This window comes from Meriones unguiculatus, chromosome 5 (genome assembly GCF_030254825.1).
Source record: "Meriones unguiculatus strain TT.TT164.6M chromosome 5, Bangor_MerUng_6.1, whole genome shotgun sequence".
Taxonomy (NCBI): domain Eukaryota; kingdom Metazoa; phylum Chordata; class Mammalia; order Rodentia; family Muridae; genus Meriones; species Meriones unguiculatus.
The window spans coordinates 118,919,276-119,037,104 of record NC_083353.1 but is presented as its reverse complement, the minus strand read 5'-3'; the positions used below and the strand labels follow the sequence as shown (position 1 = coordinate 119,037,104).

General features: G+C 41.4%; 3 protein-coding genes across 4 annotated transcripts; all 3 read left to right on the top strand.

Moving 5' to 3' along the window:
* The first annotated feature begins 7,997 nt into the window (after positions 1-7,997).
* Styk1 (serine/threonine/tyrosine kinase 1) lies at positions 7,998-43,340 on the top strand. The gene is made up of 10 exons (XM_060384301.1): positions 7,998-8,234; positions 28,650-28,800; positions 29,169-29,303; positions 30,541-30,810; positions 31,717-31,898; positions 35,411-35,494; positions 37,225-37,439; positions 39,597-39,637; positions 40,232-40,328; positions 41,489-43,340. The coding sequence occupies exons 2-10, from the start codon at positions 28,737-28,739 to the stop codon at positions 41,691-41,693; spliced, it is 1,293 nt and encodes a 430-aa protein (XP_060240284.1). The 5' UTR covers positions 7,998-8,234; positions 28,650-28,736; the 3' UTR covers positions 41,694-43,340.
* A 3,810-nt stretch (positions 43,341-47,150) lies between these two features.
* Positions 47,151-55,823, top strand: LOC110560946 (mago homolog B, exon junction complex subunit). The gene is made up of 5 exons (XM_021657129.2): positions 47,151-47,322; positions 50,707-50,765; positions 52,042-52,152; positions 54,557-54,639; positions 55,514-55,823. The coding sequence occupies exons 1-5, from the start codon at positions 47,229-47,231 to the stop codon at positions 55,611-55,613; spliced, it is 447 nt and encodes a 148-aa protein (XP_021512804.1). The 5' UTR covers positions 47,151-47,228; the 3' UTR covers positions 55,614-55,823.
* Positions 54,554-103,290, top strand: LOC110560949 (killer cell lectin-like receptor 2). Of its 2 annotated transcripts, none has more exons than XM_060384299.1 (8): positions 54,554-54,639; positions 91,926-92,069; positions 92,765-92,854; positions 93,729-93,941; positions 95,984-96,126; positions 97,634-97,737; positions 102,127-102,275; positions 102,354-103,290. In XM_060384299.1, the coding sequence occupies exons 2-7, from the start codon at positions 91,976-91,978 to the stop codon at positions 102,266-102,268; spliced, it is 786 nt and encodes a 261-aa protein (XP_060240282.1). In that variant the 5' UTR covers positions 54,554-54,639; positions 91,926-91,975; the 3' UTR covers positions 102,269-102,275; positions 102,354-103,290. The 2 variants fall into 2 exon arrangements, with proteins under 2 accessions (XP_060240282.1, XP_060240283.1); XM_060384300.1 differs by lacking the exon at positions 54,554-54,639 and adding an exon at positions 89,369-89,488.
* Positions 103,291-117,829: the final 14,539 nt, after the last annotated feature.

Genomic DNA, 117,829 nt, shown 5'->3' with positions numbered 1-117,829 from the left:
CCAAACTACAAAAAAAAGAGAGGGAAGGTCTCCAGATCATTAGTCACTTCATTTCATGCAGTTGACATTCTTTTCTCAATGCTTCCCCTTCCCCTACACGACACAGACTCCGCCACTGCCATTGGACTGTCGTCAATTTCATGTATGAAATTTAAACGATTCAGATAGGCTTTCTATTGCTGTGAAGAGACACCAAGACCATGGCAACTCTTATAAAGCACAGCACTTATTTGAGTGCTTTCATACACTATCATCATAATGATAATGATGATAACTACCATAGGGAAACATAGCTGCTTGCTGGCAGACGTGGTGCTGGAGAAGGAGCCGAGAGTTCTACATCTGGATCCAAAGGCAGCGGGAGGGGACTGTGGGCTACTTTGGGAATAGCCTGAGCAAAGGAGACCTCAAAGCCCCGCCCCACAGTGAAGTACTTCCTCCATTCCACACCTACTGCACCAAGGCCACACCTCCTAATAGTGCCACTGCCTATGGGCCAAGCACTCCAACACGAGTCTATACAGACCATTCCTATTCAGTCCACCACATTTACCCTCAGACATTTCTTCTTCCTGCTCTGTTCCTCCCTCCTTTTTTCTCTTCCTCCTCCTCCTTCATAGTTGGGCTGGGCACATCGTCATATGTTTCTCCCAGTTTACATATAGCTCACTAAATAAGCCAAGTAAGCAGGCAAATGCTATATTTTATCTTTATTGTAGCCTAGCCTATTTCCTTCTTACTGATATGGAAAATGTGCCTCGGAAACATTCTTAGGCTGCTCTCGGGCTAATTAATGCCAGCTGCTGTCCTAACAGCATTCAATTCCACTGGCTGGCTTAGTAGACATTTTTCTTGCCAGTGTGATGGGCTGGGTGGCTTTCCCCAAGCATGTTATTCCCAGTGGCTAACCAGGAATAAATTTTCCTATATGCTGTGGCTCTGTCACCTTTAAAATGTGGTTTTAATCTTAGTTGACGTGCAGCCACGACACAGGGCCACTAAGGAGCCATTTTGTTTCAGACAAGGAGTACAAATCCCTGTTGCTAATGGTGTATAAGTCACCATGATGCTGGGAAAACTGTGTAAGTGTGTTACAGCACTGTCTGGCGCTTTGTATTTAATCAATTGCTTGTCCCCCGAGATTGTTACCATTCTATGAGCAAAGCTAATGTATACCAAAGTGATGCTATGTAACCTTGCCCCAAATTATCCCTTATTTGACAATTAATGTCTACACCTGGGCAGGGCAGAAGAGACATAGGTGGAGCTAAGGTTTGAGGGCTTGGAAGACAGGAGAATCATGGGAAGAGGAGGAGGAGAGAGAAGAGGAGAGGAGGCAGGAGAAAGCAATTTCCATGGGTTAGGGTAGAGAGGAGCACATGGCCCGGAGGAGCCTGCTCAGAGGATTGGTGTGAGTGGAGAGAAGCAAACCAGCTGGAAAGCATAGGATTATGGGATTACTTATGGGATTGTGGACGAGAAGTATTCCAGATGGGAATGATTGGCGCATGATATGGGACTGGGAGATAAAAGATAGGTAGGGAGGTTATATCTGCCTTTCCTCAGTGGTTTAAGGCCATTAAAAATCTAACAGAGGTCTGTGTCTTATTGTTATGATAGTGGTTAAAAATAATGGCCATAATAATCTCTGGATTAATAGTAAACATTAATAACCAAAATGTCCTACAACATAAACTTACAAAACCAAAAACCTAGGTTAGGTAAGCTGATTCAACTAGTCTCTGCCACAGTTCCAGGGCACAAACTGCAAAGACAAAGACCTAAATTCAAATATGCTCTTTCTGCTTTATGCATCCTTCCTTCCCTATTCATGCTGCCATGATAGTACAAGACGGTTAGAGTAAAGGTACAGCAGCCCATCAGCAAGGGGACAGCCACAAAGACACAGAATCTGAGTTCATGAATTATATATTTCTTACTTCATGAAGGATTTATAAAATGGTTTAAATGTTGCGTTTATATAAATGATATGTAAAATGTGGCATTCTAGTAAGTTAAATTTTAGAATTTTCCTGGAATTATTGAATCCTCTCTTTCTCAGAATGGTTGATTTATATAAATAAATAAATAAATAAATAAATAGTATAGTATATATATGCTCTCTCTATATATTAGAGATAGACATATAGAATATATATACCATATATACTATGTATAGCTATATAGATATATATAGCATATAATATTTATAGTATATATGCTATATATAGATATACTAGATATATAGATATACTATATACAATATATAGATATACTATATAGATATACTATATATACTATAGATATAATATATACCATATATACTGTATATAGTATATACTATATATACTGCTATATATCTATACTATATATATTATACTTATACTATATATAGTATAACTATATATTATATATCTATATATACTATATCAATATATAGTATAGTATACTATACTATCTATATATATAGTATCTATCTATCATTGTGTGTGTGTGTGTGTGTGTGTGTGTGTTATGCCCAAGTCTCGGATCCCAATGACCCCCAAGGAGTTGATTCTGATGCACACACAGTAGGGTCTTTATTACAAGCTTAAGCTCAGGCCCACGCGATCACCGATTCAGTGGTTCTCAAGTATAGAACCCAGAGCTCAGGAGGAGGAGGGTTTTTGTTGGAGGTTTGAGCAAGGACTGGGAATTTCCGGCTTAGCAGTTACATGATTGGGTGACATTCAGCAAGGACAAGCTTGTTACAAAGTGATTGGCTAACTAACATAACTTATATTGAGTGAGCTATCTATAGACCTCAGGAATGTTAGCTATTTTCTGTGCCATGAATGTTCTACCACAAGGTTGGTAGGCTGCCCAGCACAGATGCCCCACCCTGAGATAAGATACCTTCCCATTCTTGTGGTTATCCTCAGGTTGTTCCTTGGATAGGGGATTTTATGGTCTTGTTCCTGGAATTGGTGACCTATGGGACTGATGATTTTGGGGGCGAGGGAGAGTCAGGCCTGGTCTTCTCATTTGTTTTTATGAGAGTGTCACAAAATCTATGATTCTAGAAAATAGAGTAAGTGAACAATTGATGAGAGTGACTTGAAAGGAAAACTGTGTTGTGTTGGGATTCAGACAGGATAAATGGCTTAGGTGCCATTTTAACCAAAGTGGACTATTGTTGAATATTAATATTTACTATCGATTTATCTTTTAGGTAAGCAACAGTTATTCCTAAACCAGCTGTATATCCAAATCACCACACAGAGAGACTAGTATTTACTTAATTAACCTAGAGCACAATGCTGGACAATAATTACTCTATCCTAAACCTCCAAACCTGCATAGTTTCCTCCCATTCAGATTTTCCACATTATACTTGCTTTTTAGTCATATCTTATCTTATCATAATTTATCTCTCCCCAAGGTTCCAAGTCCTCTCCTGCAGATCTCTCCTCTCTGACTCCTCCCACTCACTTCTTTCTCCTCCTCTCTGGACCAGGATGTCCCACCCTATTCTCTCCATTGCATAGCACTGGCTGGTTGTTTTATTGAAAATACAGAGAACAAAAGGTGGCATATTTACACACACTTGAGACAAGTGATGCTTAGAATAAGTTCACAATGCAATGTCCAGATTGAAGCCAGATAGTGGGGTAGAGATATCAGCATTTGAATGAACAAGGGTAAATTGTATACATTCCACAAGAATAAAGTACCAAACGTGGACCTGGCCTCCGGGTTCTCTTAGCATCCCTCAGTCCCTACCTGTTACAGAGCATGCCTGGTAGACCCACCCTTTATCCTGAACTTTCCAGCCTATGGGTGGGATTTCCTCTCCTTCAGAGGCTCTTCACTGTATAATCCAGACAGTTTGTGCTCGCTCTCTCTCTTTCTCTTTTTCTCTCTACACGCACTGAGAGCTGCCCAATATAAACTTGAATATATATATGCTAACTTGGCTTGACTTGACTGATTGTGTCTGCTGAAGAATACTTATCACTATGTTGAAGTCAAAGCTAGTATAAGCCACACTGTGGTAGACAGTAAGGTGAGCTAAGAATTTGATGAGATAGGCAATAGATGTGCTCCTAAGTTAGAAACATTGTATGCGAGAGAAAAGAGACCAATTGCCTCAAAACCTCTTACAACTGCACCTTATACCTTACACCAGAAGGAAATGTAAGCCAAGGATTGCTGACTTCTATCCTTGTTACAAATATTTACTGTATGACTCTTACATGCCATGTATTATTTAAGTTGTGGGGTATATTTGTGAACAAGACAGGGTACACCCTGTGCTATGGAGTTAGGGAAGAAAGAGGAGAAATAATTGCTAGTTTGTCTGGGAGTGGTGAATCCTGAGAGACGGAGCCGGGTAACGATGATGGATGTACCGAGATGTGGCGGTGTGGGGTGGTCAGCAAAGGCTTTACTGCCAAGGGGACATCTGGATCAAGACTTCAGAGAAGTGAAGGGGTTTGGTGTGCAGCCCCTCGCGTTCCAGAGCAGCAAACCATAAAGGGGCTTGTCTGGAAATGTTCAGGTTCTTTAGACAATTATTCTTTCACAGTTTCAGATGAACATAATGTGCTTTGATTGTGCCTCCGCCCCATTATCTTCTCTTGTCCCCTTCTATTTTTTTCTTCGCAATAAGTTCTAATCTTGTTGTGTTGTGCAGGCAGTTCAACTGGCCTGCTCTTAGGGGCCTTTAGGGTCCTGACAACGTCCTATGACATCACCTGGGCCAGGTGCTTCGGATACAACTGGTGTGCCACTCTCACCTCTCTGCTCTCTTGCCCTCCTGTTTCCATTCTCTCTCCTCTTTCTCTGTCAGGGCTTCTGCTCCCCACCCCTACTTCTGTTTTTCTCTTTCTGTCTCTCTGCCCTCATGGCTCACTTAAGCCCTGACTCTCTTCTGCTTTCCTTCCCCCCCCAATAAACTCTTTCATATAATATCTGTTGGGTGAGTGGCATCACTTTTAAATAAATACTAACAATCTTACTTTATGTCTTTTGTTGTGTGTGTGTAGCATCCAGTGAGTGTCACTTTGGTTGCTTGCAGAACTTGGGTGGTTTACAGGAACACAGGTCTCTTAACCAATGTTATATCAATGAAGAAAAGGTCTCTCATTCTTCCAGAAACTGTTATCTGCTTATAGTTTCTCAGAGGTGGCATGAACCTTTTAATCCCCCTCTCCAGTGCGTGATGGAATACTGATGATCCAGACTTACGCAGTCACAGATTCTGTGAGCTGCAGAGCAAAAGATTTTTTTTTTAAGTCCATGACCCATTGGTCATTTAAGAATGTAGTGTTCATGTAGTATTCAGTCTGCACATATTTGTAAGGTTTTTGTACTTTTGCTTCTTGTTGACATTTTTCATGTTTGTCCACTATGCTTTGATAAGGTGCATAAATTATTTTGATTCATTTAAAAGCATGTTAATTAATTTTCTTATTAGTGTAACTGTGTGTGAGAGTGTGTGTGCATGTGTATGGGGTGTGCGTGTGGAGGCCAGAGGACAACTTGTGGGAGTTGTTTCTCTCCTCCAGTGTGGGAGCTGAGGTTGAAACCTGGTCATCAGTCTTGGCAACAAGCATTTTTATATCTGAGCCGTTCTGGTGTTTGGTTTCGTTAAGACATGACTCCCCCACCCCTTTAGATATGCATAACAATGAAAGACAGGTCGAACACATATGTGGCAGGTGTGGTTGTGTTCTTCTGTAACACCAACACTCAGGATGCCGAAGCAGGAGGATCACAAGCATGTGACAGCATAGGTTCCCAGTGATTTCAAGGGCACCCATAGTGAGTCTCTGTCACAATAACTAGGAAATCCCCCGGTCTTTCGATGAGGCATACTTTCCCAGACAGGAACCAAATGGACACCAGTAAAAAGATTAAGAAAACTTTCAATGAAAACCAGAATCCAGGGGAAGGACAGTGCTCCTCGCTAGAAGGCGAGGCAGGTGAATGAGAAAGTACAAAGAACAGTTGCAGCAAGCCTTTGCTTTACTCAGGCGAGCATAAAACCTGTCTTTTGCCTAGGATCATGCGACACTCCATATCCTCAGCCCTAAACAAGAAGACATAAACACATTTTATTTCTGCTGATTTAATCTTGCAGTCAATTAAAGGCTGTTTTGCGTAACCAAAACTTAATGGCTTTTATGGCTTTATGAGGCAGGAGAGGAGAGATAACCAAATGTACTGCCCTTTTTGGTGTTGGGCCAGGAAGGCACAGCAATGTATAATTACTGTCCCCTATTTAAACTTAAGCCTCAGGACCATATGAGAGCCCCAAGCTGCTCATCTGGTTCATTTTCAGCTAAACAGTACAAGCATTTTGAGTAATGCTTGCCAAAATGTCTGTCTTGAAAGCATTAAGTGGCCTCCTTGAGAACCTGCCCTTTCCCATTCCCTAACTCACGGCTCACCCAGCAACACTCTCCCCAAAGAAAACTAGGGCTGAGAGGGTAGTTCAGCAGTAAAGCAATTCCTAGTATATCTGAGGTGCTGGGTTTGACCGATAGCACTGAAACTGCCTAGCTAGCTGTGATGGTGGAAGAGAGGGTTATGGAGTAAGCTGCCTTTGTGGAAGGTCCTCAGTGCTGAGAAAGCCCAGAGTTGGACGCTACCCTAGCAGCAATGTTCTACTGTGGACAATGACCACAGCGGGCAAGAGTTTGGACCAAACCAATGAGCGTGAGAGATGTCTTAGGTGTTGGAAAAGCAAGGAAACCTATCTTTTCTAAGATTCCCCAGAAAGGAATACATACAAGCCAGTCATCTTAGTACAAGGAGACCTTTGCTGAACTTCTGGCATTTAGAGCTACAGGATATGTCTGTGTTAGCCAAGCAACTGCATTTGCGTACGTAATTTGTTAAGTTAGCAATAGGAAACTAGCATACAACATGAGCTAACACAGAATATAAAGCTGATGTAACTCATATATGGGTGTTTACTCACAGCCAACACTCTCTGGGCTACACCATGCCAATGCTAACACGAGGTGACACCAAGAGCAACAGCTGATATTTTTCCCCCTTCCTTTAGCTGATTGTATAATGCCTGCTATATATATTTTTTTCTTTTCTTACAAAACTTTCCTTCCATGTCCCCAGGAATCCTCAGTGTGGTAAGGGACCTCATAAACCACCAGCCTAAACTGTGCTCCTACCTGGGTCCCGAGGTTTCCCTTGCCTGGCTTAAATTAAATTTCTCTGACGCCCACTGCTCTTCAGTACCTGGGGAGTCCTGCTGACGGTGGAAGACCCCACTGCAGCGATTCCAGGTCTGACCACAGCTCCCTCATAGTTTCTCTGGCGACCTCTTCTTCGCAGGGAAGCTTTCAGGTAAAGCTTGGGGCATGGCTGCCTCTCTTGGGGTCTCTGTGCTTTGACATAAAGTAAGAAAAATCGTTTGCCTCACTTTATGTCAAATGTCTTTGAAATAGTGTCAAAGCAGTGTGCCCCAGGACTGACCTTTTTGTTTTGTTTTGAGGTTTTAAAAACGCGTTGATGAAATAACTCTACCAGAGGAATTTTAATCCCCCCCCACACACGCACTAAGGTTCAATTGCACATCAAGAGGGCTTAGACAAAGGAGTGTCTCCATTTCCCCACACTTCCCCAGGACGAAGGAAGGTCTAGAACATAACGAATTTCTAAAACTTCACACTAAGTATATGATGACCTATTTCTAGGACTTCGTTTTGCATTTATTACTCTTGGGTTTCGTCTTGCCGTGGCGGTGGTCCGTATTGTCTTGTAACACCTGGCAAAGTCTCTGGGTACGGTACTGTGTCTGGGTCTTCTCCACAATTTCAATTTCCCGGGGAAACGGCTGATACAGGGTCTGCCAATGGGTGGCGCTGTTGGCCTTCATCAGGATTCCGTGTTTCCCTGGACTGACTTGTCTTTTGCACTGTTCATCCTGCAATCGAAAATGAGCGCGTCGCTCGGCAACAAGTCCGAGCTGTACAGTTTCGGCCGAGGTTTCCTGCTGGCGGCTGTGTGGTGAGTTCCGGAAACCTCAGCGCCCGCAGACTTCCCTTTGTGGGGGGCCCGCCCAGACTTCATCCTCTTGAGAGCAGCCACGCCCCACTGCGGGGAGGAAGTTGAGCCTGCAAAGGCTTCCCTTGAGGCTAGCACACCTTGCTGTGCCTCACCTGTCCCTTTCAGTCCCCTGACTGGCCAGCTCCATCTGAAATCCGAGTGACCGGAGGAGGGACAAGGTAGCCATCTGGCTTCTAGGGTCAGAGGGAGGAAGAGGTACAGGGTTTGTATCTCATCTGGGGTGGGCTTGAAGTTTGGGGAGAAGGGAGGGGAGGAGGGGAGCTGGTGGTGGAATGGCCAGGCAGGCTGTGTGAGAACCAAGCTAGTTACAAGATGCCTTGATCAGGATGTCTATGGAGCAGGTGGCTTTTGACTTGTGGCTTTTTATGATGCAGAAATCTTCAGTTTGGGCAAAGAGAGATGAAATTCTTGAAGACAGCCAGGACTTAGCGGGTATAGAATGAGGGCACAGAAATTATTTATCCTGGGGCCCATAGCCCCTCAGATGAGAACCTTGAGTTCAGCACGCTCAGCCTCAGATTAGGCATTGCCGTTACAGTTACTGAGCAAGGCTGTGGGTACTTTAAACGAGATAGTATTCATGTTCCAAAATTACATGCTGTCCATTGCTGGGCCAATCGTGTTGTCTGTTATCTTTTTCTTCTTATTTATTTTTTGAAAATCAGTCCCTTAATCTCATTACCGTCTTTTCTCCCCCCTCTCTCTCATTTGTGTCACTTCCTTCTGTAAAGGATCTTTTTCCCATGTGAGTTACATCTGTTTATAAGACCATGCCTTTCTCCCAGCTACTTAGTAAGAGCCGCCAGTGGTTGTAGGAAAGTGGACCTGGATAGACCCTGGACTTTGATAACTGCCTGATTTATGGTCTCGCCTCGGTCAACATCTCCACTCACAGCCACCTAGAGACTGATCCTTTCATGAAGTATCTGTGCCACTTCAAGTTATATTCTCTTTCTCCAGTCCCTTCATTGTTGGCACAGAAGTGTGGGATCAGGGTTTGGGCAACCGAAACTCTAGTTTCAAGCTGTAGAAGTTACAAGTGCAGGTTACAAGTTATGTCTGCAGGACTGTTTCTTCTGAGCGCCGTGGAAAGGATTTATTATGGACTTTGTTCTGGGGTTGGTAGATGTCTGTCTCCGTTTTATGATGCCCTTCCTGCCCACGTTTATCCGCCTGTGTGTTTTCATATTATAAGCACATCAGTCATATTACACTAAGGCTAATCCTGCTTATCTTTGAAAAGATCCTGTACCTAAATAATTTAGGTGTGGGAGGTGCTACAGTGTCAACATATGAATGAGGGGCTCACAACTCAAGCCATAGTCTTTATATGTGTTCAAGCACAGTCCATTATGAGTGTGCTCAAAGACAGTCAGGACATCTTAGGAACTGCTCAGCCCTGCCCTGCTGAATATTCCTCCTACCTTCCCCACCTCTGACTATGGTCTCAACAACGATATGCTCTGAAGTTGTACGGTCCATGATTCTACAGCTGTTTTGCTTCAGCATGAGATCTCACCTGTGCTGTGGCTGCTGTAACCAATGACCACACAGAGTAGGGTGTTTTTTTTTTTTTGTTTTTTTTTTTCTCTTTTCCTGGAGACTTTAAAGGAAAATCAGTTTATTGTAGAGTTTCTAGCACATTTTTGAGTTCATGCCCCTTTTCCACCTTCAAAGCCCACACGGCCTGGGTTCTATTTCTTCAGTCCTTCCACACTGATGTTTTGTTCTCTTCTTGCCTATTTAAGGATCTTCATGACACACCAAACTCACTCTATTTTTTTGGGTAACCTTCCTCTTTCAAAGTTAGTTGATTAATTCCATCTGCAGTGTTAATTCCCATTTGCTATTTTAATACTAATAGAAACAACATATTAATAGGTCCCAGAGATTTAGGGCATGGTCATCGTGGGAAGAGGGAAGCACTTTTCTCGTTCCTGTATTGAATCTTTTTCTGATTCTTTCCTGAATTTATTATTGTCTCCTCCATCTTCCTCCTTTTAGAGCCTAGTCACTATAGTCTCGGAATTTTTTTAATAGATTTTTGTCTGATTAATTTTCATATTATGTTTGTGTCTGTGTATGTAACTAATGTACCCAGACATGAACATAATACACACACACAGACACATACATCATAATGGGGGTATGTGTACATGAGCAGCCAAGAGGCATTGGATCCTCCAGAGATGGAGTTACAGGCAGCAGTGGGCTACTGGAGCCCGATGCTGGGACTTGAACTTGAGTTCTCTCCAAAAGCGGTGATGCTCTCTTAACCACTGAATCATCTCTCCAGCCCATCTTAGCCCTCTTTTGGTTTCCAGTTTTCAAAAGGTTTTTGGTTGTCTAACCTGACCTTGAACTGACTCTATAACCCAGTCAGGCCTTGCACGTTTTATTTTCCTGCCTTAACTTCCAGAGTAACTGTTAGTATCCAGTCTTTACTAAGAGATCAGTGTTTTGCTTGCTTTGTATAGCAAGGAAGTTTAGGTCCCTTTTATGGAGAAAAACATCAGCTTGCCCGAAGATAGAATTAAAAAAAAAAGTGTGTTCACTGGGCAGCAACTGGATACCGTGATACTTTCTCTACAACACTGTTAAAAGAAGCTCGTTGGGATAGTGAAATGGCTCAGTAGGTAAGACACCTGTCACTCAGCCTGACAATCTGAGGTGAACTCCCAAGCCCACCTAAAGGTGGAAGGAGAGAACCAAGTCTCAGATGTTGTCCTCTGACCTCCACACAATGAGCTGTGGCATGTGCATGTACATGAACACAGGCACATGCACATGAACACACACACACACACACACACACACACAGATTATAAATAAAACAAAATAAAGGAAAAACACATTCCTATCATGGTTGTCATTGCAGTTTGACTCCATATGCTCAATCAATTTCTGTAGTGAATGTCTAATAAGAATTACACTTGCAGACCCCGAGATACTTTCATGGACAGATTTACGTGTTCAGCACGTCTCTGTTGCAGGGGCATAGCAAATGAAAAGGATTACCACGGCACCTTCATCCTTGTGCTCATGAAGTTTCATCTGTTCCTCCAGCCTGTCACTTCAGTGCTCTCCTCAGCAGTGCGATTTTAGTCAGTCTGCGTTGCTACGTGCTCTCTGTGTCTACAACTGTCTGTGTCAGTGCAGGACCTGGAGGGTCTGTGACGTCCTGAAGGAAAGAAGTGGCTGTCTGGTGGGAGTGAACAGGTGATAATAGGAAACTCAGCATTAGGGGCGGTGTTAAGTGACGTGGATGCTGAATGCTCTCTGTTAGTTAGATCATGCTCTGGACAGTTCCCAAATGGTGAAAATGAGAGAAGGAATGAATTCCCCTAAGGGAAAGCTGCCAGGTGCTGAGAGTGTTAAAAGTCCTGTCTTGAGTCCAGGTCCCAAATTTTATTTTCTTTTGTTTATTATTGTTGTTGTTGTTGGGATTTGTTCTTACTGTTGTTACTGGCTTGTTTTTTGTTGTTTGTTTTGTCTTTTGTTTGTTTGTTTGAGAGAAGGTGGCACATATTTCTGGCTGTTTTTAAACTTACTGCATAGCCGAAGATGACCTTGAAATTCTGGTCCTCCTTCCTCTACCTCCCAAGTGCTATAATGTAACCGTGAGCCTCCATGCCTGACTCTGAGATTTCTTTTAAGTGCCATCCCTCTATCTGTGACCAGGGAACTTAGCTCTCTGCCTTTGATTGTGTTGTTATCCTTTTTCTTCATAGACATATAAATGGGGAAATGGCTAGGGAGACTTCCATTTTTAAAGACTGGAACCTTTTTATTCTTGAGCTTCTAAGCATTTCTATGCGTTATCTACCTAGAATAATAATGAGAGGTTGGGTTAGTGTGTGGTTTTGGACAGTTACATTGGATAATGAAAGGAATTGGAAGAAATCATGGCCTTATGTCTGTTCCTTCATTTGAATCCTCTTTCCTGGATGTTCCTATATGCTTACCAACTCAACGCAGGTGGCTTTCTATGGTAGTTCTTTCCAGTACTCCAACTGAGCATGCTGACTAGAAACTCAACCAGAAGCAAATTAGGAGAAGGATTTGTTAGGTTCATGATTTGAGGGTGAATCTACCAAGGTGGGGTGCAACATGGCAGTGGGAGCAACTTGTGGTCCTGATAGCAGAAGAGGAAGGATTTTCACTAAAACTCCTACATTAGGAACCAAAAGAGGGAATGCAGCTACTCCCATCTGTCTCACGTAGCTCAGGCTGGCTTTGAACCCACGATGTAGCTCAGGCAGTCCTTGAATTCCTCGATGCTGGGATTACAGGCTGTGCCATGATACTTGGCTTGGCTTCTTTCTCTTTATTCAGTCTGGGACGGAGTCCGTAAGGCTAAGCCACCACATTTAGGGGTGACTTCTCCCCTCAGTCAAACTTTTCTGGAAACAACCTCACGGACACCGCAGGAGGCGTGTCTCCTTAGTGCGAGTGATAGAGGAAGGAAGACACCAGCTGGGCTGAACGCAGTGTGTAGATAGGATGCATCCACGTAAGTTCAAGCAACACACACACACACACAAATGGGCCTAGGATCAGCCTCCTGGAGTTCAGGTTGGCTGTCTTGGCTCCTGCTGACCCTCACCAAAATGTACAATGAGGCTTTGTTAATCTTGGCCCTGAGTTTAGGGCTGCCTCTGGTCAGCTAGCGGGCACAGCAGCAGGATTTATCAGCATGAAAAGCAGAAGTGGTGTACTTTGTGATTCAAGGCAGGTGAAATGAAAATCTGACTTGGACATTGTATTGTGGTAGTTTGAAGGTAATTACCCCCCCTCTCTCCCAGGCCTATAGGGATTGGCACTGATGGGAGGTGTGGCCTTGTTGGAGGAAGTGTGTCACTGTGGAGGCGGGCTTTAAGGTCTCATATATGTTTAAGACCATACCCAGTGACGTAGTCTCCTGTTGCCTGTGGATTGAGATATAGAATTTTCAGCTTCTTCTCCTGTGTCATGTGCCTGGACAGTGCCATGCTTTCCACCATGATGATAATGGACTAAATATCTGAAATTATAAGCCAACTGCAATTAAATGTTCTTGTTTATTATAGTTGCTGTGGTCATGGTGTCTTTTCACAGCAATGGAAACACTAAGTAAGAGAGACATTCTGTCTTCCATCTGATTTGTAGTCACATTCCACAAATCCAGTCCGTGTGGTTGGAATGTGGGTGGGCCTCTCTGGCCTCTTGCCTTTGATTTTTCCCTTCAGGCCTCAATGTCTGATCCCTCAAAGGTTTCTAGGGGCTGACATCTTGGTATGAGCCAGCACAAGTTCTGGTAGAGGAAAAGGAGAGTGCCAGACTATTCCTGTAGTCTTAGCAATGAGAACACTACTGATGAGTGGCAAATCCCACGTGTGTGCAGGGGCTCAGTTCAGAAGCCTACTCGTCCCGTGTCTTGGTGGCAGGAGACACTGTGACAGCATATGGATGTGGTGAATTCTAAGCCCCAGGATCTCCTGTCTTGTTCTCATCCATGTAAAACTCAGCTAAATGCAAAAAAAGACTCAACATCGTGAAGCTTCTGAGTGGCGAAAACTTGTAGTGGGAAGAGCATTAGGTGGGGATTTGAAACACCCAACACCTGCCTAAGCATCAGTGCCAGTTAACTGCTGAGCAGTTGTTAGTGGTTAGGATTGGTTTCAAAGACTCCTTTTTCTCATGAGTTGTGGCTGGTGCTCATTAGTGAATGATACAGAACAATAGGACACATGGTGATGCTTTTGTATCACTCTGCCTTACTCTTTCTCCCACTGTCCTCTTCCTCCTCTCAGATAATTCCTGCAAAGGCCTCTTGCTGTTTCTCAGTTAGAACTCTGTGGCCTCTGTGATGCACATGCTGCATTTCACAGTGTGTTTGTTCATGAGGGGATTAATAAATGAATAAGCCAGGCCCATGCGCGCCTTTAATCCCATCACTTGGGAGGCAGAGACAGGTGGATCTCTACGAGTTCAAGACCAGCATACGTAGCAAGCTCCAGGACAGGAAATGCTAGAGTTGTAGTGAGACCCTGTCTCAAAACTAACTACTAAACAAAGGCAGGACAATTGACTGTCCTGGACTTTGTAGACCAGGCTGGCCTCGAACTCACAGAGATCTTCCTGCCTCTGCCTCCCCTAGTGATGGAATTACAGCTGTGTGCCACCACACATGGCTTACTTGTTTCATGTTTCTATCTATCTATCTATCTATCTATCTATCTATCTATCTATCTACCTACCTACCTACCTATCTTTCTTTCTTTCACATGCCTTGGTGTTTTGCTTGCCTGTACGTCTGTGTGAGAATCTGGAATTCTGGAACCGGAATAATGTGAAGTGCCATGCAGGTGTTGAGAATTGAACTCGGATCCTTTAGAAAAGCAACCAGTGCCCTTAACTGCTGAGCCATCTCTCCAGCCCCAAACAAGGCATTTTAAAACTTAAAACTAACACTGTCATTTCTGCATGTATTATACTGTGAGTACAGCTGTGGTGTTCTAACCTGATTTTCTACTATGAGAATGAAGGAAAACTGGAAGAGTATTCCAACAATTTAACAGTGTGTGAGAGAAAAGTAGATAACCCATATGCTATTTGCAATGATCTGTGCCCACTCCACCCTTCATCATCACACTTACTGTTCCCCTTTCTTGGACCTAAATGAAAACAGGTAGTTTTCAATCCTCTGCATTAGTAGTGAGTAGGGAATGGAGGCAGCTTAACTTGAAAGTGGAAGCAGGAGTGTAGATTAGCTACAACGGGAGGGCAGTGAACACCAGATGGTATCTGCAGGGCCATAACTGGAGATCGGCTGTAGGCTATAAGTATCCAGATAGTGTGATGAGATGTAGCTCGGTGCTGGAGAACTTGCCTGGCATGGAGAAGGCCTGAGGCTTGATTTTTAGCACAGACAAAACCTGACCCGAAAACGCAACAAAATGGAGGGCCAGTGTAATAGAAGTCTTGTGAAACATATTTTGGCACCAAGGAAGCAGTGTTTCTGCTGGAGGACGGTTTAACAGAAGTCGAGGTGGAGCTGGAAGTTCGGAGCACGGATTGTGCCGGTGCCCCTTTGGCCTTGCAAGGAAGCAAGACCATCCCAGGGCTCTCAGCAAAGGTGAGCTCGGTTTACAGACCAGCAGAATCATAGATGGTGCTTTCGTTTCTTTCTGGCCAGCAGTGGCAGAGTGACCATTGGCACCGTCTCACTCCACAGTGCTTGACAGAAGTAGCCTTCTGGCCAGTCTCTAGAAGACCCGGATGGTCAGTTGGTTCATGCGTGGATTCTCCAAGAGGCAGAACTTCCGAGATCTCAGCAGATCACGTGTGAATTCATTTAATTTTTGGGTTTACATACAAAGCAATGGTCTTCGTCACGGCATTTTCATACATATGTATCATTATACTTGTTCTCATCTATTCCCTTCTTAGTTAGGGTTTTTTTAAATTACAAGTTTCATGTATCTATTTTGTGAAATATGTGTATGTGTGAGGGCACGAGTGCTACCACGTGCACATGCAGGATGGAGGTCAGAGGACAACTTGTTGGTGTCGGTTCTCTCCTTCCCAAATGCAGGTCCTGGGGATTGAACTCATTTCTTTAGGCATGGTGGCAAGTACTGTTACAGGCTGAGCCATCTCACTGGCCCTTAGTTGAAGGTTCTACTCCTGTAATAAACATTATGGCCAAAAGCAGCTTGGGGAAGAAAGGGTTTATTTCAGGTGACACGCTTCGTAGTCCACCACTGGAGGAAGTCAGAGCAGGAAGTCAGGGCAGGAACCTGGAGGCAGGAAGTCAGAGCAGGAACTCAGGGCAGGAACCTGGAGGCAGGAACTGAACTAGAATCCGTGGAGGAGCACAGCTTACCGACTTCCTCCTCCTGGCTTACCTGACCCGCCTTTTTATAGTACTCAGCACTGTCAGCCCAGGGATGGCACAGTCCACACAGAGCTGGGTACTCCCACATCAATCTCAATCAAGAAGATGTACCACAGGCTTGCGCACAGGCCAGTCTGTTAAGGACACTTTTTCAGTTGAGGTTCGTTCTTCTCAAATGACTCTAGATTGTGTCAATTGATAAAGTAGGCAGAACAGCCCTTCATCACTGCTCTCCCTTAATCCATGCTGCCAATCCTTTTAGTTCTTTCCCTCCATCTGAGACAATCATCCCTCTGTTTTCCTCTCATAGGTACTCCATTATCATATTTCCATTTCTTCCCATCTTTTCAGGATTCTCCTCTAGCTTCATGAACTCCCTCTCTCAATTTTTAACTTAGGTTAAGCATATAAGAGAAACTATGTAGTACTTGTCTGAATGGCTGACTTCTTTTAACATGTGATGTCCAGTTCCATATTTTATGACAGTTTCATTTCTTATTAAAATTGACTGTATATACCCATCACATTTTCTTTATCCATTCATGTATTGATGGGTATCTAGGCTGGTTTATTCTCTGTCTACAGTAAATAGTATAGCTATAAACGTGTATGAGTGAGCATCATCTATATGAGTTCTTAGGGTATGCACCCAAGAGTAATATAGCTGGTTCATATGGCATTGTGGCATTTCTACATTGTTGTTGTTCCCCCCCCCCTTTCTTTCTTGAAATTGCCACATTGATCTCCACAGGGGTTGCAAAAGTCTTTCTTTTTCCATATCCTCATTAACATTTATCGTCATTTGTTTTCTCGATTCTGACTGAGGTGAGATGGAAACTCAAAAGTGTTCACATGCATTTCCTTGACAGCTGTTACTGGCCATTTGTATTCCTTCCTTTAAGAACTGTCCCTTGAGTGCATTTGAGTATTTATTGACTGGATGGTTCACTTATTGTTGTGAGTGCTGTGTGTGTATTTAACTTTTGCAGGCTTCTTAGTCCATCCTAGATGAAAAGAAACAGCGTAGAACACATTTTCAGAACACAGACTTCAGGCCACAGTTTCTCCCTCCGTGGGAATTGTATGTTTCACTCTACGCAGTGTTTTTAGAGCGGCACCTGACTTGTGAGTGTATTCCCCATGTTCAGCGCCATAAACACAGGCAACAGAATCAAGTAATCTCAGGCTGAATGTCAGTTAAGGAGCACCAGGGCGGAGCAGAGATGGCTTATGTGAACTCTGCTCTCTTAATGGGGGAGCTTCCGGGGTATAATATGGAAGTAGCTGGTTTTCCGGTCAACTGTTTTTTTGCTTGTTTTTTCTTTTGTTTTTGAGTCAGTCTCACTCTGTAGTCTAGGGTAGCTATGGAGCAAAAGACAGACTTCAAAACCTCTGCAATCATTCCACCTCAGGCTCTCAAATGCTGGGATTACAGGTGTGAGATACTCCTCTGAGTGGTACCTGGGTCTTGTGAAGGTCCAAACACGTGTGTGAAGGGATGGTGAACAGCACTTTGTGAGTTTTGTTGCTTAGTGCAAATATTTGCCAAACACTTCTGAGGATTGCTCTTCTATTACAAATAAAGCTGCTACAAACATGGTTGAGCAGATGTCCTTATTGTGTACTTGAGCCTGCTTTGGATATATGCCTAGAAGTGATATAGCTGGATCTTGCGATCTCTTAATTCTTACAGTGACGCTTAGATAACATCGCAAACTTAGTAAGAAAAATGAGATGTTACGGGTTCAGGAATAGCTGCTCACCAACCACTCAGACTCAACTCAACAGAGGTTTATTGATCACTAAACAGAAACTAGCCGGTCAGGGCCAGAATCTGGACTCGGGAGCCAGACTATGACATTAGTCTGCTCCTAAGGCCGTGTTTTGTTTTTTTTTTTTTTTTTTTTTAAATACCAAAAAATGTAACTAGGTAACAAAAGTGTAACCAGGTGTAGGAAACCAACCACAACTAGGTAATAACCAGGTAACAAAAAGAGAACCAAGTATCCATGTGTAGGAAGCAACATTGCATCATTTTGACTAGCTAGACAAAGCATTTCTAATTGCCCTTTATTTTGATTGGTTCTGCAATTGGGGGACTTCATAGAGTGTCCAGGTAACAAAGTATGCAAAGTTTGAGAAGTGAAACCATAGAGACATACTTGAAGGCAAAATGGCTTCTGATATGCTAAAGGCTACTGTAGGTCTTAACAGAGGAGCCACAGTTATGCTAAGAACTAAAGTAGACCTCAACAGAGGGGCTATAGAATTTAAGCAGGTTACAACAGAGAAAACCTAGTACACAGCCAATGAGCACTAGATTTCAGAAACAGGTTTATTTACTACACTTCTGAGACTTGACACAACAATTGAAAGTGAACTGAAGCCAATGCATGCGTGATGGATGAGCAAGATAAATGTGCCTTTAATGAGCAGCTGTAAAAGATGGTGAGTGAAAGGGGCAGAGATAATAATGTACACAAGTTCAACAGGGCAGGCAACTTGTTGGGCCAGCTGCTGGACTACAGTGTGGTTGTTCAGGTAACAAACTCGATGAAACACCTCCCCCCAACACCCACACCCACACCTGTGCACACATCGCTTTACACTTCGGCTCATTAGGTATTTCTCAGCTGTTTTTTCTTAACATCTAGGAAGTCTTCTGCTGTGCTAAGGGGAGAAGGGGCTGGATTCGTGTTTAGGTTGGTGCGTTGAGGGGAGCTCATTTTCCTGAGAGTGTGGCAGCGAAGCAGCAGCAGCCACTACAGAACTTCAGGTTCTGTGATATTCAGAAATACAAAGTCATTTGTCTGAGAAGTAATTCTAGAAACTAATTTCTTGACTCGGTAAGTTACTGGTAAGGGATAACAAATGACATCACTTATGCGCTTGCAGGATCTCTCTCCCCATCTCTCATGTATCTCTATTTCTTTTAAAATCGTTTACATTCGTTTATTAACAGGGCGGTGACCATGTGAAACATGAACATGAAGGTCAGAGAACAACTTGAAGGCATCTGTTCTTTCTTTCCTCCATGTGGGCTCTGGGATTGCAATTGCTTTAGCTTGGTGGCAAGTACGAGCATCTGCTGGGCTATTTTGCCAGCCTTTATTTATTTGTTTATCTATCTATCTAGATTTTATTTTAGTACTTTTTTGAGACATGGATTCTTGTTTAACATCTCTGGCTGTCCTGGAACTTAACTCTGTAGACTGAGGTGGCCTTGAACTTGCAGAGATCCTCCCGCCCCTGGCTTCCAAGTGTTGGGATCAAAGGCATGCACTACCACCTGGCTTACTTACTTATTTTAATGCAGGATCTTATGTAATCTGGTCTGGCCTCAAACTACATATCTAAGGTTGACCCTGAACTTATGATCCTCCTGCCTCTGCCTCTGAGTGCTGGGGTTACAAGCAGTGCCACTGTGCCCAGGGTATGTGGGAAATGCTAGGCCTCGGGCATGCCCTCTACCAACTGAGCCACCTCCCCAGACTCCCTGACAGTGCTTTAATAACAATTTCTCCTGCAGGGCTGTGCCTATGGCTCAGAGGTAGAATGCTTTCCTAGTCTGAGTGAGGCTCTGGTTTCTCTTTCCAGCAACACACACATCCATACACAAATAGGATAATTCTGTCATTGTTATCACAAACCGTTCTTGCTAGAACAGCCACCTGCAGCCACCATTACTGACAATCCTCCCACTCAGTGACTCTCCGGAGGATTCTTGAGCATGAAGTTCAGCTGTACAGATTAGGGAATGCAACCTTTATTGGGTTGAGATAAGTCTACCCCAGGAATGTGATTCTTGTCCCCCAGTTCTGTCAGCTATTGGAAAGAGATAGATAATACATTAACTTTAATCTGCAGAATTGGCTGTCTCCCAGCCTGGGCCAGAGCGTGCCCTTAACAAGTACCAGGAAGAACTCGTTAAACTCGGGGCTCCACCCTGATGTAGGTCAGGAGAGCAATTTTGAAGCGTCATTAAATAGACAGGCAAAACAATTATGAGCCTATTTAAAAAAAAAATTGACATAGGCTTGCACTATGTAGATCAGAGCTAGCCTTGAACACACAGCTCCCCCTGCTTCTGCCTCCCACATTCTGAGGTTATAGGCATGTGCTTAAATGTATTTTCAAAAATCACTGATTAAGCTGGGCATGATGGTATATGCCTTCAATCTAGGCACTTAGAAGGCAGAGGCAGGTGTATCTCTGTGAGTCCGTGGCCAATGTGGTCTACATAATGAGTCCCAGGTCAGCCAGGGCTTCATAGTGAGATCCTGTCTCTAAGATAAAATAAAATCACTAATTCATATTAAAGCCATTCTTTCTCTGTATTTGTTAAACATTTGGGCTTAATTAACTTGCCTCCCTCCATTCTTAGCTATTTATTTATCAGCATATAGTTTTCTTATCATAAAATCATTGTGTTTCTATGTTTATTGATTGGAATTTATGCTTCTCAGAAAGATATTTACTTATCAATGAAGAAATGATGTAAATTAGTTTTGATCAAATAAGTAATCCGTTGCCTGAACTTAAGTAGTTTTCAACTGCTGCTCTTTTTCAGCATTTCATGGGAAGCTTTTCCACTGATAAAAGGCTACTGTGTGGGGTCATAATCTAGGACTGTTTACCATCCTCATCTCTGAGATCGATGGGGGATGAGCAGCAGGGAGATATTTTCACAAAGCTCCCGTGAGTGCAATGGCGCAGGCAGGTGTGAGGACCACTGACCTGCTGGAGTCTTGGGGATCTAAACAAGTCAACCTTGAAAGCCCTTACAGACTCATCCCAATCCTCTCAGTCATAAATCTTTCAGGTACCTTGGAGAGATGCCTGGACACAGTTTTCTCACATCCTCACACCCGCTCATACCTGGAAAGACTCCCTCTGGGACTTTCTCTGGTCCTGCTGCACTATTCTATGTCCCCCCCCCCCCCCCGCCTTGGTCTGTGTCCACTAGCTGTGTGCTTATCCAGTTATGGTTATCCAGTTATGGTCTATGCTGATGCTAACTCCCTTCCTCCTTCAGCTTCCATAACACCAGTTCCTCATTCTCCTACTCCTCACCCCTTACTCTTCCTCAAGGTCTTTGTCCATTTCCTCTTTGAGTGTAATTCGATTTATGTTTTCTAAATGTGGCAACAATTGCACCATCCCCGAATCCCTCTTTTCTTCCTTTCATTTTTTCCCTCTATCCTTCCCTACCACTTCCAAAACCTTTAGTATCATGTACAGCTCCTAGGCTGGAGAGATGGCTTAGCAATTAAGAGCACTGGCTGTGCTTCCAGAGGACCTAGGTTCAAGGCCTAGCACACACATAGTGGGTCACAGTCATCTGTAACTCCAGTTCCAGAGGATTAAATTTCCTCTGCTGGCTTCGGTTGGCACCAGGCACACAAGTGATGCACAAACATACATGCGGGCAAAAGACATATATGCATAAAATTAAAAACAAAACACAATAAAACAAAGACTAACACCTGCTGAAGATTCATTTTTCAGCCCAGATGTCTACTGGACATTTCAAATCAAAATGTCACACGTGACCAATAAGTCTGCATTATTTTTTGTCTTTAGTTTGTCCTTCTCCCTTGCCCTTCCTACAGCTCCTGTGTGTTCCTGGTTCAGTCTCAATATCTCCAGTCTTTATTTTTACTGTTACTATTGTAACCCTAATGCCCATTGTGCAACAGTTGATTTCTCACGTTCATTCTTACCTCTGACTTACTATTCAGTGGTTACCAAAATAACATTATTTATTCCTTTTAAGTCTAAAAGAATCACCTGTTTGCAAGGAAGAGGCAAGGAGGATAGCCTGTTTTCACCTGAGTCTGACCCTTCTGTCTTTGATTCATTTCCTCCTGCTCTGTGTTTCTCCACTGCCCACAGTGGAGAGAGGCAAGTTTCCTAATTCCTGGAGGAAGAAAAGGCCTGTCAGGATGGGATGCTCTTGGGCCTCTGGCTGATTCAGGAGTCACCCACCAAGCCAGAGCTCAAACTGTAAACCTCTGTTATTATGGAGCCACGCCAGTGCTGGCTCCACCTCCCCCCAGATTGTAGACAACTCACAGATGCTATTGACTGCCCTCCCCCCACCCCCTGCCGCACACACCGAGGAGGAGACACACTGCCTCAGCTCCTAACTCTGCGGAAGGAGGTAGTAACGTGCTGCAAGGAATACACGGTGAGCATGGCCCAGATATCTGTCACTGTTTACATGGGATTATGTTTTGTGTACAAAATCTTTCCTGGACTACACCCTGAATGACACTATACTGAGGCAAAGGCAGCTCAGTGGACTTCCTGATTGTTGCCCTGACCTGAGAGGATAAGAGAGAGGAGGTGGGAAGGGAAGAAGGAAGAAAGGAGGAGGAGAGTGATGTATGCCTTCTGTGAACACATGCATGGTCCTCCAGTATCCTTCCTTGACCTTTGCGTGAGCCTTTCCATTTACAAGAGTTATAGTACAGACGAGAAGAGTGGCCAGAAACAAAAAGGTCTCCTTGCTTATGGAGGAAACTGTGAGGAGATTGTGTGTGGGTGTGTGTGTATGATTTCATAGGCATATGTGTATGTTGGTTTTTTTGATAGAAAGTCTCACTCTGCAGTCCTGGCTGTTCTGGAACTCACTACATAGTTCAAGCTGGCCTGGACTCAGACTCACACAGATCCATTTGCCTCTACCTCTGCCTTCTGAGTTGTGGGATCAAAAGTGTATATCATCCCAACCAGCTGTGAGGAGCTTTTTAAAGACCCAGAATCACCTGCTTAATAGGCAAAGGCCGGTGGGATGAATCAAAGAAGGGGAAGCAAGCCTTGAAAGCTCAGTGTGGCGGAGAATAGTGTGAAGAAAGCCTCAACAGTCACTGCAGGTATCAATTTTAGAGGGGAAAAGAAGACACAGATGGAGCTGAGATGGCTGTTTGGGGTGGACAACAGTTGTGGGCTCTCCCTCTCTGGGGAGATCCTATTGTAGATGAGGGAAACTGTTAGTGAGTAACCCCAGAATTAGAGTGGTCAGCGAGAAAACATTTCAGATACATTACTTTTGAGCTTTCAAGGTTTCAAAGTAGAAGGTGGGTCATGGAATTATGGACATTAAAAAAAAATAGAATGAAAATCTGACAAGAATCGGTTTCACTGAATGTGTCAAACGCCTCCTAGGAAACCAGGTGGGCACATTGTTGTCACTTTCTTTGTGAACTCTGTTGCTGTTGGCGTCTACGAGCTTACCTTGATGCTTTGCAGATTATCTGACTTAACGAGCACTTTGCTGCTTTCCAAGGTCAACTGTCCTGAGGCATCAGATTGTAAATCAGGGCTTCTCTCTTGCCTGCCTTACATCACAGGTCTTCAGGCGTTTGAAAGCTGATAACGAGCCTTGTATCAAAAGATTAATGTTCAAACAGGTTTTTCTTTTCTTCTTCTTCCTCCTCCTCTGCTTCTTTTTGTGGGGTTTCTAAGTTCATTTTTGGCCCCAGGTGTCCGGAAGTTGGAACAGGGAGAATGTCAGAACAATCCTAATCACACCTCCAGAGGAGAACAGGGCAAGTGGTCCCCTTACCTACGTATTTCCTCACATCAGAGGGTATCAGAGACATAAGGGTAGGTCTGCATGAGCCTGACTCCCTGGGACATCTCTGCTGCCATCTTTTTGTCTTGTGTCTCACAGGTTTGCTATGGGAGAAAGGCTGAGTCTGAGCATGAGAGAAGTGCCCGTCCCTTTGGATAATGATTCCTTCTTGGCTAGTACGCACACGAAAAGATTACCTAAGAACTGAGTCCTAACACTCAAAAAGCAGATGATAGAAATAAAATTGAGTGTGTGTGTGTGTGTGTGTGAGAGAGAGAGAGAGAGAGAGAGAGAGAGAGAGACTTAAGACAACAAAGCCAGGAAACAAGCAAGTTATGTATATGATGAGTAATGAAAAAAAATTTTTTTAACCTTTATTTTCAAAATAGAAGACAGATATGTAGACATCATCCATGTCCCTGTAAGAACCGAAACAACATTTAAAAGTTTCTTCCAAATAACGGGGTATTTGTCAGCAAAAATTTTTTTAGCCTTGTGGTTTCCATGATATTTTTGTATTCTGATCTAATTCCTTCTTGTCACTGTCTGCTTTGTTCAATAGAATGGTATTTACGTGTGTGTATATGTGTGTGCACACACATACATGCACGCATAAACAGACACACATACACACTATACAGACACACATATATGCAGTAGTTTAAAGACCATTGGGTTTATAAATTAGATATCTGGGCCTAGATATGAAACCTTGCTCTGCCATTTATTCATGAGGCTAATTAAAGAATCCATCACTGGTAAGCTATGTCTTAGTCTCTCTTTCCTCTTTGGCATGGAAGAGACTACCATGCATGTTATATTTGATTGGTACACAAGATCTGAAATCAGGAAGGAAAGCTTGTTTAGGATGTTGGACATATGTTATACTGAATTCTTCTGGATCTGATCAGTTCTCACTTTTACTGCTACCAGAGTGTATTCACTATAGCAAGTGAGCTTTCTTTTTGGATAGTTTGGGAGGAGAAAAGAGAGAAGGGTAGTTAGTGATTCAGAAAGAAAAATAGACCCTTGCAGCCTGGACTTCCTCTTCCATATTTTTTTTCTCTCACTTAAAGGAATCAAGTCTTCTGCCCCATAGCCCATAACCACTAATAACTTTTTGACCTCTTATTTTACTGAAGACGTGTGCCACTTGGATCTCTGAAAACCATTTTTCAGGTATATCCGCAAGGGCTGTTATACAGATGCTCAGCTTGGGAACAAAACTACAAACAAACTCATGTCTCAGTGGAACAGGATCAGATAGCATTCCAGCACACACACAGGCTTTGTTCCACCTGGACATGTTTGATTTTCAAAGTCCTGTAAGTGACTGTGCTTTGGTGGGAAAAGTTTCTTCTGGAAACTTGTGGATTGGCGTTTGCGTCTGGGACAAGTCAGGAGCAAGGGCTGTGTTACTGTTGCAATACCACTGATGCATTGAAACAGGTGCAAAAAACGCCCTGTGGTTTGTGATTGTGTGGTGAATTCGTGTAGCAGTTTGAGAGTTAGTATTGATATTTAGTTAAATTCTAATTATCACTAGCTCTGGAATATTGTCTTGCAACTAATTTTGGCCTCCACTCACCTTTCATTCTCATTCCCCTCCTGTGTCTTCTTGGTCACTGTTCGATGGATTCTCAACACATTGGGGAAATTAAACCTTTTATAGAAAGATCAAGACACTGAAGTAGCTGAGAGGAGAGAGATCGAGGAATAACAACCCACTGGTGAGGCAGTACAGCTTTTTCAGGTAGAACCCTGCTTGGAGATTTGGCAGGTACAGATACATGCAAACTGTAGGCAAGCAATATACAAACGTATTTTGCAACTGTCAAATGGGATCATAATAAAGAACTTCATAGCTGTTAGAGCCCCATGATTCCAGTGCATGCATTTTGTTATTCATGGCACTAACTTTGGGCTAATGTTTCACATTCTTAACAGTTTTGCAGACAATATAAGAGAAGCTGTAGCCATGCTACATTTTTTTTGCAAGACAGCAAATTTGTATAACTATTAATATAGTGTGGTTATAAATATGGTTTTAATATATTTATAATTTCAATTATTAATCCATTAATGTTCTTCTCAGGCATCCAAGTGACCTACCTCCCCCTGTAGATAGATGCTACATGGGATCTAAGGAGTTGTTAGTGGTTATGGGCTATGGGGCTCAGGACTTCAGCACTTAAGAATAGTATACCAAGATATATTGGTATAATGAATTAATTTAATATATTTATCATGTTTATAAGTATAAAAGTTAGCTATAGTATTCTTTTAGATAAGGCAGATTTTAACTGTGGAAAAGAACCATCCCAGAGATTTGGGCACTGAAGCATACCTTTTCCCAGATTGATACAGACCAATAGACAAAGTCATTTGCTTTCTTCAGCATTTAGGTTCACTGGCTGGCTGGGTATTAACAATCCTAGTTTCCTTAAACTATTAGAGATAAGAAGCCATGCTGAGAACCTGGCTTAGGAAATAGACATGAAGGCGATATGGTGTCGTAAGGTTCTGTATATTCTGGCATGGGGAAAGAAGGCTGGGCTTGGGTCACTGAGGGAAGGTGTGTTTGGCCATGGCCAGCTCAGTGTGGGGTCTGTGCACAAAGTCTTCAGGTTACTTCTTTCAGTATGTGTTAGTGGGCGTGCAGTTTGGTTTCTGGGCAGAGCTCAGTCTGAGCTGGCTGCCAACCGACTTTTTTTTCCCTCTACTTGTACAGTGTAGCAAGATTGTATTCCTAGCACCTACTTACCAGAGAGCCAAACTCGTTCAACAGGCTGCTCCCTGAACAAAAATAATTACTTACATCTGATAAGGCCCTGAAAAGGAAGCAAGAGGAAATGAAAACAAGAACGCCTAGGCCTTGAGACAGTTTCATACAGGCTCAGAGCACCCAGCTGAGCTCAGGGTTAGTTTCAGGGCCTTCTCCTTCGCTCCACCTGCTGGGTGCAGTTTCTCCTAAGGTCACCAGGACCTTTCCTGTCCTGAGGTCTTGGAAGGGTGGAAGTTTTTTGAATTGCTTTTCTTTTTGCTGTCTAACTGTTCACTGGCTTCATAAATTGCAAACAACAAAAAGAATATTCCCCCTCACCTGCCATCCCACCACAGTCTCTCCGTGTAGTCCTGACTGCCTGTAACTCACTAACTGGAAAAGGGTGGCCTCAGACTCAAAGAGATCCTCCTGAACACTGGGATTGCCTGCTCAGTTTCCCTCTCTTGCATGTCATTCTTCACCATCTGCCCACCTCTGATTAGCTGGCCGCACACCTGTCTCCCTTCTGAGTTGCTTAATCGTGATCCACAATACCTGCTCCTGGGGCAGGGAAAAGTGAAGAGATGTGAGACAGGAGCGAGGAGATTTCTTTTCTTATTTTTGTTTTGTGTGTGTGTGTGGGGAGGGCAGAGAGTCCTTGCTTCAATAATTAACACTTTGATCATTAGCAAAAATGCTAGAACTCACTGTGTAACGATAGGAGGCCTAGGCTGGTTAAATCACCATGTTTGGTTTCAGAGCAGTCAGAATTAAAGGGGTATGATTCAGGACCCTAGGGCCACCACATCTCTAAGCAAGGGCACAGGGTAAGTTGCTAGACATGTGGAAGAGTGGGAACCGTTCAGAAAGAAGCAGGTCTGAAGGTGTCACTTAAAAGGTGTATGGCTCTTCCGGAGTTGTTGGGGGTGGTTAGGGAAAGAGCCTGCTCAGTCACAGCAGCTGTGCCTACGAGCAGCAGCACTAGGCACTTATTGCTGATCTGTTATCAACAGATTTTTAGCAGAGCGGGCGGTGCAGCACATAGTTGCAGACACGCTGGTGATTCAGGGTCACACAGGTGGCCCTAGTTAAACCACGTGGGACACTAAAAACCAAAACCAACAAGCAAAAAAACCCAATAAACTAATAAACAAAGGAAAGTGTTTAATAAGGAAGATAGGGTGCTGGCAGGGGCAGGAGGGAAATAAGTGTGCGTGCGTGTGTGCGTGTGTTGTGGGAGAGAACCAGAATTCATTATATACTTGTATGAAACTTTCATAGAACAAACTATATTATTAATAAAAAGAACCTCCATCAGGAAACCAGTAACCGTAATCTATTTGGAAAAAACGGTAACTGGAGTGGGAAGCATTTTTTTTTTGCTATATAACATTTTACAGTATGATTTTATCTTTGTGTGTGAGTGCCTGCATGCCACCACACTGCTGTGGAGGACATCCTCTGGTGTCAGGCCTTTTGTTCCAGGCTCTGTTTGTTGTTTTGCCTGAAGGGTGCAACAGGTTAGCGGGCCTGCAAGCTTTCAAGGCTCTCCTTTCTCTGCCTCTTACCTAGGAGTGCTGGGATTCCAGAGAGATGCAAACTGAGTGCCAGGGATCCAGAGTCGGGTCCTCAGGCAGTGACAGCTAAGCACTTTACAGAATGAGTCACCTCCCCAGCCCTGCGTTTGAAACACGTTTACATACAGATGTATTTCCTTTCCATTTAAAGGAATTAGAAAAAATAAAAAGTGGCTCTTTCTATAGGGGGACACTTCCTATGACCTGGTTAGAATGTGGGTTTGTTTGAGTACTCTGCTGGGTGTAGAGGAGATCCAGACAAGCTTTGAGAGCTGAGAGATTAAGTAGCTTTTATTGATAAATGATGTCTACTCATTTCTTCTGAGGGTGTGGGTGTCTCAGAATAGGCAGGCAAAAGCAGAAATCATCTCTCTAGACATTTGCTAAATATTTATTCATTGCCTGAATAAAGGCAGAACGAAATGTTATGCATCGAAAAATATGACATGCAGCTGAAAGGAATTTAACATGCTTCAAGACTCTAGCAGTGGTCAGTGGTCAGGAGAAGGCTTTGGGTCACTACTTCAGCCTGGTTGCAGAAGTCAAGGGTGCCTTTAAAATAATTTTAGTAACAATGAAATGAAGGGATCGAGGCTGAAAAGCTGTATAAGAGAGAAGGTAGAATGCCACAGGAAAAAAAATGACTGTTCCCTCAGCCTGGATTCCAGACAGAAGAGCAAAGTGGGTGGCTCAGAAAGGACACTGTGTGCTTAGCAACTAGAGAGTCATAGGTGTATTTAAATTTCTACATGTTTTTTTTTTTTTTTTTCCTAGAATAACAGTTCTTGGGAATCCGACCCCACTGTGACTGTGCCCTGTGCATTCTCTGTGGGCCTAGCAGAGGAGGCTGGCCCTGTGGCAATGGGAGAGAAGGGTCACCTGAGCCGGACACTGTTGGAGTGCAGTCTCAGTGACAAGCTGTGTGGTAAATGCAGACACCGTAACTGCCTGTTACCTGACGCTAGAACAACGGGGATTGGGTTCTGGATGTTTCTAGATAGGGGTTGGCGTGAGGGGGTGCTGGTTTCATTTCTGGTGGAAATAAAGGTGGTGATGAAAATGAATAGGGGCCCCCAGGCATCATTTTTATGGGATAAGGGATATATGCCAATCAGAGATCAAGATAGAAAAAAAATGTCAGTGGTCTAAAACACAGGGTTAGTATCCAGTTGAAGTTGTCCTCTGTGGCCCTCTGTTGAAGGGACTGAGGGGAAATCAGGAGTGCTGAGGCATGGTGGGTAGGGGAAACTGTGCTAGGCTTCTTACTTCTTTTCATGTTTGTGGCCTACACAGTTGTCCAGGCACAGCAGTATGAAGTAATCATTGTTCCAGCTCTACTGGTTGGTGGCTTCCTTATTCTTCTTGCAATCATCCTGTGGCTTTTTATCAGAGGACAGAGATCCCAGAGGCAGCGCCCTGGACACCGAGGTAAGGCTTAAACTCTAGGGCTAGGCATAGGTTCAGGGAAGATCAATTTAAACAAAATAGTAAGCCAGCTTATAGTAAGATCTTACAAATTATAAAGCCAAGCCATTCAACATCTTTCATTCCCAGTGGCTTTCTTTATAACGTACCCTAACTCTATAGTGATCTAGTTCCCCTTGGCAACTCAGATTGATTCACAAAGGTCTTGATTGGTCTCTCAGTTCATATGGCTTAAACCCTCCAATGGGTTCTTGTGTTCCATAGGACAGAAGATAGCAAGGTCCTTCCCATGGCCTTGTATGATATGGCATCTCTGTCTCTGTCTCCCACATTTGTCCTCCATCCCGCTTGACTCCATCTGCATTGCCTTCCTTGCTGCTGCTTAAACATCCTACCTGTACCTTCCTCTTAGTGCCTTCGTACACCTTGTTACATCTGCTACAGTGTCATCACGGTTTGTTCTGTAATTGCTTCTCGGCCTTTATTAAACGTTATCATATCTGAAAGGCCTTTTTTGACATCTATAGATAAAATAGTACCTCTTTTGTTCTTTTCCCCCACAGCACACTGCCTCATCCGTTCCTAATGCTATATGTCTTAGGATTGGAAACTAATCTTAGGCAGCTCTGAAGTGTGCCTAGCCTCAACTCAGACAGTGCATAGTGTACGGTGATACTTACTCAACAGGTTGAATGATTAACAAATGATTGGAAATCTAAGAAGGAAACTTCCTTAGCCAAGAGGAAAGGTAGCCAAGGATAAGAGACTGTCTCAGAAGATCTTTTGACTAAGATTCGTGGAAATACAGAAAGAGTTCACTTTTGAGGGCAAACTGAAGAAAGAGTCATATGCCTTCCAGAATTGAAGACATATGACTGACTTAAAGGCTATCTCTGATGCCAGGGACCACCACCTTTTAGTACCTGCGGTGTGGATTTCTTTTCAGAACTGTCTATAGTCTCTGTGCTATACTCATGGGGGAACACTGACAGTAATCCCAAGGACGATAAAGAAAAACATAAAAAAAGAAATCTGACCACTTTCAGAGGTCTCATCTTTAGTTTTTCTGCAAGTAATGAAATTATTTGACTATTGTGAAAGCTCATTGTTGGTATTCATTCATTGAGAAGCATCAGAAGTTGTCCTTGTGTTAGTAATAGAGAAAATTTCCTGGCCAGTTGGTTCCGTCTGCTTGTCCCAGGGCAGGGGACAGCTGGTGGACATTATCTCTTTGTTCTAGGCACTGCCTCTGTACCTGCATCCAGGGGCCCAAGCCAGGAGGCAACAGAGCAAGGAGAAAAGGTGCTGGTGCCACTTAAGGAGACCTCAGTGGAGAGCTTTCTACGAGCGGTCGCACCTCCCCTGGCTAAGCTGCAGGTGCCCAGGGAACAACTGTCAGATGTGGATCTCGAGCAGATCTACAGTGGCAGGTGTGGGACCCTCTATCGTACCAGGATGACCACCGGAGGTCACGCTAAGCCAAGGAGTGTTGTCCTCAAGGCTTTAGAAGGTGCAGTAAGAGGGCCAACTTCTCTTCCCTTTTTGCTTCCCTGCTGTGAGCCCATTCCTGTAAATGCCGACTGGAGCTGCAAACATTAAGATGCATATCAGAACATACACTTACAGTTGTGCTGGTGCAAAGTTATTCCTCTGGAGTCTGTAGCTCTCTAGCTCACCCTTGCCTACTGAGGCCCGTAGAGTAGATCTACTGTAGGTCTACTCCATCTACTATAGAGATAGTAGATGCTACTGGGCCTAGAATTATGACATTGTTTCTTCATTGTTTTTCACTGTTTGATACCTTTTCGATATTAATTATTAATTATTTTGTATGTGTGAGTGCATGTGCATGCATGTACAGGTGCCTGCTCCACAACTATGAGGTCAGAGGTAAACTGTCCGATGTTGGTCCTCTCCTTCCATGTGACTGAAAGTCATCAGGCTTCCATGTCACTGGTCACCTGCTTTCACCATCTGAGCCATCTTTCTGGCCCTTAAGCCCTTTCTTGACACCACGTCTCTCCCTCCCTTCCCTTTCTCTCTCTCTCCACAACTTGCACTGGATACACAGAACATAAAACAAGGAAGAGCTAAACATAAGCAAGAATGTCCATCGAAAGGCCCAGGCAGTGTGGTTGTAATATGAACAGCACACTGTCTATTCAGAGGGGTAAAAACCTGTCCTGTTCTAAGAACCGTGACTCTCTGTCATTTCTGTTAGAGGATCAGTGACTAAGCATCACTCTCTTCTAGATGGTCCCTCTTCTGCTCCCTTTCTGACTCCACTTCTGCACTGTCGGTACCTCTTCCATGAGGGGCCTCGAATGTCACCACTTGCACATGTCTTTTGCTCCTTGCCTCCTACTCAGCAGCTGTACTTGACTGTTCCCTGACCCTACCCTTCTGTTTTTCATAGAACCAACTGGACTCCAGGAGGTCCAGGACTTCATAGGGCGAATCCAGTTCTATCAGTACCTGGGGAAACACAGGAACCTGGTCCAGCTGGAAGGCTGTTGCACGGAAAGGCTGCCCCTCTTTATGGTGCTGGAGGATGTCGTCCCAGGAGACCTGCTCAGCTTTCTCTGGACCTGCCGCAGGGTGAGCAGCGGAGAACCTGCACCCCCGCAGGAGAATGCTTTGATTCCCTCCTCACAGCTCAATTAACATCACACACGACAAAATATGCAGATAGCACAAGGGTGAAACGATTATCACTTTTGAATTAATCTACCACAGTGTAAGTGTGAAACAGTTATCGCATCGCTGGGGGCTGGGGGGCTGGCTCAGCTGGTAGAATGCTTGTCTAGCGTGAGCCCTGGGTTTGATCAGGGTAACACTGTGTGTGGTGGCATGTACCTATAATTCCAGCACAGGGGAAGATCTTGAGTTCAAGGTCATTCTCAACGATACAACCTCAGCTACATGAGACCCAGACCATCTGTCTGGTCACAATTAGCCACGAGTCATGTGTGACCTGACATATGGCAGGAAAACCAGAAAGTGAACATTTTATTTTGTGCAAACTTACACACTGTGAGTTGAAATAGACACATGTGGCTGGTCACTGTCTTCTTAGGCAGTGTATGTATGTCTAAAGACTGGTTCTTGCGCCTACCATCTGACTTTGTGACTTTAGCAGGGTTTTTTTTTTTTTTTTTTGCTTTTGCTTTTGCCATTATTTAAGACAGGGTTTCTCTATGTAGCCTTGGCTGTCCTGGAACTTGCTTTGTAGACCAGACTGGCATTAAACTGCCTGTCTCTGCCTCCCAAATGCCAGGACTAAAAGCATGTGCATTCATGCCTGGCTTGGAAAATTAATTTTGATCCCTAGTTTTATAAATAAATTATCATAAACTGTCTGAGACATTATGTATGTAAAGAAATAACAGCATTTGGTACTTAATAAGCAATCAAGATGGTAGCTGTTAAAAATGATAATGACATAAGGATATACCACTCCCAGTAAGAATGATTATTCTGTTGTTCTACTAAGTGTATTTTCCATTCTGTAAGAGCATCCTAGTGTGCCATAGCTGACAGTCGGCAGTAAGAGTTTGTGTGTCAAAATCTTCAGAAACTTATGAGCATTTTTTTTTATATTCTAATGGATTTCCTTTTAAACTAGAATAATAAGGGAAGAACATATCAATGGTTACAGAGTGCCAAATGGTCAGCCCTGAAAACATACACATTCAGTAACATACAGACTGAGTGGGTTGTGTGTGTGTACGTACATACATATATATGTATACACACATGTAACAACAGTGAAAGAAAAAGAGCTATGAGGTAAAAATAAGAAGGTTTAGAAGGAGATAAGAGAATGGCCAAACGATGTAATTATTTCAGAATCTCAAAAGTAACAACCTGTTAAAAACCAAAATTAATAATAATAATAATAATAATAATAATAATAATAATGCTATTCGTAGTTCTCTAAATGTTCCTCCCTGAAGAGCTGAAGATACCAGTGTCCCTGGTCTCTCACTTGCTTGTGAGCCAGCTCGCGATTACCTGAACTCTCACAGAGGACGATCCTCACACAACAGGGCGTGTGTGTGTGTGTGTGTGTGTGAAAAGATGCCTATTGACTGAAGTCTTTCGCCCTGTGATGTGAATGAGAGAGTTCAGAACCTTTCAAGAGATTGCTCATTTGCCGCCAGTTCTGTGCTCTCATCAAGAAGCAACTTTGCACTCTTCAGAGCGGCCACCTTTTCTATTTCAAACCATTTCCGTCAGCTCTTCTCACACATGAAAAGTTTCATGCAGCTGATGCTCACATATCCTTCGTGTTCCCATCGCCCTCTTTCCTTGAGGTGGCTCTCTTCTTCCTCCTGATGTCACATGCTCTGATAGCTGCTGCACATTTCCCCTGTGGCACTTACCATATGTAGCCATTTATTTACTTGGAATCTCCTGACTCTAGCTCACACATCTGGCATTGAGTTAAATCTCGAAGGCAGCGCCTATCCAGCACAGATGAGAAGCTGCAAATAGTGAATTTTCTCCGTTTCTTTCTTTTTTCTTTTTGTGATTTGAACTTGTTAAAATAAATATGTATTTTCTTGACTTTTGAATTCCAAGTTTATTTATTTATTTATTTTTTATCAGTTACATTTTATTAACTCTGTATCCCAGCCGTGTCCCGATCCCTCATTCCCTCCCAGTCCCTCCCTCCCTCCCTCCCTCATCTCCACCGTGCCCCTTTCCAAGTCCACTGATGGGGGGGACCTCCTCCCCATTCATCTGATCCTGTTTTATCAGGTATCTTCAGGACTGGCTGCAAAGCCCTCCTCTGTGGCCTAACAGGACTGCTCCTCCCTTCGGGGGTGGGGAGACCAAAGAGCCAGTCATTGAGTTCCTGTTAGAAATAGTCCCTGTTCCCCTCACTTTGGGAAACCAATTGGTTACTGAGCTACCACAGGCTACATCTGAGTGGAGGTTCTAGGTTATGTCCATACATGGTCCTTGATTGAATGTCAGTCTCAGAAAAGACCCTGTGCCCAGATATATTTGGTCCTTGTGGAGCTCCTATCCTTTCCCCATCAGACTAACTCCCCTTCTTTCTTATGATTCCCTGTACTCTGCCAAAGGTTTGGTCATGAGTCTTTGCTTTGAAAACACTGCTAGTTAGAGTCTTTCAGATGCGCTCAGTAGACTCCTGTCATATGTTCAATGCACATCCCATCTGTCTTTCTAAATGAGGATTGATCATCTTACCCCATGTCCGCTCAATTGATTATCTTTTTTAGGTGTATAGATTTCATTATGTTTATCATATCTTATAGGTCTATATAAGTGAGTATATCCCATTCTGAGTGAATTCCAAGTTTTTAACGGGGAAATTGGCACGTGGGTCTTCTGTATGGCTGGTTTAACATGTGCCAATCTGTGCACACAGCCCCAGAGAAACGGCTCCGCGATTCACTGGAGAGGGTCATCCCTGCTTCTTCTTCCTGCCTCCTGTTCACCAGCTTTCTTTGCCATTTTTGCAGTGCAGGGAACCACATCCCTCTAAACATATCGACTATTTGTCTCTCACTTAAATATGTTTCAGGGTATAGAAAAATGACCCAGCAACCGAGAGTGCCTCCTGTTCTTACAGAGGGCCAGGGTTCAGTTCCCAGCACCTACATGAAGGCTCATAATGATCTTTAACTCTAGTCCCCCCAAAAAAATCAAATCAGATTTTCTGTCCTCCAAGAAATGCATGAGGGGCACATACAGACAAGCAGGCAAATATTCACACATATAAAAGAGAAATAAATATATCTTTTTTTTTTTTTTACATTTAAGTGTGTGTGTGTGTGTGTGTGTGTGTGTGTGTGTGTGTGAAAAGAAAGGAGAGGTGGGTAAGAGAGACACATGGAAGTCAGAGGACAACCTGTAGGGAGTTCTTTGCCTCCACCATGTGGATGCTGGGAGGGAACTCATGACATCACTCTTGGTGACAAGCACCCTCACCCACTGAGCCATCGCTTCAGCTCCAGTCTTATTGACTCTTAATCCCTGCATTATCATGTTGTTCTTCGTTTTGATATCAGCATTTCAGAATTTTAAGAAATAAAATATGCTCAAGTCACTTTTACACGTTTTTCTTTCCTCTTTAGGATGTGATGACCATGGATGGCCTGCTGTATGATCTCACAGAAAAACAGATATACCACATTGGAAAGCAGGTCCTTTTGGCCCTGGTAAGACAAGCATACATGGAAACTGATGGTAGGATTTCCCTATCAGCCTAGTATTTTATGCTGCGTTGACAATTCTAAATGGGGGATATATTTTAAAGACAGACAGTTAGAGGAAGATTAGTCACTGACAGTTTGTTTTTCAATCCTGTATTTATGAACTCATTTAGGTAATACAGTGGAGCATCAGGCATTCCAGGTAGAAGACAGTTTAGGACTGATACAATGAAGTAGGAGGACTATGTAAATGTAAAAGGGGGAACAAGATGGAGGAGATATGAAGGGAGAAAGTAAGCAGGTGAAGGATGAAGTATGCAGATTCATACCTGAAGAACAAGACAAACTAGATTGTGTTTGGTGGGAGACTTGCTTTGATAATAGATATGATGTAATATATGTATATTATATAAACTTTGAAAAATAACAAGGAAAAGAGATTTCAGAAAAAAAAGATTTACCTCTACCAGAATCACTCAGGAAGTTTATATCACTCTGCCTGTGAAATTATCTGGACATATTTCAAGTGAATAATCTCTATAGAGAAATCAAGGCTCTGTGAAACTATGGTTTTCAGCTTTACTGTATTTTGCTACCACAATATGTGAAATGTATCAGGGCCTAAAGGGACTCCTTCTGTGTTTGGTAATGGTACTGGCAACTGAACTGTTGCTAGGCAGGAGCTGCGTGCTTGGCCTATCGGAAGTAGAGGGAAAACAAACAAACAACAACCAGAATCGAAAGGAAGTGATGGGAGAAAAGAGAAGCAGTTCTGGTTGAAGCTCCCATGGGATGGGGAGAGGAGGCCTCACAGCGGTTATCTGTGCTTCTTGGAGGGTGTGGTCCTAGTGTTGGTCAGCTGTAAGCATAAGCCGATTTGGCCTCTGGGATCAAAGGGGGGGTGTCCTACAGGGGCGATCTGATCAAGCTGATGCACCCATCAGGCACCAAGTAGCCACCTTGATTTTCACCTGTTCTTCTAACCAGAATCTTTTCATGCTTTATAATAAACTCACAACCTTTCTCTCCCTAGATGGTGGGTTAGTAAATCAGGGCTAAAAGCCTTAAAGTTTATTTGTATAAGTTCTCAGAGAGTGTGGAGCACAGCTTAAGGACTATTAGTGGATTGGTAGGGCCTGTACCACTTTCTGAGTCAAGAGACCTGCTGTGGTCATAACCACCTGATGAGTAATGCATGTGAAGGCTTCTGTGTTCCTCTGGATTTGCCTTAAAGGTACTTGCTTAACCTCATCTAGTTATAAGGACAGAATGAGATGATATGAACATTCGTATAAATTTATGACACGGCTTTCAGCTTTACTGTTCGTCCTGCTGTCCATTCCAGAATCTTCCTGAGTACCATCGGAAGGGATAGTACGATCAAGAGGGGCTAGGGCTGACACAGAGCATGTGATTATGCTTTCAGAGTCCGGCGTTAGGGCTGGGCATATAGCACAGAGCAGGGTGCTGACCTAGCCTGCAGGAAGCACGAGGATCCATCCTAGGCATTAGAGTGAAATTCCTGTGTTAGTACCATTTGGATTATTCACTGAGTTTGCTAAACCCTAAACATATGGTGAAAAGCTCCAGTCTCTTACCCTGCTTTGGAAATGATCTCATTAGTTAACAAGAGTGCTTGGAGAGAACACCCTTGTCTTTTAAAGGCCCCCTAGGACTGTCTTATCTGTGAACTTTGACCTTCAGAAGGCTGATTACTTTTGATCTTATGCTGATAGGAATTCCTGCAGGAGAAACATCTGTTTCACGGGGATGTGGCCGCCAGAAACATCTTGATCCGAAGTGACCTGACTGCCAAACTCTGCCGACTGGGCCTGGCTTACGAAGTCCACGCTCATGGGGCCATCTCCACTGCTCGCACCAGCACTATCCCTCTCAAGTGGCTCGCTCCGGAAAGGCTCCTCCTGAGACCTGCAAGCATCAGAGGAGATGTGTAGGTTGTGCTTGCTCTTTCACTTCTTCTCTTTGTGGCCTGGTGTTTCCTCCTGAATATTATTGAGCTTTCAGCCTGGTGTGTCTGCAAATGAGAACTCTACTTAAAGTCAGACATACTCTCAAGCGAAGAAAAAAAAAAAAGCTTGCCATCTGCCTCTAATCTCTTTTTAAATGCTTCCACCAGTAGTTCATGTGAATTAGATTAGTAACTTTCATTAGAAAGGAAAAAAAAAGTGAAAATATTATTCAAATCAATATTGGAGGACTAACTTTAGCCTTTCTTTAAATTTTAGGGCATGGTTCCACTATCGAGCCAGGAAATGAAGAACTTTAAATGAAATGTTCATACATGTTTCGAGTCAATAATTTTAAAAATATTGACTTATTTATGTGCTTGTTCCTGCATTAGTTTAGGTGCACCAAGTATATACATGAGCTCTTGGTAGGCAGAGGGGAGTTCCAGATCCCCATGACTGGAGTTATAGGAAGCTGTGAGCCATCATTTATGTGCTAGCAATGAACCCAGGTCCTCTTCGGGAACAGTAAGTGCTCTTAACCACTGTCCTATCTGTAGAGGAACCCAGCAATATGGCTGCTCTGGCAAGGAATCTCATCCAAAGACCTTCTTAGCCTGAATGATCTGCTGTAATTCAGACAAACTCTGGATTACAGTATGATCTGGCTGGAATGTACACACGCCCTTAGTACCCGACTTTAATCCCAAACAATGAAGGTGAGGTTAGTTTATAGAAGAAAGCAGCCATGTTTGAAGGTGACATGTAATTGAGGGGTAGACAAAGTGATGAATCAGAGAAGGATTAGACAGAATGAGTCAAAGATAGGAAAAACCCAACTCTCATGAGAAGACAGAAAAGAAAGTATAAGAGCTATACGGGGAGAGAGAGGGAGTTTTTTTTTTTTTTTTTGTTTTTGTTTTTTTAACTGGGACAATTTTACAAAGACAGGTTGCAAAGAGAATAAGCTAGAAACAGGTGAAGACAGAATAAGCCAGAAAATGAAAAGGAACCAGAAGATTAAAACATATTGCCAGAATTACTTTGAGGCCAGATAGAGCAATTCATACAGAAGGCAAAAGAAGCCAGTTGGGATCAGTCAGATTGGAGAGGCGTTTGTGTCAGAACAGCTGAGTTGAACCAGCCAGCAAGAGTTCAGAAAGAGCTAGAAAGGCTTGGGAATGGCTCTGATCTCATCCCCTCATGAGGAAATAAAAACAACACTTACAGCTCTTTTCACGCCCTAATCACTTGACCTGAAAACTTTTGCATGAATATTTATTTATCAGATTTTTAAAGGAGGAAAATCTACATTTTGTGATGGTTCTTGAACATGCAAATACAGCCCATAAGCCATGATCCTTTTGCCTTCACCTTCCAAATGCAGAGGTTACCCTTGTATGCCACCATGCCCATATATATATATACATGTATATACTTTTCTTGTCCGAAAAGCAGCTCTAATGATTACTAATGACTGGATGCCCCTTTGAGATGGTTCTTAGTACAGTGAGAGACCTGAAAATATTTGTGAAAGAATGTGAGACTTTTATTGTTTCCCTCTTCATTTTTTTATTTTTATTTTTATTTTTTTGTTTGTTTTTGAGACAGAGTTTCTTTGTGTAGTCTTGGCTGTCTTAAAATTATCCCTGTAGACCAGGCTGGTGTTGAATTCTTAGGGATCCACCTGCCTTTGCCTCCTGAGTGCTGGAATTAAGGGTGTATGCCATCACTGCCTGGTTCCCCTCCATCTTTTACATTTTGACTCATATATACAATGTTATAACACTTTGCTATTTTTTTTTTATTTATTTGGGGTGGGGATAGAGTTGAAACAGGGTTTTTCTACATAGCTCTGGCTATCCTGGAACTGGCTGACTTTGAGATCACAGAAATCTGCCTGCCTCTGCACACTCACACATATGCTAATAACAGTAGCATACATGTATTATGAAGAGGGGGCATAGACACAGCCCTTAAAGGGATTAGAATCTGAAGGCCATGGACAGGAATGTTCTCTAATAACTCTGTTAAACAACTCAGCCCTCCCTGAGTCCTTCATCTCTTTCTGATGTTAAAGTGAACTCTCTTTAGAAAAGATAAAGGTAGAAATTAAGAGGGTGGCTTTGTTTCTCTTACAGTTGGTCCTTTGGGATCCTGCTTTATGAGCTGGTGACTCTAGGTAAGTATGACCACCTGGCAAAGAATAAAGCTTGCTTATTTGGAAGGTGGATGATGTAGCCCCTGAGCAAGTGTTTCCAGGATGGAAGATTGCACTGGGCTGACATGGATTCTAGCTTCATTCCTCTGAAGTCCACTAAAATGATCACCCCCTTTCTTCTCTTTCCCTTTCCTAGATATTCCTAGACTTTCTTTAGCTCTCCACCCCCCCCAACCATAACAACTCTATAGGATGTTTTCAAACCCAGAGGATGGTTCCAATAGCAATCTCATATAAACATAAAAATTTTCAAGTTCATTAATCCATTCAATTGGGAAACTGTGGCTCCTTCTGTGTCCTGAGGAGTGGAAGGCAGCTCTTATTTGCCCTGATTTATTTATGTTCCTTAAAACTCAGAATTACCTTTCTTTTCCAAAACACCTCTTCTGCAATCTACTGCCTCCTTACACAATCAGCAGGAGCAGCTGTACTATATACAGTATGTCCCCGTGGTTATGTTTTAAAGGCTTTTGTCTCAGGTCAGTGGAGATTGGTGTTATTGTCACTTCATGTTTAGAAGGTCTCTTGCTGGTCTCATGTTTTCCTTATTGACAGGGGCACCGCCATACCCTGAAGTCCCTCCCACCGGCATCCTACAGTATCTTCAGAGAAGTAAAATTATGAAGAGACCCAGCAGCTGCACACATACCATGTAAGAGCTTCCTAAAGGCTTGAGCTTCTGTAATTCCAAATCATGTTTTGCTCCCCATTAACCACAACCTTTCCAGTGTGCCTCTGACCATGTGCTAATGCCCAGCCATAAATGAAACATGAGGCAAACCAAAACCACTTCTGCCCAGCTGCTGTATCAGTCACTTTTCTAATTGTTGTGGCAAAATACCCAACAGAAACTGCTGCAGGGAAGAAAGGTTGACTGTTTTTTTTCACAGTTCCATTATGGTGGGGAGGTTAGAGCAGAGGTGAACAGCCTGTGGCTTGCAGGAGCACAAAGACAGTTCACATAGTTGTGGACCAGGGGCACAAAGGCTGGAATTAGGACAGCTATAACTTTTAGAAGCATTCCCCTTCTGCAACAAGCTAGGGATCAAGCACTTAAAACATGGCCTGTGGGGGACAGCTCGGGCTCAAGCTGTAAATGTGTCATGTATGTATACTTATCATATATGCAAACATACACACATCTGCACATACAGCTTTGAGGCTACCACCAAGGACTCTATTAGAAACCTAATTTTTGCTTCTAGAAGAAGCCTTCAGACACTGTGCCTGACCTTAAAGAACCTAACTGTCATCTGAGAAGATAGTTCAAACATGAGATTGATTAAAAGCTCTACCCCTAGGGACTGGAGAGATGGCTCAGTGTTTAAGAGCGCTGTCTGCTCTTCAGGAGGTCCTGAGTTCAATTCCTAGCAACCACACAGTGGCTCACAACTGTGTATACCCGGAATCTGATGCCCTCTGCTGGCGTACAGGTGTACATGCAGATAGAGCTCTCACATACTTAAAGTAAATAAACTTAAAAAACAAACCAAAACAACAACAACAACAAAAACCTCTACCCCTCATGCCATAGAATGGAACAGATAATTCACTCCTAGCCCTGTTAGTCAATTGTTTCATGGGAAAAGGCAGAGCTCTTCTGTCACTTTGTAGTCTGAAAAAAATCTCCAACATTCTACTATAAAAAGAAAAAAGTAATAGAATGTTGAGGGACTTGATATAAAGAGAACAGTAGAGTACTATATGGAAATACAACGGGACACAGGGCAGAAAGAACAGAGAACTGTGGGCTTTTATATTGTTGTTGAAGAGGAGCTGTGTTCTTTTCATCCATCTCTGCTGTCCCCTCAGGTACAACATCATGAAGAGCTGTTGGCGCTGGAGTGAGGACAGCCGGCCCTTACTTGGAGAGCTACGCATGCGCCTAGAAGCCGCCTCTAGATCTGCGAATGACAAGGCTGTGCTGCAAGTGCCAGAGTTAGTGGTGCCTGAACTGTATGCGGATGTGGCTGGCATCAGTGAAGAGAGCCTTTCCTACAGCTATAGTGTCCTTTGACGATGCCCCAGACAAGTGACAACATGGGCGGGAATGAGTTCCTTCAAGAACACAGGGAAGGAACATTCTCTGAGCCACACAGGGAGGAAAAGGACATGGATCCTGCACCTTTCCCTATACTACATTTTCCTGTAAATATGAAATGCTGCTGAATGAGGCTCTACCTCTATAGACATGTACTCTCAAGCAAAGAATCATCAGAAATCTCAGTTTGCTTTCCAGTCCCAAGGGCCTGAGTATAAGTGGTGGGCAGTGTTGTTCCAATGGACGTTTTTAATTTTTTATTTATTTTTATTAAAATCCTGGGGTTTTCACATGTATATTTTTGTCTCCCCCCATTTCCACATCTGACCACCACTGTAAATATGTCCTATCATAACATTCTATACATACTTAAAACCAAGGGTGGCCTTCCATCCTTGAAACCTAAACAGGCATTTTAGACAACACATTCTTGGTAACTGAACCTTGACAACGTTTATCAAACACAGTAGGGAAAGTTCTCACTTTCCAGTATAAAAAGGACAGCCAGATATCAGCTGTCACCAAAATGAAGTGAGACACAACCTTTCAAACTGTTTAAACCATTTTCTTAAAGAGGCTTCCTTCACTGCCAGAGATCTTGAATAGCCCAAAGGAGGCTTTTGAAATCTGCAATAATTACTTGAGGGATAGGGCAAAAGGGTGGGTCCCACCCACCCAAGGTTGGTTTACTACTGAAACATTCTTTTTAAATCTAAAATATTAAACGGTTCAAATAAATCAGAAGGGAATGAAGGAATAGAAAGCCAACACGGGGATTCATGAGAAAGTATATTCAAGATTATTTTTGCTGAACAATGTAAGGTGGATCAAGATCTCCTTCAAGGAGAAGTCTTGTTCCTTCTATTCAGGAACTTAATATTGAGGAATCATAGATGTTATTCAGTACTAGTCCCTTCTTGAAGAGCTGGAGCATAATTATGAGAAATAATTCTGAGTTTTTCATTGAATGTAGATACAAGAATCTCCTTCTATTGAACTCTGAGACAGGTGGACCCTGTTTGTACTAAGTTTAATTAGAAGCAGAAGTCATTTCATGATTAAGAACATTGTTCATCACATTTGCTTGCTAGTTCCTGTAAGACTAAGGAGAATAAACCCAAAGAACCAAAGTTAGAACCAGTGATGAAGTGTGTGTCTGTGTATCTGTGTGTATGTATGTATGTATATATATATATGTGTGTGTATGTATACATGTATGGATAACAAATAGGAAGTATGGAAACCAAGCAAGAAGTCTTAGCAACCCAAGATGGTCATTCAGAGGCACAGAGAAGTAATCTGATAGGGATGGGTGTCAGCTTCTGCTTTCCAACTATCCAGCGAGACACTGAGAAACATCTCATTAAAGTAGTATTCGTCGACTCGAGGTAGACTTTCATGAGGTATAGCTGCCAAAATCTCTACACTAGGGAGGACAAAAAGTAAATGGAACTTAGTTTTAATAGGGAAGTTAAAGAGCCTACATTGTCTAAAAAAAGATTCTTCGTGTGCAAAATGAGAAGACTGCCTTACAGAGTTGGTGTGAGAGTGAATGAAAATACGTATTTGTATAATATATGTTGCACATAATATGTTCTCAATAAATGTTTCTTTTTCCCCTTTTCTAACTCAGAACATTTGTTATTTTTTTCTTTCTAAAAGCATAATATCTACTGTGGCCAAGAAGAGACTCCTGTCCTGTGATAGTACAGGGCATAAAATGTCTAAAGATTATGTAATGGTACGAGAACCACATGATTAAGCTGATGCCATGTTTTTTTTATTTTCCAGCACTGAGACGTGAACCCAGGACCTCACACCCACAGGGAAGTTCTTTACATTGGTCTTGAGCTATCATGTTTGGGTGATGTTTTCACTGCTGCTAATAGTCTCTTACGATTTCAAAACACTGTAAATATCACAGTGAGGGCAATTCTCTTTACCGAAATGATCCCGTGACTTTACAAGAACATCCTGGTACCTTGGGAAGGACGAGGAGTGCTACAGTAGAATAGATGACCAGCAGCTGAAAACTGACACAATTGCATCAACTGAAATCTTGATGTAGGCAGTTACACGAGGGATGTTTCCTGTTGCTGTGGGGTGCCATAGTGGGTGGTCAGGATTTACATGTGCTGGTGAGAGAAGGAAGAAGGAAGGGATCATACTGTTGCCTCCCAGCTGTTAGCTGGAGCAAGTTTTATGAAGCATTTCCTTATTTGAATATTGGTTAAAAATATTAAAAAAGGTTAGAGAGTCTTTCAGAAAATTGGAAAAGGGAATTACTGAGTCACTTTAGATAGGGAAAAAGATGTAGATGGGTAGAAGAGACATAAAAAGAGCTCAAAAGAATTATGTAAGCACAAACAAGTCCTGATGATCATTTAAAACATTAACAACTGCAAGGAAGAATCACGTCAGAAAATGACAGATGTGGTGGTACACACTTGCAATACCACCACTTTCGATGTGAATGCAAGGAGGTTAGGAATTTAAGGCCAGGTAGGCTACATGAGACCATGCCTCAACCCCCTCCCCCAAAACAAAACCACACACACACACACACCAAAATAAAAGAACTTGATTCATCACCAACACAACTGAAAAAATAAAACACGAGTGGAAAGATTATCAACAAATACTGCACATTAAACCATCAAGTCTCACTTTCCGTTGCAGTGTTCATATCAGAGACAGCCCCTGCTTCCCTTACTAGGGAACCCACATGGAGACTGAGCTACCTATTGGCTACATCTGAGCAGGGGTCTAGGTCTTTCTCATGCATGGTTCTTGATCATGCATCAGTCTCTGCAGGCCCTCTGGGCTCAGATTTGTTGGCTCTGTTGGTCTTCTTGTGGGGCTCCTGTTCCTCATTTGCTCAACTATGTTCACAGCAGCTTTATTCATAATAGCCAGAAACTGGAAACAATTCAGATGTCCCTCAACTGAAGAATGGATAAAGAAACTGGTACATCTATCCAGTGGGATTCAGCTGTTAAAAACAAGGGCATCACGAAATTTGCAGGCAAATGGATGGATCTGGAAAAGATCATCCCGAGTGAGGTATCCCAGAAACAGAAAGACACACATGGTATATACTCACTTACAAGTGGATATTAGCCATACACTACAGGGAAACCACACTACCTAAAGAAGCTAAGTAACAAGGCGCATCCTAGGGAGGATGCTTAATCGTCATTCAGAAGTGTAAGTAGAACAGACACCAGAAGCAGCTGAAGAGAGGGAAAAGGACTGGAGCCTACCATAAATGTCCCTTGAAATACTCCACTGACCAGGGGATTGAAGCAGATACTGAGATTCACAACCAAACTTTGGGCAGAGCACAGGGTGTCATGCGGAAGAGTGGGGGAACAAAAGGTGCAGTGATTTACATTGCTAATGTATTTTTCTAAATAGCAACCTACCACCCAACCACAGGAGTAAATTTTATAACAATTACATAACTATTCAGATGACCAACAAAAACCTGCCCAAACTTGCCTTGACAGTTACTCCAGTTTCTTGAACCCTACATTTTAGCTACTTATTGATTTCAAGTGTAGAAGTTGTGTTTATTGGTTTTCTTCAAATATACATATTCACACCATCCATGACTTTATTTAGGTCATCCTTTTGCCTGAAATGCTTTTCTGTACTGCTGGACATTCACAGAATTTACTAATCAGAAAGCTTTTATAAATCTTCCTCAGTGCTCCCCTTGCTTATGCATTTCTAACTCCATCTACAATAAAATCACTTGCCCTTTTCATACAGAGATGCTTTATTTCATATTTTATTTACTATACCAATTGCTTCCTTGTGCTGACGATTGTCTTACATGTTTGCTCTCTTTTTATTCTGAAGGTGTAAATGGCTCTATTGCTTTACTGCTAATGCCCATCTGTTCTGGCACATAGGAAATCCTTGTTAAAACTCATGTTGCGTAGACTTCAAAGCACATATACACGTTATTTAATTTTCTCAGTTCTGTGTTTGGCAAAGTTGATCACTGTATTTAGTTAGTTGATGATTAAACAGGTTGAGAGATAATGACTTGTCCAAGGTTGGGTAGGGACAGTGTTGAGATTTAGTGACTTTTCTTGGGATTATTACCGATTACCAGTCACCAGATGGGATTACTCGGTGTTGGTAACAGAGTGGTGATCAGAACTTGAAAGGTGGACTGCGTGCAATTGCACTGTCATTTTGTGTTCAAGACCTTTCTACACTGGAGTGTTCCTTACTTCTACAATTTAAACTGTTGAGAACTGTGGCCTAGCCCCAATACACAAATACACAGGCTACTGACTATTAATCCTTACTGACACACAAGATGTACTATGAAAAAACTCTTTCCCAAAGGCTCTCTGGACATTTTCATGAGCTATTTGAACATCAAGCTTCCCATTTTACTTTGTGTCTTAGTCTATGATGTTACTGGATAACTGTGAAGCATTAACCAAAGACCTATGTTAGGACTCAGAGAGACTGTATTCCGGTAGGGACTGTAAGGTAACTACACAGTTCACCAGTTACAGGAAGTAGAGCCACACCCCACTTTAAAATGTGCTTCGAGATCAGAGATACCACAATAAGTAATGGCTTGTAAACCTTCGTTCAAAACCCAGGAAAAGCCACACCCATACCACAGGGCAACCAGAAGGTAAAAGTGGTTTACAAACTTTCCTTCCGAGCCCATTTAAACAACATCAAGAAAACAAACAGCTGGCTGTTTGTTCTTTGCTAGGATAAGATAAAATCTGCAGGAAAACGAACGAATCTGGAAATTATTATAGCGAAGTATTTACACAAATAACTCACACACTCTTGTATGTGGATCTTAACTTGTGTGTCTGTATTTATGTGCTGGTGTCGGTTATTAAACCAGAAAGAGGACTGGGGGTTAGTTAAAGAAATGCAGTGTGTGTGTGGGGGGGAGGGTAACAGGATACATTTGACAGGAAAGTGCAGCGGGAATACTGTGGGCAGAAGGGTTGGAGGCGTTAGGTGGGGGAGAGGTGGATAGTGTAGGAGGCTCAGCCAAAACAATAGGTAAAGCCATAATGAAATCCCGCCATCACGATCATGCAAGCGACCCTTATTAAAGGCGTGGAGACCTCCTCAACCCAGACACACAAGACGTTAAAGGACAGGAGGTAATGGTGGTCGGTAAGAGTGGTTGAGAAGGAGGGATGAGAGAGGGCAAGGAGGTGGGAGTCACCAAAAATCATCACGTACGTGTATGACATCGTCAGAGTTAAAAAAATAAAAAGCAAAGCACATAAACAAAATCTTTTCAGAAGAGAAAGCAAGCAAAGTGCTTGAGATTTTAGTTAAGCGGCTACAGGGAAAATCCCCAGCTCTTCTCAGGGTCTCTCGCTGGACATGCAGCGTTCCCTACCGGAGAACTGGCGCCCTCGGTGACGCGCTTTCCCCGCGCCCGTGACGTCACTGTTCCGCGCCGGCAGCGCGTCGGCCCGGAGGTGCCGCGGGGTTTAACACAGGCTTAGAATGCCTACGGCTAGTGATTTCTACCTGCGCTACTACGTCGGGCATAAGGGCAAGTTTGGGCACGAGTTTCTGGAGTTCGAGTTTCGGCCGGACGGTGAGCGGCGGCTGGGCCGCGAGGGAGGACGAGCCGCCCAGGGTGTGGGTTTCTGTGTTTTTCTCATTTTCCTCTTTATTTCAATTAACTTGTTTGGGTTTGGGACCGGGTCTGGTCCAGGCTGACCACCAACTGTCGATCCTCCTGCTTCAGCCCCCGGGAGGCGGTGAGGACGGGCGTCTCACCACGCCCCATCCTGAAGAGCTCGAGTAGCAGGCTTGGGGGTGTGTTTGTGAGGGGGGAAAATGCTGTAACGTAATTCTGAAAGGCGGATCCTGCCACTGTGAGCAAAGTTGAACGGAACAGCAGTCAGAAACCTAGAACGGAGAGCCTGTGCTTCGGGAGTGTTAACAGAATTATCAAGGGATGCCCCAGCGGATGCTTGAAATCTTCGGGTGACCTTTTTCTGTCTACTCATTCATTCACTCTGGGCGTGAAGGCTGCTTTGTAGGGGAGGAACCCTGTGCCTGAACGCAGGGGTGTGATATGGGTTAGGTATCGAAATACGATTCTTCACCATCTTTGTCAAGAAACATGAATGGATGATGGCCAGAGGTAAGTGAGTCAGTGACAGCCTACTAGAAGCTCTTTTTCTGGCGCCTCCTTGGCGGTCAGCCTTGTTTAGGTAAAGCTGAATATCTCTTACACAGCCACTAGCTGCCAGAACTTTTTGAAGTGGGTCATGAACATAGTCTTAGTACTTTCTACAAGAAACGATTCGCCACAAAAATAGCTGCTGATGCTCAGGGTGAAGAGTGGAAGGGTTGTTTGGTCCCGGTCATTGATGGGAACGATAACAAGGTTTTGCCATGAAACATTCTTGGCACTGCAGAGGGCGCCTGCTGTTGAGTAAGGGGCACGCTTGCTATAGACCAAAGAGAGCTGGAGAGAGGACTGCAAGTCTGTTCTAGATATATTATGGATTATTATGGATGCCAATCTGAGTGGTTTCAAATTGGTTATTGTAAAAAAAAAAAAAAAAAAAAAAAAAAAAAAAAGGACAGATACTGCTGTGCCCCTGTTCCTCTGGGCTTGGGGCCCAAAAGAGCACAATCCTAAATCATTTCAATATCTCTAAAGAAGCTGATGTCTGCCACTATGTAATCAGAGCGCTTAAATAAAGAAGGTAAGAAATCCAGGCAGAAAGCACCCAAGGTTCAGCATCTTATTACTACACATGTCCTGCCTTGCTAAAGCTGATGTATTGCTCCGAAGAAACAACATACAAAGAAAAATGAGGAGGCTGCAGAATAAGCTAAACTTTTTGGCCTAGAGAATGAAGAAAGCCAAAGAAAAATATCAGGAACAGATTACCAAGAGACATAGGCTATCCTCAATGATAGTTTTTAATTTTAAGTCTTGAATCCAGTAAGGAATGAGTGTTTAAGAGTAACAAATGATCAGACCTTGAGAAGAAAAGGAAAAAAACAAAACAAAAACAAAAAAAAAAAAAGAAAGAAAAAGCTTCCCCTAAATCTTTAATCTGAGCACTTGGAAGGCAAAAGCAGGTGGATCTCCATGAGTGACTTCCAGGACAGCCAGAGCTGTAACACTGGGAAACCCTGTCTTGAATCCCCTTCCAAATGAAACAAAACAAATAAAAGAACCAAGCAAAGACTAAACAAAAAGACTAAACAACCCCCCCCCAAAAAAAAAAAAAACCCTCAAAAACAAAAAGAAGCTTCCCTTAGAAGATAAGACACTTGATTAAGATCAAAAAGAGAAACTTTCTTTCCTTCAGGGGGAAAAGAAAAACCAGAGGAGAGCATTAGTTTGTTGAAGCCCCTTCCTGTGTGGTGTAAGGCAATTCTGTCACTGGACAGCTCTGCTTACTGCACCAGTGATCTTTTATTTTTGAATGTACATTATGTACTGGGCAGTACGTAAGTGCCAAAGATGAAGGTGGAGTTTGGGAGACAGACATTTAATCATTTAACTGTATGGATTTAATTAAGTGCTATTTGGGCTATATGAATGTTTTGGCCAAGGTTCTTTGAAAAGGGAAAGTAAAAGAGGATCATGTATTCAAAATGTTTCAGGCATTTAGGAAGAAGTCAAGGTATCAGCCATTGGACCTGCAGTTATTTAGAAACACAGCAACTTTACCTGTGCTTTCCAAATTTTGTTGTGATGTTGGTTTTAGGTCTTTTGTTTTGTTTGAGACAGGGTTTCCCAGTGTGTAGCCCTGGCTGTCCTGGAGCTTGCTTTGTAGACTATGCTAGCCTTGAATTCACAGAGATCCACCAGCCTCTGTCAGCCAAGTGCTGGAATTAAAGAAGTGTGCCACCACATCCGGCTCTGCCTTCCTTCCTTCCTTCCTTCCTTCCTTCCTTCCTTCCTTCCTTCCTTCCTTCCTTCCTTCTTTCTTTCTTCCAATTTGATTTGGTTGTTTTTTTTTTTTTTTCTAATTCTGTTCTTAGTCCCCTTGCCTGTGAACAGCTTATCATCCTAAGTAACATAAATTAAGAATTCCAGCACTATCAGAGAAATTTCATGTGTGGATTGGTTCTAATGGATCTCTGCCACTGCATCATTCCACTTACATGGGAAATAATGACTCACAACATCTACAGTACCTGGGGATACACCGTTGTAGGGTAACCTTTCAGTTTAGCAGATGAGAAAGATGTCTGGGCACCTGAATGACTAGCCATCCAGGCAACCACACACGCACTGACCTTCAAAGGTCAGGCAGGATGGATTGAAATAAATCAGCCAACAAACTGGCAGTTCACATAGTTTGTGTGCTTCCTAGTTATAATTAAAAATTTTATCCATTATCTTAGCCATATACACTAATTTGAAGGAAAGCAATTAGGGGAACATTTTGGAATAATAGAGAAAGTGTTGACACAAAAGAGACTGTGTGACCCTGAGCAAGTTGTTTAATGTGATTTTCTCTCCTGTGAGTAGGTGAGAAAGTGAAACCTGCTGTTAGAATTCCTTCCGAGTTCAGATGAAAAATGTTGTGAGTACAGCACTTAGCAAGCACCAACACATCACACTTGAAGAGAATACTCTCCGTGCTTTGTCACAGTCACTTGTAGTTCAGGGGCTAGATTAAGAAAATAAACCTGTTTGTTATGCACAGCTTTAATCCCGGAACTTAGGCGACACAGGCAGGGGGATAGATCCCTGGACAAGGCTGCCAACCTTGCTACACAATGAGATCTAGGGAAGAAAGGAAGAAAACAGGCCTTAACAAACCTGACCCATTGTGTGGAAGGTATGGAGGATGTTAAAACTTGCTAGTTCACTTTTATATTTATTGTGTTTAGCCTTGATCTTACATGATGAAAGTGGATATACTAATACAAATGAGATATGAAATTGTCTTTACCCTTAAAATTGCTCACGATGTTCTTTTTTTTTTTCTTTCCCCAGGAAAACTTAGATATGCCAATAACAGCAATTATAAAAATGATGTAATGATCAGAAAAGAAGTAAGTTCTTTTTTTTTTTCTTTTCTTCTACTTTGTTTTGTTTTTGTTTGTTTGTTTTTTCAAGACAGAGTTTCTGTGTGGAGCCTTAGCTGTCCTGGAACTCAACTGACCAGGCTGGCCTTGAACTTAGACCTCAGAGGTCCACCTGCATCTGCCTCCTAAGGGCTGGCATTAAAGGTGTGCATCACCACAGCATGCCCCCAACCCTTTCTTTGTGAGACAGGGTCTCACTTTGTTGCCCTGCTGTCCTGGAACTCTCAGTGTAGACCAGGCTGACCTTGAACTCACAGAAATCCATCTGCCACTGGCTAAGTTCTTTTCAAATGTCTAATTGTTTACCTTTTGTTCATTTATCTTGTTTGTGTTGACTTGACAAAAGTTATTACAAGGCTCTCTTTCAACGAAGAAACCAATTTATAGATTGAAAGCTTTCTTTTTTAATTACATATTTTAGCATTTTTGGTAGTTTTTAAAAATTAGTAAATTTAATTTATATTGCGGACATAGGCCCCTCTGTCCTATCCTCCCAGTCCTACCCTTTTTCCCTGTGGCCTGGTAGGGAAGTCCCATCAGGGGGAAGTAATCAAAAAGCAGGCAACATAGTCCATGCAAGATATATCCTATTTTAACATTCTTAGAAAGGGTTGTTTTTTTTAAATGTGTGAGTGTGTGTGGGCATGTGTGGGGGTGCACATGTAACAATGTTTGTGTGTGTAAGTCAAAGTAGGTAGGAACTGTTTTTCTCCTCCTATGTAGATTCTAGGGGTTAAACTTAGGTCTTTAATCTTGACTGCCTGTACACACTGAGCCACCTTGCTGGTTTTCATTCTTTTAACAAAAAAATCAACCCAAATATTTATAAGCCTATATCATTTAATTTGTTTTGTGAAGTGTGATTTTTCAATGAAAGGCTTGGAAGAGTAGGTTGGCCTTAGAGTGCCAACTCATGTGTATTTGTGTTGCGTTCTTACTCTATAGCCCTGTGTTGCTCCATTAACTGTAAGCTACCCAAGTGCCCCTGCTACCAGGGCAGAATATGGGGCCTTAAGGCAGCTAGTGGTGAGAAGGGGAAAAAGTATGTGTTAAAGGGCAAGAGAATAGAAAAAAAGTAATATTTGTGAGAAAGATGAATTTTTGTTTAGTAGCTTTTGAATCCAATTCAGTTTTTCACTCCTATGTTTGGATATTTAGGATTTGTAACTTACTTTTATTAGATCTTGTTGAACTGTGGGAAGACAGATAATCATTATAAGATTTTATTGTAATTGATTTTCAGGCCTATGTCCACAGGAGTGTAATGGAAGAACTGAAGAGAATTATTGACGACAGTGAAATTACAAAAGAGGACGATGCTTTGTGGCCACCCCCTGACAGGGTTGGCCGGCAGGTCTGTGCCTAGTGATTCTTCAAATGGATAGAGTCAAAGGATAATATAATCAGTGCATTCTATATTATGTATTCAGGATGGTTTCTTATTGAAACTTTGATTATATAACTTCATTTTCCTTTTAAACTTTTTTTTCTTTTGATACTGGGTTGAACTCAAGGTTCATATTTGCCAGGCAAGCAAATACTATATCCAAGTTATACTTCTCAGCCCTTAACTTAGCTTCATTTTCCTTGCTTCAACTAGGAGAGGAGTTAGCACATAGCTCGAAACTTAGACAGCATGCTATGTCTAGCCTGTCTAGCCGAAACTAGGATAATTTGACACTGTTACGAATTTCTTATTATAGATTAGCTGTTATTGTTAATTATTTTTACTATAAATAAATACAACATTTCTAGCCAAATTTGAGAGTTAGGGTTCTTTTCATTGAGTGTAGCAATTAACTTTCTCCAATTTTTCATCTTTTTGAATTTGTATATTTAAATGCCATAGAGGGAAACTTGATAGATTTCTTTGTTCAAATGGAACGTTGTGTTTGCCTCTTATGTTCTCTTCAGAATAATTGATGTTTCTCAAAGGGCTCCCAAAGAACTCTGCAGTCCCAATTTCACTCTGTGTAAAGACAGTTTGGTTTCTGAATTGGGTCCTTTCAACCCTCGGAGAAATGAGATATGAGGCGTGGGAGAAAGAAACATTTAATTTCACTTTTGTGTGTTCCTGAGCATTGTACTTTCCATCAGCCCCTTTCTTTGACTACAAGAATGGGTAGAGATCTAAAAGTGGCAGTAATGAGACTGCTCTGTGGCAAGAACAGTGTAGAACATGGTGTTGGGAAGCAGAGGCAGGTCTGTGTCCCGTGGGAACCTGAGTTACAGTAGTACCACTGTCCACATGGTGGTCACTGGCCATCTGGGCCTGCAAAGAACATCAAAGAGCCGTTAAACCTGCTTGTAAGTGAGGCTGTGACATCCAGACCTGTGTTAAGAAGTTGATGCACTTCTTTTAGAGGGTGGTTTTGTAAATACATCAGAAAATGGTGATGTTTTCCATTTCCCTTTGCCTTAATCTCATTTATGAACATCAATTCTAGAAAAATAGCTCTGGCTACACTGAAAGTTTCATTATATATAAAAATGTTTTTCAATGTACTAGTGATGTGTTCTCCATGAGGGAGTGGCAGGTACACTGCAGAAACTGCTGCTGGATAATTAAACCAAGAATTTTGTGATTATTAGAGAATCTTAGCAAACTCTCAATTTGCAGTATCTCATGAAGTGGATACCTAGGACTTCTTTATTAACACCTGCTTGACAATTTAGTGTAAAAATAAATTAAACATGTAGCCCTTTTATTAGCATTAGATTTCTGGATAAGCGGTACAGATAAAATTTGTATGATGATAATGGTCCCGAACCAACCATATTACATTGTATTGTATTATAAGTTCTATTTTTCATTGGGTTTCAGAGAGTGTTAGTGTGTTATGGAGAGTCAGTGTTACTGCTGTTTATTTATGTCAGTGTATGTTCTGTGCTTCATGCCTTTAGGATTGTACATGTGTGAAAGAAGACCAGTGAAGACTATAACCTTGTTAAGCTATTTTAGGGCCTGGGGGAAGTCGCAGCAGTTGAGCCTGATACATGGCAGTGCCAAAGCCATAGCTATTGTTAATCTTGTATGTTTGCAGGAACTTACGGAAAGGGAAAATACTTTTTGTGATTTTTCTCTTTCTATTTTTCTTTTTGGGTTTTCCAGACAGGGCTTTTCTGTGTAGCCTTGGCTGTCCTGGACTTGCTTTGTAGACCAGGCTGGCCTTGAATTTGTAGAGAGCCCCCCTGCCCCCACCTCCCTGAGTGCTGTGATCATAGGCGTGTGCCACTGCCCAGCTCATTTTGTGATATTTTAAATGGGTTTTATTTCTATAATCTTTCTATAACATAAGCTTTAATGTGACAGCTCTCATGTTTACCAGTATCATAAACATTTTTGTGTCTTTTTTTTTTTTTTTTTGAGCCCCTTTTTTTGTGGTAGCTCAAGGACACAGTTCTGGTTTGATCCGGAGCCTGAGGCTAGTGCTCAGGAGCAGTCGGTGAGGTTATATTAAGAGAATTCTGTTTAGCAAATTAAATTTGTTTAGGTTTTTGTAGAGAGTCTCCCTGTGTAGTCCTGGCTGGCCTGGAACTTTCTCTGTAGACCAGGCTGCCCTTAGAATTGAGTAGTCCTCCTGCTTTGCTTCTTGAGTTCTGGGATTATAAGCATATATAGAAAGCTTGGCTAAGATTAACTTTCTTTCCTCCTCTATCAAGTTCTGGAAAGTTTGCATTTTTTTTGTAGCATGAATACAGGTATCTCTGGAATAGATGTTTTTACTGATACTGTTTCTCTGCTGTTTTGTTTCCAGGAACTTGAAATTGTAATTGCGGACGAACACATTTCCTTTACCACATCAAAAATAGGTTCTCTTATTGATGTAAATCAGTCAAAGTAAGTATATTTGGCTGAGCTGAAGGCAGTTAGAATTCAGATGCCATTGGGACCTTTAAGTAATTAAACGTCTTATCTTGTCTGTCAGAGAAGTTAACAGAGTTTTCACTGTCTAAAATACTCAGCTCGGCAGTGTGCAAAATAATGCCTGATTTTTGTATAACCTGGTTATAATGCTACAAAATGTAAAGGAAGACATTTTTGGTTTGCTGAGCTTCATCAGGCCCATATTACATCATACTTTACCTTGGGTTGAACACTTGAAAAAAACAGTAGGCATATGTGTGAACCACCTTGTGTCGTTAGGTTCTTTCAGCCTACGCTGCAGCTATGCTAGCCTGAATCTTGGAGTCACTTCTTCATGCTTCTTTCTCTCAAAAATGTCCCCAAATGGCTTCCATTGTTTGGTGTTGCCTTAAATCCTAACTTGCTTGAGTATAAGCTACATGAGGACCTTGTTCTGTCTTCAGAGTCAGCATAGTGTCCAACACATAAGGGGTGCTTCAAATAAGTATTAAAGAAGGGGAAGGGAATGAATGCATAATAATTACTAAACATTTATGTTCACTAAGAACAGCTGGATGTTTAAACGTACAGATGTTTACATCTGGTGAGGCTGTGGCCTCTGTGCTCTCCTGGGTTTATGAGTGGATGCACTTTTCTTCAGAGAGTAGTGGGTACTGGTGAACTTCATTCTTCCTTACAGGAAGAGAGAAACGCTAATCGCTCAGTTTCTTCACTTTAGTTTCATCAAGAGTACACGTTTTTCTTAAATTCTATAAGCTTAATTGGTAAAAATGTTTTTTTTTTGTTTTAGAAATTTATGAGATTGTTCATAGGGAACAGAAGGTAACTTACTTTTTTTAAATTTTAGGGATCCTGAAGGCCTTCGTGTGTTTTACTATTTGGTACAGGACTTGAAATGTTTAGTGTTCAGTCTCATTGGACTGCACTTCAAGATTAAGCCAATTTGAATTGGATGCTTTTGAAGTTATTTCAGTATTTAATTAAAGGAAGTATTTTTTTATTGTCAATTTTGGGATTTTTATGAATGTAAAACTTTTGTATGTAAACTCAATATGTGAAAAAAATCAGGTGTAATGGTTTTCCTCTCTTGGGTCCACATGGGCTAGACAGTCTATATGCAATTGATTCTGTAAATAAAAGCCACTTTTTTGTTGAAACTTGGCTCTAATAACGTGTACTAAAGCCTAGATATAGAATAGTTGTTTGCTTTTTGCGGCTGAATCTGTGATTGGCTTTAAGGATGATGGGTTGTCCAGTTGGTAGACTTAGAGCAGAGACCCCTCGACTTTAGCATAGCTAAATCCTAGCTGCTTAAGGTGCCAAGAGTAGCTCTTCTGCTTCCATACTTCATAGGACTTACCTTTGTGATACTTATGGAGCTTGTTCACAGGGGCTTGACTTTTTTTTTTTTAATATTACCATAAGCCCTTTTGGGATACTTCACATTTAAATATTTTCCTAAGTTGTTGGAAGAGCACAGTCAGTACCAGAACATTTGGCCTCTCTGTGATTTTACACTTTTATTTCTGTGTGTGCACACATGAAGGAGCTGAGTTGAAACTTCAAAATTAGATAAAATTTTGTCTTTACCACCAGTAGTGTACATGGCTTTTGGAAGGTCTTACTGGAAACAGGCCACTTAGGTTTGTTTCCCAGGTCCTTTGAACTTTCTACCATTTCTCTCATTGTACTGGTGTTCTCCTCCTCTGCCTCTTCTTCCTCTTCTCTTTTCTCCTCTCCTCTCGTCTTCTCTCCTCTTCTCTCTTCTTCTCCTCTCCTGTTCTCTCCTCTCCTGTTCTCTTCTCTCCTGTTCTCTTCTCTCCTGTTCTCTTCTCTCCTGTTCTCTTCTCTCCTGTTCTCTTCTCTCCTGTTCTCTTCTCTCCTGTTCTCTTCTCTCCTGTTCTCTTCTCTCCTGTTCTCTTCTCTCCTGTTCTCTTCTCTCCTGTTCTCTTCTCTTCTCTTCTCTTCTCTTCTCTTCTCTTCTCTTCTCTTCTCTTCTCTCTTCTCCTCTCCTTCTCTTCTTCTCGTCTCCTTCTTCTTTTCCTTCTTATTTTTCCTCCTCCTCCTCCTCTTCTCTTGATCTCTCTGTAGGCCAGGCTGGTCTCAAACTCACAGAGATCTGCCTACCTCTACCCCCTGCGTGTTCAGACGAAAGGTATGAAACTTAGATATGGATCAGGACCTAACTGTTTTCTCTCTTAAATTTCTTGTTGGCTTATTTTGCTTGAATGGGTGTTGAGCTTCAGCTTGCGTGTGTGTTTGTGCGGTGCGCCCACCTGTATGCCTGGTGACTGCAGATCCCAGAAGAGGGTACTGGATCCTTTAGGACTGGAAATGTTCTCGTGTGGGTGCTGGGATTCAAATTTAGGTCCTCTGAAAGAGACCTTAACCACTGAGCCATCTCTCTTGCCCCTGTTTCTCTTATAACCTACAAGTGAATTTTATCCCTGAGCGTCACAAGAGCCCAACTATCCACTGGCAACCCTCCTTAAGCCTCCTCCATTACTGTTAAGAGTTCCTGAAGCATCTTTCTTATGTCCACACACACTCTTAGTGCTTTAGGCTTAGCAAGCACTATGGGGCTAGGATGATAATGCGGAGTGTTAGAACAGCTGTGATTATAAATTTGAGGACACCCAAAGCTAGGCAGGGTGAGGGTCATTTGTGGAGGACAGTGTCCTCCTGCCACTGCATTTTCCTGTGGAAACATCACCTTTAGAGGTAAGTTTCTACACTTAGGCATATTTGTGTGCAGCACACTCCGGCTGATTACTGGCTCTCTGCAGTGTACATCAGTTTCCTGTGAGCAGGTTTCCTGGCTATAAGCAGATTTAGAGTTGGACATGTTGAACCCATGCAGGGTTCTGAATTGTAGGAATAATCAGAACCTTCATTGCAGTGCTCTGTAGGCTCCACTAGAGGGCCTGCATAGTTTTCCACCTGGTAGCTAATGAAGGCCATGCACATCCCTCCTGAACTGTGACTCTGACACGGCTAGGATGCTATTTTTCCAAAGCAATGTTTCTGGACTATTGATGAAATGCACTATTTATCTAGACCAGCACACCGTGTAGTTCCCAGTTCAATTTCTAGCAGTTTTTAAAGGCTGAGGAAAAGTCAGGCTCTGATCTTTTTCCCTTAGGGAAGCAGGGAATGAGCTCAGCTGAAAGGTAATGCTGGATTGCTTAGCTGAACAGAGCTGGTGGAGGCTCAGCAGCCGGCATGCTTGGTCTTCACCAGGCCTGTGTTCCAGTTGCCTTCCCCCCTGTAGATTTGGCAGCTTCCAATGTGAGCTAGAACAGGCCACAGCTCAGCACAAGCTCTTCCTGCAAATGGACCTGCTGCAGCAGGAGCACTGTGCCAGGCAAGTGAGGCTCCACTGAGCTCCACCCCCAGGAACCAGGGTATTCATGGGGCGGTTTTTCTTCCTTAACTTTTGTTAAGTATGGGTAAATAGGCCCTGATTTTGTCTAGCTTACCACGCAGTGAGACTGTTTCTAGGTGTGATTGCCTTTCCTTCTCTGATAACACCCTTTGAGAGACCTGAGGAGGCTGGAGGAAGCAGCAGACACCTTGGAGGCACATTCTACACTCCAGGATCAAGGCCTCCTCAGAAAAAGATAACTCTTAAAACTGTAAACTCATTAGTGAGGTAAATATCAACCCACCTGCTGGTGCTCTGCCTTAGTCTGATCCACATGTCTGTTATCTCACTATCCCCTGAGAAAAGAGTGCATTAGAAAGGAGCTGGAGGTACTTGGAAACCTGACATCCACCAGCAAGTGGTCCCAGTGAGGGCCACAACAACATGGCTGACGACACCTTGGTGAGCAAGAATTACTTTGTCATTTTATTGTCAAAGGCAAGCTGCCTGGATCCTCAGCCCTCCATATGTGGTGGGAAATCTGACAGTGAAGACTGGGTTAATGTCATCTTGCTATCCAGACAGACTACACCCAAAAACATATCATTAATTCTCCAGTGCAGTGCTGAAGCTGACTCCATGTCATACATAACTGTTGCTGAAGATAATTTAGCGCAGCAAGAGAATAATGCTTAATTTTTTTTTCTGGCTTTTATCTTGATTCTTGTTTTGTTTTTTTTTGGTTTATTTGTTTTCCTTTGGTTTCTTGGTTTTCTTTGTATTGATTTAAGGTTTTGTTATTTTTTATTCCTTTTATATTTGTCATCTTAAGTTTTCTAAGGCTATACACTCTGTATACTGACTGCCATTTTATGCCCCTATTGATTAAATGAATATATTTTTATGAATAAAAAAGCAATTTCCAACTATCAAAAAATAGATTTGAGGACACATGGGGTGGTTATAGGCATAGGAAAACTCAAAATAGAGCCTTTTCGTCTTCTTAAGAGCTGTGAGGTTTACCATATTTCAGTGTTGTGAAAGTTCCACCCTTAGATAGAAGTACCCACAGGTGGCATGCTGCCCAGGACCAGACAGTCCGTCTAGTGAAGTGAGTGAGTCAGCCCATCCTTCCGTGAGGGCTGGTGGTTACTGCAGGTGACCCTCACCACAGCCTGGGACAGGAGGGACAGCTTTGAGCTTTGAAGTGATGATGCTCTGAGGTCTGAGGTCTGAGGTCTGGCGACAAGGTTTGAATGTGTTACTCTAGAATTGTGTCTGTCTCAACACAAAGGAATGGCAGTTGTGGCTTCACAAATAAAGGCTGTTACAGCAAAGCAGTCAGGAAAGTGAATATATGCCCGAGCAGTGAGCATCAAGAGTCCAATCTCCATCTCGTCAGTACTGTGGTTGTGAGCATACCCCTCTATGCCCACTTTTGTTATGTGGGTATTGTAGACTAACCTGAGGGCTTCATGCTCACAAAGCAAGTACTAAGTCATGGAGTCATCTCCTCAGTTACTGGGTTTTGTTTGTTTGTTTTCATAAATAAAACTTTTGCTTTTCCAAAAAAAGTTTAGAAAAAAATTCAGGAAAATAAAAACTTCTTCAAGCTTCTCACCCATATGTTTTTTGTTTTTTTTTTAATCTGGTTGTGAAGTTCAGTATTTCCTGTTTTGTGCTGCACAAAACAGTAGGAATGTCATAAAATCACAGTAGGAATGTCAGTCAGTGATAAATGTGCTCCTTAATAGTTTACAATTTTTAGAATTTCAGAGGAAGCTGTTACTCTTTGGCATTACAGTTATTGGCATACTCTTGTCTCTGTCCACAACCAAAAAAATCACCCACTCTGGTCAGTTTCTGTTAGGAGTCCTTCTCCTTCATCATGCACACTGGTCACTACCTCGTTTTCTTCTAATGCTATGGTCACAGTAGTGAACACAACAGACCAGCTCTTCTTGCTCAAAGACTTTGCACAATATTAGAAAAGGCAAACAATAGGTAGAAAGCACAGAGAAGCATATCTTGTCCATGCTTAGCCTCTGTGGTAAGGATGGCACCCTCTCAGCAGAGATAAGGATGGAAAGTGGTCTCAGCACCATTATAATTCCTTCGGCAATGTGACTTACCCCTCCCCCATTAGAGGTGACAGTATGAGTTTGCTAGAGCAGCAGTAACTCACTGCTGTAGTATGAAGGCCAAAGTTATGTTTTAGGTTTAAATCACTGTGCTTAAGAGATCTATAAAGCAAGAATGGCTCTAGCTTATAAGCCCCTCTTCCCCAAGGACAGCAGACTTCCTGCAATGTTGGGAGTAGTTGCTCATGTAATGTAACAAACCACATTTTCACTTCTCTAAAGAGGTTGGTTGCCTCAAGTGTGCAGGCTGTGCTTGAGCACATGCAGACAACAAGTATGCTTGCCCCCAATTGATCGAGCAGGGAAGCACTTAGCCCTGACTAACATGATTCGTGGCCATTCTCTGGGAATTCTGGCTATGGACATGACCAATATATCATCTTCTGGCTAGTATATCATAAAGGTTGCTTCAAATTTGGCTCCAAAATTGTGGTAATGCTCTTATTCTTCCTACATGGGATTTACAATAGATCCCTCATTTCCTCACTTTCACACATACACACGCCCTTCCTATCCTGTTCTTCCAGACACTTGCACTCTTGGTACAAAACCTGGTCATCATTTGTCTTAGGAAAGCTTCTGGAGGCTAGAAGGCTTAAAAAGGTTCTTTTGAAATCTAAGAGCTTCTGTCGATATTCCTGATTGCAGTTATTCCGACATTAGAAATTAGATGACACACTCTTGATGACCATGTGAGAAAACAGGCTCAAAGATTTTTCCTCAAATTTATATGGTAAGGAAAGATTGACATTTTGGACTTCAAATAACAATGTTTAAAGTTGAATGCAACTTATTATCCATTTGCCAAATTATGATTAAAAACTATTTGCAAAGCTGGGTTTGTGGCTTGTCTCTCAGTACTTGGGAGACAAAGGCAAGGTGGCTGCTATGAATTTGAGGCCAACCAGGTCTAGACTGCCCAGGACTACATGGTGAGACCCTTCCTCAAACACAGCAAATCAAAAAGCCTTTTGTGTATCTTCCTAAACCTTCATAGCAACCCTGAAGAAAAATTGCTATGTTTTACTGTGGCCAAAGCATGAGAATGATGGGACTTATCTGAAGTCACATGAGCCTGGCTTGGTGTTTCTATTCATGTTTGCTCAGCTCTGACTGCTGCTTGGTGGCAAACTAAAACCCAGTCCTTCTGAGTCCACGTTGTATCCTTATCCTGTGTATTCCATAGGCTTTGTTTCTAGGTGTCCTTAAGAAAATCAGCTGGCTTCTTCAGAGTCTTTTCAGAAAACACAAGCCTCTGCCTGCACTGTAGGCCGCATAAGCACTGCTGCTCCTCCACCCCCACGTTCCATCTCCTGCAAGCATAACTTTATTAAATCCCTTTTCTTCCATTTCTTGTTGTTTTTGAAGAGAGGGAGGGAGAAACAGGGAGAGGGAGAAGGAGAGAGAGAGAAGTAACTAGCTGGAGGTATTCTGGAAGCATCCAGACTGCATCCAAGGAACTTTGCTTACACTATTGAGATGAATTAACGTCTGTGTGCTGTTTCTCATGCAACTCTGGTGTAGGATAATGGCAGACTTGAGTGTTGAATCAAAGCTATCAGGCTTTAAGAACCATAAAGGGGACCTGTGAGATGTCTCAGTGGGTAAAAGCACTGGACACATAAGTTTGATGACCTGCTTGAATTTGCTTTCTGGAACCCATGGTGGAAGAAAAGAAAAAAGAAAAAGGAAAGAATCTTTAAGAATTCTGGAATTTTGGATACTTTAAAAAACACAGAAATATTATATGTTTTCATTTTAATCCCAGGTGTGGGCATATGAGGCTTCTTTGCAGCAGCCGATTTGCCTTGTGCTCTAGCAGAGGAGGGTTTTTGCCAGCTGCAGAGAGTTTCTGCAATTGTGTGACATTTGGTATTCTGGGAACTTTTCAGAAGGTATATAAATGCTAGGGCCTCCACAGAGGTTCTCAAAGAAGAATCAAGAAGAAATAAATTAGGATCTCTCTCCTTTATCCTTCTTTCTCTCCTTCCTGGTGATAAGAAGGATAGAGGGTGGGAAAAAGAACCCACAAAGTAGCAAAGACTAGCTACAAGAGGAAACAGGAAGAAAGAAATTACATTTGAGGATCTCTCCCTCCCCCCATTCCTCTCTCTCTTTTTCATCTTTATCCTTTCTCTTCCATCTACTGTTAGGGGATGACTGATGGGATAAAGGGTGAGTAAAAGAAGAACCAACAAAGTGGCTAAGACCAACTACAAGAACTACCTCCCCAGAGCTGTCCTGGGACCCCAACACATACCACATGGCATACATGTGTTCACACACATTAGGCACAATGGTAAAAGGTGTGTAAAACGAAAAATGCAAGAGACTGCTGGCCATATAAGACACATGCAGCACAGCCTCTTGGTTAGAACATGAGTACATTGTGAAATACTTAGGAGGAAACATTGGAGGTGAGAGTGAATGAGTGAGTTCCAGAGGACAGACACTGAGCGACATAACATAAATTGACATAACTGGATTTTGGTTTTGCTTAGATCCAAGTTTTCCTAGGCCATGTATCTTCTTTTGTCTAATAAGTGTGTAATGTAGTTTTTATATTACAGGAGGCACAGTTAAGAACCTTGAATTTCTGTATCCATTCTTCAGTTGAGGGGCATCTGGGTTGTTTCCAGCTTCTGGCTATTACAAATAAAGCTGCTACAAATATGGTTGAGCAAATGTCCTTAATTGTGGTACATCTACACAATGGAATACTCAGCAATAAAAAAACAACAACAAGGAAATCATGAAATTTGCAGCTAGATGGTGGGAACTGGAAAAGATCATCCTGAGTGAGCTTTCCCAGAAGCAGAAAGACACACACGGTATATACTCACTCATATAGACATAAAATATAGGATTAACCTACTAAAATCTGTACACCTAAAGAAATTAATCAAGAGGGAGGACTCTGGCTAAAATGCTCAATCCCCATCCCGAAAGGCAAAGAGGATGGACATCAGAAGAAGGAGAAAACAGGAAACAAGTTAGGAGCCTGCCACAGAGGGCCTCTGAAAGGCTCTGCCCTGCAGACTATCAAAGCAGATGCTGAGACATATGGCCAACTGTTGTGCAGTGTGCAGGGAATCTTATGAAAGAAGTGGGAAATAGTAAGATCTGGAGAGGATAGGAGCTCCACAAGGAGAGCAACAGAACCAGAAAATTTGAACACGGGTCTTCCCAGAGACTCATACTCCAACCAAGTACCATGCATGGAGATAACGCAGAACCCTTGCACAGATGTAGCCCATGGCAGTTCAATGTCCAAGTGGGTTCTATAGTAATGGGAACACGGACTGCCTCTGACATGAACTGATTGGCCTGCTCTTTGATCACCTCCTCCAGAGGGGGAGTAACCTTAACAGACCACAGAGGAAGACAATGCAGCCACTCCTGATGAGACCTGATAGACTAGGATCAGAAGGAAGGAGAGGAAGACCTCCCCTATCAGTGGACGTGGGGAGGGGTATGAGTGGAGAAGGGGGAGGGAAGGTGGGATTGGAAGGGGAGGAGGGAAGGGTTTATGGGGGGGATACAAAGTGAATAAAGTGTAATACAAATTAAAATAAAAAATATTTTAAAAAAGAACCTTGAATTTAAAAAAAAAGCCCTTAGACTTTTAAATCATTGGTAGTATTTTTTAAAGACTTTGTGTTTTATATTATACTATCCTGAGTCTTGGGGACATTGTCGTTTTGCAGTGATGTGTTAAGTTGAAGAAATGTGGGATTTGGATGGCTAATCTTGGTTTTTCAGCTTGACACATTAGGCTTCTATCAGATTTGTCTGTGGACTCGTCCTTTGGAGAAGCTTCTTGATAGCTAATCAATGTAGGGGAGCCTGCCAGCTGTGGTTGGTACCATCCCTAGGCGGAGCGTGTGGGCTGTATAAGAAAAGTAGCTAAGCCTGAGACAAGGAGCAAGCCATTAAGAGAGTTCCTCTGTGCTTTCTTCTTGAGCCTTCACATAAATTCTTCTTCCTTATTCCTTCAACATTACACAGTAACATGTAAAATAAAATAAAGGACTCCCAAGTTTGTTTGGTTCACTTTATTTTTACAGCAATAGAAAGCAATCTAGGACAGTGCCAATACATATTGTTTTGATCCTAATGGAAACAAGTCTTTTTCATGTTTCCCAGTTTTTTTTCCAGCTGCATTCATCTTTCATGATTTCTGTTAAGTCGGCTGCTGGAGTTCTGTTACTCATCCATTGTGTTCACAATGTAAGCTTTATGCTGTTCAGGTAGTCATAATCTACTTGTTGAAGGGATCAGTTAGTCTGCCTTCAGAATGGAAGACGTTCAGAGGCTGACAACTGTACTAGGCAGCTAGGAGCAAAGTGGCTCTGTTCATCAAACATTTTGAAGTAACTGAAGTGTTTTGTGTACGTGCAAACCCGTAAGGAGCCACTGCCACTTGCGTGAGGGCTACTGGTTATGTGAGCTGTATCTACGGTAACAGAATGTGGAGTGGTATTCTATCCATCCATCTTATCTATGTATCTATGTGTCTATGTGTGTATGTATGTATGTATGTATGTATCTATCTATCTATCTATCTATCTATCTATCTATCTATCTATCTATCTGTGTATTTTATGTCAGAAACATTCACATCTCACATTTTATCTACCTAGTAACTCTGTTCTGCTTTTTCACTTAACTCATATCAGTAGAGTTGATAATTTGATGATTTATTATATTGTTTAATGTTGATTTAGCTTAGGTAGCCAGGTGGCTGGTGGCTTTGGTCAGTGTAGCTGAAGGTCCTGGCTTAATAGCCTGTATGCCATGACACACTGTCTGGTTCCTTTTGCTGCTCACAAATGTGTGGTCCTTCTCCTCATTTTCCTGTATAAAATCTGTTGATTTACCTCTCATTGTGCCAGACAAATCAACATCTTCCATTTTCTTAAGTGGAAATGAATGTGTATCCATGTGAGAGGCCTTGATGAATGTAAACCCGTGTCTCAACACTTGGAGTCCCATCATGATCATCTCTCACTGGGGAAGTCCAAAGACTGGGTTCTTCCGCAGTCCCAGTGTGGCACCAGAAATTTTTTTGTTTTTTTTTTTGTTTTTTTTTTTTTTTTGTTTTCTCTTTTAATTTTTATTTTTTACAATTTATTCATATCCTGATTGTAGGCCCTTTCCTCATCTCGTCCTGTTTTCTCCTTCCCTCTCCCTTTCCGCCTCCCCCATCCCTTTCCTCTAGTCCACTGAAAGGGGGAATTCTCCTCCCCTACTATCTGACCCCAGCCTATCAGGTCCCATCAGGCCTGCCTGGATCCTCTTCCTCTATGGGATGGCTAAGTCGCCCTACCAGGGAAAAGTGATCAAGGAGCCGGCAACCATGTTCATGTCAGACTGTCTCTTCTCCACTTACTGGGGAACCCATGTAGAGACTTAGCTGTCTTATGGGCGACATCTGAGCAGGGAGTCTAGGTCCTCTCCATGCATGGTCCTTGGTTGGTTTATCAGTCTCTGCAGGGAACTCTGGGCCCAAGTTTTTGGCTTCGTTGTTCTTCTTGTGGAGCTCCTTTCCCTTCTATGTCCTTCTATTCCCCTCTCCCCTTCTTCCATAAGCCTCACTTTTTTGTTTTCCAAAAGTGCCCGCAGGGTGGTTTTTAAAGTCCTGATAATGCCATGTTGCCAGTTGGCACAAACTGTCTCTTCTTCAGCAGCAGTGTAAGTAATCACTTTAACAATTACCAAAACCAAAAGTATGTGGTTGGCAAAGTCATTAGAGAAAAAGGGATAGTGTGTTATATAATCAGTCTTTAACAGAGCAAATAAAATGACCTAATAGTTAAGGCTGACCAAGTTACTTGTAATTATATTAAAAAAAAATCACAGCACATTTTCTTTAAAGGACACTGATATCACTAGATGCTCTATTTAATACCACCCAGAAAATTATAAAATAGTCATAAAAGACAATGCGTATTTTAAGTAATACTTATAATAGTGGTATAACTGTAAGCACAGTTGTACATAGATCTGAAGCCTCATGAAGCATCTTCCACTTGACCTGTGTTTAATCACAGAGTGTATGACACTAAGTCATCTCAGATGCTGGGTAGACATCGTGCTTGCTAACAATCCACATACTCCCTAAATCTTGCAGCATCCTTTGCTCCTTGATTAAAATCGTGACAAATCCTGTCAATGAACTCAGAAATAAGCCAGTCTATGCCATCTCCAGGCAGCAGGACTTGAGCTTGTGTTCCTGTCTCTCTCCTCCTTTCTTCTCGCGCTGCTGCAACATTGAAGCCACCTATTTCAGATGACCCGAAGTCACTGAAAAGAAACCAGTTGACTCACACTGGACATAAATGAAGAAACTTCTTTGTGATGCTATGTCACCGGCTGATATTGCAGCAATAGAATTAATCACCTGGGCTATCCTAATTCATTTGCAGTGGCATAAAACTTAAGTCTCAGACACTAGGCTTTTAAAAATACTACTGGATATGAGCGAGATTTTCCTTAGCTTTTTTTTTTCTGTTTTAATTTTCTTGCTGGTTTTAATTCATCTAAAGCTGCATATTGACTTTCAAAGTGTACCTTCCAAAATATGCATCATCAGATCACCATCCTCATCAGCATCACAGTCTTTATGAATGACTTGGGATTGGTTCAAAATGTAAATTCCAAACTAAGAGTAGTAGTCTAGACCTGAAATTCAAGGGCTGGAAAGCTAAGGCAGGGATCACCCATGTGTTGGCCATCAATCTAGACCAAGAGTAAGAATATGTCTTTTTTTTTTTTTTCAATGCAGTTTATTCAGGAACCTTGAACAATCATCTGACCCTGGGGAAAGCCAGCCCACAGCTTAAATAACCTCTGGGTAGCCAACCCCAGCGTGCTACGTGGGCAATGCAGATAGGTCCACATACATGGAAGCAAGCCAGATCATCAGCCTTAGCCAAATGTGGAGTTGTTCGTGACAGAGAGCACTCACCATCGGGAAGGTGGAAGGCAGAAACCAGCTCCATCTTTAAGGCATAGCATTCCACAGCTCTCTACAGTTCCCCCTTTTTGTTTTAGACGCATCAGGCAAGAGTAGAGGTCTGATCTCTGATATTAGAAATAAATTGACCTCCACTCAGATGTAGCCTGTGGTAGCTCAGTAACCAATTGGTTTCCCAAAGTGAGGGGAACAGGGACTATTTCTAACAGGAACTCAATGACTGGCTCTTTTGTCTCCCCACCCCCGAAGGGAGGAGCAGTCCTGTTAGGCCACAGAGGAGGGCTTTGCAGCCAGTCCTGAAGATACCTGATAAAACAGGATCAGATGAATGGGGAGGAGGTCCCCCCTATCAGTGGACTTGGAAAGGGGCACGGTGGAAATGAGGGAGGGAGGCAGGGAGGGACTGGGAGGGAATGAGGGATCGGGACACGGCTGGGATACAGAGTTAATAAAATGTAACTGATAAAAAAAAAGAAAAGAAATAAATTGGGACTTTGTACTGATGTTCATTTAGGTGTCATCCACCCAAAGAGCATCAGAGCCGTCTGATACCTTTTTCTCAGAGGCGGGACCTGGGGCATCAACCCGCATGCAATCAGACATGCTCTTCTCTGGGTCCAAAGTGGCTGACCCTGAGTGCAGTGCTTAGCCTTGCATCCTGAGCTTAACATTTTAGCTTTTTATGGTAGCCAACCATGCTTGGGGAGACTGTCCTGCTTCAATGGCTGTAAAGGCCTGAATGGTCATGGCTGCATTACGCTGTTGTGAGACTCTAATCTTGCATATATACCACAGGCAAACCAAGGAGACCAACACCAGAAGGCCTGCTAACGCTCCCATGCCCGCCCATTCCTTCAGATGATTCATGGCTGCAGCAATCCATGATGATAATCCTGTGGCTAGTCCTGCGTCCACTCTGGCACCAGAAATTTTAAGAGTTCTGGAGATCAGCTGGTTCCTAGTCCATGATGGAATTGTGGAAACCTTGACTTTACTGTCAGCTGATTCTAATTTGTGGCAAACTGAAATGAAGACCAACCATAAAAATGTCCTGACTAAAACACTCAATCCCCATCCCGAAAGGCAAAGAGGATGGACATCAGAAGAAGAAAACAGGAAATAACTTAGGAACCTGCCACAGAGGGCCTCTGAAAGGCTCTGCCCTGCAGACTATCAAAGCAGATGCTGAGACTTATGGCCGACTGTTGGGCAGAGTGCATGGAATCTTATGAAAGAAGTGGGAAAAAGTAAGATCTGGAGAGGACAGGAACTCCAAAACTCCAGAAGGAGAGCAACAGAACCAGAAAATTTGAACACAGGGGTCTTCCCAGAGACTCATACTCCAACCAAGTACCAGGCATGGAGATAACCTAGAACCTTGCACAGATGTAGCCCATGGCAGTTTAGTGTCCAAGTGGGTTACATAGTAATGGGAAGAGGGACTGCCTCTGATATAATCTGATTGGCCTGCTCTTTGATCATCTCCCCCCGAGGGAGGAGCAGCCTTACCAGGCCACAGAAGATGACAATGCAGCCACTCCTGATGTGATCTGATAGACTAAGATCAGAAGGAAGGAGAGCAGTACCTCCCCTATCAGTGGAATTGGGGAGGGGCATGCGTGAAGAAGGCAGAGAGAGGATGGGACTGGGAGGGGAGGAGGGAGGGGCTTATGGGGGGATACAAAGTGAATAAAGTGTAATTAATAAAGTAAAATAAAATAAAATAAAATGTCCTAAGTCTAAACAGTCCCTGAGATGTTAATTCTCTGTGTCCTTCTGTAACTTCTCTATAGTGTTAATTTGCTTTATCCTCACCATCTTATATAACTTCCCATGTTAAGATCATGACTGCAGAACAGGTATTAGGATATTTTTCTTTTAGTTCTCATCTATGATTTTTTATTTTCTTATCTCTTGCTTGATCTGTCTTTGAGGGGCAAATAGACAGTGCCTCTTAGGAAAATATTATAGACTGCCTCTTTTGTGTGGAGAGTTTTTTCTGTAGTTAGGTTGGCAGAACAGCATTGTTCTCCCTTGGTGAGGCTGTGCCTTGTTGATACATTAATCACACTTTCGTTCCAAGGGCTTATTCTATTCTCCCACCCTTTTTTCACTCCTTTCTTGGGATCCACCACTAAGTAGACTTTACACACCATGGTGCTTTCTTATCTTCTGTTGATCTTCATTCTTGTTTTCCTGTTCTTCATTCTTAATTACTAGGTATTGTCTTTGTAACTTAATCTGAGATGTATGGTATTCCTTGTTTGTGTGATTGTGTGTGTGTGATAATGGAAACCTTTCATTTGTCACAAACCTTCCCGTACAGGTGTTCACACCAAGGATCTCTAAATTTCTTTCTTTTTAAAAAAATGTATAATTAAAAAAATACTTTTGATTATTTATTTACATCCCGATCACATCTTCCTCCCCCCCCCCCCCACCTTTCCTCCAAGTTCTTCCTTCTTAGTTCTGTTCTCTGCTCCTACCTCTCCTTGGCTCCTCAGAAAGGGGGAAGCCTCCCATGGATATCAACCACCCTTGGCATATCAGGTTGCAGTAAGCTTAGGCTCATCTTCTATTGAGGCCAGACAAGGCCTAGTTAGGGGAAAGGGATCCAAAGTTAGGCACTGTAGTCAGATGCAGCCCCTGCTCCTGCTTAAGGTGTCCCACGTGAGGACCCAGCTGTACAACTGTTACATATGAGCAAAAGGCCTAGGTCTGTCCCATGCATACTCTCTGCTTGGTGGTTCAGTCTCTACAAACCTCAATGGACCCAAGTTCCTTGATTCTGTAGGTATTCTTGTTGTGTCCTAGATCCCCTCTGGTTCCTTCAGTCCTTCCTCCCCCTCTTCCACAGGATTCTTCAAGCTCCACTTAATGTTTGGCTGTGGATCAAGTATTCTAATGATTGTATCAGCAGCATGTGTAAAGGAGGAAGGAACACAAAGTTTCTATCACTTCTAGTAAGACTCTTTGTAGACCCTGCTTCACCACTACAGCCTACAAAAAACATTTAAGAGAGAAATTATAGCTCTACTCTATTTTGTCTCAGTTTATATAAACAATCAGTTTATATTAAAACTCAGGCTAGATAGGTAGATGATAGGTAGATATGGATAGGTGATACAGCAATAATGATAGATAATTAGTAAGCAGATGATAGGTAAATAGATGATAGAGATAGATGATAGACAGGTGATAGATAGATGTATAGATAGATAGACAGATAGACAGACAGAAATGAGCCTTTCTATGTAGCCAAGGCTAGCCTAGAACTTGTGGTCCTCTGGCCTCTGCCACCCCAAGTGCTTGAATAGCCATTACATATGAATCTCTAAATTTCCACCCATGGCTGTGATGCAATTATGATTTAGATATCTCCCATAGCATGTTGAACATTTTACCACTGCACAGCCAAAGCAACAACAGAGAACAGCAAGAAAGTCTAGTGAAAATGCTGTGTTCAGCATGCTTTCCTATAATCTCTTACTAATTTGTGCACGTTTTCTTTTCACTTTTCAGTGAAATGCCACTGTATGCAATGAAGTGTTTAGGAAAATATTTCATCAGTGCCAAGCTGTTTTGTCTTATAGGCATGAAGGTTTTGCCCCCATGCATGTCTGTGTAGCAGATATGGTGCTCCTGGTGGCCACACAGAGAGTTAGAAACCCTGGAAATGGATGTGCAGACAGATTTAGTCATAATGTGGGTTGCTGTCACTCAAAACTGGGTCCTCTGGAAGATTACCCAATGGTCTTCCCTGCTTAGGAAATTCTATAGCTCATTATGTGAACATGTTTTTTTTTTTATCAGAAATACAAATAATAGATGAGATTATTTGCATATTCAACTATTAGACACCTCTGTCTTTACTTAAAATGTTTGAGAGGTGTTATTCTGGGCTAAGGTATAAGTTGAACCACAGATCTGTTTGATTGTTTAAATAGCTGGAGTCTTACCAAAACAAGAAAAAAATGCACAACAAAAATTAAAAGAATGCTTCAAGTGCTGGACTCATTGGCTCACCCTGTAATCCAAGAACTCACACATTGGAGGGACAAGGATCAGGAGTCCAGGCCTCTCTCAGCTCCATAGTCAGTTCTGCGCCATCCTGAACTATATCAGACCATGCATGTATCAGAAAAAAAAAGAAATTTAAAAAATAGAGTGCTTGGAGGAGGATGAGCTCATCCTGCAGACTCCACAGAGGATGAAGTGAAGTTGGAGAGATACTTAGAGTCTCCCTTGAACTATGACACTGAGAGAACAGGGACTACAGCAGCAAAAGTCTTATTTATGGATTGGTGCTTAACTGTCTTCTTCAGCCTATATGTGGTTTTTATCTCTGGGTATCAAAGAGCCTAGATAGATAGTCATCTAAAACCCATTTTGGGGTCTGTTTTCCACTCATTTTGAGATCCCAAAGCATCTTTTTCATCCTTGCTCTTATAGCCCCAGCAAGAACTGTGTGGGTAGGCAGAGAACACAGTGTTAGAATAGCCGTGATGATAAATGCTAGGACCCATGGGTTGTCTATGGGCACAGGAAATCTCAAAATAGAGCTCGTTTTGGTTTTCTTGCTTTAAAACTGTGAAGTTCAGTGTTGAGAAAGCTTGACCTCAGGAGAAAAATACCAAGAGGTGGGCAGCTACTGAGGACCGGCAGCTCCTCCCAGTGAAGTGATTCAAACCAACCTTCTCAGTGGGCTGTTAGCCATTCCAGATGGCCTCCTGAGCCTGGACAGGAAGAGCAGCTTGCAGATGCAAGATGATAAAGGCCCTGCTGAGGGCTGAGGGTTTGAAGGTGTGACTACACAGATGTACGCAGCATCCTGGCAGCTGTCTAGTTGTAAGTGAGTGGCTCAAGATGTGTTTTCCCAAATAAAAATGCCTTTGGCAGCAAGGCAGCCTGGAACAGTAATATATACTGGAATATATATTCATATCTGTGTGTATGTGGGTTTTTTCCACGAAAGTAAAATTAGAAGAAAAAAATCAAGAAAATGAAAAATGTTGTTTTGAGTTTCCATTTTATGTGCTGGTTGAGATGCAGTTTTGTATTTCCTTTTTTTTTTCTTTTTCTTTCTTCTTTTTTTTTTTTCTGTGCTTTGAACACAGAACTGCAATGTGAGTGTCAATACAATATGAAGGACACTATCTTCTAATGTAATTGTCTTCATTAAAGACTTTCTTTTTCAAAAACTCAGAGCTTTGTAATAAACAGAAGATAGGATTTGCAGCTGCTGCTTTTTTTTTTTTTGAGTTCCAGGTTTTGGTGTAATTCTGCTTCTTTCTAAAGCTGAAAACTCTTCACTTTGTGTTCAGTTTCTGTCTACTCTATTGTCCTCATTTGTCAAGGACATTGGTGGCACCATACTTTCTGTCCACTCCGATGACACAGAGATGAAGGGAGGGATTTAAACCTCCAGGGAGAGGACCCAAAGGTGAGTATGTGCTCTGTCTGTACCCGGCTTAGTGTTCATCCTGAGGACAAGAGCCTCCTACCAGAGATAAGAATGAAATCAGAAAAACGTCTCAACAGCAGTAACCTTCCTGTGGGAAGTTTGATATGAATTCCCAGATCTCAGCTCATCAGTGGTGTTTTCCAGAGCAGCAGTTTCTCACCGCTGTGGATTTCCCAGGTCGTCAGTTTTACTTATTGTCTCTACCTTTTTCTTTAAACCACCTGCACTCCAAGCATCTTAAGTTCTTTTTCTGTTTTGCTAAAGCATGTACAAAAGTGACTTAGGAAATGAAGGGTTTACTTTAGCTCAAAGTTCAAGGTTACAGTCCTTCACCATATGTAAATCATTGTAGCTGGAGTGTGAGGCAGCTTGCCATATTCATCAGTAAATAGAAGTAGAGAGTGACTAAAGAGACTTGTACTGAGCTTGCTCTTTCTGTCTATACAGTCTGGGATCCCAGCACAGGAAAATGGTGCCAAGTACTATGGATGAATCTCCCCTCTTCAATTGACCTAGCACAGATAATCCCTGTAAATATGGTATGTAATTTCTTTAGTCTACAAATATGCCTATTAGGAGCTGTATCTGAGTTTTGTCCCTGGGTGTTAGAATTAAAAGCATGTGCCATTACCACCTTTCTCACTGCAACTCTAGAATTTGGAAAGCAACTAACTTACAGAGATCGGCCTGTCTCTGCTGGGATAAAGGCATGGGCTACCACCACGCTTCTCAAATACTTATCATAGCTCCAAATCGTGCCAGTTCTTAGAGATCTAAAAAACAGCTTGATCTGTAGTAACCCTCTGAATCTACATAAATCATGTTGAATCTCTTACTGTGTTTTTAATACCAAAAACAAAAATATACTTTTTATTTAAGAAGAAAACTCAAAATCGATTTCCAAGATGGTGTGGGCCATCTGGTGCTCTCCATTCTAACGTTCTAACATGGAAGCAGGAGGCATGGTTTAAGACAACTCCATTTCAAGTTTTATGCCGTTAAGGCACGTGTGCCTTTGGTAAATTATCATTCTATAATCTTATTATCATTTTTTAAAAATTTTTCATACTTGATGAAATGAAAGCATTTGTTAGTATTTGTAAGTTAATTTGAACTCAATGACCAAGCTGTTGCTTCTCCTCATTCAGTAGATTTCCCCTGTTTTGAATCTAGTATTTTATCAATTTTGATGGTATTCACAGCTTTTCTTCTCTTATGGAACCAAAGACAAAATTCTTCTTCAATGTAACATATATCCTTGTTTACATTCTGAGATCCAGACATCTTTGCAATATACAGGCTGATTTAATTCAGCATTTTTTTTTCCTACTATCCAATGTCTCTCCAAAGCTGCTGTTTCTCTCTCATTAGCATTTACAAAATTTAAAGTTAGTAAAGAACTCAGTAATCCGGCTTTAATTACAGAATCAGCCTTTTCAGAACATAGAGAAGTTGACCATTGAATTCCTGAATATATATCTATGGTACGGTGCACACACGTTAATTTTCCAAAATCTGCAAAATAAAACATACCCACTAGCCAAATTTCATTTCTTTGGGTACTTTTTGAGTTACTTCCTGTAGGTAGTGGAGTTTGGTTATACAAAGAACAAGTAGGACATTTCCTTATAATATTCTTGGCTTGCAGCAAAGAGATAGAAAAATCTTTCTTCACACCTTTACTATTAGCATGGTGCTTGTTATGAAATTCTGAGGCTTCTAGCACATTTTCTATTAATTTCACTATTACTTTGTGCTAGAGGGCCTGGTAGATCCATATGGGATCTGATGGGTTATATGTACAGTTAATGATTTCTATTGCTGATTTTTTTGTTGTAGTTGTATGAATAGCAAAGTTAATTCTGAATCGTCTGGAGTAAGTTCAGCAATTTCAATATGTAAAATGACTTTTTCTGCATATTGGAAGTCAGTAACTATAATAAGACAATCATGAAAATCACACAATGCATAAGAATGACATAGAACTCTGATTTTTGAATTGGATCATAAGTACTGTGAGCCACTTTACTTATTTTTTGACTTATAAACTTACTTTCCTGACATATTTGCATCAGTATAAAATATAGGGGCTCCAGAAATTGGTGTCTGTTTTACTATAGGAGAATCCAATTAGTGCCTTTTATAAACTGGAGTCACTTGCTTTTGAGATATTTGCTCTTAATCTCTCCCCAAGATTACTGCAAGCTCTTTGGCAATGTTCATTCTCTGCCCATGATGAGGCAATTTCAGCATTAGTAAAGGGTAGTACAGTTTCAGCAGGGTCTATATCTGTTAATTATCAAAATCTCATTTTTTTTTCCCTTTCAGAATTAGTTCACAAACCTTTTCTATATAGGTCTTTAATTCTTTTGCTCTTCTTATGTGCTAAAAATATCCTTCTAGGATATTATCTTTTCTCTGCATAAGAATTTCTGTGGGAGAATGAGTAGAGGGAAAAGTAACTAAAATATGCTACAATTTTGGATGTAAATGGTCCACACATGCACTATGTAATTTTTTTTCCACTAGAGCCAATTCTCTTTCAGCCCTGGCTGATAATTTTTTTTTGAACTATTTAAGTCTGTATCACCTTGTAAGGTTTGAAATAAATCACTCAGCTCTTGAGTAATTCATCTAATTTTGGGCCGTAGCCAGTAAATATCTCCCAGCAATTTTTGAAAATCATTACAAGTTCATAATTGATATTTCCTGATTTGTACTTTCTGTGGTTGAATTCTCTGTAAACCTATCTTATATTCTAGATAATTGATAGAATCTCCTCTTTGTATTTTTCAGGAGCAATTTGTAATCTCCAGCAAGGCAAAATTCTCCTTACTTCATCCCAAATTTTTTCCTACAGTATTTGCATCTGAATCAGCCAGTAAGATATCATCTATATAATGGTAAATTATAGATTGAGGAACCTATTTACGAGTTATTTCTATTTTCTGTTGTACAAAATTTAGGTATAAGGTAGGACTGATAAACACTCCTTGTGATAAGACTTTCCAAGAATATCTTTTTATTGGACATCTATTATTATAAGTTGGCACTGAGAAAGCAATCCTTTCCCTATCATGCTCATGCAAAGGGACTGTGAAAAAAACAATCTTTAAAATCAATTACTACCAAAGCCATGACTTAGGTAATAAGGAAGGCTATGAGATTCCAGGCTGTAAAGAGCCTATTGGCTAACTCATATTATTTATGACTCTTGGTGTTTGTTTTTTTTTCTTTTTAAAATTTTATTTATTATTTATCACAGTTGATTCACTTTCTATCCCAGCTGTAGCCTCCTCCTTGTCTCCTCCCAGTTCCCTTCTCTCCCTCCCCTAGTCCACTGATAGGAGAGGTCTTCCTCCCTTTCTACTGACCCTAGCCTATCAGGTCTCATCAGGACTGGCTGCAACCTCTTCCTCTATGTCCTGGAAAGGCTGCATTCCCCAGCAGGAGGTGATCAAAGAGATGACCACTGAGTGCATGTCAGAGACAGCCTCTGCCCCCCTTATTAGGGAACCCACTTAGAAACCGAGCAGCCTATGGGCGTCATCTGAGTAGGGAGTCTAGGTCCTCTCCATTCATGGTCCTTGGTTGGAGTATCAGTCTCTGCAGGCCACCTGGGTCCAGTTTTAATCTGTTAATACCCTTTATTTTCTTCATTTATTTTTTTTATAACAAACACAAGGTAATTCCATGGGCTGGTATATTCCTCAGCGTGTTGAGCTTTTAGCTGCTCCTATATTAGCTGTTCTAGTCCCTGTAATTTTCTTTTGTCATAGGCCGCTACTCCACCTACACAGAGTTGTCAGTTAATCATTTTAAACAGAGGGCAGTTGGTGCTTTTGAAAGATCAACAACAGTTGTGCCCTGTTTATGTAAAACCTGAACAGTCTGTTACCATCCTTGATAATACCTTTATTTTTTTCCCTCAGAAGCATTTTTAATTTTATGGTTTGTTTCTGAGATTGAAGGAATGTTAATCTGTGTTTTCTATTGCTGCAACAAATCATGTCTCCATAAATTCATTGCTTCATTAGCCACATATGACTTTAATATTCCTATTTGTTCTTCTGCCCCTCTACGCTCAACCCTTCTTGTACTTTATTTTACTTGAGATAAAGTCCTAACCCCTAGAAGCCGAATATTTACCTCCTGAAGAAGCTAATCTTGAAGCCAAGTTTTTGGTGAAATTATTGTTTTATGTGCTCCTATGGCTACTAAACCTTCAATTCCAATGCCATTCATGTGTATTTTTAGTGTAGGTCTCTAATCAGTTATAACAGTTTGCCAGTTTTCTGGTCTCTCATGAATTTTTTGTTTTATCTACTGAAGCTGTTCTATCCTGATTACATCCAGACCAGTGTTGCTTTTTAACAACAAGCATTAACTCTTTTAATTGCTCTGTGGATGAGTTTCTCTGATTCTTTTTTTTTCTCTTTTTGCTTTTTACATTTATTTTCATTTTTTAATTTATTTTTTTATTTATTACAATTTATTCACTTTGTATCCCAGTAGTAGCCCCCTCCTTCGTCCCCTCCCAATCCCACCGTCCTTCTCTCTTCTCCTCCAATGATGCCCCTCCCCAGTTCCACTGATAGGGGAGGTCCTTCTCCCCTTCTATCTGACACTAGCCTATCAGAACAGCAGAACAGTCTGTACTGTCTTCCTCTGGCGCCTCCCACTTCAGGGAGATCCAAGAACCAGCCACTGAGTTCATGTGAGAGACAGCCCCTGTACCCCTTACTAGGACCCCGCATGGACACTGAGCTGCCATGGACTATGTCTCTGAAGGGGTTCTAGGTTATCTCCATGTATGGTCATTGGTTCGAGTAACAGTCTCAGAAAAGACCCTTGAACGCAGATTTTTTTTTTTTTTTGGTTCTGTTGCTCTCCTTGTGGTGCTCTGGTCCCCTTGAGGCCTTTCTATCTCCCTCTTCTTTATTTTATTTTATTTTATTTTTTTATCAGTTACATTTTATTAACTCTGTATCCCAGCCGTGTCCCGATCCCTCATTCCCTCCCAGTCCCTCCCTCCCTCCCTCCCTCATCTCCACCGTACCCCTTTCCAAGTCCACTGATAGGGGAGGACCTCCTCCCCATTCACCTGATCCTGTTTTATCAGGTATCTTCAGGACTGGCTGCAAAGCCCTCCTCCGTGGCCTAACAGGACTGCTCCTCCCTTGGGGGGTGGAGAGGCCAAAGAGCCAGTCATTGAGTTCCTGTTAGAAATAGTCCTTGTTCCCCTCACTTTGGGAAACCAATTGGTTACTGAGCTACCACAGGCTACATTTGAGCGGAGGTTCTAGGTTATATCCATACATGGTCCTTGGTTGAATGTCAGTCTCAGAAAAGACCCTGTGCCCAGATATATTTGGTCCTTGTGGAGCTCCTATCCTTTCCCCATCAGACTAACTCCCCTTCTTTCTTATGATTCCCTGTACTCTGCCAAAGGTTTGGTCATGAGTCTTTGCTTTGAAAACACTGCTAGTTAGAGTCTTTCAGATGCACTCAGTAGACTCCTGTCATACATTCAATGCACATCCCATCTGTCTTTCTAAACGAGGATTGATCATCTTACCCCATGTCCGCTCTCTTGATTATCTTTTTTAGGTATATAGATTTTATTATGTTTATCATATCTTATAGGTCTATATAAGTGAGTATATCCCATGTTTGTCTTTCTCCTTCTGGGATATTTCACTCTGAATGATCTTTTCTAGATCCCACCTTATGCCTGCAAATTTCATGATTTCCTCCTTTTTGATTGCTGAGTAGTATTCCATTGTGTAAAAATACCACAATTTCTGTACCCATTCCTCCATTGATGGACATCTGGGTTGTTTCCAGGTTCTGGCTATTACAAATAAAGCTGCTATAAACATGGTTGAGCAAGTATCCCTTTTGTGTACTTGAGCGAACTTTGGGTATATACGTAGCAGTGGTATAGCTGGGTCTTGAGGTAGCACTATTCCTAATTGTCTTAGAAAGTGCCAGATAGTTTTCCAGAGTGGTTGTACCAGTTTACATTCCCACCAGCAGTGGAGGAGGGTTCCCCTTTCTCCACAACCTCTCCAGCATGTGTTGTCGCTTGAGTTTTTCATCTTGGCCATTCTGATGGGTGTAAGGTGATATCTCAGGGTCGTTTTGATTTGCATTTCCCTGATGGCTAATGAGGATGAGCATTTCTTTAAGTGTTTCTCTGCCATTTGATATTCCTCTGTCGAGAATTCTCTGTTTAGTTCTGTTCCCCATTTTTTAATTGGATTATTTGGTTTGCTGCTTTTCAGCTTCTTTAGTTCTTTGTATATACTGGATATTAGTCCTTTGTCAGATAAAGGGTTAGTGAAAATTCTTTCCCAATCTGTAGGCAGTCGTTTTGTTTTGATGACGGTATCCTTTGCTTTACAGAAGCTTTTCAGTTTCATGAGGTCCCATTTATTGATTGTTGCTCTTTGAGCCTATGCTGTTGGTGTTCTGTTCAGGAAGTTGTCTCCTGTGCCAATGAGATCTAGGCTGTTCCCCACTTTTTTTTCCAATTGATTTAGAGTATCTGGTTTTATGTTGAGGTCCTTGATCCACTTTGACTTTAGTTTTGTGCAGGGTGATGAATATAGATCTATTTTCATTATTCTGCATGTAGACATCCAGTTGGTCCAGCACCACTTGTTGAAGATGCTGTCTTTTTTCCATTGAATGCATTTGGCTTCTTTGTCAAATATCGAGTATTCATAGGTGTGTGGGTTTATTTCTGGGTCTTCTATGCAGTTCCATTGATCCTCCTTTCTGTTTTTATGCCAATACCATGCAGTTTTTATTACTGTTGCCCTGTAGTACAGCTTGAGATCAGGGATGGAGATACCTCCAGATGATCTGTTGTTGTACAGGATTGTTTTGGAGATTCTGGGTTTTTTGTTTCTCCATATGAAGCTGAGAATCTTTTTTTCAAGGTCTGTAAAGAATTGAGTTGGTATTTTGATGGGAATTGCATTGAATCTGTAGATTGCTTTTGGCAGTATGGCCATTTTCACAATGTTAATCCTACCAATCCATGAGCATGGGAGATCTTTCCATCTGTTATATAGCTTTTTATTTGCTGCTTCTATTTTTAAGCCATCAGGAGTAACACTAAACTGGGTTCTGAAATCTTCCCTTATGGTACTTCCCATCATTAACTCTTTCCTAGAAGACTTCTGAGATAACTTACCAAATCTGATAGCTTTTTAGTTTGTCCATAGCTGGAGTGATCTCTCTGTCCATGGGGTCATGCCCCACGTTGGGTGCACAAATGTTGTTTAAAAAAATGAAAACAAAAATCTCAAATCAGTTGATTTTACCAATGAAGACTCAGGAGACAGATGCTGTGGTGAAAATCTGCTAACTCAGAGAGAAAGCTCCCAGCTGACCTTCCTACTCAGCTCATGTCCCAGAAGAAAAGGCCGAAAGCTAAATGCCAAAGAGCCCAAGAGCTAAAACTCTAAGGTGCCAAGAGCTGAAGAGCTACAGAGCCTTTCTTTTCCACACTGCCTTTTTTTTTTTTTCAATGCAGTTTATTCAGGAACCTTGAACAATCATCTGACCCTGGGGAAAGCCAGCCCACAGCTTAAATAACCTCTGGGTAGCCAACCCCAGCGTGCTACGTGGGCAATGCAGATAGGTCCACATACATGGAAGCAAGCCAGACCCTCAGCCTTAGCCAAATGTGGAGTTGTTCGTGACAGAGAGCACTCACCATCGGGAAGGTGGAAGGCGGAAGCCAGCTCCATCTTTAAGGCGCGGCATTATGCAGCTCTCTACAGTTGCCCCTTTTTGTTTTAGACGCATCAGGCAAGAGTAGAGGTCTGATCTCTGATATTAGAAATAAATTGGGACTTTGTACTGATGTTCATTTAGGTGTCATCCACCCAAAGAGCATCAGACCCGTCCAATACCTTTTTCTCAGAGGTGGGACCTGGGGCATCAACCCGCATGCAATCAGACATGCTCTTCTCTGGGTCCAAAGTGGCTGACCCTGAGTGCAGTGCTTAGCCTCGCATCCTGAGCTTAACATTTTAGCTTTTTATGGTAGCCAACCATGCTTGGGGAGACTGTCCTGCTTCAATGGCTGTAAAGGCCTGAATGGTCATGGTTGCATTACGCTGTTGTGAGACTCTAATCTTGCATATATACCACAGGCAAACCAAGGAGACCAACACCAGAAGGCCTGCTAACGCTCCCATGCCCGCCCATTCCTTCAGATGATTCATGGCTGCAGCAATCCATGATGATAATCCTGTGGCTAGTCCTGCGTCCACTCTGGTAGAATTTACTGTTACAATGGCCACTCTCAGCTGCTCCATCGTAGTATTGAATTCTCCAGTCCAATTACCTAAAATATAGCTAGACAATTGTTTAGACAGATTTGCAGCACAAGAAAAATTCTCATGTTGTATGCTAGTGACTCAAAGTCCAGCATACTTTCTTTGACAGCCAAGTTGAGCGATTTGCCATAGGGTATCAATTTGCTCCTGCATGAGGTCAATCCCTGATTGAACACCATCAAGCCTCCTTTTAGTTGAGCATTAATTCCTTTTTGCACTGTCTTAAATACCCTTTAACTCAATACCCCTCCTATCTACTTAATTTCTATCCTCTGTTTTTGTTTTGTTTCGTTTTCTTTTTTCTTTGTGCTCCATCTCTTGACCTATGGTTGACTTTATTAAATCCAGTGGAAAAAAGCTCTTGCATTAAAAGTGTGTGCTAGGGCTGAGCCACACCATAATCTACTATTTACAATAAACAGAATGTACTTGGACTAAGGGTGTGTGTTAGGGCTGAACCACACCAAACAAGATAAATATTTTATAGTTCACAATAGATAAATATTTTAGGATTCACAATGGGATCACATATCCTGCAACAACTGTGTGCTGCTGATTTTTCACTTAACTTGTATTTGTATTGTATTGTATTGTATTGTATTGTATTGTATTGTATTGTTTAATGTTGATTCAGTTTAGATAGTTGGAAGGTTGTTGGTTTTGTTCAGTGTAGTTGTAGGCCCTAGCTACCTCTTTGCCATAAAATTCTGTCGAGTCTTTTCCTTTCTTTCTTTTTCTTACAAATGCATACTCCTCTGTTTTGCTGTATAAAAGCAGTTGATTTACTTCCCATTGTGGAAGACCATGCTCATCACCTTTAGGCTTCTCATGTGGAAATAAGTATTTGTATCCAAGTGAGAGGCCTTGATGAATACAAAGCATAAAACATGCCATAATCATTCATTTTACACAGCTATCAATCCAAGGAGAAAGAGAGAAACAAAAGTTCTGAGTCAAATTTTTGGATGTTCTTCAGAACAATTGGTCTGATCCTCATCTTGAACAAGATAGTCCTAAACAAGCACAACTTCAGAAAATGATTGTGCTAGAGTTCTCTGGACAACCAAATCTCTCTCTCTCTCTCTCTCTCTCTCTCTCTCTCTCTCTCTCAGACACACACACACACACAGAAATGAATTTGTTCTGGTCATGTTAAATGTAACAACAGCTGAATGACAAGGGGGAGCTGAGGACCCAATTAGAAGCTTGGTCCTTGAGGCTAGCATCTCAACACTTGAGGTAGTCTCATCATGGTTGTCTCTCACTGGAGAAGCTGAAAAGGAAGTGGTTGTTGAGTCAACAAGGCTTAGTAGTCCCAGTGTGATACCAAAAACTCTAAGTATCCTGGAGAGATACTAGTTCTTAGTCCACGATGAAAGCATGGAAACCCTGGGTCTAACACCAGCTGATTCTAATTTGTGGTTAGTTGCAATGAAAACCAAACACAATAAAGGTCTTTTGACTAAAATGTCCCAGAGTATTAATTCTCCACAGCATTCTTTAAGTTCTCTGTAGTGTGAATTTGCTTCATTCTCACATTAGTCTCCTAAGACTTCCCATGTTCAGATCAAGATTGCAGAAAAGGTATTAGGCCATTTTGTATTGTCATCAACGGTTTTCTTACCCCTTGTTTGAGCTGCCTTTTACTGAATTTGAGCAGCCTACAGGTGTTGGGCATTAGAAACGTGTTCTATGCTACGTGTTCTATGTGGAGATTTCTTTCCTGTCGTTAGGTTGGAAGAGCAGCCTTGTCCTATGCTCCACCCTTGATGAGGCTCTCTCTTGTTGATTCACTAATCATAGTTTTGTTCCAAGTGCTTATTCTGCTCTCCACTGTGATACTTCATCAGCTTTTGTTGATAACTTTTTTTTTGTTCTTCATCCTTAATTATGAGGTATTAATGGTTTCTGTAATTTAGTCTGTGGTAGACAGTGTTCGTTTTTCTGAAAATGGAAACCTTTTATTTGCTACAAACCTTTGCATAGGTGTGTTCACACCAAGGAGCTGTGATATTCAATGTGCAGGCCTGGGTGTTTTGGATGGGGTACAGCTGGGATACTAATTTCTCTCATAAAGTTTTGAGCATTTTACCATTGTACAGCCAAAGCAACAACAGAGAACAGCAAGAAAGACTGGTGAAAATTATATATCCACCAGGTTCTCCCATAATATTTTAGTAATTTGTGCATTTTTTTCTTTTTTACTTTCCAGCTTCTGTGCCTCTGTGTGCAGTGAAAAGTGCTGGAAAATATTTCATCAGTACCAAGCTGGGTCAGTGGTGAACATTTAAAAATATTGTATACGTATGGATCTTTTGCCTTCATGTATGTCTGTGTGCAAGATATGTTCCTTGTTTCCTGGAGGCCAGAGAAGGCTTTTAAAACCCTGAAGGTGGAGTTGTAGATAGTTCTTAGGCACTCTGCATTCTGGGAATCAAAACCGGCTTCTATGGAAGAGCAGCCAGTACAATAAGTACATAGCTGTCTCTACAGCCTTGTATGCAAACATTTTTATCAGGAATACGTATGACAGCTGATATTAAAAAAAATATTTATTTATTATTTATACAGGTTTCTGCCTGCACGCCAGAAGAGGGCACCAAATCTCATTATAGGTGTTTGTGAGCCACCATGCAGTTGCTGGGAACTGAACTCAGGACCTTTGGAAAAACAGTCAGTGCAGTGCTCTTAACCTCTGAGCCATCTCTCCAGCCCCAATAGCTGATATTATAAATCTTTCCAACTATTAGGCCTTTATGTCTTTACATAAAAAGTGTGAGAGGTGTTATAAAGGGATAAGGTGTAAACTGAACCACAGATCCATTTGTTTGTTTTAATATCTTGTCCTAGGATTACTGAATAATGACCTATGTGAAATATCTCATCAAAATAACAAAAACACACAACCAAAATTAAAAGAATGATAAGAGGGCTGGACTTGGTGGCTCTCCCAGAATTTACAGTTTTGATGGAGGAAGGTCAGGAGTTCCAGGACTGTCTCAGCTACATAGTCAGTCTGGCTCATCTTGAACTATAGCAGACCACACATCAGAAAAAAAAAATATTTAAAGGAAAGAATGTTGGGAAGAGGAGGAGTCAAGGCTGCAGACTCTACAGAGGATGCCGTGTTGTTGGAGAGCTACTTACATCTCTTTGAACAACGATACAGTGAGAGAACAGGAACTGAAGAGGCAAAACTCTTAGTTATGCATTGGTGCTTAACTGTCTTCTGCATAAATGGATTTTGCCCCCAGGTATTGAAAAGTCCAGATATCCATCTGAAATGCTTTTGTGGGCCCCTTCTATCACTTTACTGTGTTCCCAAAGCCTCTTCCTCATCTCCCCCTTGCAGTGAGGAGGCCCAGCAAGAACTAGGCAGGTGCATGATGATGCACGTGCCAGAGCAGCTGTAATTATAAATTTGAGGACATACGGCATGTCTAGTGGCACAGAAACTCTCAAATTAGAGCTTTCTGGTTCTCTTAAGAGCTGTAAAGTTTACCATTTTTCAATGTTGTGAAAGTTCCACCCTAAGACAGAAGTATCAAGAGATGATATGCTGGCCAGGACCAGATAGTCCTCTCACGTGAAGCGAATGTGTCAGCCCATCCTTCCCTGTGGACTGGTGGCTTCTCCAGATGACCCTTACCTTGGCCTGGGACATGAAAAACAGTCTGCAGCTGTGAAATGATGATGCTCTGTGGTCTGAGGTCTGGCTGGAAGGTTTGAATGTGTGACTCTAGAATTGTGTCTGTCTCAACATAGTAACGGGCAGTTGTGGTTTCACAAATGAAGGCCTTTACAGTAATGCAGCCAGGAAAATAAATACACATTTGAGATTGTAAATTTTTTCCCACAAAAATGAATTTAGAAGACAATAATAATACTAAAGAAACTTTTTTCAAGCTTTCCTCCTTCCTGTTTTATTAGATGGTCATGTACTTTCTGTTTTGTGTTGCACTTTGTTCAAAGGATCATAATGGGAGTGTCAATCAATTCAGTCAGAAGTCATTCTAATTTCCAATGCTAAAATTGTGCTCATTAACAGTTTAAATTTTTGTAGAATTTCAGAGCTTAGTTGTACAGAGCTCAGATGAAGCTGCTGCTCTTTGGCATTCTCCTCTCTCTGCAAAAAACAAAACAATACAAAAGAAACCAACAAAATCCAAAACTGTCCACTCTATGTTAATTTTCCATTAGCTTCCCTCCTCCTTCATCAGGCACAGTGGTTGGCACTTCATCTTTTGCTAATGTTATTGAACACAGCAGGTCTGGAGTTATTGATCACAGACTTTTTAAGATGTTGGAAAAGACAGATAATATGTAGAAAGCAAAGAAGCATGCCCTGTACATGCTTAGCGTCCATGGTAAAGATGACACCCTCTCAGCAGAGATCTTGATGGAAAAAGCATAAACATACCCCCACCCCCAACCCGGATCTGAGGGTGGAATGTGAGTTTCCTAGAGCACAGTGTCTCACTGATGAAGATCTCAGTTCCCCACTTTTGCTCATGCACCCTCCCTATTCTGTTCTTCCAAACAGCTGCACACTTCTAAATGATCAGGTCGAAACCCTGCCCATTTTGTGTCTTAGAGAAGCTGCTGGAGTCCAGAAAGCTCAAAAAAAGTTCTTTTGAAATCTAAGAGCTTCTGTCTATATTCCTGATTGCAGCTATTCCAACCCCAGGAAGTAGGTGACACTCTCTCAATGACCACGTGAAAAAGGAGGCTTGAAGGTTCAATGTTTTGCTTAAATTTATATGGTAAGGAAAGATTGGAATCTCGGGCTTCAAATAATAGTCTTTAATGCTGCATGTAAGCTTACTATCTATTTGCCAGCTTATGATTAAGAACTTTATTTGAAACTGGATGTAGTAGCTCACACCTTTAATCCCAGCACTAGGGAGGCTGAGGCAGGAAAGCCACCTGCCAACAAGGTTTATATAGGGAGTTCCAGGCCAACCAGGGCTACATTAGTGAGACTGTGTCTGAAACACAGTCTCACAAAAAGCTATTTGTGTATCTTATTAAACCTTCACAGCAACCCTGAAGAGAAATGGCTCTTCTGTTTTACTGTGGTCAAAGTGTGAAAATGATGGGACCTACTTGAAGTCACATGAGCCCAGAATGGTGTTTCCACTCATCTCTTTCCAGTTCTGAGACTCATGCTTTGTGACAAGCCAAAATCCAGGCCCTTCTGAGTCCACACTGTATACATTTTAGTTATAAGGTGTCCTTAAGTCAGCTGACTTCTTCACAGTCTTTGTGTCTTGTTTGTTTTTGGAAGCTGAGAGAACACAACATCTGCCAGCACCGGGACACTGAGCGTAGCCCACTTTCTCACACGCCGAAGCTCCTCTGCCCCCAGGGCCCATCTCTGTGAGTGTGTGTGTGTGTGTGTGTGTGTGTGTGTGACGAGAGGTAGAAGGATGCCCCAGAATTAGTGGACAGAGATAAAAGTGACGAGTTGGAGGTATTCTGGAAGAAGCCACACTGCACCCAAGGAACTTAGCTTACGCGGTTGAGATGAGCTAATTTTTGTGAGCTGTTTCAGGGACCTCTGGTGTAGGGTAATGGCAGACTTAAGTGTTGACTCAGAGATATCAGGGTTTAAGGGCCATAAAGAGGACCTGAGAGATGTGGGTAAAGATGTGGCCATGAAAGCTTGATGACCTCCCTGAATTTGCTCCCTAGAATCCAAAGTGGAAGAAAGGAACTGGCTCCCTAAAGTTGTCCTCTGACCCACAAATACCCCTTGGCAGGCATGTACTCAGACAGACAGACAGACAGACAGACAGACACACACACACTCACACGACATAATAACAAAAAAATTTAAAGTTTTTTTAAGGTCTACAAAACGAACAATGTAAGACAGAAACTAGTCAGGAAAGACACAGACAGCACAGTCTCTTGGTGAGAACATGATTAGACTGTGAAATTCTTAGGAGGAAACATTGGAGGTGGGAGTGAATGAAGGCTAAGAGTGATGAGGGAGGAGGCTACAATCAGGATAAAAAGTAAATAAACTGTAAACAATAAAATATAAGAAGAAAGAAAAGAAAAGGTTGGCTAGAAGTTAATAAAAGAGCAGAGATGCAGTGAGGTCACCTCTAGTCTTGTCAAATGGGTGTCAGGACTGTCTTTGCATCATCTGTTCCTCTTCTGTTTCTAGCCTGTTCCTCAGCTCCCATTGTCCTGTGGTCCATTAACCTCTGTCACTTGATTTGAAGAGGACGTTAAATTAGCTTCACCTAAAACAAGCCAGCAAGTTGGAAAAGCCTCAGTCAAATGAACATAAAGTTAGAGATTTGAATGTATTCTGGCAACAGAAATCAAATAGTCTTCCTTCCCTTCCTTTCTCTATTATTATGATTATATTATATTACCTTATATTATGTTATAATTAAAATAATAGCAATACTACTAATTATTACTTTATTGTGGGTTTGGGGATCATTATTGAACCATACCCCAAGTCCAGATGAAGTGTCTGAAGTTTTCTGTGTTCATTGTTAGAATGTGAGGCTTCACCGGCAATGTGCACAACAAGAGTATTAAATAAAAACCTGTTGACAAAAAAAACAGTTTTTACTTTGAAGCACTGGTCCTCAATCATTGGGTCATGACCCCCTTAAGGGTTGAATGACCCTTTACAAGGGGTCAGATATGAGATATCCTGCATATCAGATATTTACATTGTGATTCATAATATTAGCAAAATTACAGTTATAAAATAGCAATCAAATAATTTCATGGTTGGAGTAACCACAACATAAGGAACTGTATTAAAGGGTCACAGCATCAGGAAGATTGAGAACCACTGCCTTAAAGGGAATAAGAGATAGTTTATGCTGGACCCATGTTGAGTCACTGTGGCTCTATGTTCGAATGAGGAAGCAGGTTCATGAAATGTTGTAGTTTTACGGAACTGAGAAAGTTATAAATCAAGGAAAATTCAACATATATTGGCGGGTACATCAGAGAAGTGGTTACAGCAAGGAGAGGCGGCTTTTCTATCAGATGACATTCTTAGCCTTCAGGTTGGTGGAAGTAATGGTCTGATAAGTTCACAGATTCTATGAGCTTTTATCTGTGAGTCACAGGATGTTAGTTCTGACACAGTGGGCAAGGAATGGCTAATTAGGGGGCCAGAGCTAGCCTTCGGTAAGGTAATTAGTCCCTGCACATACAGCATTCCAACTTCTCCACTTTTAATCAGTAAATTGGTCTTTGCTGACACAGCTTCTTTCCAGGAATTCTCACACGAACCCATGGGCAAAACCCGTAGAAGAAAAATCCACCTTATCTCTAAAACAAATCGATTGTGAATATTTTCACATCCAACTGGTAGATTATAAATGAACTGGAGGTCATATAGTAATCTATATCAGAGTTCCTTAAATATGTATCTCTTTGATTCCAAGACTTCATGCATAAAATGTGTAAAGTGTTTTCTAAATATATCCTGTATAGTTTTCAAATTAACAATAAAATAGTTTTAACAACTGAAATGTTCAGCATAGGGCATAACCTAATTGCTTAATTTATGTTATATAGAAACGATTAATAGCTGTATGCCTTAAACATTCTATTGATCAAAATTTATAAGATGTAGAAATATTTATTTATTATAAAAGATCAATCAGAAATATGGTGTAAATTGGTGTGGGGGTATACATCTGTAGTTTCAGCACTTAAGTGACTGAGTCAAGCACACTGTGAGTTTGAGGGCAGCCTGGGCTACATAGTAAGTATGATCTAACAATTGTCTCATTAAAAAAAAAAAAAAAAAAAAAAAAAGGAAAACTCCAAACTTCAACCAAACCAAACCAAACGAAAACAAAGCTGTAAGTGTAGGTCAGTGGAAGAGTGTTTGCTGAGCATGCTCAGTGTCTTAGATTAGATATCCCAGCATCATAAAAAAACATCAGCAATAAGACCACTCCATACGGAATGACATCAACATTCACGGTAAACATTCTCTAGGAAGAAAAAGCTAGAAGAGTACATACCAAAAGTTTCACAGTATAAATGTGATTGTTTCAAAGGTATTCATAAACACGTTTAGGTATAATAAGCATAATTAAAAAACAAGGCAAAATTTCAAATAGTAACAGAAAATTTCCTACATTCCATTACAAAATTAGGAGCACAGGAAAAGTCAGTCCCTTCTTTTTACTGGTGGTTTTGCTGAGGACGCTGGTTTTGTTTTCTCCAAAGTTGTGTCTACCTTTTTGGTCTTCAAATATGGATCGTGGACATTTTTGCAGCATCTGGCATGATATTTTGGTTCCTTGCTTTCTGTCTGCTGCAGCTTTCGTCATACAATTTCCTCTTCTTGTTTTGGTCAAGAGGAGGGGCACAAAATCACAAGCTTGAGTGTCACTCACAGGAGATTCGTTTTTGCCTTTCCCGGTGGAGCCTCTTAGGGGATACAGGCCAGGAAAGGGTAGCCTGTCCTCCAGTTGGAAGATCGGTTCCCTCCACCAGAATCACTTCCTTGGTCGAGACGAGGTAACTGCTGATTTTATTGTGTTTCTACCACATGATCATATGTGTACGCTAGAGAATTTCAGATGGTGTGACAGGAGAGCGGGATGGATGGGAAAACCTTGTTGGCTGTGTTAGATCTGGTTAACTGGCAGCGTGTGAAAGCTGGCGTCTGGCACTGGTTATTTTCTTTTTGAGTGTGCCATGACTTCTGCTGTGTGCTAAGAAATTAAGGTAGCGGGATCTCTGGAGTTCACTGCTCTTTAACTGGATCATATGTTTGTATATTATCCATCTTGAAGAAGTCATAATAAAAGCGAGGTCAGATGGCTCAGTGTGTAAAGATACTTGCTTCACAAGCCTGTCCACCTGAGTTTTATCTCTGAAACCCGAATAAAGGTGGAATGAAGCCGGGTACAGTGGCCCATGCTTGTAATCCCAGCACTCAGGGAGGCAGGGGAGGCAGGGTCGGGCAGATCTCTGTGAGTTCGAGGCTAGCCAGGTTTTCAAAGTGAGTCCAGGACAGCCAAGGCTATACAGAGAAACTCTGTCTTAAAAACACCAACAACAAAACAAGAGTGGAATGAGAAAATTTGCTTGGAACGGCTGTCCTCTGGACACACATTGGCACCAACCAACAAAAATGAAAAAAAAATTTAAAAAAATATTAGAGAAAATTTGAATAGTTTCAGAAAATTCAATTAACTAACAAAATTTAGAGAAAGATAATTCCATATGCAGTATGTTTTCCATATTTTCTGTTGGCTATAATCTCAGATAATAATGTAAATGTGAAGGTCACCTACTTTTGCTGTGTGCTGAGAAATAAAGGTCTATGGAGTTCTTTGATCTTTATCTGGGTCATCTGTTTGTGTGTTACCCATCCTGAAGGAGTTGTGATAGGAGGCAGGTAAGAGGCTGAATGTGTAAAGTGCTTGCTACACAAACCTGACCAACTGAGCCTTATCCCTGAAACCCACTTCAAGGTGGAATGAGAGAGCTCAACATGTAAAGTTATCCTCTGGACACACATGTGCCATGGTGCATGCAATACTCCATCAACAAAAATAGCAAATAACAATTTAAAAATAATACTGTACTGGGAAGAGTCCCTCTTCCTAAGCGATCTTGGCTGGCAGTTGTGGCATACAGCTTTAATCTCAGCCTCAGAAGGCAGGAGCAGGTAGACCTCCGGGAGGTCAGCTTGACCTACAGAGCTAGTTCCAGGACAGCCAAGGGCTACACAAAGAAACCCTGTATTGAAAACAAAAAAATAATAAGCCAAAAAGAATGGTGAAAATGTGAATAAATTCAGAAAACTCCATTAAAAAACTAGAGAAGAATCAATCTATGTACCATTTGTTTTCTGTATCTGTTGGGTATTATCCCAGTTATTAATGTAATGGTCAAGACTAATTTTTTATATTTAATATTTAAATATTTACTATTTAAAAATATATTTATATTATCAGATTGGATCCTTATGGGCATTAGCTAATGACATGGTGATAAAATTTATTTTCATATAGGCTCCTCTGGCAACATCTTTTACTAGAATATAATATGTGAAAAGATTGAGGACATGAAATAATTTGGGATTAAATTTCAGGTTGCATTCCATGATTTTCCTGTCTGTTGCTCTCACACTACAGCCCTGCCATGATCCTTTCCACTCACCTCGTTTCTTCAGTTATTCCAGGTTAGGCTGAATGTTTAAAAACTTGGAGCCAGACACCTTAGATTCAGGAAATCACACAGACTTATCTTTCTGGGTTATCCCACTCAGTAGGTTCTTTCCAAGTTCTATTTACCAGGCCTAACCCTGGAGAAGAATGTGTAGGATGTGGCTAGGTGGAGAGGTTGCACATCTCCACCTAGGAGTTTGGGCTTCCACCAGAGAAATATTTATATATTTGGAGTCCCAAATTTTAATCATCTGCTATATTAATATTCAAATATTATTCTGAAGGTGGTGCCTGGGAAACTCAGATAGACATGAATAACTGAAAAGACAGCAAGAACATTTTTATCTTAATGTGTTTATCAAAATGTATAAATAGTTTTAATGCAAAAATTTTATTTATTCAGAAATCTTTGCATTTTATTATTTGAATTGAATTTATTATTGAATTTTAATATTGAATTATTGAATTGTTTTAATGATTTGTGGTTATAGCAATTTTGCCTAATTTTTTAAAATGTATGTAGATTATTTTGAACAAACAGGTCATTTCATTGTTACAATGACTTGGTATTTTTTTAAAATTTTGTCCATATTACTTAATAACAATTGTTATGATCATTAGAAGTATAAATGAATTTAAAAGAAATCTGCAAAGAGTTTTCATGTGTGGTGGAAATCATGGTCAGTCCATGTTAGGGAGTTTGGATCATTAATGGAGTTAATCAGCCCCACCTCACTGCAACATCAGATCCAAGGGCATTTTAACTTTTTCTTTAGAAATCACTCAAGGTCCAGTTTAACAAGAACATACTTCACATACCTGAAAGATGAGTGACCAGGACATCACTTACACAACTGTGAGATTTCATAAATCTTCAGGGTTGCAGAACGGAGTGAGGCCCAGAGAAGCTGGCTACAGAAGTAAGTTTTTCAAGTGTCTAAATTCACCTGTTTTTGTTCATTGTAACTTCTGACTTTTGAAAACAATATCCCACCGGCTCCTACTGAAAACAGTAACCCTGTTTCTAGTTGCTAGCTGGTAACAAAAGAAAGCTAGAAGGGCTGAGTAGAACAACAGGAAACTAAGGTAAAAGCTCTTGAGAATGGAGAAGCGAGAGGTGAATCCATTCGCTCAAATTTGAGAAAACTTAAGAGTTTTTTTTTTTTTTTTTGGTGTGTGTGTGTGTAATCAAGAATTTTGAAAACTTTAGGGTTTAAAAATTAACAGACAAACTAGAGTCTAAGAAAACAACAGATTTTTCTTGAAAGGAAATGAAAACTCTGTCTCTCCAGTGATCCTGCAGAACTGGGTGAGGGCACATGCCTGTCTTCTAGCTATGGGTAGGCTGAGTTGGGAGAATTGAGAATACAAGGCCAAAGGTGAAAACTATTTAAATTCCTGTGACATATCACACATGTAGGATTTCTACAGTGGGGGCGCGTTAGACAGAAAGCTACAGTTTTGAAAGCTCATTTTCAGTCAGTTTGTATGATGCACTTTTATAAAAAATTTAGACCAATGTCCCCTTGTTTCCATCCTACACAAAATTATAATTAATGTTTGGACTTGCTCTTTTCATGGTGATGACTTTCTTGCTTTGTTTTGTTGACTTAAGAGTGTTCAGTCTCCTGGAAGCTCATTGTGATACCTCTCGGAATCTTTTGTTCCCTTCTGCTGGTAACTGTCACAGTGTTGGTAATACACAGTGAGTAACTGAGATCCATCTCCTGTGCCTTTCTGCTTAAGTAATGACTTTAGACTCTAATTACGCAGTTAACACACTCTGTCCCTTGTCCTGTCTATAATCAGAGATTTGCCAGATAATCTGTACTTCATGTGTTTGGCTGTTTTTACCCCTGATAGACTGCAGTGTCCTGTTCTCTGATAGACCTAATATTTTAAATCTGGGGCTGCTGCCCTGTTCTGTCTCCTTGGTGGCCATGTTCCTTTTGGGGAGCTTGGTGACAGTCTGCCGTCTGAGCTCAGGTGATTGTGAATCTTAGGTAAACATTCTGTGAGGAACAGCTGTGCAAAAGACACTAGGACCTTTTTCTATGTTTCCTCAGTGTGTATTGAGGACATGGTTAAGTAAATAGACAAGATCTATCTATAGGGAGACATTAACACTTCAGCAATATTTGTTTCCTTCACATACTTAGAGGAAATCACTCCCGTCTGTGTATCTGGATATTATGCTTTCCATCTGGTCCATTTTAAATTGTGCAGTTTCTTTCTGTCTCTTATTTTCATATTTTTAGTATAAAGTGTTCACTGAATATTTTAATTAGGTATTTATTTGTAAGTTGTAGGCTGTGAAAAAATGAAGTAGTTAGAAGATATGGTACTTTCACCATAATATTACTCAGCTGTATCACATATTTACATTGAAGTAGATAGAGAGAAATTCATGTTTCCATTTCTATATTGAGTTAATTAAGGTCTTACTTTCCAAATCTCAAAGTAGCAATTAAACTTATGATATGTGTTGGTTGTCAACATGGGTTTTCTCTCTAAACTTTAATTTCAATATTTACCCTTTATGAACATTTTTGGTGTTATATGTCTGCTATTAATTTTAGTTTTTCAAGAGAAACATGAACAGGAGAACATTCTAAATAACCTCCATCAAGAGAACTACACATTAAAAAGTAACATCTCCTTAAAGGAAGAAATGCTGAAAAATAAGTCTATAGAGATTAATTACCTCAAAGGTCAACTGGACTTCCTCAAAAGACAACGGAACAGATGCCACGAGGAAACCAAGATCATTTTAGGTTGCTCACAACCCACAGGTATGAAGGGGATCATGAATACAGAACTGTGTTATTCTGTATTGTTTCTTTTCTAGAAGCTTTGAAGTCCAGTTAGCTGCTTATGATGCTAGTGATGTTAATGCTTTGGTGTTTCCTTATCTGATGTAGAGGCCTGGGACCCCAGAAACTCATTCTTGGAATAGGAAAATCTTATAGTTTCTAGAAGTCAGTGACCATTCTGGCTCCTGCTGCTCTCAGGGGATGAAATCACAAGTCAGCATCCATGAGAATTCAGGTTGTTTTAATTCATGAATAAATCCAAGTTGCTAATAGAAAATGGAAATTTCCAGTAAGATTGTATTTACCAAACATTTAGGGTCAAATGGACTCAGAATTTACGTGGATGCAATCATAAAAATAAGTGTGTGTGTTTTTCTTATGCATTGTTTTCAAATAGATGGCCTGTTTGCGACCAAGATATTCTTCCTCCAGGTCACATGGTGGCTTAACCATGGTGCCAATTAGTGACACCGTTAATGATGCCAAAGAGATAAAAATGTCAAGTGTTACAAGGAATCTTTTATACTTTATAGCACACTAAGTTATCTTTAGTTGAGACAGTTTGCCACTCATTATTAAATGTTTGTTCATGATTTAGTATTTACAAAGATATTTTACAGATGATCTCACTATGTTGTAATAATAGAATTTGACAATCTTCATTAAGCAATCAATGATAAGATCAGGAAAAGAAAGAGGAAAATTTCCACAAAGGATCCTTGAAGAATTCCAGTCTCATCAAATGTGTTGTTACTTTAGAATAAAATATGTATCATCATTAAATGATAGCATAATGCTGTAATATTTGTGTTTAGGAGGATGAAGCAAGAGAATTCTAAATTTGAGGACAGTCTAGGTAGCCAGCGAATGCCAGGCCAGGCTGAGCTACACAGTGATGCCTTTTCACAACAAGAAGGGTGAAGATAAGTCCACTAACAGACTCTGGCCATCCCCAGCCCCTCACCAACAAAATGATCCTGTTGAGATGATGTTGCTACATAAACTACACACAGGTTAACACATTCAGCCTGACACCTTTGGGCAAGTGGGCATACCCTTGAAGGCATCACCACATCAAAACAGACAATTACCTTCCAAACCTTCATTTGCCTCTTAAGGTCAGAGCATCTGGCAGAGCCCATAGCACACTCCATGTGCACAGTAGCTTATGGGCCCCTGTGGGCACAGTGCGTTACTGCAGACCTAGAATTCTGTCCTTCACAGAACTGCCTCTGAGCAGCTAGTGCTTGGTCCCCAACCTCCAGGGATCTCACAAGGTCCTGCTTAGCGTTGGGCTCTGTTAGAAACCCTATTTGGGTGGAGTCATAAAGGATGGTCCTGGTGTGTTTCACTCCTCACACTATTCTCCAGTTCATCCATGGTCCTCTAAGGGATATTCTTGCATACTCCTGAGAAGTGGAAAGTTTGCAGTGACCATGCTGTTTCCTTAGTAATGAGTTTCCTCATAATGGACATTGTACTCATACCAGATGAATAGCAGGCAGGAGCCCTCTGGGAGACTCTTACTGTGCAACTGTTCAATAGGTCAGAATCTCTCTTTTTGGGGCTTGGGTGTGAGACTTTGTTTCATTCTGTAGCCCAGGATGATTTGGAAGTCACTGTAGAGCCCAGGATGTCCTGAAATTAACAACTCAGAGTAGGATGGTCTCACCCTCTTGGTGATCCTGTGACTCACTCTGGAGTGCTGGAGTCACAGCCATAAAACATCATGTCTGGCAGTATTTTTCTTTTTAAAGGCTAAATAGTATTCCTTTGTCTGTATGTGCCACATTTTCTATGCTTCATTCACAAAAGACACTCAAGTTGTTTCCATATCTCTACTGTGATAAACTGTACTACATAGAGCATGGGTTGCGGAGGGGTCCCTTGGTATTCTAGAATCTCAGTTTCTGAGAGCTGTGAGATTTTACTTAGTGATAGATGTTTAATAAATAACAGAATTATCTGCTAACAGAATACCAGAAAATAACAAGTTTAACCATTCACCTTCTCTGTTGTAGAAAAATGTGTTGAAGGACGCTGGTTCTGCTGTGGCATAAAATGTTATTATCTCATCAAGGGTGATAAGCCCTGGAGTGAATGTTCACATACCTGCCAGGATTGCAGCCTATCCCTTTTGAAGATAGATGATGATGTTGAACTGGTACCATAGACTCTCATATGCTTTTCTATTCTTAGACTCCCTCTCTAACCCTTAGATAATGAATGAGATTTGAGCTCAGGTAGGTATTTTGAAAAAGAGAGTCCTTCAGGGGTTGCATGTTGTTTTTCTGTAATGTGAGCAAAAACTGTGCAGTAAGAGTTTCTTAGTTGATTCATTACTGCCTCACATTTAATGCCATGAGTCTGTTATGAAAAGACTTATCACTCAGGAGACAGTTGGGTCTTGCAGTGTCCTTCCTTTCTCAGGAGTCTGCAAGAGAGTCACTCAGAGAAGCATATCTTTGCCTGATGAAGTCTAACCATCTGGCACAGCACATACCGTGTGTGACAGTTATTTATTTTTATAGGATACCAGAGGCATCTCTCTAGGGCTTGCTGTTAGAACCCAGTAATGGGACCTTTTGAGATGAATAATTGGGTGGCAACAGGCAAAGTAATATAATTTGAACCTATCTGCAATGTTGTGAGAACCTTGCAGCTACACAGTTATACAGTGAACTCATGGAGAGATTTCACTGAATCTGTACACAGTGTTTACTTCATAATATACTTTGTCTCAGAAAAGATGCCTACCTTTAGAAATAATAATTTAAAAGGAAACAAGTGGCCAAGATACTTTATATAGAGACATTGTCTCCATATATTTATTACTAATGACATTTCTCCGAATTTGTAGATTGTATTTTTCTAGAGAAATGCTTGGAGGATCACTTTGAAACCTCTGTTATTTAGAACACGGTAGAAAATTTAAATATCAATTTAATACATTTTAAAACAATTACAACATAAAATGATTTGTAATGATATAATTTTCCTTTAGATGAAGTACACATAGTTAAGTTTAACCTTGTGTCTAGAATACATTGTGAAATTCAATGAGGCATCATGCTGCTTGGCTGTCTCATGTAAGACACAGTAACTACCTACAAATGTCTCTTCCTCAAGTTCTGTCACTTGGAGTTCTGAGCTACAGAACGCTTTCCTCTCTGTAGAGTGGAGCTTAATCCACAGCTTTTCACACATGAGGTTTCATCTTAATGGAGTTATGTTGAAGTCAGGAAGTCACTTATGATGAACACTTGTTACAGGCTTCTGTAGTCCTCAGGAAAAATCACTTGAATAATTTTATAACGTGTTAAAAATTATCTAATGAGTCAGTGTGTAGTGTGCCCTTGGGTTCCTGAGGCAGGAAGATTGTGAGTTCAAGGCCAGCCTTAGCTACACAGTGAGACTTTGTCTAAGAAGCACAAATCCGTTAATTAACCAAGAATCAGTAGACATCTGATGTTTTCACTTTAGATAACTTATTTAACTGACACTGGCTTCGACAGAAGTGAGCTACTAGTGGGAAATCACTTTAGAAAGTGAACATGAAGGGACTGAAGGGCTGGAGGACAGGACAGCAGGGAACAGCTGGGGGTTTTCTTGGTTGTTCTCTTACCAAACTGATGACAATTTTATCACAAGATGTATTGCTTCCTTTACAGAATTTACTTAAGCCCAAATTTAATCAAAAGAAATACTGGATTGGATTAAGACGTAATAGAACCAAAGGGAAATGGCAGTGGATTGGCAGTAGCTCATCTAAACTGTGAGTTTCCAGAACCTTTCACTTCCAAAACTGGTGCCCGAGTTTAGAGGATGTGTGCAAAGGCTTTTCTATCATTTTACACGGCTTTCCTCGCTTTCTGTGGAGGTCACTGTACAGGACAAGATGCATGAAGTAGTGTTTGGGCAAGTGTTGGACAACAAATAGGAGCAGGCTAGAAGCTAACAGCTAGAGATGGAGCAGAACACAACACAGATTGTGACACACCACAAGCAAAGCAAAAGCTCAAGGTAGCATGAAGTGACTGGATCATCCTGACAGATGCAATGAGCATGATTATCTCGGACATTACTTGGTTTGTCTCTATAGTTACTTATATAACATAAATACAAGAGCATGTTTATATATATTTATGTATCTATCTGCATTCTAATTCATAGTGTTGCAGTGTATATCTAAAGTTTTTGTTCATTTCTGATGTGATATAAAACTGTTCATTGATTTCCTTCTTAATAATGTTTTTTTCTCTAGAAATCTCTTGAAAAGGCATGTGCCTTGTAGTGATACATGCTTTTAATCACAGCACATGGGAGGCAAAGACAGGTAGTTCTCTGATTTCAAGGTCAGCCTGGTCTGCTGAGCCAGTTCCAAGACAGCCAGAGCTGCAGAGAGAAGCCCTGTCTTGAAAAACCATCACCACCCCCAGCAACAACAAAATATAACATGAAATTAAAAAAATACAGAAAGAAAATCTCCTACATACACAGAATGAACTGTGGTTACATCATTCTCTTCTTGTCCCCTCAAGCCTCCCCTGCAGGTGCCCTCACACAGCCTCCTCTAACCCATCTCTTCCTAATTAACTGTAAAGGTGCATGATTGTAGGCATCCACTGGAGCTGGGACCTCCCAGTGGTCACACCCCCAATCAAGAAGGAATCTCCCATTTCTATCAGCTGTCACCTGACAGTGATTCATTAAGTGCAGAGGGCCCTCTCCATCTAAGCAGGATTTTTGCTTGGGAACATGGACCATCTATGACATGAACTCAGTGGCTGGCTCTTTGATCACCTCCCTCTGAGTGGAGAGCAGCTTTACCAGGCCACAGTGGAGGACCATGCAACCACTTCTGATGAGACCTGATAGGCTAATGTCAGAGGGAAAGGCAGGAGGACCTTCCCTGTCAGTGGAGTTGGGGAGGGGCATGGGATGCCATGAGGGAAGCATTGTGGAATTGGTAGGGAATGAGGAAGGGATTCAAAGTGAATACAAAGGGATACAAAGTGATACAGCTGGGATACAAAGTGAATAAACTGTAATTAATAATAAATAAATAAATTTTAAAAAGGGAAGGCTGGTGGCCAGAAGGCTTCTGTGGCCACCACAAGTATTTCTTCCAGTGGAATGGTCCAGAAGCTTGTCCACCAGTTACAATGTCAGGTTCTAATGAACCTAAGTGAGCACCTTTGAGCCTAAGGTGTGTTTCCTGTTTTGAGGTGTAGGCAGAAATCACTACAGAGGTAAAGTTAAGAGCTCATGATGCAGACTATGTGCTTCCTGGGTACCTGTGACCAGTGTCTTCTGCTCGATCCTCTTCCTCTTTGCCCATGTTCAACACACATGCTTCATTCATTGTACCCATAATCATATCTCAGGGCTGGCTTATGTGTGTACTCATCCCTACTGTACCTTACATGTACTGTCCATGCATCATGGCCCACTTAGTTACATTTATCTTCCTCTTCTGTTCCTATGCTAAATCTAAATACTCTACTTCTCCCTGGCTTAAGTCCAGGGCCTAAGAAAGGTGATTTTTTTTTTTCAATGCAGTTTATTCAGGAACCTTGAACAATCATCTGACCCTGGGGAAAGCCAGCCCACAGCTTAAATAGCCTCTGAGTAGCCAACCCAGGCGTGCCACGTGGGCAATGCAGATAGGTCCACATACATGGAAGCAAGCCAGATCCTCAGCCTTAGCCAAATGTGGAATTGTTCCTGACAGAGAGCACTCACTATTGGGAAGGTGGAAGGTGGAAACCAGCTCCATCTTTAAGGCACAGCATTCCGCAGCTCTCTACAGTTGCCCCTTTTTGTTTTAGACGCATCAGGCAAGAGTAGAGGTCTGATCTCTGATATTAGAAATAAATTGGGACTTTGTACCGATGTTCATTTAGGTGTCATCCACCCAAAGAGCATCAGACCCGTCTGATACCTTTTTCTCAGAGGCAGGACCTGGGGTATCAACCCGCATGCAATCAGACATGCTCTTCTCTGGGTCCAAAGTGGCTGACCCTGAGTGCAGTGATGTGATTTTTTATTGAAGATTTATTCCTTTGACATCTCAGCCTCGGGACTTTTGTAGATTTCATTCCCTGTTTCATCTTCTTTGCATAGATTCTCATTAGGTTAGTCTGGTTCAGTCTCATTGTGTTGTCCAAGCCAGCCTTGAACTCATGATTCTCCTGCATCTGCCTCCCAAATGCTCAATCTACAGTTGTGCGTCACTGCATCTGTCTACATATATTACTCAGTATTTGTATGATCCTTTTCCAAAAATTCATTATTCATCTTGCCCTGCTTATTAGAAAGAAGACTGGCTGCCATGCTCTGCAAATCCTTTTAGAGTCTCAGTTACACTGAAATCCCATTTTATGTAGGAATCTGCTTCTTTACTGTTCATAATTTTTTGAATACACTTTTCATTAAAGTTAATATTTAATTAGTGTCTTGCTCCATAGCCTATTCTGTCCTAATTTATATTACTTCTAATTAAGCCATCCAAATTCTGAGTTTATAGACATGCCTCAACTGTCCTAATGCTTTATTTTTTAATCAAGATTGTAACTTTTTTCCACAGGAAGGTAGTTGTGGTATTAATGCACCATCCTGCAGAGACTGCAGATGTGTTGACTACAGGGAAGTTAGTTAATCACCATGTTTCAGTCAAGCCTCATTAGCTCTGAGGAGGGGGAGGAAAGAGGAAATCAACAAAAACAGTGTGTCTATTCCTCCTTGGTGACTTTATTCAAACCTTACCTTCCTCCCTAAGACGGAGGAATTGAAGACCACGCCCTGTGTGCCACCCATTTATTACTTCTTTTTATTTGTATTTATTGTAAATGTACCATAGAAAAGTATAGATTAAAAGTAGCTCTTACAATACTGACATTTTATTTTACTTAAAGATCAAAAATTAACAATGCTATATAGATAGGGAGTTTATCTACAAATGACAAGAGTCCATTTCTACTGTTCACTTTTATCACGTGTTTATTTTTGTGTGAATGTATGCACGTGTGTGTGCACATGTCCCAGGACGTGTGCGGTTAGAAGACAATTGATGGAGTCACTTCTCTCCTATTCTGTGGAATCTGGGGTCTGAACTCAGGTTGTCTGTTTTGGTGCCAATGGCCTTACCCCACTGACCCATGTCACTGGCCTAAGACTTTGATTGGCCATTGTCACAGTAAATTCTACCAGAGTGGACGCAGGACTAGCCACAGGATTATCAACATGGATTGCTGCAGCCATGAATCATCTGAAGGCATGGGCGGGCATGGGAGCGTTAGCAGGCCTTCTGATGTTGGTCTCCTTGGTTTGCCTGTGCTATATATGCAAGATTAGAGTCTCACAACAGTGTGATGCAGCCATGATCATTCAGGTCTTTACAGCCATTGAAGCAGGACATTCTCCCCAAGCATGGTTGGATACCATAAAAAGCTAAAATGATACGCTCAGGATGCGAGGCTAAGCACTGCACTCAGGGTCAGCCGCTTTGGACCCAGAGAAGAGCATGTTTGATTGCATGCGGGTTGATGCCCCAGGTCCCAACTCTGAGAAAAAGGTATCAGACGGGTCTGATGCTCTTTGGGTGGATGACACCTAAATGAACATCTGTACAAAGTCCCAATTTATTTCTAATATCAGAGATCAGACCTCTACTCTTGCCTGATGCGTCTAAAACAAAAAGGGGCAACTGTAGAGAGCTGCGGAATGCTATGCCTTAAAGATGGAGCTGGCTTCCGCCTTCCACCTTCCCGATGGTGAGTGCTCTCTGTCAGGAACAACTCCACATTTGGCTAAGGCCAGGATCTGGCTTGCTTCCATGTATGTGGACCTATCTGCATTGCTCCCGTGGCACGCCTGGGTTGGCTACCCAGAGGCTATTTAAGCTGTGGGCTGGCTTTCCCCGGGGTCCGAGGATTGTTCAATGTTCCTGAATAAACTGCATTGAAAAAAAAAAAAAACAAAAAACACACACGACAAATTTCAAAAAAAAAAAAGAAAAATAAAGAAAAACTTTTAGTGATTCACTTACAATTAATTTCATATTCTGTATATTTTGCTCAATAAAGTTTAATTTAAAAATTATGATGTGCATCAGTGTTTGCTTCACATGTAAAACACTGTCCATTATGTTTTTTGTTTTCAGAAATTTGACGATAATGGATTCACTACGTGTTCTAGGAGAATGTGCATACCTAACTTCAATAGGTATAGAAGGCGCTGACTGTGGAACAAAACGTGGCTGTGTATGTGAAAAGAGACTGGATAAATTTCAGGGTGGAGTATGAAGGAAAGGTAAAGAAATGGAATGTGCCCATGTTTGTTTTCTGTGTTGAATTCTAACTACTTAACAACTGAATCTTTTATTTACAGACCTCAGTCGGCAGGGTAAACAGAGTGATGCGCTGGAAAGGGAAAAAATGTTCTGAAATCTGACTTCACAGAGCAGAAGCCACCTTTTGTCCTGGTGAACAGAGCAGCTTGTGTCTGGAGAATGTATGCCTTTGCTCCAAGCCCTCAGGAATCACTCTCTGTTTCCTGAATGACAGAACCAAATACAGAACCCTGATAATAGCATACATACTTCATCATCACTAGGATAAATCGTTTCTTTATCCCATTGTGCTGACATCACAATTAAGAACTAGCATGCAATTATGGGTTTCTGTTTGTTTGTTACTTGGTTTGTTACTGCTTGCTTTTTTATTTGCAGATAGAATTTATCTTTAAAAAGCACTTACTTTCTGTAAAATAACGTTTCAGACTTGAGTAGTTGCCAGTTGCTAGTTCAATGAACCCATACAACCTTTCCACAGTCCCTACATGTTCTCACTCTCTCCCTCCCCCCTCTGACCCAATTGATGATAAACTGAAACCCCATAGTACAGTAGCATTCATTGAGGTCACCTGTATGTGGTGGCCTACACTTACAATCTTATAAGAACATTATTTTGAAGACAGTCTAGGCTACATAGTAAGTTTATGACCATGAACTATAGTGTGGGACTCTGTGACATGAAGTCTAATAATGATGATGTTGATGATGATAATCATAATACTAAACTGCCCATAAATATTTTCTAGGACAAGTAATTTCTTTCACAATATCATACTGAAACAATAAAACTGAAGAAATATAGTATTGATGTAAAATATCTTCTAATCTGTAATCTGTATTCATAGATGTCAGTTTTCTGTATCATGCCATTGTTGATATTTCCAGGATTCACACACTTTGTTCACTTGTAATGACTATTAGTTCTGCAATTCTTATGAGTTTTTTTCTCTGACATTAAAAAATTAAACTCTTGGTGTTGGAGTGTGTATTTAATAAAATGTCCCCACTCTAGGTCATGAGAAATGTGGGTTTTAACACATATGCACATCTCTCCTAGCACCATTATGCAGAGTAATTTCTAAAAATTTTTAAAAATTTGTATTAGTTTATTTACGTTACATTCCAAGGGGGTCCCCTCATCCCCTCTTTCCATTCTGCCCTAATTCCCCCTTCTTTTCCCTTCTTCTTTCCCTTTTGCCCCAGAAAAGGGAAGCCCACCTTTGCCCCATATTAACCTTCCTCTGCTAATCAAGTTACATCAGGACTAAGCATATTTTCATTCCCTGAGGCCAGGCAAGGTAGTGCTGATGGGGGGAAGTGATCCAAAAGTAGGTAATAGAGTCCATATTAGAAACAGCCCTCCATCCCCCCCCCCCATATGAAGACCAAGCTGCCTGTTGGCTACATATGTGCAGGGGCTTAGGTCCAGATATTGCAAGCTCCTTAGTCGATGCTTAGTCTTCAGCTCTGAAAGCCCCCATGGGACTGGTTTGTTGTCTCTGTTGGTCTTCTTATAAATTTCTTGTTCCCTTCAGGTTTTTCCATCTTTCCTCAATACTTTCACAAGACTCCCAGAGTTCTTCCTCATGCTTGGCTGCAAGTCCCAGCATCTGTCTCCATCCACTGCTGGCTGGAGCCTCTCAGATGACAGTCAAGTTAGGTTTGTGTCTGAAAGCATAGCAGAGTATTATTATAAGTGTCAGGGGCTGGTGGGTCTCAGGTTGGGCCAATTATTGGTTGGACTATCTCTCACTGTGTTCCCTCATTACCCTTGCACTTCTTGTAGGCAGGGTGATGTTTGGATCACAGGTTTTGATGGTGGGTTTTGTTCTCTCTCCCTGTTTTTGTTTGGTTTCTTCCACTAGTCTTGCCTGGCTAGGAGGTGGTCACTTAAGTCTTTATGTCCTCCCCCGCCCCCTGTTCGGAGTCTCTCCTAGAGTCACACCCATATCCTCACAGGAGCCTACCTGTAGAAAGCCTCCAGCTTGACAAAGACACACTCCCTCCTCAGTTTCCCTTCTTGTTCCCAGCCCTCTCACCTCCCACCCCGTTCTCCCCACATCTGATCCCCAGTCTTGTTTCCCTCTCAAATCCATCTCCTGCCCAGTTCTCTCACTTTGTCCACTTCTGTCTATTCTGTTTCCCCTTCCGAGTGACATTCCAGCATTCTCCCTTGGGCCCTCCTTGTTATTTAGCTTCTTTGGGTCTGTGGATTGTAGTGTGATTATCCTGTACTGTGGATCTAGTATCCACTAATAAATGAGTACATACCGAGTGTATCTTTCTGGGTGTTGTTTACCTCGCTTAGGATGATCTCTTCTAATTCCATCCATTTGCCTGCAAATTTCATGCTTTCTTTGGTTTTAATAGCTGAGTAGTATTCCATTGTGTAAATGTACCACAATTTCTGTAGCCATTCTTTTGGTTGAGGGACATCTAGGTTGTTTCCAGTTTCTTGCTATTATGAATAAAGCTGTTTTGAACATAGTTGAGCAATGATCCTTGCATGTAGAAAATGCAAACAGACCCACACTTATCATCCTGCACAAAATTCATGTCTAAGTTGGTCAAAGATCTTGCTATAAAACCAGAGTCTCTAAACCCATTAGAAGTAAAAGTGGGGAAAAGTCTGGAACTCATTGTCATAGGATATAATTTCCTGAACAGAACACCAACAGCACAGGCTTTGAGATTAACAATTAATACGTGGGATCTCATGAAACTAAGAAGCTTCTGTAAGCCAAAGGACACTGTCTATACAACAAAATGGCAGCCAAAAGATTGGGAAAAGATCTTTACCAACCCTACATCAAACAGAGGGGTGATATCTAAATTATACAAACAACTTATGAAATTAAACACCAACAAATCAAATAACCCAATTAAAAAAGGGAATACAGAGCTAAGCTGAAAATTCTCAACAAAAGAATATTGAATGGTGAGAGGTACTTGAATGCTCATTGTCTGTAACCATCAGAGAAATGCAAATCAAAATGACTCTATGATTCTATCTTACACTGGTTGACCTGTTCCGTGGGCTAGTCAAAAAGGGTATACCTGAAAGAGAGAGTGGGGATGGGAGGGGCAGAGACTCGAAGAATGGAGGCCAAGACAGGTTTCTGATCAAAGCCTCGTTTTCTGAACCTACAGACAACACTTATAAAGCAAAGGGTTACAGGGAAATTGTCTCACAGTAGCAACTCATCTGCGTCACTTGGTAAGGCATCCGATAATTTACTCAAGGTTACACAAAGTTTGCTACCTGGTTCCCAGGGTTGCATGGAATCTATTATCTAGTTCTCAGTCCCAGAACACCCCACAGGAAAAGTTGCCAGGGTCAGTCTCCCATAGGTTGCCAACGCTAGTCTCTGAGAAACTGAGTTTTAGATAAGATCTGCATCTGCCAAGGTTAGGAAGAAGAATTACAATTACCAGACTCCTTCAACTGGTCAGAATGGCTAAGGTAAAAAACTCAAATGACAACACTTGCTGGAGAGTATGTGGAGAAAGGGGAACCCTTCTCCATTGATGTTGGAAGTGCAAACTTGTATAACCTCTCTGAAAATCTATCTGACACTTTCTCAGAAAATTGGGAATAGCTTTATCTCTTTTTTGACATAAAACTTTTTAAAAATTTTCTTTTATTAATTACACTTTATACATTGTATCACCATAAGCCCTTCCCTCCTCCCCTCCTAATCCCACCTTCCCTTCCCCTTGTTCATGCATGCCCCTCCCCACGTCCACTGATAGAGGAGGTCCCCTCTCCTTCCTTCTGATCCTAGTCAATCAGATCTCATCAGGAATGGCTGCTTGTCATCTTCTGTGGCCTGGTAAGGCTGCTCCCCCCTCATCACCTACTTTGGAGCTGATCAAAGAGCAGGCCAATCAGTTTATGGCAGAGGCATTCCCTGTTCCCATTACTACCAACCCACTTGGAAACTGAGCTGCCAGGGGCTACATCTGTGCAGGGGTTCTAAGTTCTCTCCATGCATGGTACTTGGTTGGAGTATGAGTCTCTGGAAAGACCCATGTGGTCAAATTTTCTGGTTCTGCTGTTCTCCTTGTGGAGTTCCTGTCCTCTCCAGATTTTACTATTTCCCACTTCTTTCATTAGATTCCATGCACTCTGCCAAACAGTTGGCCATAAGTCTCTGCATCTGCTTTGATAGTCTGCAAGGCAGAGCCTTTCAGAGGCCCTCTGTGGCAGGTTCCTAAATTGTTTTCTGTTTTCTTTTGATGTCCATCCTCTTTGCCTTTTGGGATGGTGATTGGGAATAGCTCTATCTTAAGACACAGCTATACCACTTCTGGGCATATATCCAAAAGATGCTCCACCATACAATAGGGGCACTTGCTCAACTCTGTGCAGAGTACTTTTATGTCAATTTGAAGCACGCTAGAGTTGTCTAATAATAGGGAATGTCTATTAGGAAAATGCCTCTGTATGTTCTGGCTGTAGGAAAGCCTAAGGGCATTTTCTTATTTAGCTATTGATTGTGAGAGCCAAGCCCATAATGGGTGTTACTACTCTTGGGCTGAGAGTCCTTGGTTATATAAGACAGCAGGCTTAGCAAAGCATTGAGGAGATTCCAGAAAGATGCACTCCTCCATGGCCTCTGAATCAGCAACAGGTTTTAGTGCCTGTCCTGGCTTCCTTCAGTAATGGACTGTGATGTAGAGATATTAGCAAAAATAATCCCTTTCTTCCCCTAGTTGTTTTGGTCATGGTGTTTTAACAGAGCAATAGAAATCTTAACTAAGAGAACCATCATACTCTACCAGGAAAACTTTGTTATTTCCCAAAGTTCCTTTTTTTGCCCTTTGCCCTCTCCACCTAGCCCCAGGCAAGCAGGCATATACTGTCTTGTACTGTAACTTAGTCTGGCCTCATTGATAGTGTGACATACTATGCATAGATTTGTATTTGGTTCCATTTTTCTCTGATCATCATCATCATCATTTTAGCTGACTCGTGCTTTGTTCACAGATCAGGGGTTCAAACTTTTTGATAAGAGGCAGTTTTGTATTACACAAATAAAACATTGATTTTTCTATTCACTCATGGATATATTGTGTTTTTGTAAGTTTTAACAATTACGAATAAAGTTGTCATATAAATTTGTGTGTAAGTTACTAAGTGAAAATATATTTAATTCTTTTTAGTAAACATCTAGAACTCTGATATGAGAATCTTTGTGTTAAGTGCAATTTCATTTCAGAAGGTACATTTACCATGTTTCCAATGGCTTTCATCATCTTACTCATCAATGTACTGTATGTGTAAAACAGACTTTAGCTTTCAGAGAAGTTTTATTTTATTCTGAATACATTTTTCCTTAAAAATAGATTTTAATACAATACAATCTTATTATGCTTTGCCCACCATTTCTCTTCCAGATCCTCTCCACTTCCTTCACCCTCGAAATCTACTCTTTTTTTCTCTTTCTTTTTAGGATAAAAACAGGCATTTAATAATAGTAATATAAATAAAACAAAAAATAATAGAGTAGGACAAAAGGAACTGTAGAAAAATTTTCAAAGAAAACTTAAACGTATAGGTACATACATATTTGCACACACAGAAATCCCCAAACATGTGCAGTCAGAAGAGAAACACCCAAGTGCCCACCCTAGTCCCCATGGCCTCTGGGTAGTGCGTGCCACTATGATGAGTGATCATGTGATGGAGAGATGAGAATGGCAGAGTATTCCTTGGGGAGTAGGGAGAGAAAGAGAAGCCAAGGCTCTTGTGCACTGTGGAAAGAGGTGGAACTAGAGACAAGAGAGTGGCAAGAAACAAGCAGATATGAAGAACCTGCACAACCAGCTTTGGCCATGGTGGTGTCCATGTCTTGGCTGTTGCCAAGGGCCATGTCTGGGTTCATGGTCCTCCTTCATCTCTGGTCTGTGCCGATGACAGTCGCCTGAGTTTCTACCAAAGACCATGCAGATGTCAGTGGTCTGCGCTAACTCCTGAGACCATGTGGGTGTTTTGTGTGCCACACTGCTGCTGGGGACATACTAATTTGAGTGGCCTGTGCTTCCACCTTAGGCTGTGGTGACATCCAAAAATTGGAGGACAATAATGACCCCTTCCCCAGCGTTTGTAAATAGTGAATAGTTTCCCAGGAGAGATAGCTCATGAATCCTTTCCCTAGTCAAGACCAACCCTGGATAGACTGAAACTTCTGCAGGTCCAGTACTAACAGCTGTAGTTGACTGGAGGTACCCCATGATGGTTGGTAATGACAATTTCAGAGACCACAGGCAATCAAAGAAAAATCCCAGGGCAGATGTAGGATACTTTGTAGAACCCCATTGCTGCTCAGATATGTGTGATTCTTCTCAATACATTCATGTGTAATTTCTGTTGATGAGTTTCCTCTTGTCAAAGACAGTTCTTATTATTTTCAGGTGTCCTTGTTGAAGTGGCTATTTTTAAGCAAATGACATGCCTTGATGAATATGAAACATAAAGCATGACACCACTATTCCTTTTGCTTAATCATCAATCTAAATAGAAAGAGAGGGAGGTTTGTTCTCTGAATCACATTTGCCCAGAGTTATGGTCTGTTCTTCAAGACAACCAATCGGAACCTTCTATTGAACAAAAGAGTCCTGACTGAGTATGTGTATAGAAACTGATTGTATTAGGGTTCTTGAGACCACAGAAATGAGGGGACTAATAAACAAAACATCCTGACCTGATATACACTCACAAACACACAAGAATTTATTAGTTCTTCCCATTTCAAAAGAGCAACAGCAGCTGATTTGCAAGACAGAGTTGAGAACCCAGTAGTTGCTTGTGCTTGAGGCTGGTGTCTCGACACTTGGAGTACTGAGTTCTACGTTGGTTGTCTCTCACAGGGGAAGTTGAAAGCCCCGTGGTTCAGTGCACAAGGCTGGGTTCCTCAGTGTCCCAACGTGGTACCAAAAACCCTTTAATTATGCCAGAGAACAGCTGGTTCTCAGGCCTTGATGGAAGCTGGCAAACTCTAGTTCCAACATCAGCTGATTCTAATTTGTGATGAGTTGAAATGAAAATGAACCATAATAAGAGTCCTTAGACTAAAAGTCCTGGAAATATTAACTGTGCATGTCCCTTTCTAACTTCTCTGTGGTGTTATTTTTCATAATCCTTACTGTCTTCTAAGATGTCCATGCTCAGATCAGGATCACAGCGTAGTCTTTTTGATTTACATTTTCTTGATGACTAAGGATTTTGAGCTTTTATAAAGTCTTTCTCTGCCATTCAGTATTCCTCTGTTGAGAATTTTGTTTAGTTTTGTACCCCATTTTTTAATTGGATTATTGGTTTCTTGGTGTTTAATTTCTTGCGTTCTTTATATATATTCTGGATTTTATCCCTCCATCAGATGTAGGATTGGTGAAGATGTCTTCGCAGGCTTCAGGCTGTTGTTTTCCTCTGTTGACTGGGTCCTTTGCTTTACAGTAACTTTTCAGTTTCACGAGGTCCCATTTATTGATTGTTGGTTTTCTTTAAAAGCTGTGAAGTTCACTGTTGTGGAAGTTTTACCTTACTAAATACTAGGTACTAAGAGGTGGGGATGTTTGCCCAAACTGGCAGCCCCTCCCAATGAAGTGATTTAGACCACCAACCTATTTCACTGGCTGTTAGCCTCTCCTTGACTGCTTCCTCTGCCTGGGCAGGAAGGATGGGGTTGCAGATACAAAATGATAAAGGCCCTGCTGAGAGCTAAGGGTTTGAAGGTGTGACTACACCGATGTACACAGCTTCCGGGCAGGTGCCTCATCCAAAGTGAGTGTGTACACCATGTGGTTTCCCAAATAAAACTGGTCTTTGCACCAAGGCAACCAGGGAGGCCAAGGTACATTTCATGTGTATGTGGTTGTTTTTCACAAATGTAAAATTAGAAGATAAAATTCAATAAAATGAAAAACATTTTCAAGTTACCTTTCTGTTTTATTAGCCTATGATACAGTTCTCGTTTTCCTGTTTTGTATTGCGCTTTGGTCAAAGAACCACCGTGTGAATGTCAACCAATTCCACCTGACCACACTTTACCTTCTAATAATGTAGTTGTCTTCAGTTAAAAACATTTTTCTTATCCCAAAACTCAGAACTTTGTGAAAAACAGAAGATAAAACTTGAGCTGTTGCTTTTTTGGAGTTTGGGTTCTTGGTATGATGCTGCCTCTTTCTAAAGCTGAAATGCCCTCTGGAATCAGTTTCTGTTCACTTTATTGTCCTGTTTTGACAGTTGCATTGTCCATTCTGCTGTGGCAGAGAATAAGGAAACTGAGTTAGAATATATGCTCATAGACCTGGAGCAAGAGGAGACAAACCGCATTCAAAGAAATGGACATGAACTTGGCTTTTGCTCATTTGGTGTCTCGAGGATGTCAGCCTCTCTCCAGAGAGAAGAATGAAAGAAGAAAAACTTCTCAAAAGCATTAACATTTTGGTGGTAGTTTGAAGTGAAACTCCAGGTCCACAGTCATCAGCAGTGTTCTCTGGATTTCCCAGGTCCTATTTCACGTATTGTCTCCGAGGTGTTCTTAAAAAACACATGCACTCCAAGGGTCTTAAGTCTTTTTCTCTTCTGAAATATTGACCAAAGTGACTTAGGAAATGAAAGCTTGTGCTGAGCTTGCTCTTTCTGTCTGTACACTCTGGGATCCCCGGAACAGAAAATTGGTGCCCACTTGCAGTGAGTGGACTTTCCCACCACAATTGACCTAGCAAAGATAATCCCTAGACATCTACCCTAAAGTAACCCTCACAGGCTTAGTCTGACACTTGTCTATTCTTGTTCCAGCCAACTCCATAACACTAACTACCACTCCAAGTTAGAGATGGTGAAATAGAGAACCTATCTTACTATGTATGCTGATTAAATTCAGTAGGCTGAGTAATTTATAATCAAAGGAAGCTTCTTTGGGTTCAGACTTCTTGAGGCTGTAAATCTCAAGGTCACGTGTCAATGTGGGGTGAGACCTCACCTTTGTCATGACACAGAGTGAAGTGGGATAGTGCAGATAGCCATGTGTAGAAGAATGACGGGCATGATTAGACTTGTCTCTGAATATCTGCTGTCAGACAGGAGGAATGCTGTCTGATGGAGCTCAATATGTAGTAGAGCAAGCTGTCCTTGTACTTCTGAGTATTCTCCTGCAACTGCTTCCTGGGATTCAGGTATGTGATACCATGCCTAGTTGGTCATTAGGTTTTGTTGTGAAAGGCACAATCTTTGTACTGTACACTTCATACATATCACACACATACACCATGTAAAATGGTACAGTCATTTATATCTCTAACACACCATCGAAGGGGATGAGGCAGGAAATAGTGAGTTTGAGTAGAGGCTAGGGTACATAGTGAGTTTCTGGCTACTCTTAGTTATACAACATGACCCAGTATGAAACAAAAGCAAAAATCCAGACCAAACTCACCATCTAACCCAGCATCTAATCAACCACCCGCCCAACCAACCAACCAACCAACCATCAACCCCTCAAAGGATGAGCTGGACCAGTTCTTGTGGAGTATGCAGAAGGCCACATTTCACTGCCTCACTGAAATGACAGCAGTGAGTTCACCTAACAAGGAATGACCTCAACTTTCCCTGTCAACATTACATGTGGATCATAATGTAGCTCATTGTACTCCAAAAACAATCACAATGAAATGTGATTGTCTTAAAACCATTCCCAATATACATTTACTTTCCATAGGCACAATTCTAAAACAGGAAGTAAGTTTTTTTTCTTTTTAAATATTAAAATGTGACAAAATTCCTTAAGTTAGTAAAATTTGGGATGAAAATCTTATCCCATTTGTTCTATATACCCTTATATTTATATAGAGATGCATCGCTCAGCTCTTCTATCAAATGGCTTCTTTGAATTACAATTACATTTTAGCTAAAGATAGAGGCAGTGGTTTCTCTAATCATATTTTTCTTTTTCTTTTCAGTCATCAGATTATGATTATAAACATGAACCTGTGGCATTCAAAATGGGGATCCTTTCGGATGCAGGAATGTGTAGCTCATGTTTCCTATCTGTCAGTATCAGTTCTCAACATACAATTTCCTCTTTTCTGTTTGGTCAAGAGGAGGGGCAGAACTTCAAGAGCTGGAGTATCATTCGGAAGCAGTGCTCTTCTGTGTACCATTTGGGGTCTGTGAGGGGATTCAGGACTGTAAAGAACAACTTGTCCTTCGTCATTGGTTCCCTCACCGAGTACCACCGCCTGGCTGGGGTGCAGGTAACAGCCACTCAGATTTACTCAGATTTCTCTAACCCCTGAGCATACTTTCTCTAGAAAAGTGCAATTTAGTTACAAATGGCATGCATGGCAGTGGCATAGATTTGAAAGACACTTAATTGACTATGTTAGAATTGCATTAGGCTGTCTATGAAAATTAGAATTCAGCTTCAGAAAGGTATTTTCTCTTAGTTGGCTATAATTTTTTGTGTGTGAAATAAAAGGAGTGATCAGTAGATTTAATTACTTAGTAACTACTTAGTATTGAATTACTTAGTAATTCAAGTGATTTAAAGTTTCTTATGTACTTTGTTAAATTCTGTAATAGGAAGCCACTCCTTCCTTACAGAATTAGTGAAAATGTAAACAGGCTTAGATAATTTTGTCAGTTAAAAATGTGTTAGACGTACTAGAATGAATATTGTTCATGAACGATGTTTTAATATCACCTGATTATTGGTTGTCCCCTTCAAATAATATTCAATAGAAGAACCAAGGCAAATTATAAGTTTTTAACAAGTTAATGATTTCTATATTGATTGTTATCACTAGAGTAAATACTTTATGGATGTTTGTGATGCCTACTGACTCATTTTCTTTCTTTTCTTTTTCTTTCTTTTCTTTTTCTTTTTTGAGACAGAGTCTCTCTATGTAGCTCAGGCTGTCTGGAAATTAGCTTTATAGAGGTGTGTCCTTCGAAATTCTCCTGGTTCAGAATCCTGAGTGCTGGGACTCAAAGCATGTACCACTATGCCTGCAGACAAATTTTCTTTTGTATACATTCCTCTAGCAATACCATACAGTAGACCATTCTTTGTGAGATGTGCATGCCCAGGAAATCATTAGCCATTATAATTATATATACAGGAATTTGGGCTTTAACCTACCTTTTAATTTCAAACCTGGAATCTGAAATGTTAACTTCCTGCTTTCAGATAGTATCTTTGGAGATGGTTTCTGGCATAGACTTTTAAATGTGGTCCAAAGACAAGAACATTTTATAACCATGTTTGTATCACATTTACATAAGCTTTCAAAGCAAAGAGATTTATTTTCAGCAATTTTGATTATTTGTTACTGGTCAATAATAGTTGAAAAGTGAATCGTTGATTTACATGTTTGTCAAGCATTGGTATGGTCCTGTCAGAAGCCAATCCTTTGTTTGCAAGTTCAAGTATTTTTTTCCATACCTCCTAGTAATAATCATTGATGTGACAGTAGTTAAAACTTGTTTTACATATTGTGCAAGCCAGCCACTGACAACACTCTTTACACAGTCCAAGTACTTTAATAATTTAATAAACTTCTACCCCAGCCCAGCATCAAATTATGGAACGTTCTAAACTTGGACATTTTTTTTCTTTACCTAGACATCATTTCAAGGCAACTTCTTTCCAAGATGAGCAGTCAGGAGGTGACTTATTCAAACTCAAGATTCTTTGAGTCTTCTTCAGAGTCACAGAATCCCATGAGACCCAATGGGACTCAAGGGCCCAGAGAAACTGGCAATAAAGGTGAATGCGCTCCTCCTATGCACTGTACTCGCTAGACAGGGAGAACTGCCCTAGCCGTACTGCGGTTTGTCAAGTGGTCATAGGAGGTCATGAAGGGAAGAAATGAAGATTTAAAGGCTGTTTTAAAAAGAACTTTTTATTTCAGAGTTTAGGACTTTTAATCTGTCCTATAGTCACTGAAGAAAACAATGACAACAAAAAAACATGATAAATATTTTTCTACAAGCCCCATTAAAAAAAAAAGAAAGAAAGAAAAGAAAAGAAAAAGAAAGAAAAAAAAACCAATATTTATAGAAAAAAGGTTTTGTAGATAATGTAAAACAATATAAATTCAGTAATACTATGTGGTTATCCCTATTACCTGTCTTGAAAAAGTTACCTGTGCAAAAACCCAGAACTTTTGAGGATTAAAAATCAATATTTTTTATTTTTTTTTCTTTTTTCATTTTCTGAGCCAGTGTCTCAAGTAGCCAGGGCAGTTCTTGACTGTGACATGTAACAAAGGGTGGCCCAGAACCCCTGATTCTCCCAGAACAGCCTCAACAATGCTGGTATTACATTTGTATGCCACCTTGTCTGCCCTGGATAGTTTCTTTTGGGCAATGCGGGGCAGGGAGGGATGTATTTACTGCAAATGGCTTCTGTTTATTAACTCTGTACTTCTGCTTTAACCTTTCTTCTTTACAAATTATTTTATTAATTTATTTGTTCACTTTTCCTCTTTATCTTAGCCTCCTTCCTTCTATCCTTCAGATCCCATCCTTCCTCCCTCTTTCACCATTTCTCCTCCCCAACCCACCCACCAATTACCCCAGCTCATCAATTCAAGTCTGAACTGAGCTCATCCTCTTCCCCTGAGGTCTGGCAAGGCAGCCCTGCCAGGGGGAAGTGATCAAAATGCAGGCAACAGAGTCCATGTCCGAGTCAGCCCTGGCTCCCCTATTAGGGAACTCACGTTAAGCTTGAGCTGCTCATTGGCTACATCTGTGTAGGGGGCCTAGGTCCAGCCTATGCATTATCCTTGTTGGCGCTTCAGTCTCCACAAGCCCCCTGGGCCCTGGGTAGCTCTGTTGATCTTTTTGTCGAGCTTCTATCACCTCCAGGTCCTTCTACCCTTTTTCCCACTTTTCTGCAAGCGTCCCTACACTTCATCAAATGTTTGGCTGTGAGTCTCTGCTTCTCTTCCTGTCTGCTGCTGGCTGGGTCAAACCCGTCAGAGGACAGGTATGCGAGGCTCCTGTCTGTGAGCGGAGCAGAATATCGTTAGCAGTGTGACAGGTTCGCTCTCTCCCATGGCCTGGATCTCAGGCTCTGCCAGATATGGGTTGGGCATTCCCTCCATCTCTGCTCCATCTTTATCCTTGCACAGCTTGTGGACAGAACAGGTCTTGACTGTGCAAAGGGTAGACCAGAATCCCTGATTTTCTTAGTTTAGTCTCTCAAGGTCTGGGATTAGAGCTGTGGACCACCTTGTCTGCCTTGAATAACTTTTTATAATACTGAGAAACCATCAGCATTTAGATGTTTTCATTAAAATATGGAAGATAAAGTAGTTTGTCCACTAGATAAGACAAACTACAGTCTGATGAAACGTTGCATTTTCTACAGGAATACAATCTTAATGATATAAAATTCTGTGTTTAACACAAAGCTTTTACTAAAACAAGATATTTCAAGTGTCTCATAAAATTTCACTGCCAACCATCATCATCAGGAGTCAGGACAGAAGTGGAGGGCTAAATTCCTCGGTCTTTGTTTCTCTTGCCCTTCAAATACTTTCACATTTAATCTTGAAACTGATTTTTTTTTTTTTTTTTTTTTTTTTTTACTTCTTCAACTTGGTGATAATGAAAGGTGAGATCCTAGAATCCAAGTTTTCAAATTCACAAGGATAAATATCTCATTGTCTTCAGAAAAATAGAATTGGTGGAGAAGTGAAGAGCTGGCTTCTAGGAATCCCTTTAATAACGGACCTTTACAGAGTCCAGCTTCAGAATACTCACCACTGGCTGCCATCTTCCCAAGCCAATTTATCTTCATGCTGAATAGTGATCTCTCAATGGGTGCTCATTCCCATTTAGAGTTTCCTACCTGTGCTTCGTCTATGCCTTCAGGGTTTTGTAAGATGAATTTTGAACCTATGTGCACCTGGATGGGGCAGCTCAAGCTGCCACGGAGGCTGCATCAGGAGAGTTCATGCCTAAAAGGCCAAATGTGATCTGATTCTAAAGAAATGATTCTGTGTACAGAATGGGTGCATGATTTACAGTTTTTCTTTAAATTTTACTAGAATTTATTAATTATACAAACTAATGGCGTTCATTGTGATGATGTCTATACATGCCGGTAATGTTCTCTGATCATCTTTAATCTTTTCTTTTCATATGATGTTCCCTTCCCATAATTATCCTTCAAGTAACTCTCAACCTTGCTTCCACTTTAACGTATTTTCTATGCCTTTTCCCCATCAATTTCACTTATTCATGTTCATATATAATATGTATATATGTTCATACATAAAATAATTTATATATATGTATACAAACTTATGTGTTTATGTAAATGCAACCTGTGAGTCCATTTAGTGTTTCTCATATGTGCATTTTTAAAGCTGAGCACTTGACAGTGCATATCTACATGGGAAATCATCCCTAGGAGAGTCTTGATTTCCCTCTCCACTGTCAACAATTGCCTATAGTTCTTTCTCTAGGAGTAGTGTGTGTTGAGATTTACACTGTTGAGATTTTGCATGTCAGCTGCGGTTGTGTTTGTTCAGTTTTGCTTAGGCTACATAATTGTTGAGATTCCCTAGCTGCAACTTTCCTGTCTTCTAGCAGATGTCCTGAGACTCTATATTTTATAATCTTTCCATTCTCACTTCTAAGGTGTTCCCAGAACCTTAGGTGTAGTGGTTAGTTTGTATTTTGGAATTTCGTCTATAATATCAGAGTTTATTACCTGTTTGTTTCTTATGGTGCCCCAGGTTATGGCTATCAGTGGACGACGCTTAATCTGGGAATGAATTTCTTACTACTTTTGATGTCTTTAGGAGTGTTCAGTCTCCTTACATCTCATTGCAGTGGCTCTCGGGATCCTTTGCTTACTTCTGATGACGGCGACCTCAGTGTGGCTGATATACAGTGAGTATCTCAAATACATTATTTGCCTAGGTACTGTCATAAATGATGCTGCAAAGAGTATAGTTTGTCCATTACTGAATCTGTCACCAGGGGACATTCTAGTGGCCTGCAATTTATAAGTTGTTTGCTTTTTTCTCTGGTCCCATTGCTGTGATTCTCAAGCTACTTTTGGCTTCCTTAGTCTGTCTAACCCATGATCATGTTGCTTCTGATACGAGAAATGTTGGCAATAATCTGCTTTCTGAGCTCAGGTTATTGTGAATTTGAGATAGACATCTTATAAGAAATAGCTGTACGAAATAAGTTATGCTATTTTGTGGATTTCTCCCTCGCTCATATTGCAGTAAAAAGAGTTATCCAGTTCAGTGCTGTTAGAAGTTCTTGAGCATAATTATTATCTTTGATTTGGTATTGTAGCATCCTCAGAGAAAGTCACTGACAAGCTTGGCTCAAACACAACTTCATACCTACATATTACTGTCTCTCTACTCATGGGGATTTCGTTTGCTCCAATGATGCCTGGTATTGCTTGATGTTTCTTAGTCAAAATTTTTAAAATATGTTAGATGTTTATGAAATGCTTTACTTAGGTGTTTA

Bases quoted from the DNA above. Each gene is read 5' to 3' on its own strand.
- LOC110560949 (XM_060384299.1), top strand. From the start codon at position 91,976: ATGAGTGACCAGGACATCACTTACACAACTGTGAGATTTCATAAATCT. The intron at 93,942-95,983 runs GTATGAAGGGGA...TCTCTGTTGTAG, and splicing joins AGGTTGCTCACAACCCACAG to AAAAATGTGTTGAAGGACGC. The intron at 96,127-97,633 runs GTACCATAGACT...CTTCCTTTACAG, and splicing joins TAGATGATGATGTTGAACTG to AATTTACTTAAGCCCAAATT.
- Styk1 (XM_060384301.1), top strand. From the start codon at position 28,737: ATGGGAGAGAAGGGTCACCTGAGCCGGACACTGTTGGAGTGCAGTCTC. The intron at 31,899-35,410 runs GTGAGCAGCGGA...TTTCCTCTTTAG, and splicing joins TTCTCTGGACCTGCCGCAGG to GATGTGATGACCATGGATGG. The intron at 39,638-40,231 runs GTAAGTATGACC...CCTTATTGACAG, and splicing joins TTATGAGCTGGTGACTCTAG to GGGCACCGCCATACCCTGAA.
- LOC110560946 (XM_021657129.2), top strand. From the start codon at position 47,229: ATGCCTACGGCTAGTGATTTCTACCTGCGCTACTACGTCGGGCATAAG. The intron at 47,323-50,706 runs GTGAGCGGCGGC...TTCTTTCCCCAG, and splicing joins GTTCGAGTTTCGGCCGGACG to GAAAACTTAGATATGCCAAT. The intron at 52,153-54,556 runs GTCTGTGCCTAG...TTTTGTTTCCAG, and splicing joins CTGACAGGGTTGGCCGGCAG to GAACTTGAAATTGTAATTGC.